This window comes from Peromyscus leucopus, chromosome 2, assembly GCF_004664715.2.
Source record: "Peromyscus leucopus breed LL Stock chromosome 2, UCI_PerLeu_2.1, whole genome shotgun sequence".
Lineage (NCBI taxonomy): Eukaryota > Metazoa > Chordata > Mammalia > Rodentia > Cricetidae > Peromyscus > Peromyscus leucopus.
The window spans coordinates 27118006-27262184 of NC_051064.1; the positions used below are offsets into that span (position 1 = coordinate 27118006).

At 40.1% G+C, this 144179-nt stretch overlaps 2 protein-coding genes and 1 pseudogene across 11 annotated transcripts; 1 reads left to right on the forward strand and 2 right to left on the reverse strand.

Annotated features, from left to right (window-relative positions):
* Nucleotides 1-19347: 19347 nt before the first annotated feature.
* On the reverse strand, nt 19348-61950 carry Tgs1 (trimethylguanosine synthase 1). Of its 3 annotated transcripts, none has more exons than XM_028894325.2 (13): nt 61822-61950; nt 51510-51574; nt 49724-49884; nt 48643-49456; nt 45702-45819; nt 43704-43790; nt 41023-41197; nt 38901-39204; nt 35441-35593; nt 33838-33981; nt 31316-31532; nt 30426-30504; nt 19348-21079 (listed from the first exon to the last, which is right to left on the reverse strand). In XM_028894325.2, exons 1-13 carry the CDS (start codon nt 61923-61925, stop codon nt 20951-20953), a joined length of 2550 nt encoding a protein of 849 aa, XP_028750158.1. In that variant the 5' UTR covers nt 61926-61950; the 3' UTR covers nt 19348-20950. The 3 variants fall into 3 exon arrangements, with proteins under 3 accessions (XP_028750158.1, XP_037058340.1, XP_037058339.1); XM_037202445.1 differs by lacking the exon at nt 61822-61950 and adding an exon at nt 59702-59778; XM_037202444.1 differs by lacking the exon at nt 31316-31532 and having other exon boundaries at nt 20951-21079; nt 30426-30489.
* On the forward strand, nt 61860-87743 carry Tmem68 (transmembrane protein 68). 8 transcript variants are annotated; one of them, XM_028894327.2, is made up of 9 exons: nt 62174-62255; nt 63622-63734; nt 68751-68795; nt 69364-69752; nt 74525-74689; nt 77776-77969; nt 83106-83166; nt 85203-85342; nt 86455-87743. In XM_028894327.2, the coding sequence occupies exons 2-9, from the start codon at nt 63712-63714 to the stop codon at nt 86557-86559; spliced, it is 1122 nt and encodes a 373-aa protein (XP_028750160.1). In that variant the 5' UTR covers nt 62174-62255; nt 63622-63711; the 3' UTR covers nt 86560-87743. The 8 variants fall into 8 exon arrangements, 6 of the variants coding, with proteins under 6 accessions (XP_028750162.2, XP_037058341.1, XP_028750163.2 ...); XM_028894329.2 differs by lacking the exon at nt 63622-63734 and having other exon boundaries at nt 61860-62255; XR_005090800.1 differs by lacking the exons at nt 63622-63734; nt 83106-83166 and having other exon boundaries at nt 61860-62255.
* Nucleotides 87744-123433: 35690 nt separating this feature from the next.
* On the reverse strand, nt 123434-124159 carry LOC114710218 (annotated as a pseudogene).
* Between the last annotated feature and the right edge of the window lie 20020 nt (nt 124160-144179).

Below are 144179 nucleotides of genomic sequence, written 5' to 3' on the forward strand. Positions count from 1 at the left end.
ATTGCTTTTAGTATGTTTAGAAATGTTCCTTGTATTCCTGATCTTTCTAAGACCTTTATCATGAAGGGGTGTTGGATTTTGTCAAAGGCTTTTTCAGCATCTAAGGAGATGATCATGTGGTTTCTTTCTTTCAGTTTGTTTATATGGTGTATTACATTGACTGATTTTCCTATGTTGAACCATCCTTGCATCCCTGGGATGAATCCTACTTGGTCGTGATGGATGATTGTTTTGATGTATTCTTGGATTCGGTTTGCCAATATTTTGTTGAGTATTTTTGCATCAATGTTCATGAGGGAGATTGGTCTGTAGTTCTCTTTCTTTGTTGCATCTTTGTGTGGTTTGGGTATCAGGGTAATTGTAGCCTCATAATAAGAGTTTGGTAGTGTTCCTTCTGTTTCTATTGTGTGGAACACTTTGAAGAGTATTGGTATTAGTTCTTCTTTGAAAGTCTGGTAGAATTCTGCACTGAAACCATCTGGTCCTGAGCTTTTTTTTTTTGGTTGGGAGACTTTTGATGACTGTTTCTATTTCTTTAGGAGTTATTGGTCTATTTAAATGGTTTATCTGGTCTTGATTTAATTTTGGTATGTGGTATTTATCCAGAAAATTGTCTATTTCTTCCTGGTTTTCCATTTTTGTGGAGTACAGGTTTTTGAAGTATGATCTGATGATTCTCTGGATTTCCTCGTTGTCTGTTGTTATGTCTCCCTTTTCATTTCTGATTTTGTGAATTTGGGTGCTCTCTCTTTGCCTTTTGGTTAATTTGGCTAGGGGTTTTTGTCTATCTTGTTGATTTTTTCAAAGAACCAACTCTTTGTTTCATTGATTTTTTTTGTGTTGTTCTCTTGCTTTCTATTTCGTTGATTTCAGCCCTCAATTTGATTATTTCCTGGTGTCTATTTCTCCTGGGTGAGTTTGTTTCTTTTTGTTCTAGAGCTTTCAGTTGTGCTGTTAATTCATTGGTATGGGATTGCTCCATCTTCTTTATGTGTGCATTTAGAGCTATGAATTTTCCTCTTAGCACTGCTTTCATAGTGTCCCATAAGTTTGGGTATGTTATACTTTCATTTTCATTGAATTCTAGGAAATCTTTAATTTCTTTCTTTATTTCTTCCTTGACCCATTGATGTTTCAGGTGGGCATTATTCAGTTTCCATGAGTTTGTGGGTTTTCTATAATTTTTGTTGTTGTTGAGGTCTAACTTTAAGGCATGGTGGTCTGATAAGATACAGAAGGCTATTCCAATTTTTTTGTATCTGTTGAGATTTGTTTTGTGTCCAAGCATGTGGTCAATTTTTGAGAAGGTTCCATGGGGTGCTGAGAAGAAGGTATATTCTTTTGTGTTAGGATGGCATGTTCTGTAGATATCTATTAGGTCCATTTAGGTCATAACATCTGTTAGGTCCTTTATTTCTTTGTTAAGTTTCAGTCTGGTAGATCTGTCTTTTGGTGAGAGTGGTGTGTTAAAATCTCCCATTACTAATGTGTGGGGTTTGATGTGTGTTTTAAACTTTAGTAGTGTTTCTTTTATGAATGTGGGTGCTTTTGTATTTGGAGCATAAATGTTTAGAATCGAGACTTCATCTTGGTGGATTTTTCCCGTGATAAATATGTAATGTCCATCCTGATCTCTTTTGATTGATTTTTAGTTTGAAGTCTATTTTATTAGATATTAGGATAGCTACACCAGCTTGTTTCTTAGGTCCATTTCCTTGGAAAGCCTTTTCCCAGTCCTTTACTCAGAGGTAGTGTCTGTCTTTGAAGTTAAGGTGTGTTTCTTGTATGCAGCAGATGGATGGGTCCTGTTTTCTTATCCATTCTGTTAGCCTGTGTATTTTTATAGGTGAGTTGAGACCATTGATATTGATGGATACTAATGACCAGTGATTGTTAATTCCTGTTATTTTTTTGTGGTTGTGTTGTGTTGTCCTTCTGTGGTGTATGTTGGTGTGGGATTATCTATTGCTTGATTTTTCATGGATGTGTTTAGCTTCTTTGGGTTGGATTTTCCCTTCTAGTGCTTTCTGTAGGGCTGGGTTTGTGGACAGGTATTGATTAAATCTGGTTTTATCCTGAAATATTTTGTTTACTCCGCCTATGGTGATTGAGAGTTTTGCTGGGTATAATAGTCTGGGTTGGCATCCGTGGTCTCTTAGTGTCTGTATGAGATTTGTCCATGATCTTCTAGCTTTCACAGTCTCTATTGAGTAGTCTGGTGTTATTCTGATGGGTTTGCCTTTATATGTTACTTGGTCTTTTTCCTTTGCGGCTCTTAATATTTTTTCTTTGTTCTGTGTGTTTAGTGTTTTGATTATTATGTGGCGAGGGGACTTTTTTTTTGGATCCAGCCTATTCGGTGTTCTGTAAGCTTCTTGTATCTTCACAGGTATTTCTTTCTTTAGGTTAGGAAAGTTTTCTTCTATGATTTTGTTGAATATATTTTCTGTGTCTTTGAGTTGGTATTCTTCTCCTTCTTCTATCCCTATTATTCTTAAGTTTGGTCTTTTCATGGTGTCCCAAATTTCCTGGACGTTTTGTGTTACGACTTTTTTGTCTTTAGTGTTTTCTTTGACTGACGAATCTATTTTCTCTATTGTGTCTTCAGTGTCAGAGATTCTCTGTTCCATCTCTTGCAATTGGTTGGTTATGCTTGTTTCTGTAGTTCCTGTTCGTTTAGTCAGGATTTCTATTTCCAGCATTCCCTCAGCATGTGTTTTCTTTATTGTCTCAAATTCATTTTTCAGATCTTGGAATGTTTCTTTCATCTGTTTAATTGCTTTTTCTTGGCTTGATTTGATTTCTTCCCATTTTTTGTTCGTTTTTTCTTCCATTTCTTTAAGGGAGTTTTTAATTTCCTCTTTAATGGAATTTTTCATTTCCTCTTTAAGGGAAGTTTTTATTTCCTCTTTAAGGGAGTTTTTCATTTCCTTTTTAAGGAAAGTTTTTATTTCCTCTTTGAGGGAATGTTTTATTTCTTCTTTAAGGGCCTCTATCATCTTCTTAAAGTCATTTTTAGGGTTGATTTCTTCTGTCTTGGTATGTTCAGGTCTTGCAGGTGTAGAATCACTAAGTTCTGATGTTGCCATATAGGTCTTTATGTTGTTGCCTGTATTTTTGCACTGGCGTCTACTCATCTCTTCCTCTGTGCGGTGCAGGTGGTGTCTGTGTCTGAGAGTGCCTCTCTTGTTCTAATTTTTAGTCTTGTTTTAGTAGGGGTTCTTTTTAAATTGGTGCTATTGGGCTGTTTCTTCAGGGGCAGCTGATCTCAGTCGGTGAATTATATACTTATGATTCTGATGATCTGGTTTGGTGGCTGGGCAGCACCTTCTTCTGTGTTCCCAGGTCATGTTTTGTTCATTCGTCAACTCCTCAGCTGATCTTGTTTCTTCAGACTTCAAACTGTAGGCATCTGACTCCTCTCCCAGATGGGTTTCAGCTGAGCGGGGTAGTCTCACCAACACCTCCAAGTTGTTGGGTTTCGCAGGATCAGCAGCTGGGCCCTGGGTTGTCCTCAGGCGGAGTGTTCAGATTTGTTCTGGTTCCGTCCCACGGAGATAGCTTCTTCCCCAGGTGTTGGGATTAGAGGTGTCCCTGTTCCAAGCTGAGTTTGCTTGTCTCCATCGCCGGGCCTGTCTACCTCTGTGGTCTGCCGCTGGGCCTGTACATCCCTGTCAGCTGCCACTGGGTTTGTCTGCCTCTGCGGGCCGCAGCTGGGCCTGTATGTCTCTGCCAGCTGTCGCCAGGCCTGTATGTCTCTGCCAGCTGTCGCTGGGCGTGTATGTCTCTTCTGGCTGCCGCCGCGGGTCTACCTACCTCTGCTTGTCTCTGCCGCCGGGCCCGTCTACCTCTGCTGGCCACCGCCACAGACCTACCTGTGTCTGCTTGTCTCTGCCGCGTGGCCTGTCTACCTCTGTGGGCCACTGCCACAGGCCTACTTGCACCTGCTTGTCTCTGCCTCCGGGCCTGTCTACCTCTGTGGGCCGCCGCTGGGCTTGTATGTTTTCGCTGGCTGCCGCCAGGCCTGAATGTCCCTGTTGGCCGCCGCCATCGGGCCCATCTACCTCTGCGGGCCACTGCTGCATGCCTACCTGCGTCTGCTTGTCCCCGCCACCAGGCCTGTCTACCTCTGTGGGCCGCTGCTGGGCCCATCTACCTCTGCGGGCCACTGCTGCATGCCTACCCGCGTCTGCTTGTCTCCACCGCCGGGCCTGTCTCGCAAAATTCTTTTGGGGCTCGCCTTTTTGAGTTTCAGGGTCAGTGAAAGAAAGTGAAACTTGAAACAAAGCTTTTGCCCAGCCCTTTCAGAGACTGTTTTCCCCAGGAGAAGAGAAGGCCTTTCTCCCGGGTAGTGGTCATGACATATCTCCTCCCCTAGCTAGAAAGCCCCTGATGCTGCAGAGGCACCAGTAAACATGCCACCTGCAGCCTAGAGCTTGGCTTCACTGCATCCTCCTTGCCAGTAGCCTTTCCCCAAGGTCCCATACCACCTCTGTTGTGGCTTCACTCCTGGTCAGTGAGGCAAATTGAAAACATTTGTTTTAGAAAGGTCCCTTTTCTGATAGAAAAGAGCTTTTCTCAGAGAGATTTCTTTTTGCAGCTGTGGAAACTGCGTAGCCCCAGCTACCAACCTGGGGCTTATTGGAAGGTGGGTGACTGTGCCCTTCCCACTGGCTCTGGCTTTGCTTGTATATTAGCAGTTTTTTCTCGGGTCCTGCACACCTTTGTGCCTCAGCTCCATGCTTAAGGAAGCTGTTGACAACTTCAGGGATCCTAGTATCCCCAGAGTGCACTCCAACTCAAAGGCACTGGCCAGTTGCCTCTCGGCTGTTGGTCAGAAGCGAGGATATAATGCTAACAGAGAGGGTTTGTATTGCTTCAGGGGATCTTTGTGCTAGAGAGATTAGGAACACCTTTTCATTCTGATAGATGCTCACTCAGAAACAAAACCCTTGAGGCCTCAGCTCAGCTGCAGCGGAAAGGCTTGGCTTTTTTTTTTTTTTTTTTTTTTGCTTTTCCCTTTGCCAGTAGCCTCTCCTGTCAGGGAGGTATCTGCCTGCCTCTATCACTAAGCACTAAACATAGGGAACTTCTGGCTGCTGGTTTTTACTGGCTTGAAGGGACAGAGCTTAGAAGAGATGTTTTTGGGAACTCAAGCCCTGCCTCCCTCATTGCAGAGAGAATTTTTCTGGCTTGAAGGAAAGACAGAACTTAGAGAGGTTTTGCTGTTTTCCCTTAGAGTGAATCACAGATGAATTCTCATACTAATATCTCCAGGTGATTCTAATTTTTGTACTTACAGAAAGAGAAACTCAGAGAAAAAGTTCTGAAAGGCCTTTCAGTTTTTTACACAGAAATTAAGTTTTTTAAGAGAGCTTTTAGTTTGAAAGAGAAAGATTAAGACATTTTAGAAAGATTACCAAGTTTTTGGGGTGTTTTTGTTTTTGTTTTTTTTTGAGACAGGGTTTCTCTGTGTAGCTTTTCGCCTTTCCTGGAACTCGCTTTGGAGACCAGGTTGACCTCGAACTCACAGAGATCCGCCTGGCTCTGCTTCCTGAGTGCTGGGATTAAAGGTGTGTGGCCACCACCGCCCAATTACCAAGTTTTCCCCCCCCAAAAAAACTTTCAGCTTTTGAGAGAAAGATTTAAGTTTTTCCCAAGAGAGAAAAAGACCAAGTTTTCCCAAGACTTCTGTTCTCTAAACTTTGACTTCTATAGCCAAGAGGAAACTAATTCTTTGTCCATATCTGCTGCAGGGGAAATCTCTTTCCTCTGCTGCTTGGACTTAGGATTTTAGCTGTCCCCAGGCCAATAGCTTCCATAAGAATCTTTTTTTCTGACCATTTTTCTTTTCCTCTGATCTTTCCCCAGGATTTTGCATTCATAGTCCCATAGTCACAAAATTTAGGACCTAGTTTCTCTGTCTTGCTGCTTACTTTAAGCTGTATTCCTACATCTTTTTCTCATGTCATATTTATAAATTTTTCTATACTACTTTATATTTATTTATTTTTCCTTAAAATAGAAAGATAGAGTGGAGTGAAAAAGAAAGAAATCTAGATAGCAACAAATCTATGCTGCAGCCTTACTTAGGGCCTCTTTCAGCCCCTTTCACTCCCAAGAAAAGATTACCCCCACCTACACAATATAATTAGACATGCCCTAACTTTCCATGGGGCCCTCTACCTTACCAATTCCCTGGCATCCCTGTTCCAGGTGCCATCTGTGGTGGACCAGCTGCCACTTTTATGACACAGGGTATTCTTGGGTAGGAAGAAGTGAGAAATTTGTAGCTAGAAGTATGTATAGAGAGACAGAGACAGAACACATAGGATAGCTCGGAAGGGCCTGGATCCTAATCCACCAGCCCCTTCTGTCTCTACTAAAGAGCCTTTTAAAGGAATTCCAAGGGATGGAGCAAAAGTGTTGGTTATGCCAACAGAGGAGAGTGCTGATCGGAAGAATCAGAGGCCATGGTTACCTTCTTAGAGATTTATTGGGGGGGGGGGAGAGAGAGAGAGAGAGAGAGAGAGAGAGAGAGAGAGAGAGGAGACAGATGGAAGGAAGGAGTGGAAAGGAAAGAGGGACACACAGAGGCCCCACCCACTTTTTAGGCTGGGATGCCTGTTGGTTAGCTGTGGCACTGCTCCTCGTGGCTGGCTGCCACCCACAGCGGCCATGCCGGCAGAGGAGAGTGCTGGTTGGAAGAATCGCAGCCATAGTTACCTTTTTAGAGCTTTGTTGGGGGGGGAGAGGGAGAGAGAGAGAGGGAGAGAGAGGACAGACAGAAGGAAGGAATGGAAAGGAAAGAAAAGAGGGACGCACGGAAGGCCCACCCGCTTTTTAGGCTGGGACGCCATAGCAGGCTGATGACGTAATTAAGGACCGAATCCTTACATCCCAGACTTTCACTTATTATAAAAAAGCAGGTAGATGGGATAGGGGCATCATTCCTTTAAAAACCTGCTTCCAGCTGACTTTTGGGCGCTGGTTGGCTCTGGGGGGAATGGAGAGGGGAGTTTTCCGAAGTAGTCAGGCGTTGTGGGATGCTGTCTGTCATCAGTTTGCTCTGGAGACATGTATCCCTCTTGGCTGTGGCTGGGAACCTTCTGTCTGACAAGATGCTGGTGACACAAAGTTGATGATCTCTGGACTCCAGTTCTGTGGTGGTCCTGTATCATTGGCTGAACAGTAAGAATAGGCAACTGGGAAGAGAAAAGCTTGTGGTGCATGATAATTTATTTATTTTTTTTTTGGAATTAGGGACAAAGCAAAGATCAGGGCCCTGTCCATATGCACGTGAGAAACTCAAGCAGTTTGAGAATGTGTGGGTGGAGTTAAGGTGAATTAGGGCAAGTTGTAGAAACCACCCAAGCCTGCCCCTTTGAGCCCGCCCACTGCTGGCGGAAGTCAGACAGAAAAGGTTGCACATGGCAGATGCAGAAGTGGGGAAGGAGAAGGGTTTAGAACTTTAGCAGAAAGCTTGGCGATAAAGTAACTCTTATTTGCCCGCTTGCTGGCAGAAGTTCCTGTGATGCTGTTATGCGGCCAGTTTACGCTGATATGTGGCTAGGTTTATGCTGTGCCTGCCCCTATCCGCCAATGTAAGTGGTAAATGTATCTGCCCCTTTGTCTCGTGGCTGTAGCCGAGAGAAAAATAAAAACTTAAAATAACAAACCGTGATCGGACTCCAATCTTGGGCGTCCCCAAAGAGTGGAGAGAGATCTAAGAATCAGCTCAAGTCATCGTTCTTCTTCGTCAAAGGAAGGTGAGGGCGCGGCGGCACTGCAGTTGGTCCACCGTTGAACCCTAGATACCATTGACCACCTCGTCAGGAGTGAAAATGTGCCTGCCATTGCCAGTACAGCCTGAGGGCAACCCCCGGGTGTCCGTCACAAAGAATATAGCTCAGACTACAGCCGCGAGAACGGCGGACTCACTGTGGTGAAGAATCAGAAGAATCAGTAGTGGAAGCTGTGTAGGGGTCCAGCAGAGGTGAGGGACATGTGCGCTCGTGGTCTCGCTGGATGGGGGAGGAGGCGGCAAGCAGCAGCAGTCAGCAGGTCCTCGGTGGTCTATCCTGGGTTTCAGCACCAATGTTGGTTACACTGTGGCACTGCTCCTCCTGGCTTGGCCACCGCCCACAGTGGAAGAATCATAAGCCATAGTTACCTTTTTAGAGCTTTATTGGGGGGGGAGAGGGAGAAAGAAAAAGAGGGAGAGAGAGGACAGACAGAAGGAAGGAGCAGAAAGGAAAGAGAGGGATACACAGAGGGCCCACCCATTTTTTAGGCTGGGACGATGTAGCAGGCTGATGACATAATTAAGGACCGAATCCTTACAAAAAGACGTCCCCCCAGCACAGCCAAGTGCAGACCATCCCAAATACCTGGTGACCATGCATGTGATCCAGCCATCCCCTAATGCCGCCTTGCTGTATAAAGCAAGCTCAAATCTCACTAGAAAACCTTTGTGGGCTCCCACACTAATGGTGGGAAAAATCTGCAGGAAAATAATTTAAGTATACTGTGCTCTTACATCTGTCTACTTTATTCATCTAAAACAAAATTCTATCTACATAGCTTCAGCTCTGTTCTCACATTCAGCTCCTCTCTGTCCCTTTTCTTTCTGTCTTCTCGTAGTCCTCGTTCTAATTAAGCTCTTTTGCTCTCAACCTCATCTTGGTCCTCCAATCTTCAATCCATTACACTCCTTCATCTTTCACGCTCCCCAGGCAACTCAATTGACCTACAGTCTGCAAAAACTGCCTTGCTGCTTCCTGGTGGGGGGGGGGCAACTCTGCTCAGAGCTAGGAATTCTGCTTTAATACTTCACTCCACCTAGTATGCAAAAAACCCTTTTGTTCTGAGTCAAATGCTCTGGAATACCACTTGGCCTGTGAGCTTCATTTGCACAAGAAATAAAGCTATGCACCTTGTCTCCAAGGTGGTGTCTCTGGAAGGGAGTTTATCTTAAGTCAGGAGACTGTTTGCCATTATGGCTTAGGATGCTTGAGAAGTATATCAGATAAATACATGTTAGGAATTCTTGGAAACATACATAGAATACAAGAAAATCATTGCAGGAACTAGTTAACATATACACAAAAGCTAAAATATCACCAAGACTCCTTAAGCCATGGTTTGACCTTTGGAAAAGTCCTTGACCTTTCCAAGTAGTAGCTTTTGGGAGAGTAGCTGGATTCCATTATATTTTCCTACAGCTTGAAGCAGAATGCATCAGTGGATATTGATCCAGGTTCTCCAGAAGCTATCTTGTGTTTCTGTCTGTTTCTCTCCCCACTATATTTTTTATTTAACGTTTCTTATTCCTCTCTCCTCAGGAGTACCCTAGGGAAAAAGTGGGAGCCAGCCCCCCACACATGGTGCCAGAACATGGGGTTCAGGTTCAAGGACCCTCACAGAACAAGAATTTAGCTAGAGACTTGGTGAAAGGCGAGGGGAACATTGTGGAGCAGGGGGGGCATGTCCAGTAATGAATTAAAAGTAAAGGCAATGGTATTCTATTTTGGGGAGTATAAAGATAAGCAAGGTGGCTGAAAGAAATGCCAAAGCAAGTTAGGCTGCAGCAAACTGTCTCTGTCCAGGTTTCTTTCTCTCTCTTAGTTTCTGTCTATTAAAATTAGGGAAATATATAGGGTTAAGTATAGGAATATATTGTAGGTAAAAAGCTTAGAGTAAGGTAAAATATAGGAATATAGCGTCGGAAAAAACTTAGAAAAGCAACAAGACAGAGGAACTGTGTTCCTGGAACTCTGAACGCAGACTCCTGGGGAAGAATCAGAGTCTTACAAAAATACTACGAGGAAAATGGGCAGAAAAAGATTCCTGTGGAAGCTTTTGGCCTGTGGACAGCTTAGATCTGTGTTTTTTTCCCCTGAGGCAGATGTGGGTCACACAAAACTGTCCACTCCAGTGCTGCTGGATAAAAACACTTACTGATAACACCGTTCAATCAGGATCAGTTTCCTCTTGGCCATGAAGCCAAGTTTAGGGAATAGAAATCTTGAGAAAAACTTAGTAATTTCTCTATCTCAAAAACTGAAAGCTTTTCAGGTCTTTTCTTCTCATGTCCCTTTTATTTCTGTTAGGGCAAAATTAGACTCACCTGGAAGGAATGGAAAGATCTCCTGTAACTGCCCTAGCACAAAATACTTCTCAGAGTATGGCAAACCCTCATTGATAGTCCTGTCTCCCCATTCAAGTCAGTATTAGAAAAGCAGCAGGCACTTTGGACCCTAGCCAGAATCCCCTGTGGTCAGAACCTAGTGAGAGATGCCTGGGAAAGTGCAGGCAGAGAGCTGAGTACAGCAGCATCTCCCCAGGGTGGAATGGCAGCAGAGGTAGTGCTGCAGACCTGGGAGAGCTGCTGGCATGGAGAAAGCAGTGGGGGCTTTGAAATCCTCCCTGCAGAAAAAGCAGGGTCTAAATCCTTACTAGTAGTTGCAGTGGCCACATGGAAAATACTGAGACAGAATTTGGTCATACAAAGAAGGCAGAACTGGGGATGCAAGCCCCCACCCCCAGAACAGAAAGCAGCTAGAAGAGGGTTGAGCCACGGTTGAGGCATCAGGGACTCTGCATCTGGGGTAGGAGACAAGCCAGGACAAAGAGAAGCTATCTGGGGGCGGTGTGGGGGGGGGTGGAATCTCTCCGAAAAAGCTCTTATTTCAAGGACTCTTTTCACTGACCCGGTGAGGTGGGGAGTGAAGCCCTGAAGGGTTTTTTTTTTTTTTTTTGCTTCTTGCATCAAGCAGCACTCTGAGCGCACATGGGTGGGTGTGACCCACTCTGGGGACAGTGCCAGGTGATAAGTCTGATTAGGGAGGTACATCTGTACAAAAACCTCCCATAGCAAAAGAGCAAAATTATGAATACAGACCATGTGAATGGAACCAGGAATGCAGTGGCCACAACTGGCTGCCGCCGGGTTTTCTCCCAGACCTAGAAAGGCAGCTTGGGGAATGTAGTTTGTAACAGTGTGGCAGTATAGGTAGGCCCAGAGGAAAATGCAGATGGACTGGGACAAAAGTTTTTAAATGTTTTTTATAACAGAGCGGCAAGACATCAAAGGGAAATATTAAACAAATGCATGTTTTAATTCCTTTTAAATAGCTTTAGGAGTTAAAAAAGGCTTACTGCCAGAATAGGCCCCAAACCCCCACTTTTTCTACAAGCTCTAGTTAGCCTTACCGCTTGAAAACAGGAAACAGGTAAAAGCTTGCCTGTCAGGAGGCATTTAAAATGCTAATGCCATTGGTCAACAAGCTAATTTGAAACTCTTTAGAAAGCAAGGAAAACCAGTCCAAACACCAGGAAATTGCTTTGGGAGTAGAAAAAACTTATGGGCAAATAAGAAACTTGGGCTGTGCTTGAGAGGCAAGAGAGAAACATTGGCATCATTAAAAGAGCTCATGGCAATCTTAAAATGCAGCTTCAGAAAATTAAGAAGGGAAAATTTTACCCTCAGTCACAAAATGAAGCTTGCTGGCTGCCTGATTTTAGTATGATGTGTGGAACAGAGAAATGTCAGCTCTAATAATACCATAGCTGCTGATGTCCTTCCAGAAAACTGGAATGAAATGGAACCTGGAGCCACACTGCTTCTAGTGGCAAATTAATGTGTGGCCCCTTTAAGAAACAGTTTGAGTCTTACCACTTGTACTGAGAAATGTCTTAATTACTATGGGAATCATCCTCATCCTGAGGCAAGGCTAGGGAAAACTAACTGAAAAGTGCTGCTCTAGTGGGGAAGGAAGTTTCAGTAATGTTTGTTTGAATTGTGGCACTTAGGGGAGATGCAGTGAGTTAAGGGGCAGCTGCCAACTGGTGACCGTCTGTCACTGGGCACATTTCTGCCAGTTCCGAAATGGCTGAGAAGGCCCTGCAGGAAAGGCCATTTTTTGGGAGGTGCATTGCCCCTAGTGTTATAGCCCATTAGCACTGAGTGTTTACAACCACTAGTAGCAAGTGTTCCAGTTACCTAACAATGGCACTCACTGAATTCCAGGATCTAGGGAGCTGGGTAAAAAGACTCTAGAGTCACTGATGAATTAGCCTCTGCCTTCAAACTGCCATGAAAAATTTCAGGATAATATCACAGTTGACTGTGAACTCCGAACTTCAGGAATGAAGCAGTTTTGAGTTCACCTACAATTTTAACTGTGGTAACTCATGCTTTGCATAATCTCTGTCTTGTTGGAAAATAATGTAAATAGTTCAGTTAAGAGCTCTTTTCTAGATGTTTGCTAAGGTTTATAAAGTAGCCAATGTAAGTTTGTAAAAAGCATAAATAGGTATAGTAAGAATGTAAATAGTCTGTTAAGAGCTCTTTTCTAGATGTTTGCTAAGGTTTGTAAAGAAGTTCTATAGAGTTTGCTTTTGAATACATGTTTGTAAAAAGTGTAAACTTGTATAATGATAGTAATGTGAACCATGGTTTGGTGAAACTAAGAGAAACTTTAAGTTTGATTCAGTTTATTTGATGCATTTGCACAGAGAGTTTTGATTTAGGAAAAGGCTTGGCACAGCTAAGGCTGTTTTAGACATTTTAGACACATTCAAAAAAGAACATTCTGTTTTTATCATTCTTTGATCCTTTACTGGGAGGTGTGGCAGCCTAGGGATTGCTGTAGATGTTTCAACTATTTGCAGGCTCTTTTTTTTTTTTTTTTTTTTTTTTTTTCCCGAGACAGGGTTTCTCTGCATAGCTTTGCACCTTTCCTGGAGCTCACTTGGTAGCCCAGGCTGGCCTCGAACTCACAGAGATCCGCCTGGCTCTGCCTCCCGAGTGCTGGGATTAAAGGCATGCACCACCACCGCCCAGCTGCAAGCTCTTAGTAGGGACTTGAATCAGAGCTGAGTTATGCTCTGTACCCCCTCTTGCCAAAGGCTGGTAGTCAAAGATGGGCAACTTTCTTCTTGCCAGCTTCTAACCTAAGTCAGAGTATGCTTGATGGAAAGTGTGTCTCCATGATGATAACAAAGATTAGTAAAGAAGAACAACCTAAGATAGACACAATCTATCTGGAGGGTCTCAATGGTCCTTTATAGAGGGGGGAGTTGTGGGGGGTCCACAAAGGTTTCCTAGTAAGATCTGAGCTTGGCTCAGCAGGGTTGCATTAAGGGATGGCTTGATCACATGGGTTGTTTCCAGGTAATTGTAAGAGTCTGTACTTGGGGGATGTCTTTTGCCCTACCCCTTGGCATTACTTTAAAAAGCCCTTTTGAAGAGACAGAAGGGGCTGGTGGATATTGATCCAGGCCCTCCAGAAGCTATCCTCTATTTCTGTCTGTCCTATTTCTACCTAATATTTCTTATCCCTCTCTCTTCAAGAGTACCCTGGGAAAAATGGGGAAAGGTGGGAGCAGGCTTTCCACATCCTCTAACCTCTTCCATCTGTTCATTAACACTTTTATTTTCAGTTCTAACAGGGTTTATAAAGCTTGAAATTGATTAACCACAGCTTTCTCTAAATTCTGTATCTCCTGTACAGTAAATTATTCCAGTGACTTCATAGAATCAAAATTTTTATTTTCATCATTAATATATGATTCTAAAGATTTCATTTTATCCATTTATGATGACCTTTCCTCCTTAAAAATATCTGTATGGCATGGACATTACCCTCCAAAATTAATGTTTAATCACTAATTTTTTCACATTTATTTTCAATAGAATTAATTCTGGTTTTCCATTTATCATTAGTAGATTGTATGGACTGAATTTCATGTGGTAAATTAGCAGATTCCAAAAAATGAATCCTCTGGGTTAATTTCTCATTACCACTTTGCAAAGTATGTATCAGTCCAATTAATGTCTCATGCTTGGTGCTGTTATCAAACAATTTTTTAAGGATATAATATGAATTACCATGCTAATATCCATTATAGTGAAAATTGTACACATTCCAGGAAGGTTGTATATGTCTTACAAAGTTTCATCCATGATAGAAACAAAGAAAATTTTAAATTTCTGAATGGTTACATTATCTGCTATGATGTAAGAGAGATTTTAAATTTGTAAAGATTTTTTGTTTTAATTAATTAATTAATTAATTAATTAATCAGTTTAAGGTGTAAAGTTACCAAGTAATTTACCTCAGATAAGATCCTCGAGAGATTGTCCTAAGTGTCCTAGGTGTTCCAGGTGTGTGTGTGTGTATTCATTCTGCACAGGGTTTCTCTATGTAGCCCTGATGTCCTGGAATGCAACTCTGTGGATCCACCTGCCTCTGCCTCATAAATGTGTTGGGATTAAAGGTGTGTGCAACCACATCAGGCCATTTTACTTTGTGTTTTTAGAAAATATTAAAAAATTATGTGTATGTGTGTGGGTGCTTGAGCAGGCCAGAAGAGTGTCAGATCTTCTGGAGCTGGAGTTGTGAACCACATGATGTAGGTGCTGGAAAATAAACTTGGGGCCTCTGCAAGAGTATCCGGTGCTTTCTTAACTGTGAGCCATCTCTCCAGCCTTATTTAATAGTTTTGACACCTTGACCATGTCACAACGAGGTTCTTTCTGATCATATGGTTTGAGGTTCTGAATGTCTTTTTCATTCTTTTCACAGATATGGGACGCATCCCTCCCTACCCCCAATCATTTCTTTGAAGAAATTCTGTGCCTTAAGTCTAGTGTGTTTGTACGGCTGTTACGTGTACATGAGAGCCGAGGAGGGCATCAGGTATCCCCTTCATTATTTCAAAATAGAGTCTCTCACTGACTCTGAAGCTCGAGCCTTGTGAGCTCTCAGGATCCACTTTTCTCTGCCTCTTCCCACAAAAGTAACCAGCTTAAGGGCACCTGTGGCTGTGACTATCTTTAATGAGAGTGCTAGAGATCTGAACTAAGGTTCTTATGCATAAAGGAGCCATCTCCCCAGCCCATGCCTTGCTTTCACCTCAGCTCCTTCTAGCTATAGTTGGGGTATTTTGATCATATCCTTCAGGTTTTCTAAGTTATGACTAGGCTCACATCTGTTAGAATGCAGTATTTCCTTGAACTTGTCCTCCATCTGATAAATGTTTTTTAATGCTATTTTGTAGTTCCTTCCCACAGACCTAATAAACAATCTTGAGTCAAGCAAAACCACAAGTTACTATGTGAGGCATGTCCATCATTGTGTAGCTACTGGAGAAGCCCATCAGGATAGACTTCTGCATTGGATAGTCTTCAATCTAGATAGTCTCTTGGTGCTGCATTTACCAGACAGGTTCTAATTGCCAACATTTTTGTTCCAAACTAAATTTCCTTGTTCAATTTATCTCTTGTGTAGCTTAGTTCATTCACATTGCTGTTTTGTTTTCCTGTTTTTCATCTTGCTGACTTTCTCATTTGATATGGCTTTTGTTTCCAGGTATTGTATTCATTTCCTTAATCATATTCTTGCTTGTCATATCTTTGGGTCACTGACTATTTTTGCTAGTAACCTTTTGAGATCTTTATCTGGTGTTTACCTATTTGTCTTTGAACTCTAGCTGAGGAGTTAGTCTTTTGCTGGAATGGTGATTTATGCCTTGCTTTTTCATGTTTACTCCTTTTTTTTTGTTTTAATCCTATTTTTAGTGTGTGTGTGTGTGTGTGTATGTGTGTGTGTGTGTGTTATGGTGGGTGTTTGGTCAGAGAGCAACTTTGTAGAGTGGTTATCTTCCTTCCACTGTGGGTTCCAGGGATTCAACTCATGTTGTCAGCCTTGTGTGATGTTATAGTTAGCTTCATTTTTCAACTGGATATACCTGGGAAAAGGGAAATTCAATTGTTGAGTTGCTATCAGATTGGCTGGTGAGGCATTTTCTTTATTGCTTATGTAGGAAGGCTTAGGCTACTCTGAGCAGTGCCATCCCTAGGCAGGTGGACCTGGGCTGTAAGAAGGCTTGATCATGGCCTCTGCTTCAGTAACTGCATTGACTCCCCTTAGTGGTAGATTGGGACCTGGGAGTTTTAAGATGAAATAAACCCTTCCTTGCAAAGTTGGTTTTGGTTGGTGCTTTATAGAAACAAGAACACCAGAGAAGTGCTTTTATCTGCTGAGCCACTTCACTGGTCCTATTGTGCTTTTGTATTGTGATTTATGTATCTGCTAGTTTGGATATAATTTCTGGTTTTAACTAAGGCTCTTTCAAGTGATAGCTTGCTCTTGAAGGCTTAATGTCCAGTACCATTCATTGAGAAAACTAGTGTAAGGCAACAATATTAAACCATATAAGATATAGAAAAACACTTAAAATCAAGTAAAGTCAACACATAACCAATGACTAAAAAGGTACTAATGTACTGATGTGGGATGTTCTTCTGTAAGCTGTGAGTATCTGTTGCTCTCATTGGTTGATAAATAAAGCTGCTTTGGACTATGGCAAGGTAGGATAGAGCCAGGGGGGATATCCAAGCAGATACAGGAGAAGGGCGGAGTCTGGGAGATGCCATCTAGCTACCCAAGGAACAACATGCCAATAGACTGGTAATGCCACATCCATGTGGCAATACTTAGATTAATAGAAACAGGTTAATTTAAATGTAAGAGCTAGCTAGTAATAAGCTTGAGTCATTGGCCAAACATATATAATTAATATTAAGCCTCTGAGTGGTTATTTGGGAACTGGTGGGCAGGAGAGAAATTTCCGATTACAGTGTATTATGTACTATGAAGTTAAAAAATTAATCAGGTTAAAAATGAAAATAATAAATGAATGAGATAAAGGCCCAGGACCAGAGGAAAATAGAGGGGAAATAGGGCAGAGAAACAAATAAATAAGGAATGGAGAAGAATGCTACCAAGGAGACAAAGGCAAAACTGTTAAAAATAAAACAAAACAAAACAAAACACCTAAAATATTTTCTAATAAGAAAATTCATAGCCAGGCAGCGGTGGGGCAAGCTTTTAATCCCAGCACTTGGAGGCAGAGCCAGGCGGATCTCTGTGAGTTGGAGGCTAGTCTCGTCTACAGAGCGAGATCCAGGACAGAAACCAAAACCACAGAGAAAACCTGTTTCGAAAACAAAAACAAAAAAGAAAATTCATAAATGTAAAAGAACGCTACAAAAGTTTTCTTTTTTTTAAAAAATAAAGATAGTAAAAATAAAAGAATACCCAATAATGAAAAATATGTATAAATAAAACTAGATAAATAGTATGGAGAATAAAGAAAACAAATAGTTTTAGGGAAATACATTAACATAAAAATATGGCACTGGAGAGATGACTCAGTTATTAGCACTGATTACTTTTGCAGAGGATGTGGGTTTGATTTCTAGCACCAACATGTAGTCTACATCTGTTTCTAATTCCAGTTCTAGAGGACCTGATGCCCTCTTTTGGCCTCAATAACACCAGGTAGGTACTCACTAGAGGACAGATATACACATAAGACTACTCATGCACATAAAACTAAAATAAACAAAACAACCCAATAAAGTAAATATATTTCCAAAAGTATTAAAAAGAAGACCCAAACCAAACAACTAGGGACATGTAAAGGAAAAATATTAAATGTTGGAGTGCTTTCTTTCCTGGGTCTTTGAATTTCCTATGGTTTGTATTACAGCTAAGCTTGTTTCTACTGATGGCTGATGAATGCTGGCAAAGGCTTCAGTTCTGGACCTTCTCTTTACATACAGGGGATCTGCTGGTCACAATGAACTCTTGCAGTCTAGTCTGGACAGATTCTCTCCTACCCTCCCCAGTTCACACCCACTTAGAGTGGTAATGCTATGGTTGGGAGTTGGTTCTCATATACATTGGGTTTGCACACTTTCAAAATCTGCTCAGTGTTCATTCCCTGCTGGGAGGATGCAGCTCTGATGTCAATCAAGTCTTCCACTGTGGCTTTGCAATTGAAACTCAATAGCACTGGACCTCATGGCAGGCAGCTGGCTCTAGAGTCTGGTCTACTGCAGTCTTCAGGCCCAATGTCTTAGTTAGGGTTACTATTGTTTCTATGAAACACCATGACCAAAAGCAAGTTGTGGAGAAAAGGCTTTATTTGACGTATACTTCCATATTGTAGCCCATTATTGAAGGACGTCAGAATAGGAACTCAAGCAGGGCAGGAACCTGGATGCAGGAGCTGATGCAGAGGCTATGGAGGATTGCTATTTACTGGCTTGCTCAGCATGCTTTGTTATAGAACCCAGAACCACCTGGCCAGGCATAGCCCCAACCACAATAGGTTGGGCCCTCCCACAACAATCACTAATACCCTATAGGCCTGCCTATAGCCCCATCTTATTAAAGCCATTGAGGCTCCTTCCTCTCCAGTGACTCTGGCTTTTGTCAAGTTGACATAAAACTAGTCAGCCCACCCAGGGTTACCAAACTCCTTATCATTTATTTATTGTTTGATGAGGTCTACTTCCAGGCACTGGTGGTGCTACCTCTCCCTGCTCCTTTAGATGTCAGGTATTATTGCTTTACTTATCTCTCTCAGGGTTGTCTCTCACCTTGAGATGGTGGAAGGTTGGATCCCGATATGCTAGCTGGATTTGTCCCATGTTCTCAGGCCCCAGTTTACCCAGTTTTATACAAATATAGGTTTCCTCTCAAGATGGCATCTGAGTAAAGCTCTCTGGGCCAGGATATCTTATTTTATTTTTCTTTCTTTTGGTGAAAGATTTACTTTAAATGAAATTATTTAAAGTATCTCTGCATCTAAGTGCATGTGCCCACAGAGATCAGAAGAAGGCATCGGCTCTCCTGGAGGTGGAGTTACAGGTGGTTAGGCCTCCTGACTTGGGTGCTAGAAAGCGAACTTAGGTCTCTGCAAGAATAGTATTCACTCTTAATCACTGAGCCATCTTTCCAGTCAACTAGGAAACCTCTCTTAGTGTCAAGCTATTCTGCAGCTGCAATTGTATCTAACCAGGCTTTCTTAATTTTGGTTCATTGATCTCATGCTTTTCCACAATTTCCAGCTGCCCCACACTCCTGTGCATTTCTGAAGAGCTTCCTCCATTTCTGTCTTTGGATACAGTCTATTTTCCTCAACCTGATATTTCTGCTTCAGTGGGTCCCATGGATGCACACTGTAGACTACAATCTTAATTGGATGTCTTAACAAAATTTCAAGCATATAAACTTCTATATTAAATTATTTCAAACTGATTTTACAATGACTAAGTAAAAAGATGATGGCTGGAAAGTTAAGGGTCCACCCATTTTAGGGGCTCACAATCACTTATAACTCCTATTCCAGGAGATATGACACCTTCTTTTGGCTCCTGGGGGCACCTGTACAAGTGGCATACATTCACAAATTTGACCTCATGCATGCACTCACACACAAAAGCCTTTAAGAAGAAATTCTAGTTAAAGCAAAGATATGAAAACAAAATTTGAGATAAATAAGCCTAAAAGCAAGTTCAACTTTATTGAAGCACTCTGGCTGTATTTATCAAGACTGAATTGTACACAAGACCTATGGTCTAACTGCTAGAAACTTACCAACTGAAATACTTGTTCAACAGCAAATATTGTAAGGAAAGACCATACATAATAGTCGGTAATAGTAAAACCATAAAAACTGCTTGAGTGCCTCTCGCTAGGGAAGTAGTTTATATACACAGATGGTGGAAGGCAAGACAGCCATGTAAAACACGAGGTAGATTGACATGTATGGACTGAAATGGAATGGCCTTCAAGATAAACTGATAAGCCAGGTGTGGAGGCAGGAGGGTCAGGAGCTCAAAGTCATCCTCAGGTATACAACAAATTTGAGGCTGGTCTGGGTCACACAAGGTATCTGTAAAAACAAACCACACCAAAATAGAAAAATAAAAACATTGATTAAATAAAAGCATTTTGGGCTGGAGAGATGCCTCAGTATCGAAGATCAAAAGAGTCATGTGAATTTCTTAGTACCCACACTGGGCAGCTCACAACCACCTGTAACTCCAGCTCCAAGAGACCCAACTCCCTTCCCTGGACTCTGGGAACCTGCATATAATATACATGGGTATGGGGCTGAGTGTGCACACACACATTCACACTCTCACACTCTAAAAAAGGCGTCTATTTTATAAAATATACATTAAGTATCCAAAAAGGGAAGGCACTGAATGAACAGTGTATCAAAGGAAAAGTGTGTCTGTATACACTGGTATACTGCAATTCAATCTTTTCTTCAGAAGAATTAACATGGGGACCAGCAGGATGGTTCAGTAGGTAAAGGCTCTTGCCATATATTTAGCCTGATACCTGAACCTGACTCCCAGGAACCCACACAGTAGACACAGAGAACAGATCTCTCCAAGTTGTTCTCTGACCTCTATGCATGCACACGAAATACAAATGTAATAAAAAAGTAAAATACAAAACATTGTTAACTGTGATTATCTTTAGACAGTTGAGTAAAAAATAGGTAAGGTAGTGGGAATTATCTTTAGACAGCTGAATAAAAATTAGGTAAGGCAGTGGGAGAGTTTTACTTTTCTTGTTATAGCATTAAATTAGCAGCATTATTTCACTAAGGGTTAAACATGTAGGCAGAACTGCTTTGTTTTTCTTTGCATATAAAAAAGCAATTATTTACACATACACAAAGATGTTAAACTAAAACATAAAGAATAGGAACATACATATATATACAGATGCACTTAATTTAAGCACAGGGTCATGCCAAGATTATTTTTTTGAGGCAAGGTCTCAGGTAACTCAGGCTGCCCTTGAATTTATGTAGCACAGAATAGCCTTGAACCTCTGAAGTGCTGGGATTATAATAGGTACCTGCCACCACCTGGCCCTGATGCTTACTGTTTTAAAGTACAGAACACAGTTCAGTTAATATTACCCGAAGATCTCAAACCACGTCATTAGCATTCATTAAAACTCAGAAAGATTTCCATATCACATATGCACACAATGTCAAGGAGCCTAGAAGACCTTCCCAAGTGTCTCGAGTTCAAATGCCACTCTGACTCTTCATGATCTTGCTGTCCTCACACTTCCGCTTCAGAGGCTGGTCTTCTGATCAGGTCACCAAAATATGCAGTGATTGTCTTTAATTTGTTGTTAAGAAAGTTCTGCTCTATTTCTACTTGCCCTCCAGGCCCAGCCAAAGACGCCACCTGCCAGGAAGAACACAATAGTTATGCACACTTGCAGGATTTTTTTCTTGAGGCGTGGTCTCATTAAAGGCTCTGGCTAGCCTACTTGCTCTGTAGACCAGACTGTCCTCAAACTCAGATATCCTGCCTCTGTCTCCTGATATTAAAGGTACTCACTGCCATGCTCAGCACAAACATGATTTTCAAAACAGTTTTTATTCCCCCAATCTAAACTATCAGTAAGAGAAAGACTGGCTTTTTGCATAAGTCCTTCCTATAAAGGAGTATCTCATTCACTACTGCTTGCCACTACTAATGCAGTATCTGGTATAGACACACTTGTTTAGACCACCTTGACATGACTCAGATCGCTGTTCCAGTGCCATAAACTAAGGATTCAGACAAAGAGAAAATGGACAAACCCTGCATATGACATGTCTATTTTAGCATAGACATTTAAGAACCCACTTTCCTAAGAAATTCAATTTTAATTTTTTTCTCTGTAGGTGGAGGCCAGAGGCCAACTTGTCCAACTTGTATGGTCAGCTCTCTCCTACCATGTAGGTCCCAGGGATTAAACTTAGGTCATTAGGCTTGGTGGCAGGTACCTGTATATGTTGAGCACTATCATCTACTCCTAAGAAACCTTTTCTTGCTCACCTTATCATGTTCATGCTATTCTCTCAATTGCTCAATAATGTTTACTGGCTTTTGAGTAGAGCTTGCACTTTTCTAATTATCTCTTTTGTGGATCTTTATCTCTGATTACCTCCTCTGTCCATTGTTTTTTTTTTGTGTGTTATTTTAAATTTTAAATATATTTATGTGTGTGTCTGTATTACTGATTTTGAGGTCTACTAGAACACAGCTACTGACTCAAGTAGATAAAAGCATGCCCTTGCCTGGCGGTGGTGGCACACGCCTTTAATCCCAGTACTCGGGAGGCAGAGCCAGGCAGATCTCTGTGAGTTCGAGGCCAGCCTGGACTACAGAGTGCGTTCCAGGAAAGGCACAAAGCTATACAGAGAAACCCTGTCTTGGAAAAAAAAAAAAAAAAAAAAAGAGAGAAAAAAAAAAAAAAAAAAAAAACTGAATGCCCCCTTCCAGAGTTATTATCAAAGATGTCAATCAACTGGACAATAGAAATTAGCTGCTATGGAGCCTTTTGCTCTGAGAACACTTGCACTGGTCTTTGTAACATTTCAAACAAAAAACAAAGCAAATTAAGAACTCTAAGTTTTTTTTCTTTTCTCTCTCTCTCTCTCTCTCTCTCTCTCTCTCTCTCTCTCTCTCTCTCTCTCTCTCTTTCTTTCTTTCCTTTTTTTTTTTGTTTTGAGAAAGGGTTTCTCTGTATAACAGTCCTGGCTGGAACTTGCTTTGTAGACCAGGCTGGTCTTGAACTCACTGAGATCTGTCTGCCTCTGCCTCCTAAGTGCTGGGATTAAAGGCGTGTGCCACCACTGCCTGGCTCTTTTAAAACAAAAAACAAAAAACCTGGCTGTCCTGGAACTCACTCTGTTGACCAGGCTAGCTTCGAACTCAAAGATCCACCTGCCTCTGCCTCCTGAGTGCTGGGATTAAAGGCGTCAGTTTTTATACAGATAAGGTTTCCATCTAGTACCCCCTTCTCCATCATTTAAAGAGATTTATTAACTGAGAAATCTCTACCTTCTAACTAACATACAATCTTATTCATCAATCAGGATATAAGATTGGTAAAATTGAGGAAATGGGGAATGCAGAGGACAGGCCCAGTCAGTTAGAACAGGAGTCATGTGGTAGAGAAAGGGAAGCTCAAGTTCTGGGGGCAGGCAAACTACGCTCTGTTAACCGCCACTGGCAAAACTCAAGTTGTCTATTTTGTAAAGAAAGGTTCTCAGTCTCATCTGGATTCATAAGCTGACAGAACCTGATCTCACACCACAGATACCTGGTGGAAGGTGAGAATGACTGTGTATTATTGGTAAGCATAATTTAAAGTTATTATTTCTCTTCCCTGTTGGAAGACAACTCAGATACAAAAACAGATATAGAAACAGACTATTCTATGAGATACACTCTCCACACCTACCTCTGGTCCTGCAGACAAATACTCTACCACTGAGTTGTAGCTCCAGATCTGTATGGAATGTTCTTAAACATTGTCTCGAAAAAACCCAATCCCAAACTCAAACAAAACTATAATCATCCAAACCAACCAACCAACCGACCAACCAACCAACAAAAAAGCCAAGGAGGGTTGAGTTGTACTGAGGAGGGCCAGGAGTTGCCTGGTAGATAGATGGTTATGGGTTTATCTTATTTTATTTTTATGTGTATGGGTGTTTTGCCTGAATGTCTATGTACCACATATGTGCAGTGCCTGCAGAGGCCAGAACAGGGTGTCAGATCCTCTGGGACTAGAGTTACAGCCAGTTGTGAGCATGTGAGTGCTGGGAATCAATCCCCAGTTCCCTAAAGAGCAACAAGTGCTCTTAGTTGCTGAGCCATCTCTCCAGCCCCCAAGTTTACTTTAACTTGTGTTAAAAGTCTAGGGGTCTGTCTAGGGTCACCTTGTTATTATATGAACCAGCATGAACATGATCCAAGTGCTTAAACTGAAAAGTGTACATGCTCCGACATGTTTTGTATAGTTTTGAAAGCAAACAAGGACAAGTAGCTACTATGCCACATGGGCTGGGAGGCCTGCTCACATTGTTCTCATGCCTGGTGAGAAACAGAAAGTCCATGAACGATAATTTCATATAAAAGTGGAATCTGAAACTGCAGCATGCAGCTACCCTAGATGACTAAGATGTTCTGAGGTCTCCATCTCTACTACATAGGCTTACTCTTTAAAAGATTTTTCCATGTTTGCAAAGTATGGTGAATCTAAATCCAGTGCTGCCTGAAATTATAGACTGTTAAGGGAAAGAAAGGAAGGAAAATAGTATGGAATAGGAACCAAGCAGCAAGACACATTTCAAACTGTGGTCTCTTTAAATAAACCCAAGCCTTTGGGTTTCAGAAGCAATTTCAGAGAGAGAGATGTTATCTCCAAAGAGCCTCTCACAAAAAGATGTTTCTAATGAGCCAGTTCTGGTTTTACAGTGAGAGTATGGATAGCAAGGGATACATGTTCTAGAACAACTCCAAAAGAAAAAGGGAATGAGAGGCCAAGGAAATGGGAAACCCAGAAAAATATTTCACTGGCTACAAAACCAATGGGCATTATCCCCTACATGCACATAAGACAGGTTCTATTCACATTGACTCCACACTCAGTTTAGCAGAATGAGTAGAATGTAGCATAACCTCTCTGAACTGGAAATTAAAAGTCTACTACAGATACATTTATAGGAAAAATGCAGCCAGAATTTCAAACAGACTTACAATCAACTCCTTATACTCTTCTACCCTTGCATAACTATTTCCTTTCATTTTAAAAACCTCACACACGGACACTTTTTTTTTTTTTTTGTTTAAAAAAATGCAGAATTCCCCCCAAGCTCATTTCATAGCAAGCAGTTTCCTGTATCATTTTCTAGTGTCAATACTCCCTCTAGAGGCAGAAAACACAAAGAAACTACCAAGTCTAATACTATGTGCTGTGGATGTTGTCTACAGGTGCACTCCCATACATGTAAGATGTGAGTGCAGGGGAAAATTTGAAGGCCAGAGGTTTACACCAGGTGTCTGCCTTTCCTTGGCTACTTTTCATCTATTTTTCTTTACCACATGAACCATCTCCTTAATTCCTACAAGTCTAATTCTGACAGGTTTTGAGGACAAAAGCAAAAAGCAAGCTAATTTTTCTTTGTGTTAAAAGAAACTCAATGACCCAAACTTTCATAATAAAAAGTGGCTTTCCAGCTTGGCATGGTGGCACACATCTTTAATCCGAGCACTTGGATGGCATAAGCAGGAGGATCTGAGTCCGAGGCCAGCCTGTGTTGCGGTCCAGAGGTTTCCTAGTTAGATCTGAGCTTGCTTTACACAGCAGGGCTGCATTAGGGGATGTCTTGACCATGTGCAAGGTCACCAGGTGTCTGAGATGGTCTGCACTTGGCTGTGTTCGGGGGAGGTCTTTTGCTCCACCCCTTGCATTTCTTTAAAAGCCCTTTAGTAGAGACAGAACAGGTTGGTGGGTTTTGACCCAGGCCCCCTCGAGGCTATCCTGTGTTTTATAACTGTCTCTCTCTCTCTATTGCTATCTACACATTCCTTATTTCTCCCTGACCAAGAGTACCCTGGGGGGAGGGGGCGCTGGTCTCAAATGGCACCAGGAACAGGGACAAACCAGGGACTTGGTGAAAGCTTGGGGAGAAGTCCCCGTGGGAAGCAGTTGGACTGGTCCAGTTTTGTAGTCAAAGTGAAGGCAGAGGTTTTTATTCTCAGGAGGAAGAATGGGAGGCTGAAAGACGCCCAAGTAAGGCTGCAGCGTAGATATAGCTCCCTATCAAAGTTTCTTTTTCTCTCTTTTAAAATTTCATCTGAAAAATAAGGAAGGAAGAGTGTAGTAATACAGTGTAGGAAAAACTTAGAAAAATAGAATGTAGGAATATAGCTTAAAGTAAAACAGAATAAAACAAGCAGCAAGACAGAGGAACCATGTCCTTAATTTTCTAACTATGGGGCTATGAACACAAACTGGGATAAATCAGAGGAAGAAAGGGGGGTGGGGGTTGGGGGTTGGGGGGTGGGGAAGAGTCCTGTAGGAAGCTTTTGGTCCCAAGCAGCAGAGAAAAGAATCTCCCCTGAATTCAGGTGAAATAAAACTTTCACTCTACTGATGCTACCACTGTATGGAAACATCGTACCATCAGAATTAGTTTCTTCTTGGCTATGAAGCCAAAGTTTAGAGAACAGAAGTTTTGGGAAAACTTGGTGGTCTTTCTCTCTCAAAAACTGAAAGCTTTATTGGGAAAAACTTAGCAATCTCTCTCTGTAAGGACATAATTAGATTCAGCTGGAGATATCAGTATGGGAGAATCACCTGTAATGGCTTTAGAAGCAACATTTATATTGATTCCTTTGAACAGTAGCAGTTTTGGTGAATAACCTTGCCAGAAATATTGGGCTTTAATAAAAATCTATCAAAAACACATCAGCATTGTTAAAAGAATTCATGGCAAACACAGCCTTAAAAAATTAAGAAGGGGAAAAACTGTTTGAGAGCTTGGTGATGAGTGTGGAACAGAGGAATGTTAGCTCCAATGACACTCCTCTAGAGGAAATGGAGTGAAAAGCAGCTACGTCAGTTTTCCTGACATTATGGTTCCATCTTGCAGTCTGGGGATAGTAGGAGAATAAGGAGGCCTCCAGACTGCTGATGAGTTTGGGATGAAGTTTCAGCAATGTTTCAGGTACACAGAGGAACCTGCTGAAAGCTGCAAGTCTGGAACCCCACTCTAAGTTAAGAAAATCATGGGAAATTGACTGTTGTAGAATTGCTTCATGAGCAGTTCAGAAACAGAATGCCCTTAGGTTTCTTCTCATTCTCTTTTCTTCCTTTTGGGGTTTGATAACTAACAGTTTACTCTTATTTCTACTTTCTAAATAAGTCCACAGAAAATTACTCTGTACTGTTGGATGTTACTCTGTAACATCTCTTCTATATGTTAATAAATCTTTTCTAAATCTCTTCCAGGTGTTAAGAAACTTTTAGGTGTTTGCTGAGTTAGATATTTGCTAATGGTAGACCTATATAGAGTTTGTTTAATATTTCTAATGAATATAAGTTTGTAAAATAGAACTATAGTTTCTTTATGAATATAAAAAGTATATTTGTTAAGGCAGTCCTATAGCTTCCTTAAGAATATAAGCTTGTGAGAAGTATAAATAAGTATATGTTGAATGTGAGTTTGTGAAAAGTGTAAATATTGAATTTGAGTCTAAATGTTTAATGTAAGCTAGCAAAAAAAAGTGTAAATATGTATAGAGATGTTTATACCAGAATTATTTTGAGGTTAATGAAGCAGAGTTTGGTAAAAAGCTAAGGGAATCTTTAAGTTGGATGTAGTTTATTGGATTCAGTCAAGAATTTAAGTTGAGAAAGAGCTTGGCACAGCTCAAATTGTTATAGACATTTTAAGACCCATTCCAAAAAAGATATGCCATCTCTCATCCTCTACTCCTGTAGAGGATGTGGTGTGGCAGCTATGGAGATTGCAGTGGTGGTTGTAAGCTCAATAGGAACCTGGGTCAGAGCTAAGTTCAGTACTCCCTCCTACCAGAAGAGGCTGTGAGTCAATGACAGGCAACTTTCTCTTGATAGCTTCCAGCCTAAAAGAGAGTATGCTTGTTGGAAAGCACATCTCCATGACAGGTAATGGAAGAAATAATCATGGAGAATGACCTAAGACAGAACTCAGTCTATCTGATGGGGCCTGAGGGGCTCTTTAAAAAACTAAGAGGGAATTGTTGGAGTCCACAGAGGTTTCCTAGTTAGATCTGAGCTTGCTTTACACAGCAGGGCTGCATTAGAGGATGGCTTAACCACGTGCAAGGTCACAGGTGTTTGGTGTGTCTGCACATGGCTATGCTAGGGGGAGGTCTTGCGTTTCACCCCTTGGCATTCCTTTAAAATCCCTTTGGCGGAGACAGTCAGGCCCTGATGGATTAGGATCCAGGCCCTCCCGAGGCTATCCTGTGTTTTCTGTCTGTCTCTCTCTAGCTATATTTCTATCTAATATTTCATGCTGCTCCAGCTCAAGAGTACCCTGGGAAAAAGTGGGGGCAGGATGTTCCCCCACAAACCTGTTCTATACATCAAGTTCCAGGATAGTTAGGGCTGTTACACAGACAAACCCTGTCTCAAAAAAACAGAGGGAAAAAAAGTGGCTTTCCTATTGCTATTCAAATACCCAAATGAGTTTGTCTATAAGTACTATTAAGGACCATGGCTTAGCTTGTGAAGATCATGTAGCTACTTAGGAGATAGTTTTGGAGCATCGTGGCAGTCTAAAAGTTATGTAAGGTTCAACATGAAGGCTGACCTAAGAAACTCACGAACCCAAAGAATAGGAGTGTTATCACACAGACTACCTTGAGAGGCTTAATGTTTGGCCAAAAAGATAAAAAATGGATGACAGAAGGCAAGACAGAAATTCATTTCCCTCTAACTCAGTATAAGCACTCAGCTTTTTATTTACCCTTTTTAAAACCCAGAGAACCTCAACTGTGGAGCAAATTATAATTACTTGGAGAGCTAAAAACAATTTATGTTTGGGCCTCATCCCAGAAAATAGAGAATCTTTCTTAGTGGATCAGGGTTATCAGTGGTTGGAGAAATCCAGTCAGCTCAAGCTACGAAACTCTTCGAGAAGACACAGAAACCCATACATGAGTTGAGGGTGATATAGACTGAGGTGATCTAGATGGAAAAAAGTAAAGTCTAAAACACTAAAACTATACTGAAGGTCAACATGAGTAACAGGCACTCTGGCAAGAGAACAAGAGATGGTGAGGAGGTGGATCTTTGTGAGTTTGAGGCCAGCCTGGTCTACAGAGCTAGTTCTAAGACAGCCAAAGGTACACAGAGAAACCCTGTCGTTAAAACAAAAAACACAAAAACAAAAACGCCAAAACAAAGGAGATGGCAAGGACAGTTAAAATTGCTCCTGGTCAAGTTAAAGGCGGTCATTTCCTTTTTTCCCTTCCTACTCACAGAGACTTTTCTGTCTTAGCTGAAGTGCTGGCATTATGAGCCACTACACCTTAGTACGGTCTTATCTCTTTAGCTTGATCACTGTTTTCCAAACCATGTAAAAAAGCTCCTGTTCTCAAGGTCGGTTAAGTAAGGTGGGCCTTGGAAGTTGCCATGCAAGCATCTGTAACATGCATCATCCATCATCCTATGAACTAACTCATCTGCATCTCTGGGCTCCTCAGGAGCTGTGGTGGTAGAGGACAGGCCAGGGACTTCTTATAAGCAGGTTCTCTGGCAAGGAAATGACCTTGATGCTGGTAGCAATGGCCATACCAGAGGTACAGCAGATGGCAACTGAAGCTCAGGTGTCAGACTACTAGGAGGTAAATCTCTGATGGATCAATCTCATTTTAAGGCAAGGCCATGAAACTACAGATTGCAGAATGTATTTTGCTTCTTCTGTTGTGTCCCTGCATGCTTGCTGCTATTATGTATATGGTGTGGGGAGTCTCCCACTACCTGTATTGTAATGTATTCATCTCATGAATATATTCCATCTACTGGGCAGATTTATATCTGTGGATTGTCAAGAACAGGATTTCTTAAGCTGTAAAATTTTGATGAATAGAAATAATACTAGGATTTTTATAACTAGGCCTATTGTTCCACGAGGACTGTGAGACACTTAGGACTTGTTTTATATCATAGTGCAGGCTCACACTGGAAAATAGTTGTAGCCCCACAGCTCCAAGACAACTGTATACCATTAGCTGATTTAATGCTTCAAAGTAATTTTAGATTAAGATCAGGTGCCTTGCTAATGGTTTTTTAGATAAACATTCCCTATTTTAGTTCTATCTGGCTAGGTCATAAATACAAAAAGCCCAATTATTGCTAGTAGGCAAATGATTAAGTTGTTCCACCCATTCCTGACCTTGATTTGTGAAAAAAAAAAATCTGACTAGTGAAGGCTACAGAAAACAACTTGATTCTGTAGCCCCTAATGAGGGCTGCAGATGTTTTTAGATAATTAGAAGTTACATACAGGACAGAAAAATGTACATCAAGATTTAAAATGCTTTTAATGCCACTGTGTTTTAAAAAGTACAAGTGGGCTTTAATATTAGGAGATTTTAGGTACACCTGAGTTCTAACCAAAGCATTTACAATAGAAAGTCTGAGAAAGTTGGACATTTCTGTTAATTTAAAATGTTCATTACACTCAGAAATATAGAATGCAATACACAATTTCCTTATTTTTTTTAGACGCTTCAGTTGTTTAGTTTTATAAAGCTATCTCTCTAAATAGATAACAATGACTGACTCTTTCTTTGAAGTTGCAGCTGTGAGATTACAGCCCATCAATTAGGAAGCTAAGCTTTATTGCCTGTGAATTGTGAGGATGACTGTTTCTTATCAAATGAAATGTAATTTTCAAATGCAACTTTTATATTGCCTGAAGGATTTCTGTTGGGTAATATTTAGCTGTGTAGAATAAAGAGAGATTCAACATGAGAGGATAAAGAAAGTAACCTTCAAAATGCATGTGAATTTTTTCCCTCTTCCCTAAAAATCCCTCAGATAGAAAAAAGTCTTAGCTTCGAGATGCCATGGATTCCTTGCAAGCCCTGTATGCAGCCTTGGAGCTGGTTCCCTAAGAGTGCAATATCCAGAATCCTTTTCTGACCTTCTAACAGGTAAGCAGAGGCACACAGAATTTTCTCAGCAATGGCTTACCTGGTCAATATCAGCATTTCTTGGAAGAAAATAAACAATATTATTAGTGATCTTCTGGGAAAGCCTGAAAATTTCAAAGGTGAAGAACAGTTAAGGAAAAAAAAGGGTAATTTCTGAGCAGAAAGAGATGTTCATCATTTGGCACAAATCAAGTGCATTTTGTTAAATAACAAAAGGCACAGATTTAAATCCAGAGAATAGGAAACAAGATTTTAGAATCCAGCAACAACAGCACCCTGATAGGTTAGAAGATAAGGCAGTGTGAGTCGAAGACCACTACCAGCAGACCTGAGGTTTTGAAGAAACTTTCAATTTGTACTACTACTTCCAATTCCAAACAGTAAATACATCTCTTTATCCTCAAGGAAGGTTCAGTTCAGATCCAGACAGTTCAGCGGTGCAGTTTTTGTATCACGAATCAGCTGCATGTCAATCCATCTTCATAAAACCCTAGCAAACACCACTGTTGTCTCCCTTCCTCAGGAGCTATGGCTGTGCTCCTTTTTTACAATGGCAAAATTAAATATTAAGAGGGAACTATATCTATAGATCAACCAAGTCTTTATTTACACTGAGTGTTTCAAAAGTTTTAATTATAGAAGTTACTCTGTGTACCAGAAGACATTTCTTTCACCTTTATATGGGTTCTGGGACTCAAACTTGGGTTGCCACATTTGTGTGGTAAATGCCTTTACCAGTTGAGCCATCTAGTTGGCTCCACACGAACTGTTTTCTGTGTAAAATACAATGAAATCATCAAATGTGATTAGCTAATACTTTCGTCTACATCGATTTAACGCACACACACACACACACACCCACACACCCCTCCCTTTCCTCTCTAAAGTCATTTATATAGACTACTATATATATATACTTTCAAAGGATATCCATCAGGAAACATCATTGTCCTAATGTCGAAGGTCTCTGCAGTAGCATAATCTGGTCCCCCCCAAGGCGGGCTTAGGAATACAACATCAGCCTTCACACAGGGAGCCAAGAGTAGGAAATCTCCACAGATAAACTCTATCTTATCTGCTACCCCATAAACTTCAGCATTATTACGAGCAAGATCAATCTTAACTGGGTCAATATCAATGGCAATCACTAAAAATCAAAAAAGAAAAAGTAAGTTGATATTGAGAGTTCATCAGTCCAGTAATCTGGTTTTCTGAGTAACACACACACACACACACACACACACACACACACACACACACACACACACACACACAAAGATGTAAGAGACATGTAGCTACACATAAATAAAAATTTTAGTTCAAATATATTTAAATTAGAAAGACTCACATAGAGTTGTATCAAGAAACCATGATCCATAGAACAGGTTTCCATGTTGTCTTGCCCAGCCATCATCCAAAGCAAGTGGCAGTAGTTGCCATAAAATATGGGGACTGGGGGGTGTGTGTGTGTTGAGAACAGTTGGAGCAATAAATGCTTACAAATGCTACTTCTTGCATGTAAACCCCAATGCTGGTTTTCAGAAAAGACCAATTTCCTTAAAACAAGTCAATGTTTCTAGTCCCACAGGCTGTCAGGGCAGGCTAGGTCATCACAGCCCTAGGAAGACCCAGTATTGACTACTTGCTTCCCTTTCTTAGGGTCTGATAATAAGGGTGAGTGATAAAGTGACACCAAGAGGTTATAGAGCAGTGGTTCTCATGTACATACCTGATAGGCTTGATCTCTGGGATGATATCCTTATGAAGGAGCTGTTCAAACCCTAAAGGAGTCAGTGGCTGAGAATCGTTGCTATAGAGGGAGCTGACAACGAGGACATGGCACTAGCCTTCCTTCCTTTATGACCCACATTGTACAACTTTTTTTTAATCAAATGTGTGTTAAGCTACATAACTTGGTGACAAACCTTAATTAAGAAATCAATCTACAATATGCATGTTTTTCATGATATTTAAAGAAAATTTCCAGACTTGCTTTATCATAGTGCAGATATTTTAACCACCGTCTTATGACAAAATGCTAAAAAGGAATGAATTTGATAACTTTTGAGGAAAAATATTTTCATGCAACACACACACACACACACACACACACAATTTTCATGCAACACACACACATATGAGGGTTATTTAAAAAAATCTGAAATCCTGAAATATTACATTAGTGGAAGACAAGAAGATAATTATTATCTGGTAAATGTGAAAACTGCTTTTATCTGGGTTATTGGGAGACCACATGAAGTCAGCAAATGCCATGCATGCCTCCAGAACACTATAGAGTAACAGAATCAAGGTCACAGCTCATCAGTTCTGGTCTTAAAGCCAATGGGCAAATTCACCTTAGCATTTTCTGACTTCTATACTCTGCTTTCAGAGTAATATTTTGCTTTCCTAATCAACTTTAAAAAAGTTCATATAAATTAATGAGATTCTGCTGAAATCCACTAAAATGGAAGCCACAACCTATTGGTGAATATAATATGAAGATAATGTGGGAAAAGTATCTTTGGAGTATGATTTGGCTGCCTTTCATTTCCAAAGCACTGGGATAACAGAAGAGCCATACATCCAGTGCACTATAGGTAGGGCTCTACCAGGATATATCTTCAGTTCCAGGCAGTTAAAGGGGCTGGGAGAGAGGGGTGGTCTTTCTGTAGCTCATTCCAATCTAACCTGCAACCCTGCTTCCTGTCTCCCAAGTGCTCATATGCATCATCATCATATTCCATTAATTTTTAAAAGCACTTATTTACTTATTTATTTATGTGTGTGGTGGCAAAAGTCCTTGCCCACTGAGTTACCTCACTGCCAAACAGTCTACTTTTAAAGCCTTTGTTTCCTGACAAAAGGTACACTACACATCTGACAGTAATTAGTAGACAATACAGTAGTGGAGATTTTTTCCCTCCTGATTCCATGGTCAAACAATCAGGAGGATGACATACTATTTAAAGAATTTTTGGAGCTTTGGGATTTTACAGTTGAAAAGTATCACAAGACTAAGTGATAAATTCAAATGTGTCCTTCAAAGTTGAATGTCAAAAATCATAAAGCTACTGAGTCATAGAGAAAGCTTGGTCCCCATCCATTGATTCTAAAGAACCATTATTTATAGACTGCTAGAATCTTGGCTCCAGAGATTCATATGTATGTCCACAAAATCCTGTGCAATTATTTATCTTTTTTATGTCTTATCTGTGAAATCAAGATAGCAAAAAACATAATTTGTGACTGTTGACTAAATACACACATATTGAGTGCTTATTAAACATTATGTAAGATGAATAATAAACACATAAGCTACTGCTTTAATAAATATCTGGTGTGAAATTATCAATTATATGTTAAATCTCATAAAAGAAATGAACTAAAGTAAAAATATTTACGTATAAATTGGAAATCAAACAGTTCTCTGCCACGGATGACTAATTTACCTCTTTTCCCTGTTAAGGCAAACTGAATGGTATTTCCTCCAACTCCACAGAAAGCATCTACTACAATGTCACATTTGAAGGACTGACTGACACGGCCAGCAATATGCTCAGCAATCTTCTCAGGAGTAACTGAAAACCAGCCCTCTGTAAAGGAGAATATTTGTGTCAAATGTTCAATTCCTAGAATCCAAGCATGAAGAAGAAAACATTGCTCAAATTTAAAAACCGTTTTGGATCTCAAGAGACTGCTCAGTGGTTAGTTAGGAGGAGCTCAGTTAAAAGCTTTTACCACTCTTGTAAGGGATCTGTTAGCTTCATGTCTACACCGGGTGGGTCACCACAACCCCTAGCTTCAGTTCTATGGCTCTGAGCCCTCTTCTCTCTCCACACAGATACTGACAAAAATGCTTAGTTACCTAGCTCTAGAGAAAGCTTCTACAAAGTTGCTAATTCCTGACTAATTGGTAAGATATCCATATTTCTCCAAAATATATATTATAACTTTTCTGTTTGAGGCACTACCTACTGCTTATCAGCTATGGGAAACAGCAAGTTAGCTGGAGGAACGAAAATACATGCTTTCCTTTCTACCAGAAGAGCCTGCTTTTCTCAGAAAGAGATTTAAGGTTTTCCTGTTCCCACTACTTCAAAACTTTAAATGGCTCTTCATTACTTAAACAATTCTAAACTCCTTTACACAGTTTATATGTCTTTTTCCAGTCTTTTTTCTCCTAATAAAATTCCTATATACTTTCTATATCACACACTATTTTACAAATTATGTAGGGGGAATAGAATCACCTGTATTCCATAATAGACCTCTTGATTTTGATTGTTAACAAAGAGAGATGTTCAGTTAGTTTCAATATAAAAATGAGTGTCAGTCTGTGAGACTAAGTTAAGTCTCTTAAGATCAAAGAAGGAAAATTCAATGAAGAATTAAAGTTTTCAGCACTAATTAACTAAATTATAATTTTCTGCATTAGGTATATCTTCATCAGATATTCTTTTTAATAATCTATATACTTTTGCTACTTTGCATAAGATGCTACAAATATGGATTAAGCCTGAAGATAAAACACATATAGATGTATATATGTAATTGAGTGATACTACAAACAGAACTGACCATCATTCCTTGAAAGATGTTAAAGTTGTGCTGGAGGAGTCCCTCAGAGGTAGAGTACCTGCCTGGCTCAGGTGAAGCCCTGAGCACAAGAGTCTGAGGATCTACAAGTTAAAGGAAGCTAAGGAAACATGAAAACTAAATGTACAACATGTTCCTTTATGACAACAAATGGGTTATAAAGATAACTTACTATCTTTGTTTTATTTTCTTGTGGTACTACGGGCTGATCCCAGGGCCTTGATTATTATTACAGAAAAACACCCTTGTTCTTAGAAAATGCATACTAAATATTGGAGAGTGGCATGATATATGCAACTGAATCAGAAAAAGACAACATACACAGAATGAAATTATAAATGTTGGAAATAGCTGAATTTAGGTAAAAAGGATATTAAAATTTTGTTTCACAACTTTTTTTTATAATTTTTAAGTGGCTTCTAAATAAAGCTAAAAACACACATATATTTTATTTACCTTTGTCCAACTTGATCCCATCATCAAAGCGAGAGAAGAGCCTGTATCTCTGGGCCCAGTACTTTGCCAGCTCTGGGACAGAGGCTATTTCAGGTGGCAAACCATTTATTTTTTTGTTCTTGTTTTTTTTCTTCTTTTTCTTCTTCAATTCAACTAAAATAAGATGCAGACAATACAGATCTGACCATGAGAATGGAACAAAGCCACACCAAGCAAGAAGTGCAGCCACATCAAATTATCACAGTTTTGAACTGTACTAGACATCTATGCAGTGACACATCCAGAGAAGCACGAGAGGAAGACACATCTCCAGCACTTCAGGTCATAGCTGCTTGTTATTTATTGGCTTGAGAACTTGGCTTTCTCAGCTTTAATTCCTTATCCCTACAAAGGAACTAACGGATGAATGCACAGTATTTTACTAACTTCACTTACAGCACTGATGGGAGATGAAGGCTAAACATCTGCGATTCCCCCAAAACCAGAACCCTGAAACACATCTGGTCCCCACCACGTTATATATAGGATACTCAGCCCCTATACAAAAGCACTAACACAGATCTGAAAATTACTGACAGCCACAATACTGCTTTAGCTGGTGAATTACAGAAAATGTAGACTCTTTACTTTTTTTGTTGCTGTTGTCCCAGGGACTTAAACTCAGAACCTTGTGGTAGTCAAACACTAACTGAGCTACATCCCTAATAACTTTTTTTTTTAAAAAAATTTTATTTTGAGACAGGTCTGGAAAATTTAATTTGTCTAGGCTAGTGTTGAACTTTTGGCCCTCCTGCTTTAGACTCCTGAGCAGCTGAGGTTGTAGGTGTGTGCCGACAAGCTCAGCCCTTTTCACTTTAAGACAAAATCTTTCCAAGGCCCATTAAGTTCTAGCCCTGGCTATATAAATTCTAGAGAACACAAGGTGTCTCAAAAGTATGGTCAGGTTCCAGTCGAAAATTATTTAGAAAGACAATTACTAGCTGATTATTAGGCTTCAGTCTGCAGAAGATCAGAAGCAGCAATGTTTGAAGATGGAAAGTGCTGCACAGAATAAAAACAAGAGTATAGCAGTCAACGTTTTTAAGAATCTGGCCATCAGATCACTGCAAGTAGCTGAAGTATTGGAGGACACTATTGCTTTTCACTCACTGCAGCAGGATACTTGAGAGATTAAGAACAAAAATGTCAGCTGTTATAACACCGGTAAAGAAAAACCATAAAATGCCTGAAGCCTAAAGTTTAAAAAGGCAGGAGACAGGTGACAGGAGATTTAGGGACATATGCGCCCATACCAAGTAAAGGAATCAACTAAGCGTGCTGGCTAGTTTCATGTCAACTTGACACAAGCTGGAGTCACCTCAAGAGGACCTCAACTGAGAAACTGCCTGCCTAGGATGGGGCTGTGGGTTAAGTCTGTAGATAATTTTCTTAATTATTGATTGATGTGGAAGGACTCAGCCCATGATGGGTTCTGCCACCCCAGGGCTGATGGTTCTGGATGCTGTAAGAAAGCAGGCTGAGCAAGCCAGTAAGTAGTACTCCTTCATGGTCTCTGCATCAGTTCTTGCCTCCAGGTTTCTGTCTTGTTGTAGAATACTGTTTTAAGGTATATTACTTTTGTTTATGTTGCATTTGTTTAACTCTGTGAAGGTGTGTTACTGTGCCTGTCTAAAATACCTGAACTGAACGGCCAATAGGGAGGAGAAAGAAATAAGTAGGGCTGGCAGAGAGGATAAACAGAAGGAGAAATCTGGGAGGAAAAGAAGGAGCTAGAGGAGGAGGAGGATGCAAGGGTCAGCCACTCATCTTTACAACCAGCAATGGAATAAGAAAGAAAGATATACATGTGGTGGTATTTTATTTGTGCTCTGACAAACAAAGCTTGGCTGAGGATCAAAGGAAAAAGCCAGCCACTATATTAAACATAGAGGCAGCACATGCCTTTAATTCTAGCATTCGAGAGGCAGAGATTCATCTGGACCTCTGTGAGTTCAAGGCCACACTGGGAACAGAGCCGGGCGTGGTGGCACATGCCTTTAATCCCAACATTAGTTTACCATAGACAGACAGGAAGCGATAGAGCTGGGTGGAAAGAGGAAGTGATGTAGTTGGGTGGAGAGAGGAAGTAAGATGACAGAGCACAGAAAGGTATACAGGCATGAGTATACAGGAAGTATACTCTTGGGCTGAGGATTTCCTAGCGGTAAGAACTTGTGGCTGACTTTTTCTATCCCTCTGATCTTTCAGCTTTCACCCTGATATCTGGCTCTGGATTTTTTTTTTTTTTAAATCAATAAGACCATTTAGCAATTTGTGTTACATATACAGAAATAGGAAAAGGTAAAAGCCCAGAGGCAAAAGGTAGATTGGTTAATTTAAGAAAAGTTGACAATGCCAGGTAGTGGTGGTGCATGCCTTTAATCCCAGCACTTGGAAGGCAGAGCCAGGCAGATCTCTGTGAATTCAAGGACTACAGAGATCTACAGAATGAGATCCAGGACAGGCACCAAAACTACACAGAGAAACCCTATCTAAAAAAACCAAAAAAAAAAAAACCAAAAAACAAAACAAAACAAAAACCAAAACCCAAAAAACCAAAAAACCCCACCCCCACCCCCCAAAAAAAGTAAAGCAAGAAACAAGCCAAAGTAAGCCTAAACATTTACAAGTAAGAATACTCCTCCGTGTGTGACTTCTTTGAAAGCTGGGTGGCGGGCCCCCCAAAAGAGCAAAAACAAACAACAACACTGCCTGCGTGGTTTGAGTTCCTACCTGGGCTTCCCTCAAAGGACTGTGACTCAGGATATGTAAACCAAATAAACCCTTTCCTCCTCTGTTTGTTTTTGGTTATGTTGTTCCATCAAGGCAATAGTAATTATAACTAAATTATATCTAAGCTACTATAATTAATAGTAAAAGGAAAGGGCCCTAATATAGTTGTTTCAGAAGGACAAAAATGTGAAGCAATTCAACAAAATGATACTAAGTAAAAATGTTTACCTGCAATGTTCCATCAAATATTTTCATCTTTGTTTATAAAAAATTTGGCCATTAAAAAAAATACAAAAGGTCATCCATGAAAATGTTATTTTTCATATTTATTATCGCCAACTACTATAAATATATTTCGTTAACGTTCCATCAAAAAGCCCCAAATCATTACAAAAAACAATTATCAAGAAGAAAATGTATGCTTCATCAATTTCAGGAGGAACATGCCACTGTCAGCCAGGGACAGAGTGGCAACAGAGATCAAGGTCCACACAAATAAAAAGTGAGGAACAATCATGATGCAAATCACAGCCATTAGCTCATTCACACTAACATGGCTTCTCTCCACTTAAAAAATGTTTAAAATGAATCCGAAGGCATAAATGATACATACAAAAGTGAGAACAATGGAAACAAATAAAAAAAAGTACTTACCACAACCCAGAGGCAAGGGGAAGGGTATCCTTACCTCCTGTTTCTGCTTGGGGAGAGTTAGCTATCTCTTCAGTTACACAACCCTGCTTCTCGGGAGCAGTTGTTCCGGAACCTCCTTGCTTCTTTTCTGCTTCAAGTTCACTGGCTGAAGAGATGGTCTGGCATGTGTCAGGTTCTGGATCTCTGGTCTCCATCAGGTCACCAGCTTTCTCCAAGGGCATGTCTTGATCCTCAGAGTCACTGCTTGTGCAAGTGTCTTGCATTTTGTTGTGACAAACTGACTCCTGTGATGTCTCCTCATCTACTGGTTTATTAACCCATTTTAGGAATTTTTCCACCTAAAATTTTAAGATACCATAATGAGCATCAACTAACTGTAAAAAATCTTTTCACTTTTTTTTTTTTTTTTTTTTTTTACCATTTGTGACTTGATTAACAAGCCATCGTTAGTATTAGGTCAGAGAAGTACAATGCAAGCTATAAGTAATTCTGGGCTATTTGGAATTCAGGAGAGCATCCAATGACCTCATTAAGATTCCTCTAAAAGAAGGAAAGTAACAGGTTAAAAACTCTAAGAATAGAGCTATGCTATGAAATTATCATCACAAATATACCTACTCAGCTACTCACTGATTTTTACATTTTTAAGAGCTTTCTGCAATGGTCAAGCTACGAACCATGTTAAATGTTACACAGTATCAACAGAATGCCAACTTGTCTTAAAATAAAATCAGACGACCAGGAAAATGGGTGAGGATGAGATGCTCAGCAGTTAAGAGCACATGCCACTCTTACAGAGGACCTGGATTCTGTTCTTAGGACCCACACAGTGGTTCACAAATGTTCCTAACTGCAGTCCCAGGGGATCTGATGCCTTCTTCTAGTCTACACAAATACCAGGCACACACATGATGCAAGCACACACACACACACATAAATAAATCTTGAAACAAAACCAAACCAAAGTCAGAGCTATGAAAGAAAGAATGAGTAAGAACAGCAGAGCTGGTAAGATTAAGTCATAATAAAATAGGTTTATTTGATAAAATGTTAAGGTATCCCAAGATTGGAATATGTAGTTCTTCCCATTTGCCGTACAGTGAACCTTCTGCATATTAAGTCTTTATGATGGTAAGAATGAGTAAATTTCAGAGAGTGGTAGACAAACGATAAACAAAACCTCACACACACACTGAGGGAAAGTGCCACCTATCTACAACCAATCAGAGAACTAAGGACACAGCAGCCACTATATACAGCTCTTTTTAGACTCATCTACAGGTGAATGTATGGAAATCATTATTCTCAACACATTATAAAAAGTCTTAAAAGACTGACATGAGGCAGTCTATTTCAGATGTAAGAAAGGGCCATTAAAATATCACCAGCACAGACCAATCTGAAATATAATAATAATAATAATAAAAAAGAAACTACCTATCAATTTGTAGCATGCTCTGCTAAAATGCTGAAGTCAGAAAGTGTAATATACCCCAAGGGTACTACAAAGTCGTTCAGATGCCTGAGATTGTGCTCCCCATCCTTAAAGGAGGCCGGTGTCAACATCAAAGACAAGAAGGCTCTGCTCATCAGAAACATCCCCTTCCCAGGAAAAGGAAAATTTAGCAGATCACATGATGCTCTGGTTTGTTTCCTATTTCTTGATAGCAAAGACGAAGAGGGGTCTTGAAACTTTCAGGTTACAGTGTGAATCAATAAAGTGGGACTGTATGTCACATTCTTGGGTCAAGCCTATTACATCAAAGTGTGAACAATCTTTGGATGAGCTCAGATCCAGGTTTGTAGTTAGAGCTGCATCAGAATCTGGACTACTGGGATCCTACTTTGTGTGAAACAGGTAAGAAACTTCCCCTTGTCCTTGTCTGTACTTCATGGGCAAAACATCTACCTTCTTAAAGGTAAACCTTCTTAGATGCTTTAATGGAGTAGTTTCAAACACCCTTTTCTTCATATTACCTCAATTTCCTTTCCAACCCCAAATTTAGTTTACATAATATATACCTTCATAAAACTAGTGAAAAATAATTTGAGGTACCCCTCAAACTTGAAGGGTAGAACTTCTCATTTGAACCAACTTCAGGGAGCCAAGTTATAAACCATGATTGTGTCTCAACTAAAGGCAAGCGGGTACACACCTTACTCCGTACTTTACTCTTCTTGAGGAGGGGTTTTCCTGACTCTTCGGTGAACAGGATGTGCTTGTTCTTTACAGTCATTCGCTTGCGCATATCCAGATACTGTGATTTGTATTTCACATTCTTCTCTAGATACCTGACCTGTCGATGACTGAAATTTAGAATTCCACCATACCTGGATCAGACCAAAAGAAGTGACTCACATGTTGAGTTTTAAAAAAAATTTCCCATATAGAAAAAAAGAAAAAGAAAGCGTGCACGCATGCACGCACACACACACACCAAAACCAAACCAAACCGAACCTTAGGAAACCCAAAATAATGATTTTCACCAGTTTTTCCTAGTTATTGCCACCATTTTAATCTTAATTTTGAAAATGATGAGATCACATACTAACTGAGAGAGAGAGTTTCTGGTCTAGTTTTGATGACAATTTAAAAACAAATGTGAAACACTTAGTGATGAAACTAGCAAGGCTATGTTTTTCCTGTTTGAGATAGGGTTATATGATGTAGCCCAGGTTTGTCTTGAATGCTGGGATTATAAGTGTACACTATCACAACTAAAATACATTTCTAATGTAGATTACAAAGTAGAAACTGTGTAGCGGACTGTAATAAACAGGAATAGAAAAAACAAAACAATAATGTATTTCTTTTTTAGGGAAATTTTCCTTAGAGGGATGACAAAGGCTTTGAAATATATTTGAACACATTCCAATTAATGTAAACAGTCACTGAATGTTGTTTAGAGCAATCTGATCAAATCATCCAGTTTTTATGTCTGCCACAAAGCTTTATGTATCAAGCCTCACAAAATTTCAAGTCATGTTGTCTTTATATATATATGTTGTCTTTATATATATATAAAATAATATACATAATATGTACATACATATATAAATAATCTTTAAGTAGAATTCTGTTTCTAAATAGAAAAGACAAAAAAGTTAAACCCCAAGCAATAAACTACAAAGATCTAAACAACAGTTTAAATAAAATCACTGCTGACACCAATGTAAACAGCTTTTATACATACTGTTAAACTCTATCCTCTTTACTCTAAAGTGACTATACAAACTACTACTGTCTTTAGGTACCTAAGCAGGTGACTATAAGTAATTTACAGGATTTTTTTTTTTTTTTTTTAAAGTCAAGATATCTTTAATATATACATATTGGTTTAACTCAACATCTTTTACGATCAAATGTTTTTCTGCAGTTAAAAATCCCAAAGACAATATAATCCAGACTCTCTGTGTGATATCCATCTTTACATGGCTTATTTTTTATATTACTTTTACTTTCTCTTTTAAGACTTTTTTTTAAACTTTCTATTTCTTTATATAACTGTCTATGTTCCTTTTCCTCTCTCTTCCAAGCCTATGTACATTTTTACTCACATTGTAAAGCATTTAAAGTCTTGTTCCATCTGAATCTGTCTTTTTTTTTTTTTTATAAGCATGTACTTTTGAACTAATCTCGCGTTAATTTATATATTAATCATGAAGCCACTCTCATTTTCTTTCCCTGCTGAATTTATGATGCACAGGTTATTTACATTTCTTAACATATAGGTAACTAGGACATTAAGTCTGAACCTTTAGAAACATAAAAACTCAAAAAATAGGATAAAATGACTTAAACAGTATATATTGAGGCTGTTTTATCCACTCAGTTCAGTCTTGCTGTCATGAGATGAAATCACATTTAATATCTTTAACACAGAGAAAACTTAGGTTTTTACACAAATGTTCATAACAGCATTTGTTCATGTGTAATAGTATAATGCCTTCAACAACCCAAAGGTCTTTTAAAAAGACAAATGGTTGAACCAATTTTGGTATCTCCACACAATGTATCGACTTTGCCATTAAGGAGAGAACAATGGAATGCATGCACAACAGACATCATGCTTAGATCTTAGGAAATAACCAGGATACTGTTATTGAGGATGGAAAATTAAATATAATACATTCACTGAAAGGATTAGGTAAATGCTGTGTGTGCAAAAAGAAAGGGAAATCATGGCACACTGCTGTGAAAAGCAAGTTGTGAATTACGCATCCTACATTAAGTAATCTGTGTACCTACTGTGAAACATTTGAATTTTCATGTTTGCTACATGGTATGCTTCCTAGTCTTTAGAAGCACAAAGGAGTAGTGCTATGAGATGGCGGATGGGAACCATAATTAGAAGTTCTAAGATCTGAGCATAAACCCTTTGTGACATGTGATCACAGGACAAAATGTCTGTGACTTGGAGCTGCTTATCTGTGAAACAGACTGGAATAACATTTGGCTGCTACTCAGTGCAACTGAGTTAATACAGTGAATACATCAAATATATAATACGATTTCTACTGTTACGTCTTCTAACAAGTTGGTGTTTTTTTTTTTTTTGGTTTTTCGAGACAGGGTTTCTCTGTGTAGCTTTGTGCCTTTTCCTGGAGCTCACTTGGTAGCCCAGGCTGGTCTCGAACTCACAGAGATTCGCCTGGCTCTGCCTCCTGAGTACTGGGATTAAAGGCGTGCGCCACCAACCCCCGGCTACAAGTTGGTGTTTTAATTGTATTTGAAAGATGGTATCAAATACAGCTCTTATATATTATCTACATGAATACCAAAGAGCTCTAAGGTGGCTGAAGTTACTAGGATTTCTAGAAGGCGATAGCTCTTACTTTTGTCCTGAGCCATGCTTGAATCCTAGAAGTAAACCATTGTCATCAACTTCTGAATTTGGGTTTTCATCGATGTCCAATTCATGGCTAAAAAAACAAAAATAAAAACAAAAACAGTAATAAGCCTTGCCTTTCAGAGTGAACAGTATCACACAAACCTAGGAAATCTTGGAGAAAAAGTACTTTAATCAAGATTTTTTTGGATACCTTAACTCAGCAGTATTTGAAACATACTAACAAGCATTCATACCCTTTTTCTATGTGTTTGTGTGTGTGAACACAGTGCCTAAGGAGACAGAACAAAGGCCTCAGGTCATCTCAACTTTTGTGAGGGGTCTGATACTTAGGGTGCTTGGAACCTAACTCAGGTCCTCTGGAAAAGCAGTCCTCTTAACTACGGAGCATCTCCCCAACCACCATCTTAAAAGTCCTTAAGTATTTTACTTCTATTCCTGAAGATGGTGTAAATGCGTATCTCTCTATTTTCTTTTGGAAAAACCCCAGTAAAAGCTAAAGCCTGAGATTAATTTTCTGTAGTGATTTTTCTAGGTCTCCCTAGAAAGAAATTTTTGTGAAGTACCAATCAGACCAAAAAAATTTTATAGAAGAAATGTTATTAAGAATAAGGATGGGGGCTCAGAGGTTAAGAGCACTCACAGCTCTTTCAGAAGACCAGTGTTGGTTCCCCACCCACAGAGAGGATCACAACCACCTGTGACTCCATCACCAAGGGATTTGATACCCTCTTTTTGGCCTCCTTGGGTACCTCACATACTACCTTCTGAACATATACATACAGGGAACCAGAAAGCAGTCTTTAAGAAAAACCGTGACGCAGGTTTTTCTTAAAGTAGCTTAGGAGAATCTACCACTTAGGCCTATAATGGTAAATCTTCACTGTCAACTTTATTAGACTTGGAACATTTAGAAAGCATACCTCTGCCTATGTTTATGAGGGGTTTCCCAGAGGTTTTACAGGGGAGGGAAGAGCCACCCCAAATGGGGTCCCAGACAGAATAAAAAAGAACTAGTCCTGGGGCTGGAGAGATGGCTCAGAAGTTAAGAGCACTGGCTGTACTTCCAGAGTCCTGAGTTCTATTCCCAGCAGTCACATGATGGTTCACAACCATCTGTAATGAAATTTGGTGCCCTCTTCTGGCCTGCAGGGATGCAGGCAGAACACTGCATGCATAATAAATAGATAAACAAACAAACAAACAAATAACTAGTGCTTATCTCTCTTTGCTTCCTGATGCAATGTAATCAGCTGCCTCATGTACCAACAGTCAAAACTTTGAGCTGCTTCCAGCAACAAGCCTTCCCTACTGTGACGGGACTAAACTCTCCAACTGTGAGTCCAAATAAGCCTTTCTTTCTTCATGCTGTTTTTGTCACAGAACTGACAAGTGCCTTAAACAGGCACCTTTAGGAATCCTGACTTTATGCAGAATACAGCAAGAAACAATATAAAGTTTGTCTTCCCAAGTAAGGCAAACTCACTAAATATTTGCCTCTAGGAACTTGTACCAAATAATGGGACAATTAATAAGCAAGTTTACTATGTAAGGTAACACAGCAGTAGCAGTGGCATGCTTTTTTTAATTAAGCTACTCAGACTTCAGAGTTTGCATTTTTTCAGATGCTATCTGGAAGGAAAGGTCTTACGTGGAACACTACAAAGACATGAAATATCTCCACCTAATGCTTCAATTCTGTAGCAATCTATCCTCTCCTTATTATCTACAGTGTCAGCACTTGGACACATTCGACTTTATGTACTTAACTGATAGCTACTGTCACATACCGTGCGAAAGCTCCAGTCAGCCTAATGTTCTCACAAAAATTGCCACCAGTCTCATTTTATAGATGAGGAACTAAGAAATTTATTTAGAGTTATGAGTGGCAGAATTAGAATATAACTGTGTCTAAAAGCCTTACTAATGGATCCCTCTTTTGCTTATAGTACAGTGTTGCCAGGCTAGGTCATGTGTAACTCACCTTCTCTTCACTTTGCTGGGCTTGTGTTCAGGTGGATCATCGTCACTCTCATTTCCATCAGCCCTGTCAGGGTATGCTTGATCTTTGCTTGTATTTGTTACTGAAGACTCCTTCAACTCTAAGGAGAGATTACAGTATATTTTCCTTGAGGTCTGGCAACTTTTCTATTATTTTCAAAGGCACAATTATAGCTATGCCTGTATGATTTAAGGTTTCATGATCTAACTACATAGTCACGTGTTGTTATGTTTTGGTCAATGATGGCTCTCTGTATTTGAACATTCAATGGTGGTCTCATGTAATCTTCTTACAACTCAACCGTTTTAATTTCAGCGTCCTCTGATGTATGCACAGCAGTGAAATCACCTGATAATAAACCTCTCAGAACTTCATCTAAATGAAACAACTGTGCTTTAAAAAGCAAACTAAAACTAGTTTGTGCATATCTATACAAAGTATCCCACTGTAATGGTACAGCCTTACCTTTCTGCTAACTGTTGGCAGGTACTCTTTCTTCCCCCTAAACCAGTTAATCTGTGTGGGGTGGGATGAGGAGGAAGCATGCGTGAAGTGACCTGAGGTTGAGGTCACAGGATAATCTGTGGGAGTAGGTCCTCTCTTCTACTATGTGAGTTCTGGAGATCAAACTCAGGTTGTCTGGCATGGCTTTACCCACTGAGCCATCCCACTGACCTGGCAGGCACATTTCTTAAGGTGAACAGAAGGGATATATGTTGAAACATCTTCCAAGATTGAGAGTCTTGTGACCTCAGTTTCTTCAAAACACAGAATTGTTTTTTGAATGGGTTTCAATGCTCCTCCGAGGTGTAGCCAATAGGTGTTTATTTCAGATTATTCTTTAAAACTGGTTATTATTATCTCTTTATGTTCTTCTATGGAAAAACATGTTTTTGCTACATGCTGCTTGTCCTTGTGATTGTGTACTTTACTCAAGTAACTCTATTAAAGCTGACTATAGCATGAGATTTTTAGTCCCTCTCATTCATCAGCTCTATTCTCCCAGGTCCTAGTCACGTGTTGTTATGTTTTGGTCAATGATGGCTCTCTGTATGTATGTACCTCTAGGGCGGTAAACAGGGATAGACTGAAGAGTACAGTACCAGTGACAAAAAGAAATTTCATGTACACAGATTTTATGTTTTGTTCTTAATGGGAAAATGAGAGTATGTTATAACTTCAAATCCTTACCAATCCTGAGAGATGACACAAATGAGCAAATTAAAACCAACCAACATATATTTTATAACTTAGGAGCAGTAAACAGAAGGCAGTGACTAGAAGTTTTACTCTGTTTAGAAAAGGAAAAAGGTAGAACCAGGGAAGGGAATAAAAAGGGCAACAGAAGGCAGAAACCCATAGGCTAATTACTGACCAATATGTAAGTAAAGAAGCTGTGGTGGTCAGTGTTCACTGTCAACTTGACAGATCTGGAATCACTGTGCTGACAAGCTTCCAAGGACACTTGGGGCGTTTTCTTGACAAGGTTATCTGAATGAGAGAACAATACCCTAAAGGGCTGGGTGGCACCATTCTCTAGACTTGGGCCTGGACTGCATAAAAATATGAGTTGAGTATGAGCATGCATCGCTCTTTTCTTCTTGACTACAGCTGAAGTATGGCCAGCTGCTTCAAGATCTCGCTGCTGGCCGGGCGGTGGTGGCGCTCGCCTTTAATCCCAGCACTCGGGAGGCAGAGCCAGGCGGATCTCTGTGAGTTCGAGGCCAGCCTGGGCTACCAAGTGAGCTCCAGCAAAGGCACAAAGCTACACAGAGAAACCCTGTCTCGAAAAAACAAAAAACAAAACAAAACAAAAAAAGATCTCGCTGCCTTAAATTCTTTGTCATGATGGTCCAAATCTTCAACTGTGAGAGAACATAAACGCTTCCTTCCTTAAGGGTTTTGTCAGGAACAGGAAAGAAACCAAGACGGATGCCTTGGGAATACACAGAGGAATATCTGAAACTTAATATCAAATGTGAGATAAGAAAGGATGAATATCAGAACAGAAAGGAACGAGAATGCAATAACACAGAGAAGAGAAATAGAAGGAAAGCCACAGAACTCTGCAAATTTCCAATTGGAGCCAGAATTGGTTCACACCTGCAACAATCTTAAGACTGGAGAGGCTGAGGCAGGAGGATCATGACAAAGACAGCCTGGTTATGAAGTCATGCCTTAATATAATCTCAAATTTCTAAATTAGAAAATCAACAATCTAAGATAAGCAAAGTCAATCAACTGTTAAATCAAAGTTCTAAACATTTCTTCAATGCCCCCACAAGATCATGAGTTTGAACACCTGGTGGTACTTTGGGAGGTTGTGGAACTCTTTAAGGGTTGGGGAAAAGCAGTAGTGAGTGGGCCAAGGGAGGAAGTCCTGCTTCTGGATCAGCCCAGATCTGAGTAAGCAGTCTCAATCAAGTTCCTGCTACCAGAGCTGACAGCCATTCCTGTGGCCGTGCCTTCCCAGGCAAGGTGAACTGTGCCCTCAAACCATGAGACCAAATACATGGTCTCTCAAGTTGTTCTTGTCAGGATCTGCTCACAACCACCACGGAATTAATGAATATAATGAGAATACTGAAATCCTTTCAATTACCAGTAGTACTAGGACTCTTGGTATCCTTTGTAGAGCAGGATGCCTTATCCTGAATGAATTCCACATGGCTCTGGGTATTTACCTGTCAAACGCTTATTTCCTAGTTGCAAGTTTATTGTAATTTAGAAGTCCCAAGAGATTTTCACGTTTGCCTTTACAGGAGGAAATGAGAATTTTTAAGGATACAATGCAAATCTTATTAATATAGATGGACAATTAATTGTGATATAAAATTAAGATGGGATATATACTTCCATTATGTATTAATGTGTTAATAGACTGATAACCATTACTTGACAGAATAAGTCTGGATACTCCTACCTTGAGCTGGCGGGTCTGTGCTTCTGTTCCCAGATAGGTTACTTTCCTCGGGTGCTCCATTACCAGGGTCACTTCCTCCAGAGGCAGGACACTCTTTGCCACGGCCACTCTCCCTCACCTGCTTGTCACAGTGTACAGAGGACTCTAACTGGCTCTGTTCTACTTCCTCCGAACTCAGAATTATGTTATTAATTCCAGTAAGTATTTCATTCTGATCTTTATCATTTGAACCAGAGCTTTCATCATCAACTGTGTTAGGTGAAGACGAACGAGACATTAAGTCAACTTTCATGCTGCTCTCCTCCTTTTTGTCAACCTCTGCTTGAGATGCATACGCATCTATATCACAGTTCTGTGAGGCAGCAAAAGTCCAACCCTGAGCTTCCCAATACCGAAACTGTTCCAGATAATACCAATAAAGCTGACTATAATGTTGCTCCCATTCTTCCTTTGTATCAGGAAGGTTCCAAGGCTCAGAAGACAGTGTCTGATCTGGATGTTTTTCCTGCCAGCTTTGCCACAGCAGCCCTTCTCCATATTCATTCCAATACTTTTCCCAATTCTCTGTGACCTCTAGCTTTGGTGATAGTGGATTTTCAACAGGAAGGTTTTCTGTTCCAGTATCTGTTTTGCTTGGAAATTCACATGTTCCATTATTTTCGCAGTGTTCAACTGATGGATCATCTGAAACTACAACATCATCTTCTTCACAGTCATTTCTCCAAGATTCTCGTACCATTTCCTCTAAGTACTTCTTTTGGTGTTTTCTTCTCTTTTGCTTTACTTTAGCTTTATTTCTAGTATTCATAGACACCTATGTCAGATAAATGATAACATGTCTGAGTCTATTCAAAGACTAACATAACCAAAAACATACCCAAACTCCCACCGTGGGTCTTTAGTACACAAACAAGTGACTTTTACGGATTATTCAAATTACACATTGACATATCCCAACGTGTAGTTTAGTTACAATATATGAATAAAGTGTTCTAACCATGAATGTATTTGATTATAAATAAAACACTTGATAGGATTTTTTGAAAAACAAGAAATAGAAATAGTAAGAGTAGATTAATACCTCAAAACTCTCATGTGCAGACACTCTTCCAAACTGAATTGGCAATCCCATACTTCTCATGAGTTTGGCCTCAGAATCAAGTTCACTTTCATCTGGGCTCGCATCTTTGCTGTGTGACTCTGCGGTGCCATCATCTTCCTCCTCTTCTGTAGCTTGGTCTCCTACAGACAGCATCTGTTAGCGTCATTGTAGGGAAAATGGAAAAGCAGCCTTTCTTATCCCCATCTAAGAATCTGAGATCCAGAACCCGTACATGACTTGCCCACACTTGTATTAATGCTATTATTATATATTTAAAAAGAGAAATCAAAAGAATTGGTGGTAATATGTACTAATAAAAAATAAATAAATAAAATTTGAGGCCAGCTGGTCCATACATGCCAACTTCCAGGGTATAGGCAGGGTATATGAGACTGCCTCAAACAACAACACACACACACACACACACACACACACACACACACACACACACACACACCACATACATACACTTTCCACCCCTCAGTTAAAAAAAATACTCCAACTTCAGAATTCAGGCAACAGAAATAAACACTGATAAAGGAGAAATCTCATATATGAAATTCTACCAAAGAGTTCTTCAATGAGGAAAAAAGAAACCCATCTAAACAGTGAAGGGCACTTCACTCACTATTTCATCTAATGAAATTAAGAGTGCTCAGGTGAGCACAGGATGGGGAAGATGAATCTACTAATTTTGGGGTCCTATCATGCTCATGGTAACACATCTTCTCAGGTTCAGTAGGAGCCTAATGCTTATAGAATCCTTATTTGTATAGCACAGTAAGAAACCTTGCCTTGTCCTATCTTTGAGAAAGTTAATTTCAAAGGCAACTATGAGAGATTATACTGGGGTTTTCTTTGGCTTTTAACTCCATGCTGCAGTTCTGTTCATTTTGAAAAACGTTGGAAAGATAAATGGATTGGGGAAGTCTGAGAGAGTAATGTCTTATTACTTCAGGAAAAGGTTGGAGATGGTCACTTAGGATTCATCCTAATTCTACCTTTACTGTAAAAATATGACAGAGGACTTCATGTTCTCTATTTTCAAAATTTCAAATTCAGGCTGGAGAGATGGCTCAGTGGACTGGGTGCTCTTCTAGAGGGGCAGGGCTGGATTCCCAGCACTAAATTGTAGCTCACAACCACCTGTAATTACAGTTGCAGGGGGCTGGTTTCCATGGGCACTTCATGCTTGGAGTGAACTTACACACACACACAGGCAAAATACCAATATCATACAATTAAAAAAAAAAAAGTCTGCCGGGCGGTGGTGGCACACGCCTTTAATCCCAGCACTCGGGAGGCAGAGGCAGGCGGATCTCTGTGAGTTCGAGGCCAGCCTGAGCTACAAAGTGAGTTCCAGGAAAGGCGCAAAAGCTACACAGGGAAACCCTGTCTCGAAAAACCAAAAAAAAAAAAAAAAAAAAAGTCAAAAAGAAGTTTCAAATTCCAGGCTAACAGTTACAAATCAGAAAGGAATGGTAGACAAGAGAAAGTCTAGTCAAGCAACACAAGCTACAGGAAAAGAAAAGATAGCTTTGATAGAGGTTCTAGAATATGTGTGCAATGCATGTGTGAAGGAAGGGTCTATAATTACATGTTTACCCGCCATTCACCATTTTATGCCAGCAAGTACAACACATTACCACAAGTTTATACATATACACATATATGTATATATATATATATATATATATATATATATATATATATATATAAATATAAATTTTTACCAAAAAGGGCCATGTAGTCTTATTTACATTACCTCCATTATTGCCACTGCTTTTGACATAGTAGCCTTTTAATCCCAAGTTGTACAATTTTCGATCCCTGTGAAGCAAAATAAATAATCCATTGGAATAAGAAGAACTATAAACCAGGTAAGAAGAAAGGCTTAACACTGCATAGATTAGCTAATAAAAGGTTAAGAAACAGAATAGCAACCTTTTCATACATTTCTCTCACCTATATAGAGGCAACAATGTTTCTCATGGAGCTGTAAAAATTGATCATATAAAATCGCATTTCTTGACACATGATAACACTTATAACTACTTATAACTAATCTTTAAAATTAAGTGGAATTTCTCTTGTATATTGGGGGGGTCTGACTTTTTTTGTTATAGAGTAATTAGGTATTCTCTAAGTTTTGGGTACATCTGAACATATTCCAATATGGAAAGGTTGAGCTTACCCACATATAAAGCTACATGCATAGTGTAATGTATTTATAACAGGAAGAATATCTATTGCCCAAATCTTACTGAACTTTTCTTTAGCATACCTACTTCTATACTTTTTAATTATTATAACTGGAATTTCATTACTAAAACAAACCTACACAACACTAAATAAAAGCATACTACACATTGTAGCTAAAACTACCTCCTCCTGCCTACTTTCTCTGATAGAGTCTCACCATGTAGCAAAGTCCGGCCTTGAACTTGAGGATCACCTCCCTTCAACTGCTAGGATTATAGTTATGAGCCTCCACTTATGGTGAACTTATAACTTAACAAAATAAAATTCTTGTGTAGTTGATCTATTTTATCTCCTCCTGGTAAAGGAATACGTTATGAAACATAAAGTATATGAATGCTCACAAAACCGTGAACCGGAAGGGGATAAAGTGCAAATGTGCTTTGATAATATGACTACTATCCACCAGGAACACAGGCACTATGGGTAAGGGAAGGAGAGTGGGAGCCACACACAAGCATTAGTGTTTTGTCTATAGGGACCCAAAGACATGGGACACTAAGAGGTGGAAAGAGGGTAAGTATAGTTACCACTATGGTTACAATGAACAAATAAGGAAATGGACTGAGGAAGACAGAGCTAAATTTGCCTTGTTAAAGGAGGTCACTTAAGACATAATGAATACAAGACATCACCTGGAAATCTAGAAGGCTATGGAGAACCCAAGATATTGGTTCAGTATTATAAACTCATGGTGTTAAGTACACAGTAAGTACAGAAGTAGTTTAAAATGTTGAATGTATACATATATGCAAATATACACATTCCTACATGTACTATAGTCCATATGGATACTGCACAACTGTACTGAGAAGACACAGGAACAACAAATACAATGAACACACAACTTTCAGTTTTAAAGTTCTAAGATGATTAGCTTTAATTGTCAATATGACACAATTTAGAATCCATGGAAGGGCCCATTTTTGTGAGGGATTATCTTAATTGCATTAACTGATGTAAGAGACCACCCACAAAGGCACATGTCTGAGCTTGGAGATTCTGAATTGTGAAAATGGACAGAATAGCATCATGTATGCATTCATACTGCCTTTTTCCTCTGACTGTGGCCTGAATGTGACCCGCTCCCTCAAGATCCTGCTTCTGAGACTTTCCCCTATGTTGGACTGTAACCTGGAACTCACAGCTAGAATAAATGCTATCTCCCTTAAGTTGCAAATATTTCAGTGCATTTTCATCACAGCAACAAAAAGAACTTGAGGCAAGTACTATTTATTTATTATGTATACAAATATATACATAATATATATGTTCTGCTTGCATATATTCTGCAAGCCAGATCTCACTATAGATGGTTATGAGCCACCATGTGGTTGCTGGAATTGAACTCAGGACCTCCGGAAGAGCTGCCAGTGCTCTTAACCCCTGAGCCATCTTTCCAGCCGGAGTCAAGTACTATTATCTACTAGAAGAACCAATTTGCCTTGGAGAAGTGAGTCTAGAAACTGGAAAGTTAAGTCTGGGTTATCTTGTGTCAAGGACAATAAGTTCACTTTTATTGTGTGGGCAATAAGAGCCTCCTGAAAGGTCTCTCACTGGGAACATTAAAGATAGTATGAAAAAAAAAAAGATAGTGTGAAAAGCAGTATCAACAATGGCAACGAATTATAACTCTCAATAAACTAAATAATAAAGAGTCAAGAATCCATGTCAGGCTAGGTATAGTGGCATACATCTATAATCCCAGTACCCTGGAGGCTGAGGCAGGAAGATTACATAGGTTTGCAGTGAGGCTATTTTGGGATACATAGTGCAAACCTATCTTAGAAAAAGAATATAAACTAACATTAACAATATGAATACACAAAAACAGAAAGAAAAACACTCCTTACAAAATGCTGATAAATCACAACTTTCAGAAACAACTGTTGGAGGTGTAAGGTGTTAATGAAGACTAAGGCCTGTAGGCTTGGTAAGATGTTATACCAGATTGTGTCTCCACAAAGTACTCATTCAGGCAAGAGGAACTATTACTTTACAAAGAAACCCTGGCAGTCAGTAGCATCACACCTATGGTGTTGGGGCTATACAAAGTGCTTTCTTAAACAAGACTTGAGAATGACATCATGTAGCAATCCTGCTAAGGCATGTTCTAAGAGTACTCCTGATGAAATGTCAGACGGACCCAGGTCAGGCCAGGTAATCCTACAGGATACAAGGAGACCACTTTTAATAGCCACTGAGGACATGAGACTTGGTACACTGCTCCTTAACAAATTAGGGATTGTTCCTGTGTTCCCAATTGTAGACTGACACACACTGACACACACACAGAGAGAAAGGAAAGAGACGCTGTTGGGAAAGGAGTTAAAAAAAAAGGTAGTTTAATCTACTACAACAGGTATGCAGGAAAATATCACTGTTTATGGGAAATATAGAATTTAGTATTTAGAAACACATCTACAGGTTGCTTTTTTGGTAAGACATGATAGTATGTGCTCACAAACATAAATAAAAAAAAAGTAGATTGGGAGAAGACAAGGAGTAAATGCAGTTTATTGAGTTGTTGGAGATTAGGTTTGTGTATGTGTTCACATGTGGGTGTATGCATGTGTGTGGTTATACACATAAGAGGCCAGAGATTAAACTCAGGCACTGTCTAGTATTTTTTTTTCCTGGAACTCACTTGGTAGCCCAGGCTGGCCTCGAACTCACAGAGATCCGCCTGGCTCTGCCTCCTGAGTGCTGGGATTAAAGGCGTGCACCACCACTGCCCAGCAAAAAAGTTTTTCCAGACAGTGTTTCTCTGTGTAGCTTTCTTTGTGCCTTTCCTGGATCTTGCTCTGTAGACCAGGCTGGCCTTGAACTCACAGAGATCAGCTTGCCTCTGCCTCCCGAGTGCTGGGATTAAAGGCGTGTCCCACCACCACCTGGCTAGTATCTTTTTTATACACAGTCTCTTAGCAGCCTGGATCTCTTCAAGTACTCTAGAATGGAAGGCCAGTGAGCCCCAGGAACCTACATGTCTCTGCCTTCCCAGTACAGGGATTACTGTCCCTGTCCCATGTCTAGCCCTTTTCAGGTGGGTTCTGGGTATTATCTCAGGTTTCATATGCAAGCACTTTACCAACTAAGCTAACTCCATAGCTTTTTGTTTTCTGCAAACTATTCTTGTAAGTCTTAATACTTCAAAATGGATTACATAAAAAATAATTAAAACAAGCATTTTATAGCATAACAACTTTACAACAGTAACTACGATTTCAGCATTTCCTATATTTTATTCTAAGCATGCAATTTTATATTCACAGAATAGAGATATGTTGTATTCTGATGAATGGCTTAAGTCTTTAAGACCAGTACAAACTTCAAGGCTTCAAACCAATAATATTTAACTTATCTATCCTTGTGTATCTCAGACTCCTCCAAAATTAAACTGATGATACTCATATCCCCCAAATAAAACTCCTTATTCACCAGTGATCCCTCTCTATCACTCAAAAGTAGCAATACAAGAAATGAGTTACCTATGCCCCACTCTTCTTCTTTGTATGCTCTGCTCTTACTTTACTCCTCTCAATCCAATCCCCATAATTTCTCAAATCTTTTTTCCTTTTTCTCTCTTTTATATTGCCATTTCTAATTTTAAAAATTGCTTTGTGACATGGACTTGCTATAATGCCTATGCTGGCCTAGAATCTACTATCTTTCCTAATCCAAGCTATATTCTCTTTCCTGCACAAAGTATGAGTGGTCCTACAAACCACCATTCACACTACCTCAGATAAATCTTGTAAAAATGTCAGTGTAATGGCTGGGGCAAACTGATATAAGCACTTCATTCCCCAGCTTAAAGTTTTCCTTCCTGTGGTTTTATTATTTTTGTTTAATTAGTGCTATAAAGTCACTAGTAAATTTTCTGCATTTTAATTCTTTTAAAAAGTTTTATTAGCATAATCATTACACACTGATGGATTTCAAGTTTACCATTTACTGTCCCCATAGTTACCTCCCCCATTATCATCTCTTGCTCCCCTCCCTGTCCTGCCAGCCACCTTCCTTTTCCCTAGCAGTCCCCAATCTGGGTGCTACAGTGAGTGGCACAGCACAGTAGCTTGGTCCACATATTGTACTATGCACCAAATACTCCCCACTTTATTTCTCATGTCATGATATCCTATATATGTGCACATTTAAAATCCAGATTCCACATCTGAGAGAAAATGTGATTTGTCTTTCTTAGTTTAGCTTATTTTGCTTAAGATGATTATCCACAGTTCATCTGCTTTTGAATGACACAATTTCATTTTCTTTATGAACAACACATCACTGTGTATACAGACCACAGTTTATTTACCCATTCATCTGTTAATGGATACCTAGACTGACTCCACAACTTGGTTACTGTGACTAGTGCTACCTACAACATACACAATAAGCAGTTATCGCCATAGTATGTGACTTTCAATTCCTTTGGGTCTATTACCAGAAGCAGTCTATCTATATTTTGGGGTAGTTTTCTTTATTCATTTATTTTTGAGTAGCCTTCATACTGATTTTCATAATATATGATTCCATCCAATAGTTCCATAAGGCTTTTCTCACCCAATCCTAGAAAGCATTTGCTAGGACTGTTGTTTGTTTTCTTAAGAACAATCATTCTTAAGAACAATCAAACATAAAATTTGGATTTTGTTTCCCTAATGTCTAAGGATAATGAACATTTTTTCATGTATTTATCAATAATTTGTATTTAATCTTTTAAGAAGTGTCTGTTCAACTCACAGTCCATTTGTTGTTTGGGTTATTTTGTGTTTTTGACTTCTTTATAGTAGAATCATTAAGTTCTAGGTTCACTTTCTTTGAGATACTTCTTAGTTAGTATTCTATTGCTTTGAAGAGACACCATGACCAAGGCAACTCTTATAAAATGAAACATTAATTGGGGGCTTGCTTAGTCTATGATCATTATGGCAGAAAGCAGATGGGAATGTGGCTGGGGAGCTTTACATTCTGATTCTCAGGCAAAAGGTGGGGGTGGGGTGGGGGGACAACACTCGATGACTCTACAACACAGACAGATGGACTGATTCTGACTGGGCCTGGTGTGGGCTTTTGAAACCTCAAAGCCCACCCCCTAATGCTTCCCAAACAGTTCCAGTAACTGGATTCAAACATACAAGTTTATGGTGGCCATTCAAATCACAATACTACTGTCAAAAAATAGGGTGGGCAGAGAGGAATGAAGAAATCGTTTCAAGGGCAAGAACCCCTGCTGTGCACGCCGGTAACTCCAGTGTTTGGCAAGGGAGTTCACTGGACAATGAGTCAGTCTGGCCAAAAAAGCAAGCTGTGGGTTTCAGTGACAGACCCTGTCTTAAAGGAGTAAAGCAAAGAGGGATAGAAGAAAATATTAGGCATCTCCTCTGGCTTCCTCATGCACACAAGTATGTGCATCCACTCATACACATGCACCACATAACACACACACACACACACACACACACACACACACACACACACACGTATGGCCTGCGGGTACCACAAAGTGGTGGTTTGAATGCTAAATGCCCTCTATAGGTTCAGGTGTTTGAACACTGGTCCCCAGGTGGTGGCACCGTTTAGGAAGGTGGTGCGTTCTTGCTGGACAAAATGTATTACTTGGGGCAGGATTTGAGAGTTCATAGTCTTGCCCACTTCTGGACTGCATTCTTTCAGCTTCTGCTCCAGCTGTCTGCTGTTATGCCCCCTGACATAGACTCTTCCCCTGGAAAAGTAAGCCAAAATATAAAATATGTTCTTGCTCAAGTTGCTTTTGGTCATGGTGCTGTATTACAGCAACAATAAAGTAACTAATAGCTAACATGAAAGACACAGGCAGGGCACTTTTGAGAAGTACAAACCTAAGTTCTTGGGGTGTGTCTCCTTTTGATTTGCATTCTTTCTAGTAACATTCATGCTTACCTTTGTGTTAAAAAATCTCCAGTTCAGCTTCCTAAGCTCTTTTTTGCTTTAAAGTTAAACATTCTGTCTTCATCTAAGTAGCTGTCTCTAAAAAGTACTCTGGGGGCTGCCCGTGACAACATAGAGTTGTTTTTGTACCTTCTGATCCACTAGGACTGACATAAACTTTCTCTACAGACAGAGGTTTCTTTGGAGAAATGGCCTTAGGAAAAGGTCTAAAAGAAACAAATGCGTAAGTGTGAATGAGAAGAAGCACTCCTAGTAACCTGGGCTTTGTGTAAAGCCTAGTGGGAGTAAAAGAAAGCCTACGAAGCTGAAGGAAATGGCTGAGAGATAGAGGAGACAGAGAGACAGTGAAGTAGGCAAGGGTTCAAAGCATACAGGATGGTATAGAAGCCTAGACTGCCTCTAATTTAGAACTGTGGTCCAATTTTAGAATGACATGAAATGAATATCTATTCAGTGGAAACCAAAGCTTAGATTTTGTATTTAAACTATAGTTCAAATTTTAGATTTTTGAGACTCAAGGCAAATCTCATAACTGTACCCCAACCTCTCGCAAAATCAAGAACCAAACTACATACTTCCAAATTAAGAGTGGCACAGAAAGAAAAAATGGGGGAACAGTGAGGAAATGCTGGACCAAAGAAAGACCAGATTTGGTAGCTCCATGTCCTGTGCCTGGAACTTTAATTTCAAAGGGAGCTTAGATGGCTGAACTGCACCCCCGCTCCTACCCCCCACCAACAGACATCTCTCTTAGGCTATTTTCACACCTTGTATTAAGCTCTCCTTGGCATCTTCATTAAATTGGGGTCTCTACTCAGAATTCATTTTCACAACAACAGGCAATGGCTTTTTAGGGCCTTCACTTCATGTAGTGATTCCAGTCATGTAACATGTTGCCTTGCTTCTCTCAGAGGCTCTCTGAAACCATTCAGGAGGAATTTCAGGATCCCTCTTGCACCTTTCATGACTCCAAAGCCACCACCACACAGAAAACTGCCACATTTGGCTGCTTGGCTAGAATGGACCCTGGGCCCCTGGGATCACAACTGCAGCAGTTTTTGTTTGCAGCTGCTTTCTAGGAGCAGAAAACTTAAGCCCTTTTCTTTCACTAGCTGGAAGCTGGCTAGGGGAAATCCATGGCACTCTTGTTTGTTCTAGCACAGAGTAGGAGGCCTCTCCCTGATTGTGCTAACATCATTAACAGTTACAGCCTCTCTTCTAGCACATGCCTTGGCTGTAACATAAGCTTTCTAGTGCTCCTTTTCTCTCCAAACTGTACCTTTTCTATTTCTTTTTGCCTCACTGCTCATTTTCATTATGGACCTGGATAAGGGAAATCAGTATTAATCACACCAGACTCAATGCCATGTACTCTTGAAGGTTTCTCTGCCAAAGAAATGAATCCAAATCTTTTAGCTTCAGGAAAGTACTCAGGACATAGGCAGAAAATAGCTAGATTTGCCAACACATCATAGGATTGGCTGAGTTAGTATTAAAATCTGTTTCTCTCTGGAACTGGGCCTACACAGTTTGCCTTACTCTCAACACTACTGCTAAGCTCTGTTTATAACACTCAACCTCTTTTCTAGTCCAAAATTTCAAAGTCTTCCACATTCCCCCCAAAACAAAACAAACTCAACATGGCCAGGTTCTTCACAGCAACAGCCCAATTTCTGATACCAACTTCTGTCCTAATTACTTTCTGTTGCTGTGATAAAACACCATGACCAAAAGCAACTTATGGAAGAGTTTATTTTGGCTTACGATTCCAGAGGGAGTCCATAATGGCAGGGGAGACATGGCAGCAGGCAACTGGAACAGGAAACTGATAGATCACATCTTCAACTGAAAACATGAAGCAGAGAGAATGCAAACTAGAAGTGACAATGTTATGAATGCTCAAAACCTGCCCAAGTGATCTACTTCCTCCAGCAAGGATGCACCATCTTCCCAGATAGTGCTACCAAATGGGGATCAAGGGTTCAAAGACCCGAGCCTATCTTTGGGGGTCATTTCTCATTTGAACACATCATCCACATGTTTCATGCTCTATCTCAGTGGATCGCTAAGAAATTTAGATAAGATTACAAAGCAGCTCCTGATGATAGATAGGATTATAGCTGATAATGACCTAGGGCAATGATTCAGGTTGGGTCAAATGAAAACACGAATATTTATATTATGATTCATATCAGTAGCAAAATTGCAGTTATAAAGTAGCAATGAAAATAACTTTATGGTTGGGGGTCACCATAACATGATGAACTATACTAAAGGGTCACAGCATTAGAAAGGTTGAGAACCACCGGTCTAGGGCATTAAGATGTTTTTGCTGTAAATACAACTTCAGTCTTAGGTGTCATTCCTAGAAAATTTCAGGTTCAAATTTGGGAACTAGTAAGATCACAAATGTTTAAACATGGCTAATTGTTATTTTAGCATTCTCTTAAGAAAATTACGTACAGTAGGGTGTGGTAGTATACACCTTTAATCCTAGTGTTGGGAGGCAGAGGCAGGCAGAGCTCTGAGTTTGAGGACAGCCTGATCCACACAGTGAGTTTCAGGATAGCCAGAGTCACTTGTTTAGACCATGCCTTAAACTTGTGGGGTTTATTCTCTCCTCCTACCATGTGGGTCCTGGGGATTGAATTCAGGATTGGTGGTAAAAGCCTTTACTTACTGGGCCACCTCACTGCCCTACTTTAACATTCTCACTCAAAACATTTCTAAAAGAAGTAATATTGTGTTCACTCAGGCCATCTTCACAGCAAATTTTGTTAAGGAATTCAAAATGGAGGAATTCCTTTCCTTTCCCAAAGCCTCACAATTTTCACTCTATCCTGCCACAAATTCATATCAAAGCAGCACTGACCAGTCTCATAACCATAATTAACTAAGTAATTGTAGAAACAACTACCTTAGAGCAATATTGATCTCCTTTGCTTATAAAGTAAATTCAGTGAGGCCCAGTTCTTAGATTGGCTTGTCTATCAGCACATCTAACAGGAGCACACACAAAAGCAAAACAAACAAAAACCTTCATCCAACTACAAAAAGGCTAGTATTCTATATATTAAACTTAACATGGTGTTTTGTTTCCTTTGAGGGACTTCCAGATTTCTTCCCCAAGTACACAATAAAAAGTAGTACCAGCTAACTTAAATTCTTAAGCTATAAAATTCACCTCCACAAAGATCTACAAAGATCTGAATCTATCAAGAAGCACGTGACACTGCGGTAAACACACATCTTTCTAGGGACAAACAACTTAGGTGGCTTAATTCATACCATTAACATAATAAAAAGAATGTCTAGGTTCGAATTTTCTTGTCAGTGCCTTTGCTACCAGTAGGTTCTTTCCATTCAATTTTTAACATGGAACAAACATTTCCTTACCACTGCTGTAAACAGACTTAAGCCTTTCATCTCAAATAATTAGGAATACAGGTTTCAATTATGTGAACTTTAGTTGGAAAAGATTTTACAGTTAGAAAAGAGAGCTCTATTTTGAACCTTACCTCATGCTCTATCAATTAGTTTATACTTCACACCTCCATCTAACTGGTGTAGCTCAAGCTGGTCTCGAACACCCTCCCGATCCTTCTGCCTCTGCTACTGAGGCGCTATGATTACAAGCCCGGGTCACCTCGTCCAACTAACTCAACTCTGAGAATGGCCCTTCATTTATAAACGCGAAATAACATATGCAAGCTACCATATTTTTAAAATCAGAATCAGAATTAATCTTCCCTTTAGTAACGGCAGTAGGAGCCCATCCCGTCACGCCGGAGGGGCTCATCCGGCTTTCAGGAGAGCCTCATTCAACCTCGGCGACACCCACAGTCTCCAGCAGGGATAAAAGGAGGAGGGCAGTGGCGACTTACTCCACAAATGCCCGGGAGCAGAGGCAAAGGATCTTGTACTCCTCGTCGCGGTCCTCAATGAAGAGCAGCATTTCGGCCACGTGGTTCCACTTCTCGCAGCACATTTCGTTCTCGGGGTCGCTCTCCTGTCCGCGGCGGAGCCTCTGCTCGCTTGCTGGAGACGCCAAGGACTCAGGGGTCCGGGCGGAGGAGCAGGAGCGCGCCCGGGGACGCTCGAGCCGGGAGCCCGCCAGACGCGCCACCGGAAGCAGCTACGGGGCTACCGGAAGGGGCGGGGCGGCGGCGTTGTTACTCCCAAGGCGGCCCGGGCTTCTTCCTCACCGGTGTTTAAAGGCAGCCTGCTGGCCCGAGCGTCCTCCTCTCCCGGCAGCTCAGGCTCTGAGGAGCTGCCGACATCGCCAGGGCAGCCTGGCTTCCGGTGTCTTCCGCGGCAGGTGCGTAGGGCCCCACATGGAGCTCCCCGCGCGGCTCCGGCCTGTGGCAGGCGTGGTGTCGGGGTCGCGGGGCGGGGAGCGGAAAGGCGAGCCGGTCCCCTGGCCTCTGCGTCTGCGCTGCCCCGGCAGGCAGCCGAGTTGTTGCCACACCGGTCCCCCGCGGGCTCTCGGCGTCCCGCGTCCTCTCCGCTCCCCGAACTTCCCGCAGCTTTTCTTGTGAGGCTAGGCGTCTCGCCTGCCTGGTGATGTCCCAGTTCTGCTTGCTTGATGGAGCTGGAGGGAAGCGTGAGGCCGTAGTGACGACCGAGCAAGCTGGAAATCCTAGTTTATGCTCTTTAGTACCATGTGACCTGACAAATGACTTGGCCTTTCTGAAAAGCGTCTGATCATCTATAAAAGGGGGCTGAGTAGCAAAAACTACCCCGTGAGGTTGCGGAAAGGATCAAAGGAAGCAACACTTGCAAGCTTCTATATTTTTGCAAATTCAAGTCGGTTCAGACCTTGTAGATGACTGCGTTGCTTTGGTCGTTGGGTTTTCCTACCCACTTAACAGTTAGTGAGAAATAATAATACATAAATTGGATATAGAAAACAGTATTGCTGTATTTGGGGAGGAAAAAAGTACATTCAGTACGAGGTGCTGCTTGAGACTGGCCAACAGCTTCTTCAAAAACAAAACAAGCTTATGCTCTAAGGTTGTTGCATCATTGATGACTTAGTTTATGCTATTAATTTTTTATGGGCTGTATAAGAACTGAGTTGAAACCCAGATATTTAAAATGCTCATTTGTATTTGAGCCACATTGTGAATCGATCGAAATACTTTAATTTTCAAAGGAAATGTTTATCCCCACATTAACATTTTATTTTGTTTATTAACTATTAATACTTTATTTTGAGGTCAAGGATACATTGAGTTTAGGAGTTATGAAGGAAAGAGTACTGCAGTTGCAGACACACCAGTCTAGATGTGTGTTAAGTGGGGCATGGTGGAACACACCTTTAATCTCAGACTTGGGAGGCAGGTCTCGGTGAGTTCAAGGCCATGTTGGTCTGTAACCAGTCAGAGCCACACAGTGAGACTCTGCCTCAAAATAAATAAATAAATAGATGGATAAGTGAATTTGTATTACAACATTATTGGAGTGAGTGACTAGACTTAGAATATAGTACAGTATAGAACAGCAGTCATCAAAAGATGGAAAAAGTGGGAGAGCATTTTATATTTAAATATATATTTTATATTTAAAAAACAAAATCCTTGAAACGTAATGCATATCAGAACCTGGAGAGAGAAGCTTGAAATCTTCTGTTTTTCTTCCTTTTTCTTTTTATTGTTATATGATACCTGGGCATTGGGGAGAAGGCTCATTGGTTAAAGGTGCTTGCCACAAAGCATGAACTGACTCATGAAAGTTGTCCTCCACCTCCACACGAACATGGCACATGCTCACTCATGCACTCTCCGCATGGGGTCAGGTAATAAGAATATTTTAAGATTCTTTAAAAAGTAAATGGGAACTAATAATTGTAATTTGTAATTTTTGGGGTACAGGGCAGCATTTCAGTGCATATACACAGTGTATTCGTGATCAGGTTGGAGGAACACCTCTAACATCAGACATATTATTTCTTTGTGTTCAGAACATTCGAAATGTTCTCTATTAGCCAGTTTTGGATACTCATTTTGTGAAACACAGTTTTCCCACTAGGCTTTAAAAGCTAACTCTTCCTTTTGCCTGGGCCCCATACCCATTAACTCATCCTGTCTATGTCCCTTCCTCCCCTGTGTTTGTCTTGAGCTATGCTAACTCGTTATTGTTTTTGTTTTTCAAGACAGGGTTTCTCTGTGTAGCTCTGACTGTCCTGGAACTCACTCTGTAGATCAGGCTAGCCTCAAACTCACAGAGATTCGCCTGCTTCTGCCTCCCTGACTGCTGGAATGAAAGGTGTGTACCATCACTGCCTGGCACACTATTATCTTTTGCCGGGGACCAGCCTCAGCAGTTTCTGGGGTTTGAAGGATGGGAATACCTGGAAGGCGCAATAACAACTCAGAGACAATGCTCGTGCAAGCTTGACAGGTCGCTTTGGGCTTCTGCAGTTGCTAAGTTTCTTTTTCTTCCCTGGCTTCTCTTAGTTTCTTTTAGCTTCTCTTAGCTACTTCTCTAACTTCTCTTGCTTTAGCTTCTGCTTTTGCCCTGGTGACCTCAATCTTTTATTATCATAAGCAAGGGGGAACAGAAAGAAAAGGGGAAATCACCCAATATTCTTAGAAAATCTCCAATATATTCTTCATCATCTTTTACTAAACACAGGAACTATCCCAGACTTAACACCAAAGCAAGCATAATCTATTTTTATTATTAATGATTATACAATCTTTTGAGCACTTGACCCAAAGGGTAACAACATGCAATTTCGCAAAAAAAGATAAAAATAAGAACAGTGGTCAATGTACCAGGCAGTCATTTCCCTCTCACACAGTCTGCTCCAACCTCAAGACCCCTGTAGCTGCCTAAGTTCCTCCTCAGCCCTCTGCAAACACTAAGCCCCATGACGGGTGGGCTACAATGACCTCAGACAAGAAATCTGTCCCTGCAAGTCAGCAACTTCTGTCCTATATCCAACAATTCCAAGGAAGACTTAATCTAATTTATAGACCTTCTATGAAAGAAAGCCCACCTTTCTTGGCAGCTCTTTTTCAATCTAGGACCCCAATAAAGCTTGTAGCAATCACTCCATCAGTTGTCATATTATCTCCACACTCCTTCAGGAGGAATAAAAAATATCTGAATTAAAGTTGCCATCTCCCTTTCTTAGTGGAGGCCACTATTCTCCTATTCTAGGTTCCCACACTTTTAGTTTGTCATCCCATTCATATGTTACTCCATCCACAGTCTTTAGCCAATACCCCTTAGGGTCTCAAGTTTTACACAATGTCCTTGGAATATCCTCAGAAACTGAATTATTCATCATGGCCAATTTAAGTCCAGTGTGTTGATACACATCATACTATGTGCTATATTGACCACACATTCAGTACAGTTTATCCAAGCCTAAAAGCTTCTCCAGGCTGCAGGTTCTTTTCCATGAACTGCATAACTACCTTAACCCCAGCCTGAGTGATCATCTTTGTATAATTTCCTTGAAATTTACTTCACTCCTTTCCTACATCACAGAAATCACCATTGGTCTAAGAACACAGAACATGAAGATCAGATAGAAGAAAAAGACTAGTATTACAAGAAATATTTATATGGAGGAGGGCATGATATGTGCATGCTATAAAGCATGACCTTGGGACACGTAGGCATTTCTGCCTTGGACCCCTAGAGGCATGCTAAGCAGAAGATCTGGAGGGGAACACAAGGAGGGTTGATGGTCCACAATCTCAGGTCCCCTTTTCTCCAATCTCTGCTGGCAGCACGTCAGCTATCTTATATGCCGTCCCCGGCAATCTTTGACGTTAATTTCATGTATGAGAACATGAGATGGTACCACCAAAAGTTAGGGGGAGACTTCCCATCTCAGTTAAGTTAGTCTAAAAAAAAATCCTCACAGAGGTTTGCCTCTTAGGTGGCTCTAAATCCATACGCTTATAGTCAAAGAGTAACTACAACAGCGATGCTGACAATTTTTTAGAGGCTTGTTGTCCTTTTGTATTATCTCCTGAGGAATGACTATTCAAATCATTTGCCCTCTTTTTAATGGGGTTATTTGGGCTTTTCTTGTTAAACCTTTTGAGTGTTTACTACAGTCTAGAAATAATCTGCTGGAGGAGTAGTTTGCAAGTGTTTTTTCCCACTGTCAGTTTTTTGCTTTTGATGTTTGTGCTTTGTGGCATAGTTTTCCCTATATTTTCTTCTAGTAGTTTTAAAGTGTAAAGTCTCACTAACATCGCTGCCTTTGTTGAAAATCAATTGGCTGTAAATATGTGTGTGCATTTATTTTTATATTATGTTTTGTTCTCTTGATCTGCATGTCAGTTCCGTGTTGTTTAGTTACTGTAGTACACATTGAAGGCAGATATGGTATTGAGTTCAGCATTATCTCTATTGCTCAGAGTTGCTTTGGTGATTTCAAGTCTTGTTTTCCTTATGAGTTTAGGGGTTGTTCTAGTTCTATGAATACATTTTGCTATTTCTATGAAGAATGTCTTTGATGTTTTTATTGGAATTTCTTTTAATCTGAATATCATTTGAACAATGTGTACATTTTAACAGTGTTAATTTCTTCAAACCACAACATGCAATGTTTTCAATTTTTTTGTATCTTTAATTTCTTTCATCCCTGTTTTTTATTACTGTTATTGTAGAGATTATTCCCTTTCTTTGTTAACAATATCCCTAGGTCCCTGCATCTCATTCCTGTGTACTCTGCTTGTAGCTGGAGATTTTGTTGTTGCACTTGCAGTTTTCACTGTGACTTACCACGTGAGGTTGTGAAATTAAGTGTGGAATTTTATACCTGGTGGCATTCAGGTTTTTCTGATTTTTGGAGCAGTTTGGATTTTGGGCTTGGCAGTGCTTAACCTGTATAGAACCTGGCCCTATCCTTAGTTTTAGGTCTACTTGGGTCCTAGAATGTACACTTTGTGGATAAGGGAGACTACTATAATTCTATTACCAGTTTGTCTGAGGAGGTACTAAAGAAAGATGTAAAGTCACAAGATACTAAAACCTATTTAAAATATAAATAAGTCTGGATTATTGTGGTCAGTTGCCTTAAACAATAACAGTCAAAAGTTTCAAATTTGGATGGGCCCAAACTTTTTCTTAATGTATATGAAAGTTTATATATATATATTTTTATTTATTAGCAATGGTTAAATAATCTAACAATTTTTGAGATAATTTACAGTAATGTTCACCATATTACAGTGGACAGATTAGTAAATTCAGGCATCCTTATTGTCTAATTCTAGGATATTTCATTATCTCAAAGAAACTTTTGTTTCCATAGGCAGTCAGTCTTCTTTGATTGTCTCCAGCTCCTGGCAACCACTAATTTCTCTACCTTTTTGGATTTTTGGATTACCTTATTTTGGATGTGAGTGGACACATACCGTGTGACTTTTTGCCCCTATTTTCCTCTCCTTAGTTTAGTATGATTTTTTTTTTTTTTTTTTTTTTTGGTTTTTCGAGACAGGGTTTCTCTGTGCAGTTTTGCGCTGTTCCTGGAACTCGCTTTGGAGACCAGGCTGGCCTCGAACTCACAGAGATCCGCCTGGCTCTGCCTCCCGAGTGCTGGGACTAAAGGCGTGTGCCACCACCGCCCGGCTTAGTATGATATTTTTAAGGCTTACACACATTGCAGCAGATCTGACTGATGCTGTATTATATGGATATATCATTTTTATCCACTCATCAGTTGATGGGCATCTGAATCTGTCCACTATTCAGTTATTATGAGTAATTCTGTTACAAATATTTAAGTTTTTGTGTGAAGAGTGTATCTTCAGTCTTCTTGTGTTTATAACTAGTAGTAGATTTGTTGGGTAATAAAGTAACATTATGTTTAGCTTCAGAAACTGCCAGTCCGGTTTCTAATGGCACTAAAATTTTGCTATATTGAATTTTAAGTGATCAAACACTGATAAGTTATAATTTAACTGTCATGGTGCATTGGTTAGTATAATGGTTAATTTTTGTTATCAACTTGATTTGATTAAGAAACACTGGGTATGTTAGTGAAGCACCCCATTGGCAGTGTCTGAGACAGTATTTCCAAGGGGTTGGAGCTTGGTACTGAATACAGTGATATAATAAAATGTAATTTGAGGAGCTTAAGTTAAGCTGTGTTCATCCTCTATGAACAGAATGACCCAGTATTCTCACAATAAGTGCTATTGGTTACAAGGAAATCATACCTAATCCCCTGTTAGTCAAAGTGTGTGCTCTGTTACAAAGCTAGCAAGGTAATCTTCATAACAAGACAACATATAACTGCTCTTGTGCGAGGGTCTGGTTTAGTCCTCTCTTTTATTTATTCCTTTCCTGACTCTCATAAAGAATTAGAGAACTTTCTTAAGATTATATAATATGAAATGATGGCTAAACCGACTTTAGATTAGACTTTGAACCAGTGAAAATATGAAAGAAAGAAGGAAATTTTATGTAGGTAGTTATGTCTTAAGGATAATATAGTTGTATTATCCAATATATTTGGCAATTTGACTGATAGCTTATTCGTAAACATTAGTAAGAAGTGGCATTCATTTAGAGTCCTATACTTATACTTTCCCCTTGTAGATGCAAATGTTTTATAGTTGTAGTAAAAGAGTTTCAGGGGTGAGCCTTAGAATGGTGCTAGTCAACAGTCTTAAGCTATGCAGAGATATCCTGAGTATTACTTACTTCTGATTCACCTAGGGCTGTCATTATTTGTCAGACATTTGTGACTGTCTTCTGCCATTTATTTCATGGGAATGTAAACTTAAGGTATAAAGATTTTTACTCAATAATATATTTCACTTGTTTACTGTGTTTTCAGAGTACATATATTGAAGCTAGAGGCAAGATATTTGTGTAATTTCTGGTAAGTCAAGTAATTATTTTAGAGAATGAGTTCATACAATACTTTTGTAGCTATGTTTCCAGTCATTTATGTTTTAATAGAAATTTAATGACTATAAGGTACAGTTTTTTTTAATTCTGTAATATCAAAAGAGCAGATAAGCTCTTATATAAACCTATTTCTCTATAAAAGAAAATATCCATAAGTGTATGCCATCATTTCCTAAAGCTTTGGATTACTTTATTGAATCAGAAACTGATGTTTTTCTTTGTGAAGGACACAGTTGGTCTTAGTATAAAGAGTAAAGTGTTCTGCATGATCCACGGAAGAAATGGGTTAGATTAACAGTTTGAGCTATAATTTTATTCTGCATCAGCTTTTCCCTCTCAATCCACAGCTTGCAAGGTATTTGAAAAACTAAACCCAGCACTTTTCATAATTTTGCAGACAAAATCTTACCATTTTCATAGTTGAACATTAAAAAAAATCTACTCATCTTTGGTATTAAAATGAGTATAGCATTTATGTAGACTGAAATATTTAGCTTTGTAGTTGTGAAGAGAATAACTGGATTATTTTTCCCTTCTAGTGTTGAAATTAATATAGATGGCAATGAAGAAAGAGACAGAATTTGGGATTTTCATCTAAAGAAAATGATAGAGAACAACCAAACCTGTGTTGCAGGACAGAACTCTGTGCCCTACATGACTTGTCTGGTTCACGTGCTTGAGGAATGGTTGGGTGTGGAGCAGCTGGAGGACTACTTGAATTTTGCAAACCATCTCCTGTGGGTTTTTACCCCACTGATCCTTTTAATACTTCCGTACTTTACGATCTTTCTTCTCTACCTTACTATTATTTTCCTCCATATCTATAAGAGGAAGAATATGTTAAAAGAAGCCTACTCTCATAACTTATGGGATGGTGCGAGGAAAACAGTGGCAACTCTGTGGGATGGACATGCAGCCGTTTGGCATGGTAAGCAGGGATGCTGCGGTCTGTTGCCATAGTGTGGAGCCCTGGCACCATATTTCTGTTTATTGATTGGGAAATTACTGAAAATGGAAGGAAGGGGTACTTTAAAATTCCGTGTTAATCTGTTTCCATGTGTTGTGTATATGTATGTCTTGAAGTGAATTTCATAAACACATTTCTGTTTAAGAATTACACAGCATTCTCGAAAACTATAAACTGAAATATGAAAATTGATATTTAAAACATCTATAAAAATTACTTAAAATATCAAAACTTCTTGTTTTTTTAACACACAAAATAATAGCTTTTATTATGACATTTTCATATGTGTCTGTCATTATGCTTTATTCTTACTCACGGCCAGTTTCTTTTTCCTCTCCCCATCTTCGCCTCCGTTTTATCCCCCCCCCTTTTAAGCAGTCCCTCTGCTTTTATGTCTCATAGATTCCACGACCATCTTTTGTTCCCTCCTTCTTTTCCCTTCAGACTTCTTCCTCCTTATAGTCTTCTCTTTCTATTTCATAGAAACTGCTTTTTCTTGTTTTAAAATATGTATTCATTTTTATTGCGTGTGTGTATGCACATGTAGGTGAGTGTGCTGGTAGAGGCCAAAGGAGGCTGTCAGATCCCTTGGAGCTGGAGTTACAGGCTGTTGTGAGCCAACTAAATTTGTGCTGGAGACACAACTTTGGCCCTCTGCAACAGCAATAAGTCTGCTGAGCTGTCTTTGCAGCCACACTTGGTTTTATTTTTTGAGGTGAGGTGGGGGATGTCTTGCTATGTAGTCTAACCAGCCTGGAATTTGCAATCCTGCTTTGGCTTCCTGAATATTATGGGGGTTATAGCAAGTGCCAACATGCTTGGCTGGAATTTTTTTATTTATATTTTTTTTTAGTTTTACTTCTTAGAGATAGGGTTTCTATGTAGCCCTGGCTGTCCTGAACACTCGATGTAGAACAGGCTGGCTTTGAACTCACAGATATCCACTTGCCTCTGCCTCCCAAGTGCTTTAATTAAAAGTGTGTGCCACTGTTACTCTGTTTATGGTAAATTTGATTCCACCAATGTGACATTTTAAGAGTAAAATATTGTAGCATAATAGTAAACATTAAATATAAGTTGTATGTGATGTTTACCTATTTGTCGTTTGATTTATCTAAGAAGTTGGAGTGTCTTTCTAGATAACTGAGGTGGCAATACATTACTGTCCAGGAAATTTAATCTCTCTATGATTTGAGAAGCTGTGGTGCTGTACACTTCGGGATGGTGGCTCAGGTTTTGGCTGTCATGAAAATTGCCTCTGGTTGTCTGTTTTCAAGGACTTGGTTTTTACTTCATTTTCCCACCAGTCCTTTATTTGTAGGTGGCATGTATTTGGACTATATAAAAATTCCAAAGATTTAATCCATATGTGCCTCAATTCATAACAGAATACCTGAAATTAGGTAATTAGTAAATGGCTGAATTCTAAACATCTAAGAGTATGGGCAGATACCACTTTGGCTCCTGGTGAAAGTCTCATTTGGCTTCGTGCATGGCGTAAAATTGGAAGGGCAGTCAGGTGCCTAAAAAGAAAGAAAACAAAGGATAACCTTGCTTTATAAGAGCCTGCTGTTTTAAAAATAATTACTAACACATACTAGCTGTACAAGTTGGAACTAACTGCAGTGTCTCCACCTGTGCTTCCATTGTGCATTAACGCTGTCCATGTGCCCTTGTTCACTCCTACTCGTTCAGTCTCTAGTGACCATTGTTCTATTCTATAAAACTTTATACGTTTTCATTTAATGAATGGCTCAGCATTTGGAGTACTTGTTACTCTTGCAGAGGACCCAGATTTGGTTCCTAGCACCGACATGGTGGCTTGCAACCATTCATAACTCCAGTGTCTGAGAATCCAGTGCCCTCTTCTGACTTCTTGGGCTTCAGGTAACGCATGAACTACACATTCATACACATAAAATAAATCAATCTAAAATAAATGTTAACAAAAGATGAAGGAAGAAAGGAAGAAGCTCTTGTTCTCCAGGTCATTTTAAAGTGTCTGGTTTTGTTGTTGCTTCTTCTTTGAGCCTCTTCTATATTCTGTGTGTCACTCGTCCAGTGTGCTGTGGTGAGTATTTTTTCATTTTGTAAGATTTCTCTGAGCACTGTTGTTTCCTTTGCTCTGAAGAAACGTCTTGGCTCATAACCACACAGCCTGCTTTACTTGCTGAGCCTTGTGGTCCTATCTTAAAAAATTCGAACTAAATTTAGTTCCCTAAGAGTAAAACTTGGTTATGGGAGGCTGCTTTAATCTGTTCATAAGGGTTCTGTCCCATCCTCTAACAACTTCCCAATAGATCCCATTTCTTATAACTGCCTCATTTGAACAGTTCAACCTCGGCATGTGTTTTGGTGAGAGTGAAACCACATTCGAGCCAAAACAGCATGTGACAAAGATTTCTATAGAATATTGTTGTGCCCCAAAGTGGTTTCAGGGCAGAGGTTTTTTTGTTTTTTGTTTTGTTTTTTAAGACAGGGTCTCTCTCTATAGTTCTAGCTGTCCTGGAACTTGCTATGTAGATCAAACTAGCCTTGAACTCACAGAGATCCTAAGAGAACAGACTTTGAAATAGACACTAGGTGATACACATCACTGATATATAGGCTACCATTAGGAAAACTCACTACTGATACCCCACTTAGGCTAATGTGTTGTGGTAATACTACATTCATATTAAAATATCTATAAATCCTCTTTTGTGATTGCTTGTCAAACACTGTTAAATACTTTGACTGATTTAAACCTTATATCATGATAGATAAAGTTTGTATAATATCTCCATTTTACTCCTCAGGAAATGGAGGTTCAGAGAAGTTATTTCCGAGGTACACTAGGAAGCAGAATGAGGATGCAGTCTTTGACAAAGGTTTCTAGACCCCTGCACTGGGGATTCAGGATCAGAAGTCATGGTTTTGAGGTTTGCAAACAGGAATCATATGCTTTTGATGCTTTGAGTTCTTAGTGTTCACTATTAAATGCCCGCTGGCGGGTACAGTCCTCGGGCACCCTCAGTGTTTTACACAAAGCAGTGTCTTAGCAGGCATGTGCCTGTCTCAGAGTTGCAACTTGATGGTTTTAAAACGGTGACATTTATTGGCATCATTTAAGATACTTGTTAGGAATTTACATCTTCCCACAATATATATATTAACTTATATTTCAAGATAATATATTTTAAGCAATTTCAATTTACATGTGAGTGGATAAGACAATATAGGTAAATTTAAGCACTGTTTTATACTGGAATTCCAAGGTAATTTTAGATATATATGTATGGGTCAGAGGAAATAAAATATTCAGCACTTAGCCCACTTTAATGTGTTAGTGTGATGAGATATTTTATCTGGATAATTGATAACTTTAAAAAGTTGATCTTGTGACAAATAAAAGTTACTTGTGTCCACATTTTGTTTAACTCAAATCAGTTTTAATGTGTGCTTTTTTAAACTTCAGAAACATAAAAAAACATGATCATTGTAAAAATATAATAAAAAACTACCTAAAATTTACTGTGCAAATGAACTTTGTTAAAATTTTGGTTTATTTATCATTTGTATATGTGTGGCTAAATAGTATTTTTTATGCCATTGATCCTTCTCATAAATACGACTTTTGATAATTTAGTAATTTATTTAGTTACCTGTTACTGAACAGGTTTTGTTTGTTTATAATGTTTTTACTACTTAAAAATATCTTTATGTCAGAATCTATTCAGTATTTTATATTTTGAAGTTAAAATTTACTCTCAGATTATATATACTCTGATTTTTCAGAACATTCTGTGATTCCCTATACAATACAATGAAACACTAATTAGAAGCTTTTTAAATAACTTAGTTTGGTTGGCAATAAGTCAATGAAGTCTCTACCCTCAAGTGGCTAGCAGCCTTTTAGCTCAAACCTTTCACTCAATTTTAAAAAAGCATTATCCCTGGAAAATGGGAATGATATTCTTAAAAGCTAGTTTCTTATTATTTATTTCCCTTGAAAATTAATAAGGGAAAGTCCTTAATAGACACTTTATGTTTTTTAGAAAATTAAATATGTGTACTGGATAACTGTAGTAAGTTCACTTCATGCGTTGTAGATTCCTGAGGTACACTGTAGGACAAAAAAGACCCCCTAAGTATATTCATATAGGATCCTACTCAGGCTAAATATACATCAGCAAGAAAATGTAGGTGCATTCACACTAGGTGGTGAATCATTTGTGGGTGAGAGTGTGCAAAGCCATGAGCACGGGGAAGCTAAGCCATGTTACGAGGGATCTCTGATGGTTGTCCTCAGCTGCTCAGGCAGCCCTATCCTAGGATCTACTTCTCCACACTTGGCTCTAACCTCTTGTACCAGCCCATGCCTGGGGTGGATTCTGTCCTTGTTTCTCTCAGGCCTACGTCTGTATTTGTGCTGTCTGCCCTTGGCTCCCTTCCTCCCTGGCCCCCATCACTGTGGACTACACTCTTTCCTACAACCCTGCTTTGCTTTGACTCCCACTCCTGGGCCACCCTTGCACATGGATCCCTTGTCTTTCCTGGACTCCCAGCACACACTCTGCTACCTCTCCACTCTAGCGCCTTGTTTATTATGCCACTTTTTAAGAACCAAATTATTCTATGTCCAAAAAGAAGGGAAAGGGCGGGGAGAACTATCCAGAGGAGAAGGGAATTGGGAAGGCAGACAGATTTTAAGTTCCTGTATTTTATGTATTGGCAACTTGTCTTTCAAACAGGTTATGAAGTTCATGGGATGGAAAAGATACCAGAAGGACCAGCACTTATAATTTTTTATCATGGAGCTATTCCCATAGACTTTTACTACTTCATGGCTAAAATTTTCATCCACAAAGGCAGAACTTGCCGAGTAGTAGCTGACCACTTTGTCTTTAAAATCCCAGGTAAAACTTAACTATGTGTAGTGATTAAATCATGTGGTAGACTGTCTTTAGTATTGTTTATTAAGTGTTTGCCTCTTTATGATAACAAATTTGAAAAAAATCTAATTATCCAGTTTAACTAATATATCTTTAAAAGAAAAATAGCCAAAAATGTCACCTACTTTTTTTTCTCTGTTGCCTAAACTGACTTTGAGTGGGTAATCCTGCCTAGCTAAATTATCCCCTCCCTCCTTCTCTCTCCTTCCCTCCCTCCCTCATATATCTTTAAAAAAAAAAAAATAGCCAAAAATGTCACCTACTTTTTTTTCTCTGTTGCCTAAACTGACCTTGAGTGGGTAATCCTCCTGCCTAGCTAAATTATCCTCTCCCTCCTTCTCTCTCCCTCCCTCTCTCCCTCCCTCTCTCCCTCCCTCTCTCCCTCCCTCCCTCCCTCCCTCCCTCCTTCCCTCTCTCCTCCTCTTCGTCTTTCCTCCGCTGACTCCAATTATTCTTTTCCTCCTCCTCTGTCTTTTGTTATTGACTGTGCTGGAAATTGATCCCTAGGGATGGGCACATGCTGGGCAAATGCTCTACCACTGAACTACAGCCCTCCAGTCCTATTTATTTTTCTTTATTAATGGAAATTTAGTCAGTGTTTTTTAAGTTACAAAAACTCTTTTAAAAATTGAGATGGATCCTGTTGGTTACCCAGACTGACTTTCAATTTGTGGTCTAGAGTAATCCTTCTGCCTCAGCCTACCAGGTAGGTGGGAACACAAATATAAATCTCCAACAGCAGGCTTAAATCTTGAACTTTGTTTATTGTGATGCTGCAGATGGAACACTAGGCATGTGCTCTGACCTTGAACTGTATCCCTAACCCAAATCTTGAATGTTCAAGTAGAATTAAAAGAGAAAGATATATAATTTTATATAGAAGGTAGTTAAAATTTCATATTTTTGTATGATAATTTTTTCTTGTTTAATGCTGCTAAAGTTTAATAGCAATCAAAATTGGGAAAAATATATACAAGATATACTTGTCTTCACTATCCTAAAGAGTATGCATATACATTACATCTCTTCCAGTGTATGAGTTGCCTCACAGACAACAGTCCTCTTGTGATTGAGGACTGCATTTTAAAAGTCTGTTCATAATAGCTTTATATTTAAAAAAAAAGTTAGTCAAATTGTTTAAGATAAAAGTTATTTTTAAAAAATCATTGAATGAAATTACTGAGAATAAATCTTATTTCCTTTCATCACTAAATCACTAGAAACAAGCCAGGAGAGTTGATAGTTTGTTCTCTGGAGTAATAAAAACAGAGCTGGTCCAGCAAACAGACTCAAACCCAGCAACGAGTTAAGGAACAGTCTCCTCCAGTGCCTTCCATACATATGGTTAGTGCTTTAGTATATGTTAGAAAACCTGTTTATACTTTGTGTTATATGTTAAATCCAATGTAAGGCTTTCCTTTGCAAAGAATGTGATGAGTTTCTGTAGATTGGGGACAGAGGATATTATAATCTCATCATAACTAGTTATTTTTATTTTTTTAAATGACACCTTTTCACACATTTACATTTTATGGGTTTTATGCCCCAAGAGATTTAATGGTAAGCATTACTGTCTTAAAATGCCTCCTATGCCTGTCAGGTTCTGGAGGTTAAACCTAGAGCTTTCCACATGCTAGCCAGTCTTACCACTGAGCCACACCCCAACCAAAAAACGGTTTTAATGTCTGGCTCAAGTGTTTTCTTCACTATTGTTTTTTTAATAGAGCTATAGAGGTTTGGTTTTAGCTTTTCTTTTTCATAAATAAGAAAACTGAACATTTTTAGGTTTTTCAAAACATTTTTTTTCTCTATGCTCATACCATATTTTGACATTGATTTACCTTTAGTCATCTATTATTTATGAAGTTATAAAATCATTATAATTCTTAGTGCAAGAGAGAAATTCTGTATTTTACATACCCTCTTTTCCATTTACTCTGAGAGTGCACCTAATTAAGTCAGTGAGGTTTTGGTGCAGAGTAAGCATTATTTCAATCTTAGTGACATTTATAATGTTGTTTCAGCTCTGTAAGGCAATGGGAAGCTATGTTAGTCTGCCCAGTTCTACAAACCTTCCATGTTCTCAGTTTCAAGCAGGAAAATACATGTACAGTGGCAATCACATGAAGTTCCACTGTAGGGTTTTTAATAAAGTATTTCTTTATTGACAGGTTATCTTTCATGCAGTAATAGTCATAGTTTGAAAAGCTATATAATGTTAAGGTTTGGAATTAGCTATTCTTGGATTGAATACCCTTCTTCAGTTGATTAAAACTCTCAATGATATTTGCTGTTATTATAAAATTTTAATTGTAGGATTAGCATATTTCAATAGATTTGATTATAGTCTTAGCTAATTTTGCTGTGGCTGAACATAGTTTTACATTCATGTGGTTCTTTGCTGCAGGGTTAGTGGGAGATTGGGGCTTTGGTTGCTGACGAGACATCATCTCTGATTGTTTTAACAGTACTTGAGAATATGTATGGCATGAAATTAAGTGGAAGGCACCTAGGGCTGGACATAGTGCAGTGGGCAACTGTTGTGTGGCTTTGAACACACTACTTAACTTTTAAGCCTAAGTTGTCGTCTGTAAAATGGGGAGAAGAATCTCGATTTTTCATGATAAAGTTTTAATTAAGAGTTTGAAAATGTAAAGTAGCTATAGTAAGGAGGTGATCAGCCAAGAAGTAATCAGTAGTAGGTAATCAGTAAGATATATACTTCATAAGTGAAACTGGTCTTGTACCTTAAGAGCTATTGACTTAAAGTTTTCAAAAGTCTGGGTAGTAAACTACATAGATCATGATGAGTTTTGCTTTTTTTTTTTTTTTTTTTTTTGGTTTTTCGAGACAGGGTTTCTCTGTGTAGCTTCGCGCCTTTCCCGGAACTCACCCTGTGGCCCAGGTTGGCCTTGAGCTCACAGAGATCTGCTTGCCTCTGCCTCCCGAGTGCTGGGATTAAAGGTGTGCCCCAACACCACCCAGCAAGTTTTGCTTTTAAAAGAATTGAACAAGATAAAGATAAATCCTTATGAATATGTTTTTTACAGGGTTCAGTTTGTTACTAGACGTATTTTGTGCTCTTCATGGACCACGAGAAAAATGTGTTGAAATCCTGAGGAGCGGACACTTGCTAGCTATTTCACCAGGTGGAGTCCGAGAAGCCTTACTTAGTGACGAAACCTACAGCATCATATGGGGTAATCGTAAAGGCTTTGCTCAGGTTGCAATTGATGCGAAAGTGGTAAGTCACAGCAAAGTCATTTTTCAAGCGAAGCTTAGTTGAATTTCAAAGAAATGCTTAAAGTGAGCCAAAGTGTATGAAACCAGGTTCTTTTACTGTAATAAAAGTTACTATATATAACAATTTATAGAGATATATCAAAAAAGCACTATTCCTTATATGTGAGAAGCCATCTTAAAAAACAAAAACTGACCTGGCATTTTGTCAAGTATCCAACAAAGTTTTATTTTTCAGTTGTAAATTCCAAGTTCTTTATTAGATTTGTAATTCTGTACACAGTCCCACCATTCTTTCAGTTATTCTTTTTTTTTAAATCATACAATTAGCTCATTTTGTGTATTTTAAACCTTTGGTAACTTCGACATGTGGATGGTTTAATAGTTTAGTAGTTTTATGTATAATCAGATTTTATAACATTACAAGTACTATGTGACTAATGTCATTTTTCGTCAACTATGATTAGCTGTTTTTATAGTATGATAAGAAATGGACAGTGGTGAAATTTAGATATTTCTAAAGCACTTTTCACATGAATTTTTCAATAAAATTAAATGTACTTGGGAGATTCTTGTAATTATTGTACTTCCAGACTGAGTGGTAGAAATGTGCTTTTGATGTTTTCTTTTTCGTCTGGAAAGTATTTCTTAGTCTTTTGCTCTCCATATCCCAAGGAACTTTATCCTGAGGGATGCTTACTATCAGAAGGGGACATTGCTGTCCCTGCCAGACTCTTGTTCCTTTCTCCAAGCTTCAGGAACTTAACATTTCAGGTTGCTGTTGTCAGGGAGACCAACCTGCATCTTTGGTCTGACTGCGCATCATGTAAATGTAGATCATTGATTAAAAAAGAAAGATTGTGGGTGATTCATTCTAACTAAAGAATATTATCTAAAGTAGAATGGATATTTTTATATTTGAATTACAAAGTTTACAGTAAAACAAAATACTCCAAAGTGCTCAGGAGCTCTTTTCTCTTGTACCTATGCCCCTGCTGATGCATGACTCCTGGAAGTCACTGCTGTAGTGCTTCACTGTGGGTGCCTAGTTTCAATGACTCTAGTTTTTAACTTTCAGAATAATATGTTTAAACAGTACAGTCCTACAATAGATTATAAGTTCCTTGAGTAACTTATAATTTTATATTTAAATCCTTAGTGCAAGGATCTACTTTGAGTAGGGTTTAAGTGTTTGTGGAATTAGCTTTTTTGTCTTTAAACACAGATTACTTAACTCAGCAAAAAGCTTTTTAATTTATTTATGCATTTGTTATGCTAGTAGTAAAAAAATTGACTAATACCACATTTCACCCATTTTCTAAAGTTTTTTTAAGCGTAGATGTGAAAACCAGAATTGTAGCCTGTGAGTAATATGGAATACAAAGGCTGCTTGCAGCTGTGTGAAACTAAGAATAATCAATGTACTATTTTAAAGCAAGAATAAAATTCTAATCTAAAACAAGACATTGAGGTTTTTTACATTTATATTTTGAAAGATTTTTTATAAATTTCAGATAAAGATAACAGAAATAGTTTTGAATCTTATTAGTTTATCATGGAATTCTAATTCTTCATCCTTAGGTTTACATTTTTAAGCAGGATATTGCTTAGGAGACCTGAAAGAAAGAAATGACAAAAGAACTTTCTCAGATTCTTGAGTTTCTTGGTAACTTTCTATGATAAATCTAGATAATTCAATTAAGATCTTTTATAAAGTTCTAAAATTTTGAGAAATAGCCTTATATAAATTTAAAATAAATACAACATTTTAATGCTGTGAATTTACCAATAGCATAAGTTTGATAAATAGTTTGCAGCACTTTGGAGGTTTGTCCCAGGACTATACAGTCAGGGAGTGACTTAAAGTATTCTAATGCTGTGGTTCTCAACCTTTGGAGGTCAAACAACCAGTTCTCAGGGGTCACTTAAGACCATCAGAAGCCACAGACATTTGCATCATGATTCGTAACAGTAGTAAAATTATATTTATGAAGTAACAACAAAAATAATTTTATGGTTTGAGGTCACCACAACATGAGGAACTGTATTAAAGAGTCACAGCATTAGGAAGGTTGAGAAGCATTTTGTTAAAGGGTCTCAGCTTTAGGAAGATTGAGAACCACTATATTAAAGGGGCTCAGCTTTAGGAAGATTGAGAACCACTGTATTAAAGGGGCTCAGCTTTAGAGAGGTTGAGAACCACTGTGATAAAGGGTCTCAGTGTTAGGGAGGCCGAGAACCATTGTGTTAAAGGGTCTCAGTGTTAGGGAGGCTGAGAACCATTGGTCTAATGTTACAGATGAGGAGAGTCAGGCACAGAGAGGGAGGGATGGGAAGGATCTGGTCACAGAGATCTGAGGAAAACTCAGTAAAAAATACATAGTTGTAAATCATAACTATCCCTTAAAGACCAAACCATACTTCCATAAACTATGAGAACACACTTAAAACTACAGAAGCAAGATTAGCTATGTTTAAAAAGGGACTGCAGGGCTGAGGCTATAACTCACTGGAAGAGCACTTGCTTAGCATGTGCCAAGCTTTGAGTATGATTCTCCAATAATGCCTCTTCCCCCAAAATAATTAAAAAAGTAAGCTGGGCATGCTGAAAGAAATTCAAGAGGAATTCAATTATAGTTCACAAAATATCAGCAGGAAGTATCTAAAGGTCTTTTGAATGGGACAGACTTTGTGTTTTTATTTTTTTATTCTTTCACACATTACATCCCAACTGCAGTTTCCCCTCCCTCTTCTCCTCCCACTCCCACCACCTACCTTCTCCTCAGGGTCCACTCCTCCTCTGTTTCCGTTCAGAGAAGGGCGGTCTGGGACAGACTTTTATATGTTCCATATACCACTCTTAGTTTATGAATTTCTGAAATTATTTAGATAGTGTCACATCTAGGTTAGGGAAAAACTAGTTTAATTAATTAGAAATAAATAACAAATGTAAAAGAAAGCAACATTGTATTTAAAAATTTGTGTTATTTCACTTTACCATTATCTCAAAAGTTTTATTAGACTTCTTCCCACTCTTCACATGAAGAAAGATTTGATAATCACCTTGTTAGTGTTTCCTCTATTTTTAGTAGCAGAAGTAGGACTCTATGATCGTGCTAAATTAATGGCCCAAGAATAGTTTTACAAATCTGTACACTTGTTATATACGTAGAGACCCATGTGGGTACAGATAACATGGAAGACTGAGGCAAGCTTTCTTCTATGAAATGGCTTCTGGAATGTTCTTCTCCAGAGATTTAGCTATTTAAGGAATGGTGTGGAACTTGAATCATCCTCATGAAGTGCACACTTTAATACAGCTTGTGGGGACTATGTCTGTCTGTCTGTCTGTAGACATGGTCAGCAGTTCCAGTCACGGGAAAAAAAACAGTATCTGTGAAAGGTTTTCTATTTCTCCTATGCATTCTGAGTTCTCAATTTTGGGAATGTAACTTTTTTTTTTTTTGGTTTTTCGAGACAGGGTTTCTCTGTGTAGCTTTGTGCCTTTTCCTGGAACTCACTGGGTAGTCCAAGCTGGCCTTGAACTCACAGAGATCCACCTGGCTCTGCCTCCCGAGTGCTGGGATTAAATGCGTGCGCCACCACCGCCTGGCAGGAATGTAACTTTTAAAACATTAGGATTTCAGCCATTTCATTTTACAAAATTTGTAATCCCTTAGATAGTAGTAGATTTTTTACAAAAGAATTCAGTGTCCATTATCATCTCTATGTAGTAGTTTCATGAATTAACCTTACTTATCATTTTACAATTTGATAGCTGTGTGTGCTTTTTCTAGTGTTGACATCACTGTCTGTGACCTCTGTGTTTACAGAGCACAGTTCATTAGGAGCATTGTCTTTCTGTATTTGCTCCTTCCTTCTTTAGTTCTTCCATAACTTCCTTTTATTTCATCTATTCCAGGTACTTTTCTAAGTGCGAGGGATACATCAGTGAACAAAACATGTATTAGGTGTCCCTGAAATATACTAGATGTCTTCCCTCTGGTGCGAGGGGATTGCAGGTGATCAGTTAGTTCAATGTGAGGACAAGTTGTATGAAGTTTATCCTTGTGTTTTCTTCTGCCCAGTGAAGTGAGTGAAGTGAGTGGAAAAGACTCAGAATATCATTATCTTTATCTAAACCCTGCTTGTAAAGGTGTATAGTTCTGCAGATAATGTGGAACTTCATGAACACGTGTATATATTTTTACCTATTCTAAAACATTAGTTCAGTATATTTGTTTATATATGAAAGTATTTTATTCAATTTTGATATATTTTACTGTTTATAATAGCATAACCTTCCTATATTGTTGGGCTCACAAAAATGTGTTGTAATTTCATGAGAACATGTTGTGAAACCTACCATTCAAATTGATTTGAACTTTTCCTTTATCTTAGTTACTTTTCTGTTTCTGTGACCAAATGCCATGAGGAAGGTAACTTACAAAGAAAGCATTTAATTTGGGGCTCATGATTCCTGAGGGTCACACTCCATGATCATCAGGGCAGGGAGCATGGCAGCAGGCAGGTAGGCATGGCACTGGAGCAGGTGCTGAGAATTTACATCTGATCCATAAGCTAGAAATAGAGAAAGCTCACTGACTGGTATGGGTTTTGAAACCTCAAAGTCCACCTCCAGGGGCACACCACCTCCAACAAGGCCAAACCCCTTAATCCTTCCAAAGCAGTTCCACTAACTGGAGACTAAGAATTCAAATAGATGAACCTATGGGGGCCATTCTCATTAGCCACAACACTCTTCAAAGTGTCTTCATTTATAACTTCTTTAATGAGAATATTATTTAGGAATGAGTAAAACTAATTTACCACATTCGCTTTATTTAATGAAATTAGTGAGTATCATAATCCTGTTGAGGTTCAAGGGTTTATATATGTAAGAAAAATCAGTAGATAAAATATTGCATGCTGCAACTAGAGGATAGTCTTTCCAATTTATATTTTCATAAATGATGAAGTCAGTTTAGTCTGATAAATCATACCACCTTAGATATGCCTTTAGTTTTAAAATCTACTTTTAGGATCTCAAATGCGCCTTCACAAAAGTTGCCTTAGTGACTCAATGGAGACCTTAAGTGGATTTATTTATTTACTTTTCAATTCAAATTCTTTTCTTTAGCCCATTATTCCTATGTTTACACAAAATATTCGAGAAGGATTTAGATCACTTGGAGGAACAAGTAAGTTCTCATTCCTATGGTTTTTAATTATCGTGTAATCTATAAAACAGGCGTTTTGAACACTGTTAGGAAAATTTTTGATTTTTTTTTTTTTTTTGGAGACAGGGTCTCACTGTGTAGTTCTGGCTGTCCTAGAACTCACTGTGTAGACCAGGCTGGCCCTAAACTCATAGAGATCCATCTGCTTTTAGGCCTCCCAAGTACTGGGATTAAAGGCATGCACCACTGTACCTGGTGACTTTTGAATTATTAATTTTAGAAAATGAATATTTAGGTACTGTTCTATATAAACTCTGAGGGATAATTGGTTCTAAGTAATGGCAGTTATTATTTTGCAAGGACTGGGGATTGAGACGGGATCTCACGATGTAACCAAGCTAGCCTCAAATTTGTGATTTATATGCTTGAGCCTCCAGAGTGTTGGTAGACATTATGCTTTTGTTAAGAGTATTATATACATATTAAATTTTAATTGAAAGGGCTTTTTAAAACGTAAAAGTGATTCATCTAATACATAGTGTTAAATTATATTGATAAGATTTAGAACACATTTATATACTATCAACTGAAGAAACTAGCTTTAAAATTGGATGACCTACATATTAAACTAAGATTGGCATCATAGGAGATGGGATGTCATTTGCTTTGGTTTATCCTATTACTTTAGAAGAATACTATGAACCATAATATGTTTATATTGATAAGTTCTTTTGTCTCTCTTTAGTTTATTAATTAAAAATTCACTTTTAATATAGTTGTAGGAATAAAACTTAGGTTTTTTTCTTAAAATATCCCTTATTTTGGAATGTTCGATTTGTTTTCAGCTTGAGGTTTATATGTTATGTTCAGTTGAATATATTTTTTGTAACTGTTGCTGTTCTTATCCACATGAAAACCCCTTAGCAATACCTTGGTATTGCTTTAATGCATTTTTTATATTTAACTTTAGAAATTATTCTAATTTTTTGCTAATATTTTTAAATAGCAAATCAGAAATTGTTTCTTGAATTATTCAAGTTATTTTCAAAATTCTATTGACTGCTTTTCAATTTTACTTAAATTTAAAGTTCAGTATCGCTAAATTAAGTGTCTGTTGTCTTTTATTTTAACTTTATTTATTTATTCATTTATTTTTGAGGCAGAGTCTCACTGTTGCAGCCCTGGCTGGCCTGGAACTTGTTATGTAGACTAGGCTGGCCTCGACCTCACAGAGATCTGCCTGCTTCTGTCCCCTCCCACCAGTGCTGGAATTAGAGGCATACATCATCACACCTAGCTAATTTTAATTTTTTTGAGCGTTACTTTGGGTGTGACAGTGATTTTTCTGTTTCTATATGTAATCAGCGTTTTCAGTGTATAACTGTATTTCAGGAAACTTACCTTTTTGGATTACAATGTTGCTGTTTTTGTTTTTCAACCTTCTCCGCTTATTTATCTTTAATACCTTTAAATCTAGTCCTGCTGAGTTTGAAACCTGGTTGTCTCTAGTAGGCCAGTGCGTGGTATCTGCATGAATTGGACCTGGACTCCCTTGTCTTTGTCTTTTATTCTTGTAAATCATTTGCTCTGTGTCCCTAAACATTTTAGCTTCCAGCTTTGCTGGCACTCAGCCTTTGTTCTGCAATAATAGTAACTGGTTGTCTTTTGAGACTCTTATGTTTTACAACGTTTCTTGGTCTTTTAATGAATTGGTTTGATTTTCCTTTTATTTTTAAATTTATAGAAAAAACTAAGTATGTTCCTTCAGCAGTCTCTAGACTCCATGCCTGTGAGCACATTGCACCAGTTTGTGATGAAATGCTTCCTTTAGGAAATGCTGTGCTGGTCATGTAGCGCAGTGGTGGAGCACTTGCTTGGAACTGGAATCAGTGCGCAGCTTCAGAATCCTCATACACACACACACACACACACACACACTGCTAAGAGTTGGTATTTTTGCCACCTTCCTGCAAGTCTTGTGTAATTAATTAGAAAGTTTACAGTTATATGCCTAGCACATTTGGCCAATAAGAATGATTTTGCTTACTTTAAAACAGGATTATTTAAGTGGCTTTATGAAAAATTCCGCTATCCATTTGCTCCAATGTATGGAGGTTTTCCTGTAAAGCTGCGGACCTTCTTAGGAGATCCCATTCCATATGACCCAAAGATAACAGCAGAAGAATTAGCTGAAAAGGTAATTTGTGTTTTCTTTGTTAGTCTTAGGACAGATTTTTGTTTTAATTATTTGAAATTTCATTGTGTATGTATTATATGTATTACATGTATAATATATATGCCAGAAATTCTCAAACAGTGGTTTTACCCCATTAGAAATATTTGGCAAGGCTCAGTGACATTTTTACTGACATGAAAGAGAATGGACGGGGTGACTATAGACATTTATAGTGTTTAGAAGCCAGGGATAGGTTTATAGGCATCTAGAAATATGTTTCTATATCTCAATTTTTAATAATAAATATGTCAGGTGCTGTGCAGTGAATGGAAGCCTTGAGGTTTACAAGGCAGAGGTACGAACGCACAATTTGAGTAGCAGAAGTTAGTGAGGACTTTTAAAATGTTGGAGTGGTCAGTAATCTAGCAAAGAGATGAAGAGTCATGAGGATGAGAAAAGACTACTCCATATGGAATTAAGCTTTGAAGGCGCCTAAAACTATGAAAAAACAATACTGGCCTGGCTCATGCTAGGCAAATGCTCTACCACTGAATTACATCCCTTGCTGTGTATATGTTTTGACTATAACTTTTGTACCCACCTTTATATACTATACTAGTGAGGTTCTTTAAAAACATTTTTGAATTATGATGGAAACTATGTAAATTTGCTGGGCATGGTGATACACCATTAATTTGATATTAATTCCAGTTCTGGGGGAAAGGGTAGAGGTAAGTGGATCTCTGTTTGTGGCCGGTCTGGTCTATATAATGAGACCCTGTCTTAATCAAAACAAGATGAAACAAAACAAAACAAAAATAGGTATACTTACAGTTTAGTTCTGTTAAATACATCCATGTTGTTGAACAGAAAATATCTTGAAGATTTTTACCATGAAAAACTAGGTCTATTCCCACTGAATACCATCTTTCCATTTCTCCCTCTACTAAGCCCTTGACAAAGCCTCAAAACCTGAAATACTAAAATTGCTAGAAGAAAGCATAGGCCATGCCCTGCAAGATACGTGTGGAAGAGAAATTCTTTTGCAAGTAGTATAACATGAAAATCCTACAAGATGATTGATCTGTACTAAGTCCAAACCAATAGTGACTTTTCTTTTGTTTTCTAAATAGACCAAGAATGCTGTTCAAGCTTTGATTGACAAGCACCAAAGGATACCAGGGAACATTAGGAGTGCTCTGCTGGAACGCTTTCATAGAGAGCAGAAGGCTAATTAGCAGATGATTTAATGTATCTATAGTGACAAGCTCGTATATATGGCACTGTCTTTTAATTTTTTGTAGGTTATATAATAGTGTTTCTAAAATATAATGTTAATAAGCATCTTTCTTAGAACTAGTTTATTTAAATTTATACTGTTAATCTTGTCCTTTCAATCAGTTGTGTCAAATTTATTAAGTAACTCTTCACTTTCCTGACTCAGAAAATGATCATGCTGCATTTGCAATCTTTAGTAATATATGGTAAGCATAGAGTTTTAGATTTAAGTCATTCATGATATCAGCAGGTTAAGTAGACTTTCCTAAATTGTGTCTATTGTGTTGATCTGATCATAAGAGAGCACATGCATTAGGGTGTAGTACTGGCTTAATTTAGATAAGAAATGCCTTTCTCTATCTTCATTCCATTCACAACTGCGGGTAAGTTGTGGGATGCTTTTGTACTTCAATTATTTATTTTAAGCATGACAATATTTTGGTGACATACATTATTTTAAGTTGCTTATATCTATTGTGATATCTGTAGTGTGAGAACTATAACTGAATTGATTTCTGAATCCTTTAGGAGTTGTGTGCATTTTTTTGTCCATTGGGTGTTGAAACGACTCCTTCAAATGTGATGTCCAGTTGCCAAGCACATTGAAAGAGATGTACTGTTTTATAAATCAAGACATTGTTATTTGTAGTATTTATTTACTGAATTGTTTAGTATTTATTTTAAACAAGTATCTAAGTAAACATATAGGATGAATTGTCATCATAGTGTTTTATGGTGTAAGGGTAGAATCATGGTCACATTCTGCACTTCACATTAGCAGCTGATTTTAGGCTAAGAAATAAACAACAAGAAAACCCTGGTTTTGCTTATATTGTGGCTTGTTTTTCTGGGCTTTGCAGCTAATCACATGGCTTATTATTTCAATAAAATGTACTTGAATGATGAATTTCTGTAAACATGGAGCCCTCTGAAAATGTTATAGCATTTGATTTGTTGTCTCCTTGAAAACTGATTTTAAAAGTATTTAAACAGCAAAGTGTCATAAATCTACTGCAGTATGTCCCTCTCTGCCTTTGTAGTACTTGGGTTTTATATGGACTTTTTAATTACAAGTGTATATTTATGACATAAAATATATATAGAAATGATGTGAAAAATAAAGATGAATTGCAACTCATTCTCATGAAATTGTGTGTGTGACATAATTTTAAAAATATTTTTGTTTTACACTCCTTATTTTTCATCAATAATGTCTTTTATCTTAGACACAATAAATGTGTAGTATATTTCCCATGTAGTCAGTATATTTGAGAGGCAATTTCAGTGAAAGAAGTTAATTTGTTGCCCCCCTCCCTGTTCATGAACCTTACTGTGTTCAAAGCTATTAGATATTTCCAGAATAAATGAATAAAGGACTATAAAGTGAACAAGAAAACTATTTTGGAAAATCAGTTTGTTTTAAAGATTGAAGAGCGCTATTTGTTGTCTGTTTGTGAACGTTACTTGATTCAAATATTTCCAGAATAAATGAGTAAAGGACTATAGTGAACAAGAAAACTGTTTTGGAAAATCAGTTGGTTTCTAAGATTGAAGAAAATGTGCCATTTGTTGCTAATGTTGCAAAAGTGGTCATTTCCCCAGTGTTTACTTATTACTGTTCTTTTAAAATGATCTTGGGTTCCTGGTACTCACAATGTCGGGGCCCCATCCTGATTGATACATTTTTATCTGTGCTGCTTGCTTTGTAAGATCCAGGAGCTGTGATTTGATACAGACATGGAGATGGTGATGGAGAGGTGCATTAGCACCTGCTTTATTTTTAGGCCAGTGTTCACAGTTAGCCCTATGCCAGCATGAGTGGACTTTGGAAGCTTGACTGTGGTCTACTTTGCAGGGGAAAGTTTCAGACCCCCTTTTAAAAACTTGTATTTAGAAAAAAGAATCTCCAATATTGCAGTCTTAGTAGAAATACCCCTTGTACTCTGTCAGCAGTTGTTAGAATGTCACTTGGTTCTATTTTTTCACACACTCTCCCTCTCCACATCCATATCCAGTTTTTTCTTTTTGCTCCTGAACAATGATCAATAAACTAGGAAATTTGTCATTAATATAATAGTTATGTACAGACTATCCATGCGTTAGTTTTCATGGGCTCTCAAGATGGTGTAACAGGTAAAAACACTTGTCACCAAGCCTGCACTCAGTCCTTGGGGCACACATGGTGGAAGGAAAAAACAAAACCTGCAAGTTGTTCTCTGACTGTCGTACAAGTTTACTGTGGCTGCTGTGTGCCCACACATACACAGCAAATCAGTCTTAGAAATCCAAGTTTCATTAGTTTTTCACAGGAATGGTTATGTCAGACTTCCTTCATGCTCCGTCCTTCACAGGAGACTTACACACCGTGTTTAGTTTCCTGCCTCTTTAGTCCCTTTGTAATCTGGAGTGATTTCTCAGCCCTACTTTGTCTTTAGTAATACTGAAAATTTGGAATGGAGGGAATAACTGTTTCCTAGTTAAGCCCTTAATTTATTTTATTTTTTGATACTTTATCATGATTTGATTCAGGGTGTGTGATCCAGACTATGACTTCAAAGATAGGGGTTTATGCCCACATCACGAGGAGGTGTATGTTGATTTGTGTCATTTGTAATGGTGGTCAACTGGTCAGTTAAGACTGTGCGCACCATTCTTTCCTGGAAGTCATTTTTCTCCTTTTAATCAGTAAGTATATGGACAGATACTTTGAAAGCATCTGTATCTCTGGTCTTTACCAAACTTTAACTCACTACCATATTGTTCTGGAGATTAACTCCAGGCAGTCAGGCTTGGCAGCAAGTGTCTCTATCTGCTAAACCATCTCACTGACTCCATAATGATCATTGCTCAAAAGTATGTTTTGTTTTATTTTTGTAAAATATGCATAGGTTCAAGTTTTATATATGCTTGACCATGTCAGATATTACTGGCGTACAATTCACACAGTCGTGGGACCATTGCTTCTAATAATGTTCCAGAACTCTTTCATCTAGAGACCTTGTAACAACTGAAAATCAGCTCTTCACCCCCCAAACCCTGAACACATGCTCAGCCCCAGCTCCTTTTCTACTTTTTGTTTGAATATATTTGTCTACTGTGCTTAGCTTGAAAAAATAGAATGAACCTGTTGTCCTTTGTGTCTAACTTACTTTACTTTGCGTTGGTGCATGTTGTTTTTTCTCATACTGTGTTGGCTAGTTTTTATGTGAGCTTGACACAGGCTAGAGACATTGGGGAAGAAGTGCCTTAGGTGAGGAAATGCCCCCACCAACTGAGCTTGTGGGAAAGCCTGTGTGGTATTTTCTTAATGATTGTTGTGGGTGGCCCATCCCACAGAAGGTAGTACCACCTCTGGGTGGGTGGTTCCTGATAGTATCAGAAAGCAGGAGCAAGCCAGTAAGCAGGCTTCTGCTTCAGTTCCTTACTCCAAACTCCATCCCAGCTTGAGTACCTGTTTTAGCCTTTTAGTGACTGAGTAATATGTGTGAATATTGCCATACAGGCATGCATCTCTGCCTTTAATTTTTAAGTTAATACTATTCCTGGAACTCTGATGACAAGATGATGGCATGGGGGTAAAAGTATTTAGCAGAGGATCGAGGATATAACTCAGTGGTAGACTGCTTGTCTAGCACATGGTGCAGTCTACAGTATTGGGGGGAGGAGGGAGGGTGGTGTGGTGGTTTGAATGAGAATGGCCCCCATTTATTCACATATTTGAATGCTTAGTTCTCAATTGGTGGAGCTGTTTGGGAAGGATTAGGAGGTGTGTTAACTTGGAGGAGGTATGCTATAGGAGGTGTGTAAACTTGGAGGAGGTATGCTGTGGGGGGTGGACTTTGAAGTTTCCAAAGCCCACACTAATCCCAGTTAGCTCTCTCTACCTCGTGCTTGTGGATGGAGATGTGAACTCTCAGCTCCTCTCCAATGTCATACCATGCCTGCCTATTGCCAATGCTCCCCACCATGACAAGTCATGGCTTTTAACCCTATGGAACTGTGAACCTCAAATTAAATGCTTTGCCTTTGTCATGGTGTTTTGTTAAAACAATGGAAAAGTAAGACAGAAGTGAAGGGGGCAGGGAGAAAAATTGAGGCTAGGAGATAGATCACTTGATAAATTGCTTGCCACAAAACCATGAGGACCAGAATTTGATTTCTAAGACCCAAGTACAAAAGTTGGGCATGCTGTTGTGTGGTGTGTAATCCAAGCACTGAGGAGATGGAGGCATGTAGATCTCTGAGTCTCATTAGCCAGTTAGCTGAATCAATGAACTCCAGACCAGTGTGAGACCCTGTTTCAAAAAACAAGGTAAATGGCTTGTGAGGTGTGACATCTGCAGTTGTCTTCTGACTTACTCATGTGAAAACACACACACACACACACACACACACACACACACACACACACACACACAAACACCAACATTTTTTAGACCAGAACAGTTAGAAAAGATTTAATAAAGAAAATATATTTCAGGAAAGACAGTGGCACAATAGGTGAATTCTTAGAGGGAATGAGAGTTCTAATAGTTAAAGGAAGTTACTTGGTCTTGTGAGCTGTTTGTGTGGGGTCCATGTCTAGACATATTAAGAGGACACCTCACTATCTTCATTAAGTAACTATATATTGTATGTTTAACATTTAGTGGAACCCCAAGGTATTTTCCATAGAGACTGTATTATTTCATATTTGTGTCAGTAACACTTCTTAAGTGACACTTGTTATTTAAATTATTTTCTGATAATAGCTATGGTATAAATAGAGTGAAGTGTTTTGATTTGCACCTCTGAGGATTAGTGGTATTAAATATCTTTTTATGTGCTTATTGACTATTGGCCTGTCTTTGGAAGAGTGACTGTTGAAGTGTTTTTTTGCTTCTTTTGTTGAAACCAGACCTTGCATGTAGCAGGGATGGATTTAACCCCTAGCCCATCTCCTTTAAGGGGCTTCAGTGTCTTGCTTCCCAGTCAAGAGAATGGAATCCACCTCTGCGCAGACACATGTCTTTGTCTACTCCCTCCAGAGTTAATCCAATTGTGCAAGTCTGTCATCTGGCCAAGGGACTACTCCTCAGGATGGAGAGTTTACCTTACACTATGCTAAAGAGATAGGAAGAATAATTAGTCCTTTAATGAGTCAATGTATTTTTCCTTCCCAGAAGTGCCCTAAGGCAGTCTCTACAAGGTGCTATGAGGTTCTGTTCTGTTGTGTCTGCTCACCTTTCTGAGTCCCTGCTCAAGCATACTGTTTCCTTCTTTTCTGTCCCTTTCAGGTGCTAGTCTCAGTAGGATTCTACACCCCCCCCCCCCCCCCCCCCCCCCCCCCCCCCCGGTACTTTGGTCTTCCTTATCCATTCTCTAAAGCTGCTCTCCCTGCTGCTTAACCACCCTGTGGCTAACCACACAGTGCTAACCCAAGCAGCATGCTTTCTCTCTTCCTCCTCTAGGCAGCTGCTGAGATTTACAGTTGCCTGCTTTGGAGTTTTAACTCTGAAATAAAATAACCATCCTTGAGCTTCCATTTGAGTCCTTTCTAATTCATTTTATTAATTAGACTAAGAACCCCAAGAAGGGATTACAATTTCTCTGGTATCACTTTTATGTATCTCATCCTTCTGAGTGTGGGGTTTTACCCACTTCATTTTTGAGAATATTCTCTCTCTCTCTCATGATTGCAGCCTCATGTGTGCTATGGCTCTTGTGGCACTCAGAGGACAATCTCAGGTGTTTGTTGGAGTGGTCCTGTCTCTTTTTGTTGTCGCTATTCACCACTGTGTATGCATGCCAAGCTGGCTGGCCTGAAAGCCCTTGGGAAGCCTGCTGCTCTCCTGCCTTGCATCTTGCTGTAGAAACCCTGGAACTGCAGAGGTGAAGCCTGCTGCTCTCCCTGCCTTCTATCTTGCTGTAGAAACCCTGGAACTGCAGAGGTGAAGCCTGCTGCTCTCCCTGCCTTCCATCTGGCTGTAGAAACTCTGGAACTGCAGAGGTGAAGCCTGCTGCTCTTCCTGCCTTCCATCTTGCTGTAGAAACTCTGGAACTGCAGAGGTGAAGCCTGCTGCTCTCCCTGCCTTCCATCTGGCTGTAGAAACTCTGGAACTGCAGAGGTGAAGCCTGCTGCTCTCCCTGCCTTCCATCTTGCTGTAGAAACACTGGAACTGCAGAGGTGAAGCCTGCTGCTCTCCTGCCTTGCATCTTGCTGTAGAAACACTGGAACTGCAGAGGTGAAGCCTGTTGCTCTCCCTGCCTTCCATCTTGCTGTAGAAACACTGGAACTGCAGAGGTGAAGCCTGTTGCTCTCCCTGCCTTCCATCTTGCTGTAGAAACCCTGGAACTGCAGAGGTGAAGCCTGCTGCTCTCCCTGCCTTCCATCTTGCTGTAGAAACTCTGGAACTGCAGAGGTGAAGCCTGCTGCTCTCCCTGCCTTCCATCTGGCTGTAGAAACTCTGGAACTGCAGAGGTGAAGCCTGCTGCTCTCCCTGCCTTCCATCTTGCTGTAGAAACACTGGAACTGCAGAGGTGAAGCCTGCTGCTCTCCCTGCCTTCCATCTGGCTGTAGAAACTCTGGAACTGCAGAGGTGAAGCCTGCTGCTCTCCCTGCCTTCCATCTTGCTGTAGAAACACTGGAACTGCAGAGGTGAAGCCTGCTGCTCTCCCTGCCTTCCATCTGGCTGTAGAAACCCTGGAACTGCAGAGGTGCACTACTTCAGCCTGCTTTTATAAACTCGGGTGCTCACAGTCGTGTGGTACGCACTATCCACTGAGCCATCTCACTAGCCCAAAATTCATCTATCAGGCATATGACTTGTAAATGTCCCCCCCACCTTTCCTGGGTCTTCTCTTACTTCCTTGATAGTGTGCTTTGATACTTAAAAGTTTTTCTTAATTTGGTGAAATCCAATTTAATATTTCTGTCTAGTTTGTTTTGTGCTTTTGTTGTTATAAACCAAGAATTATTGTGAAATTTAGTGGCATGAAATATTTTAATTCTTTTATCTTGAACTACTGTTGTAAAAGCACATATTGTTGGTTCTATTTAATTATTTTTTAATTTTCAGAGATGATGTCACCTAGTGTCAACATATTTGAAAGAATTGTAATAGTCAAAATAAAAAAAAGTGGTTAATCCTAACCCTAACATAAGACTAAATTACCATAAATTTAAGGCTAAACTAGTCTGTATAATGATTTGGTTTTTATGTCAGACAGGGCTATAGCATATAGCCTATCTTTCTCCCTTTCTTCCCCATAAATTAATAAAATGAAAAAGTTAAAAAGGGAAGGTTCTTATGTATAATTGACTAATAGTTTGTTGTGAAATATTACTTTAACTAGGCAAAGATGTGTTATATTTGTTTATGCTGCATTTGTTTGATGATGTAAGGATATGTTGCTTTGCCTGCCTAAAGCACATGATTGGTCTAATAAAAAGCTGAATGGCCAATAGCTAGGCAGTAGAGGGATAGGCAGGGCCGGCAGCCAGAGAGAATAAGTAGGAGGAGGAATCTAGGCTTGAGAGGAGAGGAGAGAAGAGGAGAGAACAAGACAGAAAGAGAGGGAGACACCTGGGGCTACCTAGTCAGCCAGCCACCAGCCAGCCAGCAGATGTGGAGGAAGCAGTGAAAATAGGACATACAGAATGAAAGGTAAAAGGCCCCAAGGCAAAATGTAGATGAAGAGAAACAGGTTGAATTAAGTTATAAGAGCTATCAAGACATGAGCCTAAGCTAAGGCTGAGCATTTATAACTCATAATAAGACTCTGTGTCATGATTTGGGAGCTGGTTGGTGACCCAAAAGAAAGCCTGCTATGGAGATCATTTCCTAAATATAACACCAGTAGCACAGACACTGAGAACAACAATTAATAAATGGGACCTCTTGAAGCTGAGAAGCTTTTATAGGACAAAAGACATGGTCAATAAGACAGAAAGACAGCCTACAGAATGGGAAAAGATCTTCACCAACCCCACATCTGACAGAGGACTGATCTCCAAAGTATATAAAGAACTCAAGAAACTAGACATCAAAATATTGAACAATCCAATTAAAAAAAATGGGCTAAAGAGCTAAACAGAGAATTCTCAAAAGAAGAATCTCAAATGGTTGAAAGACATTTAAAGAAATGCTCAATATCCTTAGTCATCAGAGAAATGCAAATCAAAACAACTCTGAGATACCACCTTATACATGTCAGAATGGCTATGTTCAAAAACACCAATGACAGTCAATGTTGGAGAGGATGTGGAGTAAAGGGAACACTCCTCCACTGTTGGTGGGAATGCAAACTTGTACAACCACTGTGGAAATCAGTATGGCGGTTTCTCAGAAAATTGGGAATCGATCTACCTCAAGACCCAGCCATACCACCACTCTTGGGCATATACCCAAGGAATGCTCAATCATACCACAAAGATACATGCTCAATTATGTTCATAGCAGAACTATTCATAATAGCCAGAACCTGGAAACAACCTAGATGCCCGTCAACTGAAGAGTGGATTAAGAAAATGTGGTACATATACACAATGGAGTACTACTCAGCAGAGAAAAACAATGACTGCATGAAATTTGCAGGCAAATGGATGGCACTAGAAAATATCATCCTGAGTAAGGTAACCCAAACCCAGAAGAACAAAAATGGTATGTACTCACTAATAATTGGATAAAGCAAAGAACAATCAGACTGCAACCCACAGAACCAGGGAGGCTACATAGCAGGGGGGACCCTAGGATGACTGGCTTATAATAAGTTTTGGCTTTACTCAATCAATGGGCAAGCCTCAGTGAAACATTTCACTATTAGGATAAGAATTTGTACTGTATCAAGCTGATAATAGAATAAATAAATAAATATGAAATAAAATAAAGAAAAAAAGCCTTCTACAATAGTTACTATCACAAAGGACTCTTCCAGAACCACAGTCTTTCATAAAAATTGCAACTGTACACACACACACACACACACACACACACACACACACACACACACACAAACTTGCATAGAAACTATCATTCAACCTTGTGAAAAGCCTCTGTACCCTGGTATTAAGCCTCTCTGCCAATGCAGTAATCCAAATCAAACCAAATCAAACTGAATTAAGAAAAAAGCCCAGGTTTAATGGGTAAAACACTCCTGAATGATTATCTGGCCCCCAGAGAGGAGTCAGGGAAGAGAGACCAAAAACCACATGTCTGTTTTCTGGGAGCAGTTTAAATACCCTTTGGAAGTAGTCTTGAGCATCTCTGGGGGAGAAGCCATGTTTGGTGGGCTTTCTGAAGGCAGAGTTTAGAGAGAGAGAGAGATGGGGGAGGGGAGTTGAGGTGGAGCTTTCACCAGAACATTCCAGACTCTTTGGGTATATGAATGCCAGTTCATGTCTGGCTGCTTCCTGTAGGCATGGGATGAGGAGGAGGAGTTGGGAGTAAGTGGGCTCACACTCAACAGGAGGTGTGGGTGGAGAAGCACCCAGTTAACTGTCATCCTGGAGACCTCAGGCATTTGTTTCTTGATGAAGCAGAAAAGGCAAGTTGCTAGGAAAAAAAATTGATCATTAATACCTGCCCCATCTCTACTGACAGAGATGAATGTATAAGCAGAAGAGCAGACAGGCCCTTCAGTGGGACATCTTGGAAAACTGGAGGGTGGAAGGTCCCACCTATTGGACAGACCAAGTATCCAGAATAGGTGCCTGCTTGGGCCTGGAGAGATGGTACCAGCATGGATGTCCCAGGAGCTTGGCAACTAAGGGGGTGGTGAGGATCACATTGTAGGGTCCTATCCACCAGGGCTTGAGAGACTTAGGAGCTAGCTGTTTGAGTAGTACTCAGTCTTCCAGGGAGTGTGGGGCAGGCTCAGGTGCAGTTGGATCCATTGGTGTGGGGACAGGAAGATAGCTGTCAGCATATGAACAGAGAAGGAACCTCAGAAAGGAGAGGTAGAGGAGGTACCTAGCCAATGGAGGAGTTTGGGCTGGGAGGTGGTGATTGAGGAGGAAGGGCCTTCCATAAATGAGCTCAAAAGGGCTCAGGCCTGTAGGAGTCTGTGGGGTAGCCTGGAGGCAGTAAGGACAATAGGGAGAAGGGAGAACCAAGATAACCTGAGTTCAATAGACAGTTTGGTGAGCTGTTGCTTGATGGTCCATTGGTCCTCTTGACCTTTCCCAAGGATTGTGGATAGCAGGGAATATGTACCTTCCAGGAAATGTTGAGAGCTTTTGGCACAAGCTCCATGACCCTGGAAGTGAAGACTGGCCCATTGTCCATTTGTATGGTCTGTGGCAAGCCAAATCTAAGGATGATGTGGTCCAGGAGCACTTGGGTCACCATATCTGCTATTTCCCTGGAGATGGGATAGATTTCTAGCCATCCTGAAAAGGTGTCAATTATATTTAGGAGGTAACAGAGTTATTTATGTGTAGGCATATGAACAAAATCAACCTGTCAATCCTCACCCAGTTGGTGCCATTGAAGTTGGTGCAGAGACTGATGTATCTGGAGGGCTCTGTGTGGACTGGCCTTGGCACATGTCTGACAGGAGGAGTGAACCTGTGAAATATGAGATCTGAGATGGGTGAAGTCAAAGAGGGACTCTAAGAAACAGAACAAAGCATTGGGGCCTATGTGTAAGGTCTGGTGGATGTCTGAAATGATGGACAGTGCCTGGTCCTGAAGGAGGATGAGGTGGTTATTTAAGTAAACCCATCCATCCTTTGTCTGCATGGCACCTTTTATTCAGGAGTTCATCCCTCTTCTCTGGTTGATAACAGGGCTGATAGGAACGTGTCAAAAGCAAAATATGTTCTGTTGATCCAGAGGAGCTGGAGGCCAATCCCCAGGCTACTGAGTCAGCCTTGGCATTGCCTATGGCCACTGGGTCCTTGGCAGACTGGTGTCTGCAGCAGTGAATTATGGCAACTTCTGCAGGGAGCTGGAGGGCCTCCAAGAGCTTGGCTATAAGAAATCTGTTAACTATGTGAATGACCCTCCATAGGACCAAGTGGTTATAGACTATTAAAAAGGCATATTTAGGGTCAGTATAGACATTAGCCTGTTGACCCTTGGCCATCTGGAATGCTCTAGTCAAGGCGATTAATTTGGCCTTTTGTGAAGAGGTCCCCATTGGCAGGTGGGTCACTTCAACTGTTTTAGTGGAAGTGACCATTGCAAACACCGCCTAGCAGTTTCCTAATCTGTCTATAAGAGAGCGTTCATCAACAAACAGGGTGAGTTGGGGGTTTGTGACAGGTTGGTCTAGGAGACCAGGCCAGGGTGAGCATAAGGCTTCCACAGCTTCTGGGCAGGAATGAGAGGAGGTATCAGAGGAGGAAGGGACAGGAAGGAGGGTCACAGGGTTCAGAGCAGGGCTGGAGGCCAAAGTAATTTGGGGTTTTTATAGAAACAGTAAGTGAAAGACTTGGACTCATGAGGACCCAAAGAGGGGGAGAAAAGAATGACTCAGCAATGGGTTTCAAAATAGGAAACTGGGGTCTGGAAGGGAAGGAAGAAGGGTCTTTAAGGTGAATTAGAACCGGCTGGTGGTGAGTAGCCACCCCTGGAGTAGAAGTATCCCATACTTGGGGATCCACTGGTAAGGGAGGGTAGGGACAGGACAGTCTGGGGTAGGAACCTGTGAGGCTATTAAGGGAAGAAGAAAATGGGACTAAGGAGAGGACATGGAGGCCAAGGTGAGTGTGGCCCCCAAATGGCTGAGAATATCACAACCAAGTAGAGGTGAAGGGCAACAGGTATGCTAGGAAGGAGTGTAAGAAGAATCACCCCACTAGAGTGCAGGGAAGTTTCTTAAGTAGGAAGGAGAGGATCCCACCCACCCACATGACAGGAATTGTCAAGGGAACTGTGGGACCCTAGTGAGATGTTAAAACAATAGGTAGTTCCCATGTCCAATAGAAAGTCAATGGACTTACCCACTACCTACAGCATCCCCCTAAGCTTAGAGAGGGCAATGGGAGTCACCAAGTCAAGGCCAAATCAGTCCTCTGCCAGGCTGAGGAGTCTGAAGGCTGGAGAAGTCTCAGATGCTGGTGTCAGTGAGGCTGAATATCTGTGTCATGGCATGGAGGACAAGCCCACATGGGGGCATTCAGATTTCTAGTGTCCAGACTGCAGGCAGATGGGACATGGCCTCACTGGAAGCCAAGTGTCAGGGCAATACTATGACCAGTGGCCCTCCTGGCCACATTTGAAGCAGGCTCCTGGTGGAGATTGTGGAAAGCCCCAAAACAGCTTGATCACACAGCTGCCATGACAGGCTTAGAGGCCCAGACACAGCTTCTGGGACCCAGGAAAAGCCATAAGCTGACCCCACCCAGTGGGGCCTGCATCTAAGAGGAGATACCTGACATTCCAAACATTCCCTACACTCTAACCTCTGCTAATGATAAAACCCCACCCTGCATGAGCTCTGCTCTCACAGGTGTGTTGGACAGAAAGCCCAAGCTCCAACCTTGAAATCAAAGGCTCTTTGCTTTTACGTATGTGAGTTGATCTCTATGGTAGTCTTTTGGGGGGTCCCCGTGATCTGGGCGTAACAAGTTGACTTGGGCTGAGCTCTGGCAGGATGGGACTTCATGGTCGGTGGTCCACTTTTCTTGTTTCCCTTGTGGAGGCCCTGGTGGCCTTGGGGCAGCTGCAGTGCCTTGGGCTTGGAGCACGGCCTTCTGTTACAGCCTAGCCTGTCATGAAGACTCGGCTGCCTCTTCTCAGGCATCCAAGCTTTAAAAGCCATTTTCACCAATTTCTGTGTGGGGTTTGGGGACCAGCCTCAACCTTTCTGACTGAGAAATGGGTGTCTGAGACCGTGGCTTCTGCTGGGGAGGCTGGGTCAAGTTGAGTATGCTGAACCATAGTCTCTTATAATCAATTTAGAAAAATGGCTGGATTTTCATTTTCTTGCAGCTTATCAAAATCAACAACTTTGTCTGAGACCATTTCCTTACCTTGGAGGAGGCAGCAAACCATGAGGTCTCTCCTCTGCTGGCCATTTTGACCTGGTTTGTTGTCCCAGTAGGGCTCTGTACCTGGCACTGCCATGTCACCCCCAGGGACTGTATTGTAGGTGGGTCTGGTCTGCATACTGTCTAGCTGCTGCTTGAACTCATCCTCACTCCTTGGGCATGAGAGTGGAGGCCTGGATGACATAGAAGTCATGCCGAGTCAGACTGTAGACTTGGGACACATAACAAAACTCCGTAATATAAACAGAAGGATTTGCAGAGAAGGACTCCAATTGCTTTTCTATTTGTGAGAGATCCTGAAGAGAGAAGAGGGTGTAAACTCAAACAATTCCATAGGCTCCAGCCACCTCTTAGAGAGGGTAGAGGAGGACAGGAGGCTGGCAAGACCGGGTATGAAGAGATTAGGGAGGAATCAGAGGGGTTAGGCCAGAAGGTTGTGGCATTGGAGGATGAGGGGGCAGTGGGAGGGAAGGGAGGACAGGAAGGCAGGTAAGGAGCAGAAATTTGGTCTTCAACCTTTGTCCTTGAGTCGAAAGATGGAGGGAGGGGTGGATAGCAGGAGGAATGTGAGGAGTGTAGGAAGGAGATGGGTAGGCAGGGTTGGGGGCGATGGGTAGGCAGGGTTGGGGGCTGTGGGTGAGGGGCCAACATGGCCAGAGCAGAATTTTCAGGCTCTCAGTTCCCAGATAGGTGGGAATCTGGAGGTGCTGTGATCCTAGCTAGCCAACATGAATGGTGTCATGGGACACTGGTCACTGGTAGTGAGGGTGGGAACACAGAACTGAAAAATCATGGACGTAGAGCAGTCCTGTCCACTTATCTCTACACCGGCAAAAATTTTCAAGATCTCGCAGGATGGAAAATTAAAGGTTCCCTCTGGTGGCCATCTTGATTGGTTATCAAGAGCATATTGTGGCCAGGCCTTAGTGCTTAGAGAAATCAGGTGTTCTGGACAGATGGTATCAGATAGCTCCAATTTGAATAAATTTTGTAAAAGACACCCCAAGGGTATTTGGGGATCTGGCTTCAAATTGCAGGTGCACATTTTACAAGTCTATGCTGGGACCTGAAGCCTAATGAAATGGGTCCACTGTGGCAGGCTTTGAGTCAACAAAAGGGGGGTGGTGTGGGATATTCCCTTGAACAGAACATCTTCTAAAGAAGGGGCCCCACGGGACAAAGGCAGGTTTTTGCTCTGGTCATGGGCCTGGTACGGGCACATCTTTGGCAGGGCACCCTGAAATCGAGAGGGATCCTGGACCCCTAAAAGCAATGACTTGGAAAGGACAACTTACCAAGCCAAAAGCCAATCTAGTCTGGCAGAGAGCAAGTGTTGGGGAGAAGGGTGTTTTCTCACCATGTGGCCAGGGCCAGTAGGGGGGAACCAGCCCCTTGGGGAACCTCCAGATGAAAAGCCTCTGTACCCCATGATATGGATTCACAACATGCCCCCACGGTTGGGCATGGTTGTGAATGCCTGGTGGACCTAGGCACTTCGGCCTAGCCATTTCCGGGTCTAAACATCTCATGTGACCAGGACCCTGTGGTTTTGCATGGTTGTGTAAAGCATGCAGCACAACCATGTGATCTATGTGAATGTGTGGAGTAGCCACATGGGCCTGTGTGTACAGGTGCGGCCCAGCCTTTATAAGCCTGCACCATGTTCCTGGCTCCATATTTTATTCACGTGTCTTCCACAGGCCTGAGCACATCTGTCTCTCTCCCTTATCTTAATAAAACTCTTGTTAGTGGATTCTGTCGTGTTTCATGACATTTCCTCACAGGGTAAGAGCGCCGCCAAATAGCCAACATCTGGTGCTGTGACTCAACGGGTGCTTCTGGGCGCTTTGTGCCTATAAACTTGTAAACCAGGGACTCTGCTCCATCTGCGACAGACCACTGTCCATTCGCCTGGCCGCACAAATCTGCATGCAATACCACTGCTTCAATTGGTGAGGCCCTACTTTTTGGCCTGCGTAAACAGTTTCCCGGATCTTTGAGAACGACCATTGAGCATCCAGCATCTCATTGAGTATTCTTGAAACTGGGGGAACCCCTGATGACGGTCTTTATTGGCTACAGTTGGCTCCTATTGCAGGCCTAAATTTCTAGCCATCTCCCACGTCTGCAGTTTGAGATATTTCTCACGGTTGGACCACCACTGTTGGGTGCACCTGGGGCTGTGTGAGAGCAACACGTTTTTCCGGCTTGACGAAGCGGTAGACGCTGTTCCAGATTCTCAGGGAATCCTTGCTTCATGCAGCGGGGTGGGGAGGGAGGCTGCTTTTTGGCTGACAAGCCATTTAGCAGCCTGTGCCCTGTATCCATCCTTGGCCTTGGGGATGCCTGAGGCCTTGGCTCCAGATCTTTTTTTTTTTTTTTTTCTGCCTTTCTGCTACAGACATGGGAAATAAGGCTTCCAACCCCATCAGTCCTACCTCTCCCTTAGGCTGTCTTCTTGAGGCTTTAAAACCTCTCAGTTTAATGCCTTACTTAAAGATTCCTAAGCTTATCTGCCTCTGTACTAAGAGATAGCCCAAATATACTTTAAAAAAATAGCTGCCAAGTGGCTCCTTAGAACCCTATATTTTACGGGAGTTATCTAATTTCTGCCAGTGAACAGGCAAATGGAAAGAGTTACTCTATATCATAGCTTTCTTCTTTCTCAGTGCTAAACCGTCTCTTCTGGATTCCTTCTCTCCTGCTCATATGCTCCTAGCTATGCCTAAACTGGAGGATTCTCTGACTCCGGAATCTCAGACTCTAGATCCTGCTAACGAACCTCTACCTATCTGACCTCCGGCTCCCACCCCTACTCCTAGGGCAACTGTTTCTTCAGCTCCCCTTCCAGATTCCTCTTCCACTAAAGCCGGTTCTTCCTCGGCAGTGGCCATTTCCAAAGACCCTGCCCTGGCTCCAACCTTCATTCCTCCTGCTACTCATTCTCAAGCTGCTAAATTGCCTGATTCCAGCCATCCAAACCCTTCTGCTGTTCTCCCTTTGTGAGAGGTGGCTGGTGTGGATGGACTGATTAAGGTCCATGTTCCAGTCTCTCTCACAGAACTCTCTCAGATAGAAACTAAGCTGGGTTCTTATACTTCTAATTCTGTTTCTTTTATTAAACAGTTTCAACATATAACTCAATCTTATAGTCTCACCTTTCATGATATATACATGATACAGTCTAATAATTCACTTCCTGAGGAGCACAGGTGGGTATGGGAACAGGCTAGAACTCATGCAGATGAGGTTCACCAGACTAACCCCTCACATCCTCCAGGAGCCGAGGTGGTTCCTGACCAAGAACCACACACACTGGGACTATAACACCCAGGGTGGCTGTCTAGCCAGAGACAGGTTTATTACCTGTCTCCTGACAGGCCTCCATAAGGCTGCCCTAAAACCAGTAAACTATAAAAAACTAAAAATAATAATTCAAGATAAGGACAAAAATCTGTCTCACTTCTTAGAGCGGCTCACCGAGGCTCTACTTCAGTTCACTAGCTTAGACCCAGAGAGCCCTGAGGGCAGGCAGCTCCTAATGACCTACTTTGTCTCACAGAGCTTCCCCGACATTAGGGATAAACTTAAACATTTAGAGAATGGCCCTCTGACCCCACAGGCAGATGTGCTAGTGATAGCATTTAAGGTGTACCCTGGGAGAGATAAAAGGCCCAGAAAAGGAACTGCCAGATGCTGGCAAACACCATCAGACCGGCTCCCCAAAAGCCATCTGGTCCCTGTTTCAAGTGCGGGAAAGAAGGCCATAGGGCCCGGGCTTGCACCACCGGCCCACGAAGGGCACTGATAGGGCCTTGTCCAAAATGTTGCCAAAAGGGTCACTGGTCAGCTGACTGTCCTAATGCCCCAAGCAACATAGGAACGGCAGACGAAGACCACCCTCCGGCCGACTTTCTAGGCTTGGCCGACAGCAACGACTGATGCTGCCCGGTTCCCGCCCCGGCCACTCCCATCTCACGCAGGGAACCAAGGGTAGTAATAAAAGTAAATGGGTGTCCCATCTTGTTCCTTTTGGACACTGGAGTTACCTACTCTGTCCTAAGAGAGTTTTGGGGGCCCACTTCTCCTGCTCGTCTCCCTATTGTCGGCGTTGGGGGACAGCCTTATCTACCTCATCAGACACCACCACTTAATTGCATTTTCAGAGGCATCCCTCTCACACACACACATTCTTAGTGGTGCCAACCTGCCCTGTGCCTTTAATGGGGAGGGACCTTCTAGCTAAGGTAGGAGCATCCATTTCTTTCGCTCCCCACATTCACTTCACCCCAGACGCACCAGCAGCTCCTCTCCTCCTTCTCCTAGCCACTCACTTTACTGACTCTAACAGTTCTTTCCCCTTGCCAGCCTCTCAGGTAAACCCAAAAGTCTGGGATACCCAAAATCCTTCTATTGCTAGACACCATCAGCCTATTATTATCCAGCTACAAGATCCTGCCAGATATATCACCCAAGCTCAGTACCCTCTCTCACTCCAGAGCCTAAGAGGACTTAAGCCCATTATTTCTGACCTTCTCAGGAAAAAGCTGCTCTGCCCAACCTCTTCACCTTTTAACACCCCCATACTTGCAGTTAAAAAGTCTAATGGAACCTACCGCCTTGTTCAAGATCTCCAGCTCATTAACTCTATACTAACCCTTATACTCTCCTGTTCACTATCCCTTTGGGAACCTAACCCTTATACTCTCCTGTCCACTATCCCTTCAGGAACCTCTCACTTCTCAGTTCTAGATCTCAAAGATGCCTTATTTTCTATTCCTCTCAGTCCTCAGTCTCAAAATATCTTTGCTTTCACCTGGACTGACTCTGACACCCACCTGTCCACACAGCTGACCTGGACTGTTCTGCCACATGGATTCAGGGACAGCCCACACCTATTTGGTCAGGCTCTGGCCTCTGACCTGCTCTCTCTGTCTCCTCTGGCTCTAAACTAATACAGTATGTAGATGATATTTTACTCTGTAGCCCGTCCTTACAGGTTAGCCAAACTAACACCTCTGCTCTCCTAAATTTCGTATCCAGCTGAGGTTACAGGGTATCTCTGCATAAAGTTCAGCTGTCCACTTCCCAGGTCACCTCTTTGGGTCTAACTATAACTCCAACCCACAAGGCTATTACTGTAGACAGAAAGCGCCTAATCCAGTCTCTTACAGTCCCTTCTACTAAACAGGAGATTCTGTCTTTCCTAGGAATAGCTGGCTTCCTACAGTCTTGGGTCCATCTTTTTCTCTCCTTGCTTGCCCCTTATAGGAGGCAGCTCAGGGCTCGCCGCACAAGCCCCTCCTTCATCCTGTCACTAAACCTTTCCAAAGGCTCCAGCAGGCTCTTCTTCAGGCTCCAGTGATCCATCTCCCAGACTTAACCCGTCCCTTCTCCCTCTATTAGGGGGGATTTGCCCTGGGAACTCTAGGGCATCAGCTGGGACCCTCTTTTGCACCTGTAGCCTATCAGTCAAAGAAGCTAGACCTTACCAGTCAGGGCCGGGCACCTTGCATCCATGCCTTACCAGCTGCAGAGCTCCTTATTTGGGAATCAAAGAAGCTAAGCTTTGGGTCACCTATTACTGTCTTCTCTCACCATAACCTGCCCCATCTCTTAACTTACAAAGGCTTACAAACTTTACCTCCTTCCCAGGTTCTTTCTCTCCAGGTGGCATTACTAGAGGATGCCACACTTACTTTCTGGACCTGTCCACCTCTTAATATTTCAAGCCTCCTCCCTCATCCTAATGCTGACTATTCTTCTCATTCCTGCACTGAAACCTTAGAGGAACTGTTACCTCATCCTTCACACATACAGGAGGGCACATTGCCTCAGGCTACTTATACCTGGTACACAGATGGCAGCTCCTTTTTATATGAAGGGACCCATAAAGCGGGTTATGCCATAGTGTCAGATACTGAGATAATAGAGGCACAGGCATTACCCACACACACCACTAACCAACAGGCTGAGCTGATAGCTCTCACCCGTGCCTTCCAATTGGCACAGGGACAATCCCTAAATTTTACACAGACTCCAAATATGCTTTTCATATCCTCCTGTCCCATGCTGCTATTTGGAGGGAGTGTGGCCTTCTCACAGCAAAAGGGGGATCCATATCTAACTCAGGCCAAATAATGGCCATGCTGGAGGCTTCCCACCTCCCCAAGGCTATAGGAATTGTCCACTGCCGGTCTCATCAGACCAAGAGCTCTATCATCTCTAGGGAAAACAACCGGGCTGACCAGGCAGCCATGACAGTGGCCCTCCAGGGCCAAGTCTCACCTCACCCACCACAGGGAATCCATACAGTACAGTTTACACCCTCACAGGGGACTCCTGACACTAGGCAAATTCTTTCCTATCTACACCAGCTCTTTCATCCTAATAATCTTTCTCTGTTTCAATTCATAAAAGCTCACCTGCAGTCCACCTCTGAGGACTTATAGTTCTTTTTTTTTTTTTTGGTTTTTCGAGACAGGGTTTCTCTGTGTAGCTTTGCTCCTTTCCTGGAGCTCACTTGGTAGCCCAGGCTGGCCTCGAACTCACAGAGATCCGCCTGGCTCTGCCTCCCAAGTGCTGGGATTAAAGGCGTGCGCCACCAACGCCCGGCTGGACTTACAGTTCTTAAGAATTATTACTGCCTCTTGTGAGATTTGCCAAAAAGTAGACCCCAATACCAAGTACAGGAGTTAGCCTTTCCCCACCCACTAGGCCAGAGGTTCCCTTCCAGGGACTGACTGGCAGCTTGCTTTTACCCATATGCCCACCATCAGGAAAGTTAAATATCTCCCCGTGATGGTGGACTCATTTTCAAATTGGTTGGAGGCATATCCTGTTTCTAATAAGCGGGCTCAGACACTTGCAGACCTCCTTCTCTGAGAAATTGTTCCTCATTTTGGGGTTCCTGCTTCTCTTCAGTCTGACAATGGCTCAGAGTTCACCTCTCAGATATCTCAGACACTAGCTAAGGCTTTTAACATTCCTTGGCATTTTCATATCCCATACCATCCCCAATCCTCAGGAAAGGTGGAGTGTACCAACCTGTCTTTAAAGACTATTCTTACTAAGATGTCACAGGAACTTCACCTTGACTGGGTAAGATTATTGCCTCTAGCTATTCTCAGACTCAGGGCTCTTCCTAAAAAAGCCTCTTTCAATTTCTCCATTTGAACTAATGTATGGAAGTCCAGTTCTAACACCAGGTCTTTTATCCAAACCTCCCACTGTTCCAGATAGCCTGTTAACTCCCCTTTTATGTCACCTAAGGTCTATCCTATGGAGCTACGCAGACTGTTCATTACCTCAGCCCTGTGACAATCCTTGTCCACCTCCAATCCACATCGGGGATCAGGTTCTTCTCTTTCCTCCAGACCAGTGCCCTTCACCCCTTCCCCCTAAATGGCAGGGACCCTTCAAGGTAATTCTTGTGACTCCTACAGCTGCTAAACTTGAGAGCTTTCCTCATTGGGTCCACCTGTCTCATCTAAAACCTTTTATCTCACCTCCATCCCAGAAAAAAAATCTCTCTTCATATACAGTGAAACAAACAGGGCCTTGTACTCTCAAGCTCCAGAGGACACCAAGATCCACTGCCTTGTCACCAATTCCAGAGGAATAAGGTATCACCCTTTTCTTTCCCAACTAGGGCCCCACAGAGCCAGAGACAAAAGGACCATCAAAAATATCCAGGCAGTAAGGAAAAATGTTAAATACTCAACAATTGATCACCTGCATTTCCTGAATGCTATACTAATAAAAGAAACAGGTTCCTTAAATAAAAGTACCTCTAATAAAGCTAGTCTCAGGTAAAAATTAAGCAGAGTACTAAAACATCATAATAATCATTAATTCTCTCACAGGCACCTTTTAACATGTCTCCACCTGGAAAGGCCAGATCTACCTCAGATAAATGTCAACTCAAAAAAATAAAATAATGATTCATTTTTCTCTAAGCTTTTTCTGTGTCACCAGTATCTTGTCAGACAAAAGGCATGGTCCAGCCTTTATAAGCCTGCACCATATTCCCGGCTCCATCTTTATTCAAATGTTTTTCCACAGGCCTGAGCACATCTGTCTCTCTCCCTTATCTTAGTAAAACTCTTGTTAGTGGATTCTGTCGCGTTTCATGACATTTCCTCACAGGGTAAAAGCACCGCCAAATAACCAACACCCTAACATTAAGCCTGTCCGTCAATGCAGTAATCCAAATCAGACCAAATCAAACCAAATAAAGAAAAAAGACCAGATTTAATGGGTAAAATGCTCCTGGATGATTTTTCAGCTCCCAGAGAGGAGATGGGGAAGAGAGGCTGAAAAACCACATCTGTTTTCTGGGGGGCAGTTTAAATACTCTGTGGTCCTGAGCAACCCTGGGGGAAGAGCTGTGATTGGTGGGCTTTCTGAAATGAGGCAGAGTTTAAAGAGAGAGATGTGGGGGAGGGGGGTTGAGGTGGAGCTTCCACCAGAATATCTTGGACTGACTCTACTCTTATTATTAATTCTTTCAACCAAGGATTGTTATTTAAACATGCCCTGTTCATCTCTCCTCATTTTTTTTGCCTCAACTTCCTTGAAAATGCACAGACTTTATTGAGGAATGTGTGTTCTTGCTGCAATTCTAGTCTACCCTCAGATCAATATCGTACTCTGGGGGTCTCTCTGATTACTATTTGAGTGACAGACTCGATATGAACCCTTGTCTTCCATATTGTACACACTGACCTCCTGATGTCACACTTCCTTGTGGTGCTGAGGCTATTTTGACATTCTGGGTGGCTTTATGGTTTTATTCAGATGCTAGTTCAGTATCTGTGATGCTTTTCTTCAGTGTTTGCCATCCCATTGACTTCTTCACAGCAGCCGCTTGCTTTCTCATTTCCTCTTTTCTGATGTGAGCTGGGTATTTCATAGTGCCCTTTACCCTGGGAATGTGTGTAGTTCATTGCTTAAATGACCTTTGTTCTACTCTTTCAGCTTTTAATATTTTAAAATTGTGAAGCATAACCAAATGTGATGGTAACATGTGTTCATCTGGCTTTAATTTTTCTTATGATGTTTTTGTTAGATTTTAATCGATGTTATTTTAGCTTCATAGAACTAATAAAAATGTACCTTTTCTCTACTTTGGAGGAAATTTTTTATTATTGGTATTTCTCCCTTAAACTAGTGGAAGAAATCACTAGTTGGGATGTCTGCTCTCAGAATTTTCTTTGTAAATTTTGCTTACAACTTTGTTTTCTGTAATAGATGGTTTTTTTCTTCTTGGTAAGATTCTGTATTTTTTTTCTTGATAAGTTTGATAAGATATATACCAAGAAATTTATTTGTTTCTCTAAAATTTCAAGTTTATTGTCATAAAATTGTTCCTGTTCTGTAGACTTTGACATCCCCTTTCATAGCTGGGATTAATAGTCTATGCATTTTCATTGTACCTCTGAATGTCTGTCTGCCTGTGTCCTTTCTCCTTTTTCTGATTCTGTCTTGATACCATAGAACAGGATTATCTACCTTTATTTAGAATCAATGCATTCCTTCATAGTAACAAATTGTAGACATTGTGGGCTGCAAACTACTCCTAACAGATATAATGAGTTTCAAATTCTATAGACTTTTGGGTCATGTAATTTTCATTCTTCAAGTTTTTAATCATGAGGTAGTTTTAAAATGTGTACTATGTACATGGGTGTTGCTCTGTGTCAAGGGTTAAAAATTTTGAACAGCATGGCGGTGTGCACACCTGTAATCCCAGATAGACTGAGACAGGAGGATTGGCGCAAATTCAAGGCTAGCCTGGGTCACATAGCAAATATTACTTTAACCAAATAGCAAGAGCATATCTCAGGCAGAACAAAAATAACTCCTAAGCCCTTGAATGTCACAAAATACTCTCCTTCTGATTACTTTTCTCCAAATATTATAAAATATGAAAACCAGAGATGGAGAGATGGTACAGTTCTTAACAGTGCTGAGTATCCCATAAGAGGACTGGTGTTTGAGTCTACTGCACCTGCGTCAGGCAGTTCACAAACACCAGCTCCGAGGGAGCTGACAGTCCTGGCTGGCCTTGGTGCACATATGCATGCATGCGTGTACACATACATGGAAACACGGACATATACACAAAGACACATTAAAAATAAATAATTGTGAAAGCTACTCTTAGCTCATAGATAATACAAAAATAGGTGTTCAAACCAGGTATTAGGCTGTGTTCTATCAGATGTCCTGAAACCATACAGTTTTTCATTGTTCTCTTTGGTGTTTCTGGTTTTGTTGTTGTTGTCCACTTTATATTTATTACTTCAATAGTCTTTTTTAAATCTCTATTTTCCTTTGCCAGGTTTTAAAAACATCATTTCTTTATAATGTCTTGTGTAGTGATGTTGTGTTCCCTAAAATATTGTTCGCCCTAATAAACTTATCTGCGGTCAGAGGACAGAACAGCCACTAGACAGACATAGAGCCCAGAAAATGGTGGCACTCACACCTTTAATACTAGCCTTCTGGAAGCCGAGATCTGTCCAGATCTCTGTGAGTTTAAAACCACACTGGAAACAGCCAGGCATGGTGACTCACGCCTTTAATCTCATGAAGTGAGCCCTGAATCTTAGGAAGTGATGGCAGAAAGCAGAAAGGTATATAAGGCGTGAAAACCAGGAAATGGCTGATTAAGCTTTCAGGCTTTTGAGAAGCAGTTCAGCTGAGATCCATTTGGATAAGGACACAGAGGCTTCCAGTCTGAGGAAACAGGATCCGATGAGGAACTGACAAGGTGAGGAAGCTGTGGCTTGTTCTGTCTCTCTGATCTTCCAGCATTCACCCTAATAACTGGCCCTGGGTTTGATTTTATTAATAAGACCTTTTAAGATTCGTGCTACAGTCTTGTGTTAGAATCTTGACTGTTACTTTAGCTTTTTTTTCTTCATTTTTTATAACAATTTTTTATTGATTCTTTGAGAATTTCACATCTTGCACTCTAATCCACTCACCTCCTAGTACCTCCATATCTGTCCTTCACTCCTGCAGTGTCCTTCCCCAAAGAAATCTCTCTCCTCCTCCATCTTTCCTGCGTCTCCAACACCTCTTCATTCATCTTGGTGGCATCAAGAGCTGTGGTGTGTCACACACCCTTTGTCCAATCGGCCTCATTTACAAATGCTCATCGCAATGAGTCACTGGTCTGGTTCAAGGCCTCTGGCCTCTGGCAGACTGTCACCACTGGACCCCACCAAAACTGCTCTTAGAAATCTTGCTGTTGCCCTGAATCATGAAGATCTTGTGGCTATCATTCCACAGGAACAGTCTCTTCATTCACTCCAGCAGGTCATAGATGGAGTAGATGTTAGGTTGGGCTAATCCAAGGTCCAGGATATGGGCCTGGGTGGTAACTGAGCTGGTCAGTCTGGGCCACTGGGGCCACCCCTCCTTCAGGTGAGGGGCAGAGCTAGCTCTCCTAGGCCTGTGTCATTAGGGCCAGGTCTCCCACACCTGTAGTGAGGGGTGGATCCATCTCTCCCAAGTGTGTGTGGGGCAGCTTTCCCATGAGGGGAAAGGCCAGCTATCTTAGGGCCAGTGAAGGGTGGGGCCATCTCAGCATAGCCCTGTAGATTTCAAAACCTATGGCCCTCTGTAGTAACATTTGCCATGAACATCAACACAGACCCCCAACTACAGCATGACCATGGCCTTCAGCAGCAGAAACTCAGGCTCGGACATCACAGGCCACCCAGATCAATATGGCCCTGGTGGCAGCATGGCTCTCAGACACCAACATGGTCTCAGGTGGCTGACCAGACCCCAGGTATCCCCAAAGCCCTCTGTGGTTACAGGAGCCATGGACATCAAGCAGACCCTAGCTGTGTAGGGCCATGGACCTAGTCATGGCTCTTGGCAGCTGCCCAGGCCTGGACAACACCATAGCCCCATGTAACAGTGCTAGCCACTAGTCAAATCCCCCTCAGATGCCTGCCCTGAGGAGATTTCTCCTAGAGTTCTGGGGAAGATACTACAAGAGGCTGGGTTACTAATCTGAGGAATATCAAATGAATCTAGGCACACCGAGCTCTTTAGGCCATTCACTTTATTCTTCCAAGTCAATTCTATCTACATAGCTTCTTTTCTGCTCTCATACTTAGGTCATCTGTCTCTTCTGCTGTTCTCTCAGTGTTTTCTTAGTTTTTCCTCTTAGTCCTTCATCCTTCGTTCTCCCCCATTCATTAACAACTTGTTAGTAAAAACTACAAAGTAAACTCAGGGACAAGTATTCTGGTAAGAGTCACACTTGGCAAAGACTTCCTCAGCTTCATGGGTGACTGACAGCAGCTGTAGGTTGTAAAAAGTTCTGGCTATCTCTTAAAGGGATAGCTACAAGGGAAGAAATTAAACCAATGAGAGATTTAAGGAAAAGGCAAATAATATGTGTACTATTTTATGTGATTAATAATATCCAGACATGGTTAGTCAGTTAACAGCCTTTTTCTGTTAATCCCCTGAATCTCAGGACCTATGCATAATTAGTCTACTAAGCTAAAATCTTGCATTAAAATATGGTGTAGAAATAAATACATAGTGTTAATTGTTTTTTGAATCAGAGTGGGAAGGTGCTGGTGGAGGAAGCTTAGGGCAGCATAGGTGCTGTTGATCTCTTGAAGGACTAAGATATACCAAGGCCAGACACCTGCACTATCATTTCTAGTCCTCAATAATTCCTCTGAAGGGTTTTGATCCAACAAGGCCACGCACCTGCAATTCCACTTTGTGAAAGTTCTGTGAGAACACTTGGTCTGGTCAATTTTGCCTCGTCAGTGGCTAAAGATGGAGAACAAGACCTCTAAATGTCTGCTGTCCACATGGAACAATAGACCTAGTTATGATGCATATTTTAGTATGTTTCTAGTCATAAAAATTGTACAGTTAAATAAGACACCATCTTTTAGACTATTCACAATCATGTGTGCCCATAAGATTGAGATGTAAGCATAAGATTACATGTACACATTACATGGAAATGCACAGTATATGGGGAGATATCATAGCTGTTATTGCACAAGAAATTTACAACAACAAACAGCTAATTCATTCAAAAGGCAGTAATTCCATAACACCTTGGTGATGGTTTCCTCCAACAGAACCCTTGGTTCTGATAGGTTGACCTTCTGAACACTAGTTGTCACCTGCTGTATACTCCCATGGTCTTTGCTACCAGCAGCTCTCAACAGCTACTCAGATCGGCATGATCCTGGTGGTGGCACAGCTCTTGGGATACAACATGACCACAGGTTTCAGCCTAGATCCTGGGTATCTGCATGGCCTTTGGTGGCAACATAGGCCAGACATCACCTTCTTTTTTCTTAAATGTGTATTTAAAGTCATTGTTTCTGAAAACCTCTTGAAAGCTAAGCATGATTTCTGCCGTGGAACTCCCCAGCCCCCAGGCCATCCTTTAAAGCATTCAACTGGAAGTGTTATTTTTATTTATTTCCTTTAGTGCTGCCAAGGTAACAGAAGTGCATTGCTTAGTTTCCAAGCATTTAAATTAATTTGATTATTTTTTGTTTGCAGTTGGTTTCTAGTCCAATTACTCTGTGATCAGTGAATGTAGTTGAATGACTTAAATCATATTAAATTTGCATAGTGGTCTGGCATATGTTTCACAAAACTCCAAAGAAAGTGTTTGGTGTACGTACCATTTAGTTCAACTTTGGTAACTGATGTTTGTGTCTGTTGTATGTTAGTAGACTTCTTACTTCTCATTTTCCTCCATTTTTTTTGCCAAATATATATGGAAGTTTTAAAAGAATTTTATTCATTTATCAACTTTATACACATACTTGTCTGCCTCTGTCAGTTTATGTGCACCTCAGGCACACACGAGTCCACAAGGGCAAGAAGAGGGCACTAGACTCCTAGACGTAGAGTTACAGACGGCTGTGAGCCGCCGGGGTGCTTGGAACTGGACCTCTGTATGAGGACCTCTGCTAGAGTACAGCAAATACCTTTAACCACCGAGTCGTCTCTCAAGCCCCGGAAATTATGTGGGGAATCCATATGCATTGGGAACTTCATACTTTCCTAATGAACTGATGATTTTATCATTATGGAATAACACTCTATCTCGAGTGATATTTCTTTCCTTAAAATGGAGTTTGTTATTAGTATGCCTAACATGGCTTCCTTTCAGTTAGTGTTTACTTCTTTTCTATTTTCAACATTTAATTACTCTATATCCTTGCATTTTGTATGTGTTTCTTATAAGCAACATTATAAAATTAATAATTAGAAAATAAATAATTGTCTGACAACATATTTAGATAACTAATATATTTCATTTAATTCTCTAATTTATTTTTGTATATATGTATGTGTGCACATGTATGTATGTATGTATGTATGTATATATGTATGTATGTACCATGGCTCATGTGTGGAGGTCTGAGGGTGGACAATTTATGGGAGTTGGTTCTCCTTCCACCATTTGGGTCCTGGGGAATTGATCTTAGATCGTCAGGCTTAGTGCTGTGTGCCTTTACCTACTGAACCATCTCTCCAGCTTTATTTCATTCTTCTAATGAAAAATGTTACTGATATACTTACTGGGTCTTATATATATGGATCAACTTAATTTAAAAATTTCTACCCTGTGTTATAGTTCTTAATCTCCTTTCTCTAGCCATTTCTTGGATTCACAAAGCGTCTTCATTAGTCTGACCCCCACCTTCTTCTCCCTTGTCATTGGCTTTCTTCTTCAAATGAGAAAGAGCTTTATTTCCCTTTTGTATTTTCTGTCTTCACTTCTCTCACCTTTGAATAGTTTTTTGATATGTGGTCTAGTTTTACTGATTGTTGTTTTAGTTTATTCTGCTATTTGATATGTTAATTGAGTTTACAGATTCCACATCACCATTGGTTTATTGGAGTTATTGTGCTGAGAACCCCCTCACCTGAAAAACAGCTATACTCTTTTCTTCCATCTCTTTTTTGCTTCTTCCTTCCTCCTTCCCTTCTCCTCTCTCATTGCTCTATCTCCCCCTTCCCCTCTTCCTCCTTTTCTTCTTCTTCCTCCTCCTCCTCTTTTCCTCCTCCTCTTCTCTTTCCTCCTTATCTCCCCCTCCCAAGTACTATCACACTGAACTGTGAAGTTTTTCCTTCTAAGAGTCTGGTTCTGCTGTATACTCTTATTGCTTTACCCCAGTAGTTATGAATTGGTCCAATTTTACCCTTGAGAGGAAATTTAGCTCAGTCTTGAAATATTTTGGCCTGCCATCCCAGGGAAGGGAAGGAAGAAGTATATCTTTTTGTACAGGCCAAGGATGCTTACGAAGATCTTGTAGTGCATAGAATATCACACAATGAATTGCCTGGCCCAATACTGCCAGAGCTGAGACTCATACATCATTTTTTTTGAGTTTTGAGATCTTTGCTTTTTAGTTTGAGCTTATACATTTCAAAACTTTGTGCATAAGGCATTCTGAGAGGTCTGGATTAAGTTTGTTTTCTAACAGATTTTTAACATCTGTCAGTTGCCTAGGGATTTTACCATCAATGGACATCCTAATATCTCTGTCTGGGATTTGTATTATTGTGGTGGTATTGTGTTCCCCAAAATATTGTGTACCCTAATAAACTTATCTTGGGTCAGAGAACAGAATACTAGATACTTAGGATAGGCAGTGGTAGCATGTGCCTTTAATCCTAGCATTCCAGAGGCAGAAATACATGTGTTCAAGGATACAGCCAAGCATGGTGACTCACGCTTTAATCTCAGAAAGCAAGCCTTTAATCCTAGGGAGTGATGGTAGAAAGCAGAAAGGTATATAAGGTGTGAGGACCAGAAACTAGAAGCATTTGGCTGGTTAAGCATTTGGCTGGTTAAGCTTTAAAGCTTTGGAGCAGCACAGTTCAATTGAGAGCCATTTGGATATGAGGACACAGAGACTTCCAGTCTGAGGAAACAAGATCAGCTGAGAAGTTGGCCAGGTGAGGTTAGCTGTGGCTTGTTCAGTCTCTCTGATCTTCCAGTGTTCACCCCAATACTTGGCTCTGGGTTTATTTTATTTATAAGAACTTTGAAGATTCATGCTACATATTATTGTTGTTGTTTTGTTTTTCTGAAAATGTGATTGTCTATTTTCTCTCAACCTGACTGGAGTTGTCTTGGTTTTGTAAAAATGAATATGTTTTTAATGTTGATCTTAGTTTCTATAGAATATTACTTCTTCAGGGCCATAGTTTATTCTTCTTTAGTGTACTCTAGTGTTTTGACATATAAGAGGTGCTTATCAACTACTTTGTAGGATTGTGTTATGACTTGAAATTCAAATTGAAATTTAGTTGCTACGTACTAAGAGGTGGAAACTTTGGTAACTAGGCTATGAATGCTGTTTCATAGGAGTGGGATCCCAATAGCCAGATACACTCAGCTCCTTCTTCTCTGTTATTTGCACTTTTGCCCTTGTACATTCTGCCATGGGGTGATGTAGTACACAGGCCCACTTCAGATGCTGATGATCCCAGTAAAACTCTACAAATTATGCTGTCTCTGACAAAAAACAGTCTAAGGTGGTTTTAAGGATTTCAAAATGGAAATGTGTAAAGTGCTTTGAAACAGTCCCTGATATGTGGTGTGTGCTCAGCAGATGAGGACTGTTGACACTACATTGACCAATACTCATTAACAATGTTGGTCATTGAAGCTAACACCATGGTCAGGCTTCTAGAGAAGTTCCCGAGGTCTTGATAAAGAGCCTGAATTTACAAGGTAGGTCTGACTGTTGGGAACTGAGGCAGTCACTGAACTGAGGGCAGACAGTTGTGAATGGGTCTCATTAGCAGAACCTGACTCTGCTGCAGACTGAACACAGGTATAGGCCACTAGTGATGGAGAGCCACTGGTATGATATCTTGTTAGAGATGTCTTAAGTATAGGACTAGTGATTTTAGGTGTATCTCTCATTTAACCTCCATCCTGGAGGTATTGCTTTTAGATGACTTTTCTTCTCTTCTTAACAACATAAGCATTTCTATACTAACACATGATATTGTTGTTTTAATTAAATTAACAGTTCCGTGGGAAGACAGAGGTTTTCTTTTTTCTTCAGCAGTATGGTCTCTTCTTGGTCATTGCTGGAGAAGTTCTGAATTCAATAGTTTTTTTCTACAGGAAAGCCAGAATTAAATTTTATTTGACATTGATTGAAACTGTTTAAAGCATTACATTTTCCCACATTATTGCTTATGAATTCAATGGAATATTTCTTACCCCTAAATAAGACTTTACTGGTGTGTATAACTGAAGTTTATATTCTTTGAAGGAAAGCAAAGTAGTAAATGATTGTTTGAAATTGTTTTAAATCCAGACTAACTGTGTGGCTTAGTTCTTAACATCCTATCTAGTTATGATCTCCATATTAGTTAGTACCAGTTCATAAAGATGCTTCTTAGCACAGTCATTGTCAGTTGGAAAACAGCAAGAAAAGCCACAGTTCAGAAATGACCTTATACAGAAGTAACAATAATTTTTGCAACATATTCAACTGTGTGATAACTATACTATGTGTAATGGTTCTAAACATTCTTTATTACCCTTAAATTAATTTTAATAATTTTCATCAGTATTCTGGATATCTTGATGATTTAAAATAAAACAATTTCTATTTTAATGTTTTCACAGGAGATTAACTTTCAAAACATTAACTAAAATGAAAATTTCAAATTAGTTTGTTATCAGATAAAAAACAAAAGTTTCTGATTGCTCATCATGTACAGTATTTGGTTTTAATAATAACATATGTACAGAAAATGTAAATTTAAAGTTTGCTATAAGATGTTTAAGAAATTATATTTTAAAACTAGTCTCACGTATTTCTGAACATGCCAAGATATTATTTACCCTTTAAGATTTTACAGAAAAATAAAACCACAGAATTACTTTCATGACTGAAAATTCTGATGATGCTACAGTCTAAAGTTGGACTAAGGTGCAGTTCTTTGAAATATATAAGATTAAATAATGTTTGGTTTCTTTACACATTATGTATATTTGAAATACCATAGTCTGTGACTCAGGATTTCAAATTATAGTATCTATTGAGAAGTTTTTACAGCAGAGAGGCAATATTGGTCTTCTATGGAAGATCAAGAATGAACCTTTTTTTTTTATTTGTTTCCTCCTCCTCCTCCTCCTTCTTCTTTTTTCACTTATAAACTGTATGGCCGTGGCAGGCTTCTTGCTAACTGTTCTTTTATCTTAAATTAACCCATTTTTATAAATCTATACCTTGCCACGTGGCTGGTGGCTTACCGGCGTCTTTACATGCTGCTGGTCATGGCGGCGGCTGCAGTGTCTCCCTCCTCAGCCTTCCGCTTTCCAGAATTCTCCTCTCTCCTTGTCCCACCTACTTCCTGCCTGGCAGCCTACTTCCTGCCTGGTCACTGGCCATCAGTGTTTTTTTTTTTTTTTTTTTTTTTTTTTAATTGGGGTCAATGCTGGTAGATCAGAGAGACAGAACAAGCCACAGCTATCTCACCTTGCCAATTCCTCAGCTGGTCCTGTTTCCTCAGACTGGAAGCTTCTGTGTCCTCATCCCAATGGCTCTCAGCTGAACTGTTGCTAGAAGCCTGAATGCTTAACCAGCCACATGCTTAACCAGCCAAATTCTTAACCAGGCCAAAATCTTCTAGTTTCTGGTTCTCACGCCTTATATATCTTTCTGCTTTCTACCACCACTCCCTGGGATTAAAGGCTGGCTTTCTGGGATTAAAGGCGTGTCACCATGCTTGGGTATTTCCAGTGTGGCCTTGAACTCACAGAGATCCAGAGGGATTTCTATTTCTGGAATGCTAGGATTAAAGGTGTGAGTGCCACCATTTTCTAGTCTTTGTATCTAGTGGCTGTCTGTTCTCTGACCCCAGATAAATTTATTAAGGTACACAATATTTTGGGGAACACAATACCACTACATCTCCTCTCTTTTTGTCTAAAATTAAAGAAAGCTTATAACTAATACAAGAAAAACTATCTTCAATAAGTATATGCAATATACAGTCAAGATTACATTAACAATGTCTAGTTCATTAACATTTGACAGATCCAGACCAAAAAACTCCATTATATATAGTAACAATGTTCAGTCCAGTAACATCTGATAAACTCAGACGAAAAAATTTTCATTACTTATCTTATTTAAAACAAGTAGTTCCTTTTTAAAAGTAGATTCCATAATCTCCCTTTTTATCTTATCATATCCATATTCTTTCTCTTTTCTTTTCATAATAGATTCATTAGTCTACCTTTTGTCATTTTTATATCTTCCCCTTTTTCTTCAGTGTAGATTCAGTGATCTACCTATTTATCCTATTATTTCTTTATCTTTTTCCTCAGAGTAGATTCGATGATCTATCTCATATCTATATTCTCTTTTTCTTTTTGCTTTCTAGGGGTGAAGATATCTTTAGGGAATCTTGAAAAGAAAATTTTTGGGTTAATCATCAAGTCCTGTATCATTTGTCCAGTCTCTGCATAATAGGAAAGTTCAGGGCTTGTTTCAAGTCCTTGTTCAAGTAGTCTGTCAGGCTGGATTATCTCAACTAGTCCTCTTGAAATTGTTCTGACCAGTTTGTAGTCCAGAGTCGATTTTTCCATGGTGTTAATCGGCTTAATGGCTTTATCATAGTCCATGTGGAATCATCATTGTAGGATCCTGTCATCTTTTTGAAGATTTCAAAGTCACTGTTAGGCATGGTCATGGTTTCCAGCAGACTTTTTTTTTTTTTGCCTCCTCTGTGGTTTGGAGCAATCACAGTCTGATAAATGTCTCTTTCTCGGAACCATGAACATTCTTCCCTAGTACAGGAAATCTTCACAGCGGTTTTTACCCACCATTTGTCTTGCCAAACTTTTCCAAACTGACCTTTGCCGATGCTTTCTTGTAACACGATGGTCCTGGCAATTCTTCTCTGAACCAGCAGCAGTAAACCCTTCGTCCCAGGTAGCAGCATCACCGCAGTCACCAACATGATGAGAAGGAGCTGGCAATGTGGAGCAGTAGCCACTGCTTCCATGGTCCCACCACTGTTTGTGGCTCAGTCCAGGCCAAAGCTTCTCCCAAGCCTCCTAGGCCGGCCTCAAACTTGGGATCCTCCTGCCTCTGTCTCCTTCAGCAAATCCTACCGGTGTGCGCCACCACAACTGACTGAGTGTAGTTTGGGCCTGAGCTGGGGCTCACAAGGCCACAGGCAAACAGCTTTTTCATGAATTCATAACACGAACGTTGGGCGCCAGATGTAGCATGAATCTTAAAAGTCCTTGCCAGTTCGTCAGCTGGTCTTGTCTCCTCAGACTGGAGGCCTCTGAGTCTTCATCCGGAATGGGTCTCAGCTGAATTACTGCTCCAAAGCCTGAATGCTTAACCAGCCACATGCTTAACCAGCCAAATTCTTAACCAGGCCAAAATCCGCCATCAGTGTTTTATTTATATTAGAGCAATATCCACAGCACTTCCCCTTTTTTTCTTTTTTTAAAAAGGAAGGTTTTAACTTTAACATGGTAAAGTTACATATAACAATTACCGAGCAAGAATTATAGTTACAATATTAAAGAAGATGTCCTATCTATCTTATATTTGTGAGTTTAAGGTTTTATATCTAACTTATCTTTTATCATAACTGAGGAAATTACAACTATCTAGTTTTCAACCACATCAAAGACCTGAGAAGAAACATAATGGTACCTGAGAAATGGTAGATGGATGCAAGCAGCTTTTGGGAATCTTGCAAAAGTAGACCAAGACAGCTGGCAGCCTGGACAGTCACCTAATGTTTCTCAGCATTGTTGGTGCATTTAAATTGGCTACAGACCTAGAGTATCTGACAGACCATTTTTAGAAGCAGGAATTCTGAGAGACTATCTTACCCTGTCTTGGCAGAGTACAGTGGTCGCTTTCCTTGTGTCCCGCTTGTCCAGAAAGGACAGCATTGCATTTGTACTGTCAGCCATCAAGGCAAGGGCAGTTCTTTGCCCAGTAGGCCATTTTGTGCCAAAAAGACAAACTTCCAAATGGAAATGTCTTAGAAGCCTAACATTCTCTCGGGATCAATTGGTGCAGCCAGGAGCAATTGTGTCTCACGTCAACAAAATTTTAAGTTATTTAAATGCCATATTCTCCAGGTCTATGATGTGTTTGAAGATTACCTATCTATCTGCAATATATCTATGTATACCTAGAAGACTTAACTAACATGGCTACAGATATGATTATCATAGATGACTAATTATTAATCTATTTTTTAATTATCCATTACAATTTTAAATGAGTTACATAAACATAATACCTCAAAGAATAGAAATATATATATACAGTATAACAAAATTAACTTCAACTTTGTATCAATAAACTAAAATTTATACTAATGTAAAACATTTAAAACATAAACTAAAATCTATACCAATGTAAAACATTTTAAACAAGTTGTTCTTTAAAAGTAGGTTCATTAATCTACCCTTTTATCTTATCATCTCCATATCCTCCTATATATCTATATCATATCCCCTTTTCTTTTTTAGAAAGAGATCACATTTATAATCAACCTGTTTTAAATAAAAATATTGGTTTTTCTCTGTCCCACACCAGAGGGCTCTTCTGATTTGGGACACAAGAATCTCTTAACCATTTTTTTTTTAAAGCAATATGTCTGGGTTTAGAGGGGGAGTGAGCCAATTCCACCTCTAAAGCCAGCTTGGTATATTTGGGAATTTGGACGTAGCATCTCTTACTACTTCCTGCTGGAGGGGGGCGCTGTATCTTATGGGGATGCAAAGAAAATTTTAGGCCTATGGGGTAGTCCATGAGGCTGTATTGTGTGAACCAGTTGCCTTGAAACAGCTCTGGATGTTGGATCATCTGGGCCATGGTGTCATTGGAGACCTTTCAGGGGGCCTTGGCTGGTGAAACCTGATATATCTTTTTTTTTTTTTTTTTTTTTTTTTTTTTTTTTTTTTTTTTTTTTTTTTTTTTTTTTGGTTTTTCGAGACAGGGTTTCTCTGTGTAGCTTTGCGCCTTTCCTGGAGCTCACTTGGTAGCCCAGGCTGGCCTCGAACTCACAGAGATCCGCCTGGCTCTGCCTCCCGAGTGCTGGGATTAAAGGCGTGCGCCACCAATGCCCGGCAAAACCTGATGTATCTTAATCTGGAACAAATCCACAGCCTCTGGCTTTCTGTGGAAACAAAAGCAGAACCTCTTTTCCAAAGCAACATATCCTTAAATCCAAATTTTGAAGTCAAGGTACCTTTAAAAAATACATTTTGGCATAACTCAACAGCTTTTGCAATCAAATGTTTTTCTTCAGTTACGAATATCAAAGACAACATAATCCAGATTCTCTGTGTGGTAGCCATCTTTATGTGGCTTATTTTTTATATTACCTTGAGCCTATTGCTTTAAACTGCACCATTCTAAGACTGAAAAGGTGATGTGGCTGCTGGCTCTGCCCACTTCAGCTTCCCAACATGGCAGTGGTACGTTTTCCGCCAGCTCTGGGAGTCATCAAGTCTCAGAAATAATGGGTCTAAGCTTTTATCAAAGCAGCGTGTAGCCCAGAAACCTCTTTTTTTTTTTTTTAAATACTAGTAAAGACTAAATCTACCACACAGCTTAATGTGCCGCTGGCAGACACCTCATTTCAGCCATTCTGCCAGTCAAACGCACACGCCAGGTACCCGCCAGTGTTCAAACCTGCGTTTTGCGGCGTCTAGCTGCCCATATGAGACAAGAGGCAGGAACCTGGTTTTGGCTCTGTTTAGAATTGGTTACTAAATATTCTCAGGTTTAAGGTGGAAACTCGAGCCATTGGGCGCCATTTGTTGCTGGAGGGCTTCTCTCCAGGTTCCCCAAGCCCCGCAGTCCCACAATCCACTTATAAAATAATCACTCAGATGCTTATATCACTTATAAACTGTATGGCCATGGCAGGCTTCTTGCTAACTGTTCTTATATCTTAAATTAACCCATTTTTATAAATCTATACCTTGCCACGTGGCTGGTGGCTTACCAGCGTCTTTACATGCTGCTGGTCATGGCGGCGGCTGCAGTGTCTCCCTTTTTTTTTTTTTTTTTTGGTTTTTTGAGACAGGGTTTCTCTGTGTAGCTTTGCGCCTTTCATGGAACTCGCTTTGTAGACCATGCTGGCCTTGAACTCACAGAGATCCGCCTGCCTCTGCCTCCCGAGTGCTGGGATTAAAGGCGTGTGCCACCACCGCCCAGCCTATTTGTTTCTTGAGAGGAGAAAAAAAATAAATAAAAGGAAAACAAAAGCCTGGTCCCCTATAAAAGGTCCACTAATTGAAGAGTGTTATTACTTTTTTTTTTTTTTGACACTTAATAGCATTGTCTCTGGTATTAAGGATAATGTAATACCATCTGAACCTTATTTATTACAGTCATGTATATGTGATTACACATATAAAAATAGACACTGCATGGTGACTAAACAATTGAGTAAAACCACAGTTTAACTCACAGCATTAACAAGTCACTTACAGATTATCCTAACAGCTTGTTTAGACCTAACAAATTTTCAGTGAGCATACTAGTGATTTTCAAATGATGTAATAAAACTCTGGGTTTGGTATTTTATTTTGCTGAATTAATTTGAGAAAAAGATGCTAGCTGCTTCTCTTCACCTACTTTAATACTAGTATATTTTAGATTATATAATACAAATATATGTATAGAAACTTAAAAAGATCATACATTTCCAATGAGGGAGACATCATTTAGTCTGTATCATTGATATGTATTTGCAAAACATTTTAATATTGCACGCATTAGAAGTTTTATGATCAGGCATGGGAAAGGGTTTATACTCTACTACAATGATGCTGATGAACGTCTACACAAGGCCTCTTAGTGACGTCAATCAATTAGAGGTAGGAGTTTATCAATGAACTCCCAGACATCCATCATTTTCTGCTGACAATAGCTGTGCATCATGCTTTCATCATGGCTGTTTTTGCCAATGCTTTTAGTTTTTCAACAGTAAGAGAAACACACGTTAAGGGAACTAAAGGTACACAATCTCCATGGAACAGGAGAATTGGGATGTCACTATCAGCGATGTTGATAGGACCCCGAGGAAATGAAGCCGACATGGAAGTCCGCACTGAGCGCAGCGATGCCGCCTTTCTGTTGTGTGGCGAGAGGAGTGCTCAAAGAAAGAACTGGCATCTCCCTGAGAAAATCCTCCCTAAACAACTGTTAGCAGGAACGCTAGTCTTCACTTCTTGATCTGCCAAAGCTTTTACATTTTCTGCTACATTTCTGTTTGATTCCAGATTCATTATCCCGGGAACCTGGTGAAAGTTCTATAATATCACACCAAGGAGGCATAGCCTTATTCATATTTAATGCAATAGGCATAACGGGGACATGTGGGCAGACATATTTCATGTGGGAACTTTTGACATCCGCAAAAGCTTTGGCCCTGCTGTGCCTAGTATCTCCCGATCCCTGAAGAAAAATGACTGCAGTGGTGGCCTTCCAGGTGGGCCCCACAGTGGGAAGCTGGGTGGACAGGTTATTCTGCATGTCTCCCGGCTGGCAGGCGCGCTTTGGAACTTGAGTTCAGTATTTTAACATATGTCTTCACAGTCATATGGCTTCACAGTCATATGACTCCTGGATTCTTTGCTGGCTTTGTGGCCTTTTTATCCTTTGTGACTGTCATTGGAAGTTGTGCATGTTACAACTGCCATACTCAGAAGTTCAGAAGTGAAGATGTTTGTGTCTTTCAGGTTTAACACACTCACTTGGTACTTAGAGTTTATCTCTAGGCTTCTCCTGGTAAAGATGACTGTCAAGTGAGTTACTACATGACTTGTTTAATGAACTAAAAAGTGTAAGAGTATGTATTTTATGAAAGATTATGCTTCAGTTAGAGATAATAAATCAGATCATATTTTTTATTAGTTTTATTTTTTTCCATTTTTAATTAAGAAAAAAAAATCATTTTACACACCAGAGATCCCCCTCTTCCCTCCTCCTGTTCCCCTAGGCTTGCCCTCCAAACGACCCCCCATTCTCCCCCCCAAGAGTTTCAAAATTCTTCTAAGGGCCTGGTCTTCATTTAGAAAATGAAGCCTCCAGAAGACAGCTGTCTTATCTGTAAGCATGTGTGTTAATGTGTAAGCACGTGTGTTTGAATCTGTGCGTGTGTGAGGAGAGAGGCAAAGGTGTTTCTGCACAGGACAGAGGGTGGTGTCTCACAGGCTCACAGGCTCACAGAGGGTGGTACAAAGGAACAATGAGTTTTCCTCTTTGGGTACCATTGAACCAATTTGTTACAAAACATGCTTTGCTTTCGCATTTTTAGACTCTGTTAAGACTTCAATCAGAAAATTATTTTAACCAAAACAAAAATATCCTTGCCCTAAGAACTCTTACTTTACATCTCTATAAAATCAAAGAATATCTTAGCAAAGGAAGTTCTGAACCACTTGAGGCTGTGTGTGTGTGTGTGCGCGCACACACACATGCAAATTTTTTCTCTTTTGGAGATGGGGTTCTTGTTATGTTTTCTCAAACTCATGAGCACGAGTGATTCTCCTGCCTTAACTTTCAAAGTAGGACTTTAGGTGTCTACCCCATGCCTGGCTTTATCTTGATTCTTACATAGGATCCATCATGGTCAGGCCTCCTTCTGAGGCTTCCTCCTAGACAGGACAACACCTCTTTTCCAGGGCATGCTCATTCTTCTGTTAAAAAATTTCCCGTGGCTTTGCTGACAGCAGTTCTTTTGCATTTGCACCCAATCCCCACATAACCTCTTGATAACTGACCTTGGCTTTCTGTAAATCTCTAGATCCTGGATTAAGACCTGGACCAGACACCCATCCTTTCCAGTATTACCCAAGTCAGAGTTCAAGGACATTGTGTGCTTGAGTAAGATCATGTGCTTACTCTTGCCCAGAGCAAGAGCAAGTAGGATACCTCATTTTTGAGTATTTCTCTTCATCAGATTCCCCAAATTCCAGTTCCATATCCTTTAATCTGGTTATAGCCATGAGGGCTCAGCTGAGGCTGTGGGCAGCAGTCTTGTATCATAATACCCTTTCTTCTTCCTGAGTTTCTGCCTAGGCATACTCCACAAGCCTCTCCAATGGTCAGATATAATCAAATAACAGCTGGCCATTGGGTGTTAGCTAAGAACTGTGAGAAATTCTAGAAAAATCTTCTAATAGCCATCTGCCTGCCCTTCTTCCTAACGATGACTACAGATGGCCAAACCTTAAGCCATAGTGTAGCTGTAGTCCCATTCTGGGGCCAGCAAAGGATCGCAACTGGAGGGTCCGGGGCATGGGCTTCACAGAAGTGAAATGGCAATAAACCTGGGATGCTTTGATTCTGTTGCTGTCATGACCCCAAACTAGTCCTGAGTCACATATTGAGGCTTCAAATTTTGTAAAATGATTGTTTATTCATTGTGCAAGCTTTCTTCTTCCTTTCCCTGCTCCCTTTCTTATTGCTTTCTTTCTTTGTGGTGCTGAGGATGGAACCCTATTCCTGATGATGCTAGACAGATGCTCTGCCACTGAGCTGTGCCCTGGCCCTCGCTCTGCATGTGGGGTTGACATGGTTTGCTTCCCTGCTGTTTTCCCATGGGGGCTGACTCACAAATACTTCTGAAAAGAAGTCCATGATTCGTATGCATTTTCTTCTTCATCAGGCTAATATTTGAAGCGCAAACTTCTTGATGAATAAAGAAAAAGACTTAATAATACATAAAGCAAAGCTTAAGAAAACAAATGATTACATGCAGAGTGGCTGCCTCTGCCCATTCAAGGTGGGCACAGAGTTGCGGTAACAGACGAAGCTGCAGATGCCAATGCAGATACTAAGAATGTTCTCCACATGCAAGCTCCATTGGGTAGTTCATGCAAAAATATCTGGACCACTATCCTGTGTCTTCATTATGTTCTAAATGCTGATGCAATAGTTCTCTGTTAGAAGCAAGTGCCTTTGAGGAAACTATCCTGCAGAGTGGAATCATGGTTCTCAGTAGCAAAGGTGATAGTGAGGGGTCAGTGGCAAAGTGTGGTGTATAAAATGGTGTGTGTCTATCACACAAATAGCTGAGATGCTTCAATCTTCTCTTTCAAACTGCGAAGTCAGTAAAACATTTTCACAACGGATGGTTATATCAAGAAGTGGAATTGGTAAAGGGAATTTTAATAAAAATAAAAACCAGAGCCACCTTGCTATTTTGTTGAGTACATGCATCATTTTGACTTTATGACGGTCTGAAAACAGTATGTATTCAATGGTAACAAATTTTTAATTTTGATCATTTCCCAGGCTCAGTACTCTTTCATGACACTAGGTGGCAGTGGTGAGCCACAACACTCATCCTATCTTGAAAATGAACCAATTGTTGAGATTCCAGTGTGCTGTGTTGAAGTGAGGCTGGATTAAATGTAAATGCATTTTAAACTTATGATTATTTCAACTTATGATAGATGTATAGGTTATAACTTCATCATGAGGAGCACCTGTATGTTGACAGTAGAGCAGCTGGGTCTGAAGATGCAAGTCAGTAATCCCAGCTCTCAGAAGGTGGAGGCAGGAAGGTTGCCTGTGTGAGGCAGCTTGGACTACACAGCAAGATGCAGACTAGTTTGAGTAGTACTTAGCAAGACTTTTCTCAAGATCTACCTCCCCCAAATATAAGAAACATTTGGTTTTCTTATATTTGGGGGAGGTAGAGCTTGAGAAAACCATTTTTGGGCCAGGCAGTGGTGGCACACGCCTTTAATCCCAGCACTTGGGAGGTAGAGGCAGGCGGATCTTTGTGAGTTCAAGGCCAGCCTGGTCTACAGAGGGAGATCCAGGAAAGGCGCAAAGCTACACAGAGAAACCCTGACTTGAAAAACCTAGAAAAGAAAACCATTTTGTTGCATTTTGGTGATCATTTTCAACTTGTAACTAAAAAGACTAAAATGTTGAATTAAAATTATAAAAATATGCGAGGAAATACAAGCATGTATAAATGCCTCATTCAGTAACAGCACATGTGATTTTGAACAAGATAATGTCCTGTGTGATAACCACAGATACAAGCTACCCTGTGCATTATCACTCTCCTTTCATTTACTCCCACCACTAAGTTTTAGCCACATAAATCTACTTTTATCAGTATATGTTAATCACATGAAGTAATGGGTTTCTGTATATTTCCACACATAAGCAGTATGCTATGGTTGTAGCAGGTATTTTTCTCAGTATCTCCATGCTTTGTACCTGATTTTCTTAGACTTGTCTAGCACAGCTAAGATGTCATGTCCATGGCAGTCAGCTCACTCTCTTGCGAGGATAGGCCTTAGGGTTCTTTCTGTTTCATTTAAATGCTTGCAATCCAAGAGGCACTATGAAGAATGGCTGTCAGCCTGCTTCCTAGAACCAGCCTCATTGAGGCTGACTGTTCCTGTTTCTTCAGCAACATACATCATCTTCTTACGTCTCAAGTTCTGGAGGAGATGCCGGCATTAACCACCAGCTAGAGTGGTCTCTGTAATAACACACACAACGCACTTAGTATAGTGCTTGGCATACACACTGAATGAGTACTACATCTTATTAATGTTAATTAGCAGTCATTTATCTTATAGACTGCTGTATCCTTGGTTCCTTCTAAGATATTTTCCAAATTGTAGAAGTTACTACATAAATGAATAAACAAAGTGTAGTAAAATTTAAAACATTTTATTGTGCTAAATTTTTGACAGAATTCATATAAAAAGCAATTTATTTGATTCATAAAGTGTGCCAATGTACATAAATCTCAAGTAACAAGCCCTACTAGTGAGGAAATTAGAATCAGTTAAAAATGCTTTTCTTTCATGATAAATCAAAGCAACTCGATTTTCCTAAAGATCAATGTTTAGGGCCACAGAGATCCAGAGCTCTCTCTACAATACATTGCATTGAGTTTTCTGTGAATTGAATCTAGAAGTTGAGTTTTATTGATTAGTTCTGCTATCATGAAATGTGATAAAGAGGTGCATGTGAGACATTCCAGGACACAGCTGAACTGATTCTGCAGCACCCATCTGAATAAGCACTAGAAAGCATGGCACTGCACTACTGTATTCACAGATGCTCACATCTGAAGAAGAGTAAGTGGCTTCCATGTAGGCCACCGTGGCATGAAGCCTCAAGCCTCTGGCTGTAAAAGAGTGTAACAACCTAGACAAGGGCACCGTGACTCCAAAGGAGTGTCACAAAGAAAAATAATGTCGCATGAAAAGTGTGTCCTAGCCATCTTCCAGAAATTTTTATTTTCCCTTTTCTAGCAAAGCACATTATTAGAATGCATATTCTCTCATGCCCCGTTCCTTCTTTCTAGTGTTGACAGTGCTAGTTATTCATGTGAAAAGCCACATCCCATGAGCTTGTTTATTGCCACATGAGTTTGCTATGAACACCAGATGAAAAGTGAAACCTGCTTCCTACTCTTGTCCCCTTTGCTGCTGCTGTCTCCTAAGCACCCTTCCCCTCTCTGAAATACCATGACATGGTGTCTCCTATGATAACCGTGCACACCGATGTGTCCATGCCACAGCTGGCCTTGGCTGAGTGTTTCTTGTCTTTACTGATCTGTTATCCACTGGTCAGTCTTTACAGTGTTTTCTGTGATGGGGAGTAAATGGAATAGCATTTGGCTTTTCAAGGAAAATAAGATTTACTGTCCTGACTTCCTCAGTGTACAGTCAGGTGGCATAAGGGTGTTCAAGTTCTTGTTACCACCTCCTCTATTTCCAGAACATTTCCATCAGTGTCTATGAATCAAAAGATCTCTCTGTGTCTGGGTTACCTCACTCAGTATGATTGTTTGCAGCTTCATCTACGAACCTGTGAATTTCACAATTTCACTTTTTCTTAATAGTGGAATAGTATCCCATTATGTAAATGCACCACAATTTCATTATTCATTAATCAGTTGATGGGCATAGAAGCTGTTTCTACTTCTTAACTATTGTGAATAGAGAAGTAATACACATGGAGAGTGGTATCTCTGTAGTAAGATACTATATTCTTTGTGTATATTTCAAGAGTGGTGTGGAGCTGGGCTGTGGTGGCGCACGCCTTTAATTCCAGCACTCGGGAGGCAGAGGCAGGCGGATCTCTGTGAGTTTGAGGCCAGCCTGGGCTACAGAGTGAGTTCCAGGAAAGGCGCAAAGCTACACAGAGAAATCCTGTCTCGAAAAACCAAAAAAAAAAGAGTGGTGTGGCTTGGTCATATTCTTTATAAAGTTTGAATATCAATTCCTTACAAGATAATTTGATTTGCAAATAATTTGTATTTTTTCTTTTTGAAATGTTCTTCTTTTTTACTCACACCCTCCATTCCTTCTTTCTTTTTTCTTATCATTCTCTTCTTCTTTCTTCCTCTCTTTTTCTTTCTGTCTCTCCTTTTTGTAATTTTTTTTTGAGACAGTGTCTTGCTATATAGCCCAGGCTAGCCTAAATCTCTATGTAGTGTTAGACTGGTCAAGACTGGTGTCAAACTTACAATTCTCTGCTTTAGGCCTCCAGGTGTTTGGATTAAGGGATTGACACCATGCATATGATATCAATCTATTAGTTGTGTTGTTTTATATATCATTAAAAAAGAGATTTATTTTATTTTATTAGTTGACTATTTAATGCCACATGTGTGTGATGCCTTCAGAGACCAGGAGAGGGCATCAGATCTTCTGGAATGGTTGTAAACTGCCATGTGGGTGCTAGGAACTGAACCTAGGTCCTCTGCAAGAGCAGTGTGTATTTGTGTTTGTAGTGGCTGAACCATCTTCCAGTGCCCCTCTTACCCATCTTGATGAATTTTGTGTTGTTGTGGTTCCAACATGACATCCAGAGTGTGACATGCAAACACAGTTCTACAAAACTTTCTTCTTGTGTGTTTTCTAGGAGGTTTATAGTTTTTATTCTGATCTTCAGATCTTTGGTATCAAGCTAATATTTTTGCATATAGTCTAAGTTATGTACCTAGCTTCATTTTATTTTGTATGTGGTAATCTATTTTCACTTTTTGGTTTTCAATAAAGCTGAAAACAGCTTAACAATTCTTGAAATTTCTCAGGTTAAGGCACCCTTAACAAATTTTTATAGGGACTCCTATGTTGATAGCAACAGTTGCTGATGCCATTCATTAAATGTCTACACATGTAAGATGTATTCATACTTGAACAAATAAGTAACCATTTAAAAAATTATTAAGTATAACATATAAAAACATTTAAATTAGTTAATATTAATTAAAATTTTATTAGTAAGTATCAACTATAATGGGTCTTTATATTGCTAGCTCTCTTAAACAACTTAAACTTTTATGTTTCTCAATCTTCATAAACTTTATATCTCTTTTGTGAATTTCTTTTCTGAATTTGGTAACAAGGAAAACTGTAAGACTATAACTATAACTGTAGGGAAAAGGGACTGGCTAAAGAAATCCACCCTGACGCTGAAGTCCAGAACTAGGGAAAAATGGCTCAGATCAGGGCAGAAAGAAACATAGTTTGGCTCAGTCAGATCAGAGCTATCTGGTCAACTGACTTGGGAAACCAACCAATCACAGAACAGGATAGTAGAACCCTGGGCCATGGGTTGACTCCACCCCCAAGACTTCCTGTGTAAACCACCTTGCCTAGTCAGTTAGAAAAAAAGGTTGTTCTTTCCACCCTGGTAGAGGCAGCTACTCTCCTGGACTCCTTCCCAAATAAATCTCTTTCTCAATAGAGTTTTGGGTGTGAAGATCCTTGCTGAGACATCCCTCAGTGGACAAAACAAGGGAAAGCTGAAAGAGCCCAGCAAGGAGGAACTAACAGAAGATCTTTGCTGAGATCTTCACAGTGGACAGAGCAAGAGAAAGCTAAAAAGTAACACTTTTCTCCGGAGCAGAAGGAGATTGCTACATTTCTGCAGGGGTTTCCCCTTTTGCAGAGTGAAGCAAAAGAAGCAACATCTTAGGCTGGAGAAGCAGAACTCTGCTAGGAAGCCTCCTTAAGTGGGAGCTGAGCAAAGCTCAGCTGTAGAGGCTCTCCAAGAGAGGAACAGTATTGATATATCCTGCTGGGAGACTATCCCCCCATCATACCAGGTATATCTTGACTTTCCTGAAGAGTCAGGATACCCTTCCCTGCTGAAGCAGTTCCAGGCCTGACTCTCTTGAGAAAAATTTCCCTTCTAGGGTTGGGCTGCTTCTTTGCAGTTCCAGCCGTCATAGCTTTGTTAAACACCTTCAGGACAGAGATGCTGTTCTGAGCTGCTCGAGGTGTCTGGGATACTTTGCCCTCCAGGGCTGAACTGTCTCCTTGCAGCTCCAGCCTTCAGAGATGTCCTAAGCAGCTCAAGGTGTTGCTTGACTCCCAGGTACTCAGGACACCTTCCCCAGAGTTGCAAAGTTCACATTTTGCAACCAATTTACTTACAATAACTATATAACTATCTCATCTTCAACCCGCTCAGAGACCTGAGAAGGATAACTATTACCTGAGTAAACAGAAAGGGCAGAGCAAACAGCTTCCAAAACCAAGAAACAACAGAGACAACTGGCTTCCTGGATAGTCATCCAAGGTTCCTCTTCAACGTGTGGTATCCATCTTCAGCCTATAGGCCTAGACTGACAGACTTTTCTGTCAAGCAGGAATTTTGAACATTGTCCTGGTAAAATTTGGCAGTCGACTTCCTTTGTGTCCTGCTTTTCCAGTTTGTATAGCATACTGTCAGGAGTTGAGGCAAGGACAATTTCTTGCCCAATGGCTAGATTTGCCACATTTGGAGCAAATTCCATATGGAAGATTTTCAATGCCCATCATCTTCTTTGAAGCAGATTGGTGCTTCTGGGAGCAGCTGTGTCTCACTGTCATTGAAAAGCCTTGTGTTATTAAAACATCTTAAATGCCATATTCTGAAAGTCTCTGAAGTGTTTGGAGACCACCTATCTATTTATAATATATATCTGTTTAACCTTGAAAACATATCTAACATGACCACAAGTTTGTGACTAGCTACTAACCTGCATAGCTTTCAAGGACTAGAACTTATATTTTTTAAATAAGCTGCATAGGTATAATACCTTAAGCAAGAGTAGAAATATATATAGTTTGTTGTAACAAAAATAACCTTAAATTTGTATCAATATACAAAAATCCATACCAACATAAAATATTTGAGAATAGTAGTTGCTTTTTAGTTTAAAAGAAGATTCAGAAATCTACCCTTTTATTTCATCATTCTTATATCCCCCCTTTATAAAAATTTTCATCTCTCATCCCCCTTTCCTCCACCCTCCCAACACTACATAGGAGAGAAAGAAGGATAGAGGAAAGAAAAAGAAAGAAGTCTTTTAATCTAGCTTCCTTTGTTTAGTTTCCTCCCTGACCATGACCAATAACAACTTGTAACCAACCCCTCTAAATGGCAACAAACATCCATAACTCACCAAATGACCAAAAATCACTCATCCTACCTCTCTCAAAACTGTGGGTGTCATGTTCTTTTTTTTTTTTTAAGACAGGGTTTCTCTGTGTAGTTTTGGAGCCTGTCCTAGAATTTGCTTTGTAGACCAGGCTGGCCTTGAACTCAGTGAGGTACTCCTGCCTCTGCCTCCTGAGTGCTGGGATTAATGGCCTGCACCACCACTGCCCAGTGGGTGTCATGTTCTTAAAATTGCTTCTTGTTGTCTGTAGGTGACAGCATTTTTAGGGGACCCTGAAAAAATTGGGATGATGGTACCTGTATCATTTATTGTCTAGTCTCTGTGTAATGGGCTTAACTGAAGTCCTGGCTGGAGTGGTCTGTGAGATTGCACAATCTCAGCTAGTAGCTTTGAAGTTGTCCTAATGCAGATTTTTGAGAAAGTGGCAATGGAGGAATTTTGAAGGAATCCATAGCTTTTTATTTCCTGTGAAAACAAAGGCTTAACCTCTCCCCAAATGCAATACATTTCCTGACTTCCATTCTCAAGTTTAGACATTCTTAAAATATATAGGCTGGTTTAATTCAGCAATTTTTTCCCATATTGGATTGTTTTCTGCTCATTAGCATTTAAAAAATTTCAAGTTAATAAAGTAGTATGTAATCTATCTCTGAGGTCTTTGTTAACTCTTTCTGTTTATTAAACATCTCTTAAAATATGATTAGATCTTTCTATAACTGCTTGTTTTGTAGGATTGTGTGGTATGTATGTAATAACTTTTATGTTGTAATATGCAAGAAAACTGTTTCATTTTACTAGAAACATATGCTGGAGTATTGTCAGTCTTAATTTGTACAGGTATTCCTATAATGGCCATGACTTCTAATTACAGAATCAGCCTTTTTAGAACTTAAAACAATTGCCCATTGAAATCCTGAATATGTATCTATGATATGGTGCCCATACTTTAATTTCCTAACTCTGGAAAGTGAAACACATCAATTTCCCAAATTTTATTTCTTTGGGTACCTTTTGGGTTACTTCCTGTAGGTAATGGAGTTTTGTTATAGAAAGAACAAGTAGGGTATTTCCTTGGTTTGTTGTCAAATGATAGGAAAATTTTTCTTTAAACCTTTGCTGTTAACATGGCTTTTTTAAATGAAATTCTGAGGCTTTTAAGCACAATTCCTATTAATAGCTGATCAATTTCATCCATATAATGGTAAATTATAGATTGTGGAAACTACGAATTATTTGTAATGGCTGTTGTAAAAATATTGACATAAGGTAAGACTGTTTAACATTTCTTCTGGCAAGACTTTTTTGAGTGGTTGAGATTTATAAGTAGGCATTGTAAAAGCAAATTTCTCTCTATCTTGCTCATGCAAAGGGATTGTGAAAAAGCAGTCTTTTAGATCAATTACTATAATAGGTCATGCCTTAGGTAATAAAGAAGTTAAAGGGATTCCAGATTATAAGGAACCCATAGACTGAGTGACTTTATTGATTGCTCTCAGATCTGTTCACATCCTTCATTTTCCAGATTTCTTTCTAATGACAAATACAGGAGAAAACAAAGGTCTTGTGGACTCTATATGCTGAGCCTCCAGCTGCTCTGGGACAAGCTGCTCCAGAGCCTGTACCTTTTCTTCTGTCATAGGCCATTGCCCTACACAAGCAGGCTCATCGGTTAACCACTTCAGTGTCAGGGCATCTGTTTTCTATCAGCAGTGGCCCCCTCATATAAGGTTGACAAGCTAGCCTCTGCTATGTCCTACTTATGGACAACCTGGGCTGTTTGTCACTGTCTTTGATAACATTTTCTAATTTTTTTAATTAGGAACATCTACTTTTTATAACTAGTTTCTGAAGTTGGAAGAATGCTAATCTGTGCTTCCCACTGCTGTATGATCTCTTTCCCATAGGTTTATGGCTATATCAGCCACATATGGCTTTAATTTTCCTGTTTACCTTCTGGTCCTATGCTTTTAATCCATTTTAGACTTTTTTTTAAACCTGAGACAATGTCCCAGTTCCTAGGAGCTGAATATTTGCTTCCTGAAAAGGCCAATTTGCAGGCCAAGATTTTGCTGAAATTTTTGTTACCTTTGCTCTTATGTCTACCAAACCTTCAATTTCAATGTCATTTATAAATACTTTTAGTTTTGGCCTCTGATTATCTATAACAGCTTGCCAAAATACTTTTCTTTGTTCTCACCTGAGTTTTCTGTTTTATCTACTAAAGCTGCTCTGACTTTGATATCTGGGTTATAAATGGCTATCTCCAGTGCTGTTTAATTGCCCTGTGTATGAGTTTCTCTGCTGCTGACCTGAAATGGCATACTTGAATTTGATATCAGGGCCTTCAAGAAGTCCCCTAGGGTTCCCCACCAATGGGTTACCTTGTTTGTCCCTTGCTGATCTGCATTCATTAATCCAATACCAGCCTTTACCACACCTTCTGCATACTCCAGAAGGCTGGGGCCTTCTGTTTGTATTATTTCCAGAAAAAATATTGTTTCTAGGAACAACTTGCCTACAATACATTTTAAAATGACTTTGCTTGGGACAGCTAAGAAATTCGACAATTTGGCTTTTCTTAAAACCTTTAAAAATTACTTCTCCTCTTAAAGTTGCATCATAATTATGAAATCCAGTACCAGCTGTATTTCTAATCTATTCATCTATTGGTGCTAATATTGCCTTTAGAAGCCTGATCACCTTTTTGCATTCAGAATTTTAATTTTCAAAAACCAAAGATTGATTACCTAGCTTCTGAATCTGATATGCTTCTATTTACAACTGAAGTAAATCTTGGTTAAAGAAAAAAATCAATGGATGCTTCCTTTGAACTTTGTATAATTTTAGTAAATGGTTCAGACCTTTTTCTTATTTCTTCAAACTTGCCCCAAGTACTTAAAGCTGCTGTATGACACAGTGCCAAGGTGGTATCATCATATTCACTCTACATTTGTATCTCAGCAAATTGACCTTCACCTAGAAATTGATCTTGGGAACTGTTGATTCCTCTAGCCCCATTTCTCTGTTCTGTCTCTTTACTTCTTCCTTCTGCTCTGACCACCACTGTAACTGAGGACCAGCTTTTAGGACTGCTTTTTTCATCTTTTCAGTCTTGGGGGATTACTCTAGTTTGACTCATCCAAGAACTTAATATTTGTTTCATGAATGGTGAATGCATACCATATGAAATTATGGCTTCTTTAATTTTTTTAAAATATAGCTTTTCTACAGGACTCTATCCAAATTCTTCATAATCTTGGAGGTACCTATTGTCTGCTAGTATTTGTCACATAGTAACTTAATAAGCTAAGGTTGGTATTCTAATAACTTTTGGTGGACCTTCATTTATTTCATTATACAGTGGCATGACTGGCTCTTGTCTTAATCCCTCTGTCTCTGTCTTAGTATCTTTCTCATTTTTATTTATAAGTCTTTCTAATTTTTCTTCTTTTTTCTTTCATTTTTCTTTATTAAGAAATTTTCTATTCACTCTACATACCACCCACACATCTCCCTCCTTCCTCCTCACCCCACCCCCAGCCCTCCCTCCCAAGCCACCCCACATCCCCACATCCCCCAAATCGCGGTCTCCCATGGGGAGTCAGCAGAGCTGGGCACACTGAGCCTACACAGGTCCAAGCCCCTCCCCACTGCACCAAGGCTGCACAAGGCGTCACACGACAGGTACCAGATCCCCAAAAGCCTGTCCATGCACCAGGGACAGATGCCGATCACCCTGCCTGGGTGCCCCCCAAACAGTTTGGGCCAAGCAACCATCTTACATATCCAGAGGGCCTAGTCCAGTCCCATGGGGGCTCCACAGCCACTAGTCCACAGTTCACGGGCTTTCACTAGTTCTAATTTTTCTTCTAAGTCTTGTCTTTTATCAATCCATCTTTTATATTTTTTCTTTTTCCTATATCCCTAAAGCTCTTTTCTTTGAGAGGGCACAGAAAGCCACTATGGCTATTAAGAATAAAATGTGAAATACTAGAATGATAGTAATCATAATCAATATTAATCCAATCTCAATTAAGCCATTTATCTTTTCATTGTCTGTTTCTATTTTAAAATTATCTAATGTAGCACATTATAGGGTCCAAACACTCTGTGTTATGATAGTTCCCATCCTTGTGTGGTTTATTCTTTTTATATTACTTTATTCTTTCTTTAAGAACTTCACTAAACTATTTTTCCCTATGACTGTCTATACCCATTTTCTTTTCTTTCTTCAGCACCTAAGCACATTTTCAAGCATACTGTATCTGTTTAGAGGTTTTCTCAGTCTGGACATGGATTTCTGTGCACCTTCACTGGCAAGCATTCTCTGACCACATAAACCAAGCCTTAAAGGGTCAAGCCAACCACTGCAACCAACCTGACAGGAATGTGAAGCAGCATATGCAGCCTGCTAGAGAGGCTGCAGCATCTGTCTCTGGGAAAATGTTTCTTTTTCCCTTCTGTGCATCTGCAGTCTCCTCCAGTGGCTCTGCTTAGCACACAGCACTGGTGGCTGGCTCTGCCACCCTCAGGTTGGTCCAGCAGGCTTCCCCATTGGTTCTAGGCTGCAGCCACTGCTTGTCCTTCTGCGAGAGTTGAGTCTCACACTTCAAAGTACCATCCAGGCACTGCACCTACTTGCTCCAGCTCTGGGAAGTTGTTGGGCCCGTGATGTGGGAGATTCTTCTATCCAGTCTTCCACCAAGTAACATGCCACCAAGTAGCATGCCAGCTGCTCATAGACCCTACTCAAACACTAGGTTGCCCAGCAAGGCCTCTTACAGGAGCCATTGGCACCATGTTTGTCTTAGATACTGCGGTTGCTAGGAAGCTGCATCTGGCTCCTTCTCTGGGACTTTTCTTAGCTTTCTCAGGCTCTATGCTTGGAAATATGTGCCCCCTGTTTGGGCACCAAATGTAATGGGTCTTTCTTTATATTGCTAGCTCTCTAATAATGGCATGGAAACTCTTTATTAATTATAAAAGCTTAGGCTTGTTTTCCAACTATCCCTTAAAACTTAAATTAACCTATTTATATTAATCTACACTCTGCCACATGGCTTATTACCTCTCCTCAGTACAGTACCACTGACTTGCTCCCTGTCTGGCTGGCAAATCTTTTGTGCATCAGATTCTTTCCTTGAGTTCTTATCTCTTGCTGGAACTCCCACCTATCCTTTCCTGCCTAGCTATTAGCTGTTCATATCTTTATTAAACCAGTCAGAAGGTGCCTTAGGCAGGTGAGGAAAAACAGAGACATCTTCTCATAGTGTACAAAATATTATCCTAACAATCAATCATACATACTATGATTTTTCATACATGTTGTTTAATGTATTGTTCCAACTCACTCCCAATTATTGTGTTTTGTCCCTTTCCTACCCTTTGATCCTTTTCCTCCTCTCATTGAGTACCCCCTGACTACTTTCATGGTGTGTGTGTGTGTGTGTGTGTGTGTGTGTGTGTGTGTGTGTGTCCTAGTGAGTTAAATTAAAGTTTCTCACATGAGCAGTTACTTATGAGGTGAGGAGCTATTTATAAGAGTATGGGTAATGCAACGATTAACTGCCTAAAATCCTCAGGGAAGGGAGGGAGTTGTGGCAGTTTTTCTGATCCATAAGATGTTGATGAACCCAGTTTTTGGCAGGTTTTGTTTAGGTAATGATAGATGCTGTGATCTCATAAATGCAATAGCCTTGTCATTCCTGTAAGACTGCTCCATAACACATCGCTCTTTCCTCTGCTTCTTACATTATTTTGGTCCCCTTTTTCATGGTGTTACCTGAGCCTTGGAAAGGATGATACAGGTGACTGATTTAGGGCTCAGCATTCACATCATTTATTTTTAGCACTCTGACCAAGTAAGAGTCCACATTAATCACTGCCCAATACAGAAAGAATTTCCATGGGCTAGAACTGAAAGTAGCACTAATGTGGGGAATAAATTTACATGTTCAGAAGGACGTTCAATGGGCACAGTATGACTGTTTAACATGTAGGAGCTTGCCACTAGAACCCATGACCTCTTCAGCCACAGATTTTGATGAGTCTTAAAGTACCAGGTGTGATTTCACCTCCTGTACCATTTCCAAATTAGTATATTTGGATTTCTTCCTTTCCTATTTGTATCCCTTTTGTTTACGTGTTTTGTCATATTACTCTAGCTAAGACTTCGAGGACTATATTGAAGAATACAGAAAGTGTACACTGTTATCTTGTTCTTGATTTTAGTAAAAAATTCTTTGTAGCTGGAGAGTTTTTTCTCCGGGTCCCGCCAAGCCCCAGTAGTCTGACAGCCCACTTATAAAATAAACACACAGATGTTTATATTATTTAAACTATTTGGCCTAATGGCTCAGGCTTCTAGCTATCTAGTTCTTACATCTTAAATTAATCAATTTCCATAAATCTATATCTTGCCAAGTGTCTCGTGGCTTACCAGCATCTTTACATGTTGTTTGTCATGGTGGCGGCTGGCAGCATTCCACTTCTTAGAATTCTCTTCTCTCCTTGTCCCGCCTATACTTCCTGTCTGGCCACTGTCCAATCAGCATTTTATTTATACAGTGATATCCACCACAATTCTTTGAGTTTTTCCCCATTAGTAGAGTACCATTGAACAACAATATTTCTAATAGATCAATAGTGAACATAGATGTGTATGTATCTCTGTAATAGGATATAGAGTCCTTTGGGTATATATTCAGGAGTGATATAACTGGGTCATATAGAAGTTCTAATTTTAGTTTTTTCAGAAAATTTTACACATCATGATTTCCACTGTGTCTCCAGTTTCCACTGTGACCAACAGTGATTGCTTTTCCCCACATACTTGGCAGTGTTTGTTGTCTTTCGTTTTTTTGATGGTAGTCATTCTGATAGGGGTGAGATGGAATCTCAAAGTAGTTTTAATTTGCATTTCTGTTATTGCTAAGCATTTCGAACACTTTGAAAATTATCTATTTAAAAAATTTATTTATTCTTCTCTCCTATATTACATCTGACTGCACTTTCCCCTCCATTCACTCCTCCCAGCCCCTCCCTACCACTTCTCTTCCAATTCTCCTCCTCCTTTTCTCTTCAGAAAAGAACAGGCCTCCCAGGGATATCAACTGAGCATGGTGTAACATGTTACAATAAAACTAGGCACATACCCCCATATTAAGGCTGGATGAGACAACCCAGTATGAGGAAAAGGGTTCCAAAAGCCAGCAAAAGAGTAAGGGACAACCCCTATTCCCACTGTTAGGAGTCCCACAAGAACACCAAGCTATACAACCACAACATATACAGAGGACATAAGCCATACAGGTTCCTTAATTGCCACTTCAATCTTTGTCAGCCTCTATAAATTTGCTTAGTTGATTCTGTGGACTGTGTTCTTGTGGTGTCTTCAACTCCTCTGGCTCCTACAATTCTTCCTCCCCATCTTCCTTGGGGTTCCTTGAGCTCTGCCTAATGCTTGCCTGTGGGTCTTTCCATCTGCTCCCACCTGCTGCTAGAGAAATGCCAGTGGCTGTGTCAGAGCAACAGCAAGTGGCAATTGAAGTTCAGGTGTCAGTCTACCAGAAGAAAAACTCTCTGAAGGGAATGTCTCATTCAAGCAAGGCTTACGAGAATACACACTCCATAATATCTTTTGCTTGTGCTTTGTCATGTTGTTGCTGCTACATACTTTTCTCTGTTATGTGATATGATGCATATGGTGTGGGAAGTCCCCCATTGCCTGAATTGTAGTGTGTTTATCTCATGAACGCATCTCAATCTATATTATGATGACTCCTCCTTATGCTGTATTGTCCATTTGACATCAATAATGTTAGTTTAAGTCAGGGATGAAAAATTCACTGGGAGCTGTTTTATATCACAACTCAGGTTGACATAGAAAAAAAGTTGAATTTTCCTAACTGCCAAGGCAGCTGTACACTATTAGGTGATACAGAGCTTCAGAGTATCTTTAGATTAGACCAAGTACCTTGATAATAGTTTTAAAGATAAACCATTCCCAGGAAAAGCAGTCCAATTCACAAATACATAATAGCTGGCTGTCTGATTTGTTGAACCTAGGTTAAAGGTGCAAAGCAACCTAATTGCTATTCCAGTCTGTCTTGTTAGGTCTCACTGATAACATAGGGCAGTGATTAAGTCTGCACAAATTCCTTACCTCAATTTTATGGTATGTGTATATAACTTGAGTATTCAAAATTCAGCCAACTGTTTTTTTATGTTGGGCCCTGAAATTGCACAGATGTCAGGGAGCAATTAATTGAGGTCTAGGGACAGAAATGGCTTTTATTCAGATATACCATGGGGGAAGATTTTCCAACTGGCCAGAACTACAAAGAATAATCTGACTTCATAGCCCCAAGAAGAGTTGCAAGTTTCCTTTTTTTTGTTCTAATGTTAAACAGAGGACAGAAAAATACACTTTAAGATTTAAAATGCTTTCAGTGTCACTGTGCCTTTGGAAGTGCTGAGTGAGTTCATATTAAGAGATATATGGTAATTCTGAGTCTCAATCACAGCATTTGTGACACTTCTCTCTATGTAAACATTCTCAGTCCAAGGAAGTCTGATATTTTACAAGACTGTTAATCACAAAATGTTAGTTTAAAATGTTATTACACTCAGAAATATAGGATGTAATACACAATTTCCTTATTTTTCTTAGTCTCCTCAATAGTTTAGTTTTATAACTCCTTTAAAATCCTTTATAAGACTATCTCTCTAGGTAGAAAACAATGACTGGTTCTTTCTTTGCAGCTGAAATTTACAGCACACCAATTAGGGAGTTGAGATTCATTGAATGTAAGTTGTTGGGAATGACTCTGTTTCTTATCATTTACTTAAAAAATTGATTTGACATTCAAATGTAAGTCCTATATTCAACATGAAAGATTCTGTTGTAGCTGTGAAGAACAAAGAGATTCAGATTCAACAAGAGAGTCAACATGAGAGCATTAAAAAAAGTAACCATCAAGAAAGCATGTGTGAGTTTTTTCCTTCCCTAAAACCCCTCCAAAAGTCTAAGTTTTATGATGCTGTAGACTTTCCCTTTGAGCCCTGTCTGCAGACTGGAAGCTGCTTCTTCCTGGGCTATGACAGAGGAAGCCTCTTTAATGATAATTGTGCTAAGCTCCTGCCTAAGAGTATAGCAGAATATCATTAGTAATCATTTTGTTGCCTCTGTTTTTTTTTTTTTTTTTGAGGGGGCAGTCATGTTTGATTTTATCCTTGGTTTCTGGGCTATCTAGCCTCTGGTTCCTGGCCCACTAGTGGTGTCAACATGGGCTCCCTCTCATGGTGTGGGTCAGAAGCTGGACCAGTCATTGGTTGACCTCTCTCACAAATTCTGTGTCACCTTTACCCCAGCACGTCTTGCAGGCAGGGCACATTGTAGGTTGAAGGTTTTGTGGCTGGGTTAATGACCCAGTTCCACCACTGCAAGCCTTGCCTGGTTACATAAGATGGCTTGTTCAGGCTCTGAATCCCCCATTACTAGGAGTCTTTTCTAGAGTCCCCTTTGTAGATTCTGTAGTGGGTAGCCATTCCAGCTTGGATCTGGAAGTTCCAACCCCCATTGAGACTCTGGCAACTGTCACGCCTACGAGGCAGGGCCAGGGGAGAACCCTGAAGACCTGAGATCCGGATGGCCCCATGTTACCAAATGTTTTAAGTGTGGTACACCAGGTCATATAAGTAAAAACTGTACATGGGGTACTCCTAGAAGCAATACTCCTTCTAGGAATAGCCTAAACAGGAGACCCCAATGACCTCCTGGATTATGTAGAAGATGTGGCAAAGGCTGACATTGGACCAGTGAGTGCAGATCAAAAATAGATATACAAGGCAACCCTTTACTGGCGGGAAACACCTCAGGGGGCCTCTTGCAGGCCCCCAAACCAAACGTAGTACGAACATTCCCAGCCACTGTGGAAGAAATTCCTCTCCAGGACAACTGAACAAACCAATGCCTAATGTAAAAACCGATACTGCAATGGATGATAAAACAGCTTTGATAGATGGATCACAGTTTACAAAGAACACTATAAAACAAATATTTTGGCAGACTTAAATAAATGAACAAAGACCAAAGCTTAGAATTCGAATTAATGTCCTGGTTCTGGAGGGCCTGGTAGACACAGGTGCAGATGTGATTATAATTACACCAAAATCATGGCATCTGAATTGGCCTCTTCAAGAGGTAGATGTCCAACTGTTAGGGATTGGCACCCTATCTCAGATAAAACAGAGTTCGAGATGGGTTGAATGCATAGGGCCAGAAGGACAGAGAGGAAGGCTGAAGCCATATGTAGCAAATGTAGCAGTAAATCTTTGGGGCCGAGATCTGTTACAACAGTGGAATACCCAGATTAAAATTCCTACACTTTCAGAAAAGGAATACAGACCAATGCATGTTTCTAGGAATAATATCATAACATGCTATAAAAATCAGTCACCAACCATTCAGGCTGTTCACAAACAGAGCACGACTGTTGTTGAACTCTCAGAAGTACCAACTGCCTTACCTTTAAAATGGCTAACTAATAAACCTGTCTGAGTTGGACAATGGCCTTTGACAAAAGAGAAGCTACAAGCTTTAGAACAGCTGGTTCAAGAGCAGTTAAATGCTCAACACATTGAAGAAACTACCAGCCCTTGGAATTCTCCTGTATTTGTTATTTAAAAAAAATCTGGTAATTGGAGAATGCTGACAGATCTGAGAGCTATTAATAAAGTAATTCAGCCAATGGGCTCCCTACAGACTGGGATGCCTTTGCCCTCTATGCTACCAAAAGAATGGCCTATAATAGTTATTGACTTAAAAGACTGTTTCTTTACCACACCCTTACAGGAAAATGATAGATAAAATTTGCCTTCACAGTACCTAATTATAATAATTCTCAGCCAGTCAAGAGATATCAATGGAAGGTCCTCCCACAGGGAATGTTAAACAGCCCTACTTTGTGTCAATACTTTGTGCAGAAACCATTAGAGATAATTCGTGTAAAGTTTCCACAATCCATAATTTATCACTATATGGATGATATCCTATTAGCTGATCCAAAGTTAGATACATTAGAAAGCATGTTTGAAGAAGTAAAAAAAGTT

Bases quoted from the DNA above. Each gene is read 5' to 3' on its own strand.
- Tmem68 (XM_028894329.2), top strand. From the start codon at position 61,879: ATGAAGAGCAGCATTTCGGCCACGTGGTTCCACTTCTCGCAGCACATT. The intron at 62,256-68,750 runs GTGCGTAGGGCC...CTGTGTTTTCAG, and splicing joins TCCGGTGTCTTCCGCGGCAG to AGTACATATATTGAAGCTAG. The intron at 85,343-86,454 runs GTAATTTGTGTT...TTTTCTAAATAG, and splicing joins CAGAAGAATTAGCTGAAAAG to ACCAAGAATGCTGTTCAAGC.
- Tgs1 (XM_028894325.2), bottom strand. From the start codon at position 61,925: ATGTGCTGCGAGAAGTGGAACCACGTGGCCGAAATGCTGCTCTTCATT. The intron at 31,533-33,837 runs GTAAATTAGTCA...TTTGATTTTTAG, and splicing joins TGCCTTAACAGGGAAAAGAG to TGATTGCCATTGATATTGAC. The intron at 30,505-31,315 runs ATATCCTTTGAA...ACTGTTCTTCAC, and splicing joins ACAATGATGTTTCCTGATGG to CTTTGAAATTTTCAGGCTTT.